The following is a 129,920-nucleotide window of genomic DNA, read 5'->3' as shown; positions in this document are numbered from 1 at the left end:
GGCTGAATAGTATTCCTGTTCAACCAACAGTGGACTATGCACAGGCCATACTGGTTGGTGGGTAGGTTACGGCCAACAGTAACAAAGTCGGCTGCACTATTCCACCAACTGTAGATTATGCACGTCCCACTTACTGTGGATTGTACGCAGGCCATGCTGGTTGGTGAATAGGTTACGGCCAACAGTAACACTATTCCACCAACTGTAGGCCGCGCATGCTCCTCAGTAAGGGTTGGTGAGTAGGCAGCGGCTAATAGTGACAAACAGTACAAGAGGGTGCTCCTCCTCGCCCTGTTGTCGATGAGCTGTCACCCTGTGATTGGCTCATGGGCTGTTCTGGTCAGATCGTCTGTCCTATCCATACCTTGGTAGGTATGGTACAAAAGATCTTTCAGAATCAGACTGGCTCATTTAGGCGGGATTGTTCCCGCCTTGCTCATTCCTTCATGTGACTACTGAAGTAGCTAGTGTCTTGTGCGTGTAGCCCTGCTGTCTGCGGGTAGCCTTCCCTGATGGCTTGTATCCGCAACTGCGGGAACAGGCGGGGTACTTCACCATTGGGAGGCTTTCCCTGCGTGTTCAGCTTGTGTACTGCGCGTAAGATCCTATGAGCATGGTGGGTCCTGCGGGAGCAGATGGCCTTTGCGCAGACGTCCCTGTTCAAGGTGAGTCTTGCGGGACCAACTGGTCTCTGCTGGGACCTACCTCTTCAAGTCCCCCCAGTCCAATGTTCTTCTCATGAATGTTTAATAAAGTGAGGTGAACTTTTGGACTTTAAGCAAGGGGTTTTGAAAAGGGTTTCTAGTTTTAAGGTTCTCCGTGGGGATTCTTCCCGCGGGTTTCCTAATGTCACTTGCAAAAATTCCCGATTTTTTTGCTTGATCTTTGGGTATGATGCGGGTAGGTATGTAACCTTCTCGCAAGTCAGGAGCGTTGAGTCTCACTTGTGTGGATTCTCCTTGAGGTTTTAGTGGTTTTGAACATAGTGATCAATTATGTTTAAACCACCAATTCCATCCTGGAGCCTCAAACAATGTAGTTCTCGACGTTCCCGCTATGCGGGGATGTTATTTCCGTTTCCACAAGCATTGCCCAGAAGATCCTTCCTGGTTTCAATTCCCTGCCGAGCGCTAGGTATGTGAAGGGTTTTGCCTTAACACTGTACCCGCGCTCGTCTTACGGTTACTTTACTTTCAAGGTACTCCTGGCGTCAATTCCCTGCGGGTGCTAGGTACGTGAAGGGTTTTGCCTTAACACTGTATCCGCACCCGTCTTATAGTTACTTTGTTGCAGGGGTATTCTTGGCTTCAATTCCCTGCGGGTGCTAGGTATGTGGAAGGTTTTGCCTTAACACTGTACCCGCATCCGTCTTATGGTTACTTGGTTGCCAAGGTAAGGGGTATTTTCCCGCTTACTTTTGAATCTTTTTGAATTTTGAATTTTGAAATTCGAAAGGTTGGTAAGGATAAGAACAGTCCAAACATCTGAAACGTCGTGTGACGGTTTCTTCTGACTGTGTCAGGACGTGCAGGAAGTTATGGTGACGTGACAGAACATGGTCATTCCAGTCGCTTTTTCAGGCGCGTGGGCATGATTTTTCGGGCGCGTGGCCGCGAAATTACTGGCACACGTCCTTTCAACAGCTGTTGCCAGCTTGCTTTTTGCCACGTGTCATAGTTTCATTGCACCTTTGATTTCTCTCTCCTCCGCATTAAATTCACCGCATTAATTGCGATTACTATATAAAGGGGGAGAGGGTTATTTGCAATTCACACTTTTCACTCTTCTTCTTCTTCTTAGTGATTTCCGGCAAATACTCCCTTTTTTCAGGCAAGCATTTTCCCGAAATCACTCTTCTTTCTGCAAAAATGTCCTCTCGTGATGCTGAAGCTATAGCTGACGACAGGGGTACTGCTGGTGAGTGCCAGTGTGCTCTGCCCGGCGATCAGTACCGGTATGTTGTCAGGAAGTTCATGCTCGATCATCTCGAGCCTGAGTTTCCTGAATCCCACCAGACCGTGTACGATGCCCCCAGTGGCAAGATCGGGGTTTATGCTGCATTTTTTGTCTATGGGAATCTTAGATTCCCATTGACAAAATTTGTTTACCGTGTCCTTGAGAGGCACGGTGTCCATTTGACCGAGCTGCACCCCATGGCGATCGCCAAGATTCGCCATTTTGAGTGGGTGTGCCGGATTTTGGGCATCGAGCCCCATGTGGACCGCCTGATGACCTTCTATACCTGGAGGTGCATCCAAGGGTGGTACACCCTGACGACCCGTATTAAGGGTCTGAAGATTTGCGACACCGAGCGCAGTCTTCGCGCGTGGAAGCAGGAATTCTTCTACATTTCTGCCCGCGCCATCCCCCTTGCCATGAAGTTTAAAAATGGCCAAGCGATACCGAGCCTTCACGCCCCCAACTACCAGGAGGCGGAATGGTTTTCGAAGATATCCCGGATCCAATCTCCGGTTTACCGGTTTGCGGAGTCCGGGATGGTCATGTTAGGGATGAGCCGGGTGTGGAAAGATGCGTCTCTGGTTCCCATCCTCCTCGAATACGGTTTGAACTCTATTCCCTATGGTATGTCTTGTTTTTCTTTTTTGATACAAGTGTGTCTTCTAACTGTTTCTTTTCTTTCAGAGGGAAATGATTTGGAGTCGCTTCTGTTTCCGCGGGAAGCCGACGGTCCCGCGCGGATGGGTACTCGTGCTTTGGACGATGGCGAGTTGCCCATCCTGGAGCAAACAGCGGATCGGTTTGTGGAGGTCTATCCGCTGGGCCACGAGATCCTGAGCCACCGGCGGCCAGGTAAGGCGATATTCTTTCCTCAATCCCTCAATGCTGTACCCGCTGCTGGAATTCTTGACCTGTCTTCTTCTGAGGAATCCTCAGATGCTCCTCCATTGGTGCGGAAGAAGAAAGCTGCTGCCGGCGGGAAAGGGAAAGAGAAGGCCTCCACAGCCGGTCCGGTGGTCCTATCTGACTCGGAGTCAGATAGTGAAGAGGTGGCGGGGAAGCCCGGTGGTGAGAAGACCACTGCTCCGGAGGCTACGACCGTTACTTCCGGAGAACCAACGAAGACGACGGTGACCGGTACCAAGAGGCCGGCTCCATCGGGTTCCTCCCCGCCCATCCGTACGTTCAGGGTCAAGAAAACCCGTAAGTACAATCGTAGTTGTCTTTGTAGAGTTATCACTTCCTAAATTTATCTAACACTTTCTTCTTTGTGCAGGCGTGGATGTTGACGCATTCCGGGGTGAAACGCAGGGGAGTACCTCCCCGCCAATGACGGTAGGCTCGGTCAGCCTTCCTGAGGCGTCGACCCAGGCGCCTGCGCCTGCATCCGCTGGTCCAGTTGCTCATTCATTTGAGCCAACTGTTCCGGTCGAGATGACGTCACCGCCGGCCGTGAGTGCGATTTTTACAGCATCCTTCACGGAGCCGGCGGTTACTGCTGCTGCTGATGAGGCGGCGACCGCGGCGGCGACCCCAACGGCGACCACGGCGGCTGCCACCATGCCCGCGCCACCGGCACCAATGGCCGGACCATCAGGTACGCGCAGGGCTTCCCGCCGATCTTTGCCACCTTCCCGTCTGCCTGACCTGTTGGATGGATTTCCTTTAGGTTCAGGTGATGGGTTTGGCGGTTATCGGCCTGTCATTGACCCTACAGGTGCGTAGGGTTCCTTTCTTTTTCCCTTATGTTTTTTATCATCTTTTCCTTACTGCCTTTGTTTCTTTTGCAGTGACGGATTCCAATGAAGTGTATGTTCCGAGATGGAACATACGCCGAGGAACAACCCTTCGCACACCTGTGGAGTGCGTGGACTGGGTTCGCCACGCTGCTCCCCCGGGTGCGTTGGGGGAAGCCATGGTTAGCTACCAGGAGGGTAGGCTAACCAATGAGCTTCGGGTTCTCCAGGCCCGGATGCAGCCGCGCGTCGAGCTGCTTTGTCGTGAAAACGACAAGTTAAAAGCAGCTCGCGCAAAGGAAGTATCTGAAACGCGGGCTCTTCGGGAGGAGAACCAACAGCTGGCGGCAGCTGCCGCCGCCAAGGAGAAGGCCTTCAAGGCCCTCGAGGTTGAAGTTCAGGCGCGACTCGAGGCCCGCTCCAAGGCTGCCCAAGCTGTGAATGAACAGCTTCGGCTGGCCAGGGAGACTGCGCGAAACGCAACCGAGAGGGCTGCCCAGGCTGAAGCCGTTGCTGAGCCTCTGCGTGTGGAGAATGAGGAGCTGAAAGGCAAATTAGAGGCTCTCCAACGCGCTCATGATGCCTTGGCAATGGAAGATGCCAAGAAACTCCAGGAAATCCTGGACCAGAGGGGGGTGCTTGACCAGACCCAGCGGAAGCTTAAGGGCGTCGAAGAGGCTGCCGCAAAGGAAGTTTTACTTGCCAACCTTAACAAGAGCGAAGCCGAACGCGCCCATAACGAAGCTCAAGCTGCCCTCCAATGGCTTCTTCGAGAAGCGTTGCCTCAGGTATGTTTAACTTTGTCTTCACGCTTTTCTTTTGTAAGAAAAGGTTCTAACACTTGTATTTTTTTCTTTGTAGGTTGTGCGTCGGGTCTTTTCAGAGACCTCTTACGATGATGCTATGAGCGCAGCCCTCAACGCTTCTCATGAGGATGGGGAAAAGGCCGGCTTCTTGCTTGGTCTAGGGTTTGTTGAGAAAGGCGTCCCGCCTTCCAACTTCCCTTTGTTCGATGTGGATACCGAAGCCATTTATGACCAAGCATTGAACCAATACGCCGCCTTCCCGCATCCAGTGGTGGAAAAGGTGGACGAAGTAGCTGTTGCTGATGATGGGTTAGCTGTCCTCAAAGCTTTCCTCGAACCACCCCGTTCTTCTGATGGAGCGGGTCCAAGTGGAAGCGGCCCTGAAGCTTGACCCCGAAGATCCCTTTCCATTGCTAAGATAGACTTGTATAGATTTACTCTTTTAGGCGGGTAGTAACCCGGCCATTCTTGTAATATATTATTGAAATATAAATCTTTTTGCGTATAAGATTGTTATTTCCTTCTTTGGATTCCTTGCTTTATAAACTCATGACTTGCATACTTAGTTTAAGTTAGCAATTTTCCAAGTGTTTCAGAATAGGTTAACCTCTTGAACATGGTTGATGATGGGTTAAAGTTTTGCTTCCTCTTTCGTGATTGTGCGGGTAGAACCGTCACTTGCACTTGGTAGGATGGCTAAACTTTAACCTTCATCTGACCTGCGTGTAGGTTTTCCTCATTTTTCCTCGAAATTTCTAAGTATTTAGGATAAGTTAACCTTTGAACGTGGTTGATAGTGGGTTAAAGTTTCGCTTCCTCTTTCGTGATTGTGCGGATAGAACCGTCACTTGCACTTGGTAGGATGGCTAAACTTTACCCATACCTGACCTGCGTGTAGGTTTTCCTTTTTTCCTTATATATATATATATATATATATATATATATATATATATATATATATTTTTTTTTTAGGATAACCTTTAAACGTGGTAGATGATAGTTTGAAGTTTTGCTTCCTTATTTGTGATTGTGCGGATAAGACCGTCACTTGCACTTACAAGGATGGCTAAACTTTACTTACATCATACCTGCGTGTAGGTTTCCCTTATTTTTGTGTTTATGCGGGTTTTGCCGCCTTCCACACGCAACGACTTACTTCTCCCCGTTTATGCGGTAAACACCGGCACCATTGGGGAGTTCATAAGGATAAAGGTAAACACATTATGAAATGAGAATCATTTCCATTAGAAGTGGCTCTTGGCCTTTTCTTTACAAGTTTTGGAATTGATCTACATATAACATTCGCGTAATTGAGCTCCATTCCATGTTCTTGGGATGGGAGTGCCATCGAGCCCTTCGAGCCGGTATGCGCCCTTTCCCAGAACTTGTTTGATAACGTATGGCCCTTCCCAGACTGGGGCCAACTTTCCTGGGCGTTCTTGGTTCGAAGCCTCGTTGTTACGCAGTATGTAGTCTCCTTCCTTGAAGTTGCAGAGTTTTACCCGCGTGTTGTAGTACTTTTGCATTTGTCGTTTGTAGTTCTCTTCACGCACTGCGGCTAAGTCTCTGCGTTCCTCGGTTAGCATAAGATCCAACCGTCTTTCCGCATCATTGTCTTCTGGCTGACTCAAGACCCTTGGTGAGGGTAGACCAATTTCGACCGGGACCATGGCTTCAGTGCCATAAGTGAGGCTGAACGGGGTTTCTCCCGTACTGGCCTTCTTCAATGTTCTGTTTGCCCAAAGGACGTGCGGAAGCTCGTCCACCCAGCCGGATCTGTGTTTCAAGAGTCTTTTCTTTATGCCTTCGACGATGCTTTTATTTGCCCTTTCCACCTCACCATTACCTTGCGGGTGTGCCACTGAGGTAAAGGTGTGGGTGATTTGAAGTTCTTTTAGCCACTGTTGTAGCTTCTTGTCAGCAAAGTTGGTGCCGTTATCGCTCACCAGATTCTGTGGAAGTCCAAAACGACAAATTATAAATTCCCAAATAAATTTTTTGATATGCTTTGCGGTTGTTTGGGCTAAAGGTTTTGCTTCTATCCACTTGGTGAAGTAGTCGATGGCTACCACTAGGAACTGAACATTTCCTGCTGCTGTAGGAAATGGGCCTGTCACATCGATGGCCCACTTCTGAAATGGCCACGAAGAAGTGACTGGAACCAGTTCGTTTTTCGGGCGATGCGTGTTAGGTGCGTAAAGCTGGCAAGACCTGCATTTTCTGATATATGCCAGTGCATCCGTATGCATCCCCGGCCAAAAGTATCCCGCGTTGTTTAGCTTGGCTACAACAGCGCGGGGGCCTGCGTGTACCCCACAGATGCCTTCGTGTACTTCCCTTAGGAGGTAGTCGGCATCTTGGTTGTCCACGCATCTCAAGAGTGGGCCAAGAAAGTTACGTCTGTAAAGGATGTCATTGACGAGTTGATAATTCAGTGCTTTACAGCGTAGTTTTCTTGCCTGTGTTTTTGACTCTGGTAGTATTCCTGCTGCAAGGTAATTTATTATTGGTGTCATCCACGTTTCTGTACTGGTTTGGATGACACAAATTTCCTTGTGCGGGACTGATGGTGCTTCGAGGAGTTCAATGCGGATGTCCTTTCCCAAGTGGGTGAAGGCTAGTGATGCAAGCTTGCTTAACGCATCCGCAGATTTGTTTTCGCTGCGCTTGACGTGTATGACTTTGCAATCACTAAAATCACGCATAAGGGTTTTTGCCTGGGCGAGATACAGGGCCATGGTGTCGTTCACAGCCGTGTATGTTCCATTTATTTGGTTGGCCACCAGCATGGAATCCACGTGGGCTTCCAAGTTTGTCACTCCCATCTTACGCGCAATTCTCAAACCGGCCAAGAATGCTTCATATTCGGCTTCGTTATTCGTACTTGGAAAGTCTAGCCGAATAGCGTAAGTATATTCTTGGCCCGCTGGGTTGGTTAATTTTAACCCTGCGCCTGAACCCTCGTTACTGGCTGCTCCATCAGTGTAGAGTCGCTAGACATCATTGACGTCCTGTGCTGGGGAGGGTTGAGCCTCCTCCTGGCACTCTTTTTCCCGCGAAGCGGGGACTTCTGCAATAAAATCGGCCAAGACCTGGCCTTTTATGGCTGGTCTTGGCTTGTACTTAATTGCATATTCTCCCAATTCAATTGCCCATTTGGCTAGACGTCCCGATAATTCGGGTTTGCCTAGAACATTTGAGAGTTTGAAGTTGGTGAGAGTGGTGATTGGGTGGCCCTGGAAATATCGTCTTAACCTGCGTGAAGCGTGTATAAGTGCTAAGACCAATTTTTCGAGGGTAGAGTACCGGGTTTCTACGTCTGTTAGTACACGGCTAACATAATAGATTGGCATCTGGATGCCCTTTCGTTCTACTAGCAGGACTGCCCCGGTTGCTCTATCTGTTGCGGAAAGGTATAGGATTAACTCCTCTCCCGCTTGTGGTGCTGTAAGTGTTGGGAGTTCGATCAGGCGTGACCGAATCTCCTGAAAAGCTGCTTCCGCTTCTTGTGTCCAGCGGAAGTGCGTTTTCTTCAAGCAGTTTCTTAATGTTGACACGAAAGGGAACGACTTATCCGCATGGTTTGCCAAGAAGCGATTAAGTGCCACTAGTCGTCCATTCAGTGTCTGAGCCTGTTTGATGGTGGTAGGTGATTCCATTTTAACAATGGCTTCGACCTTTTCAGGGTTCGCTCTAAAGCCATCTTTAGTAACAATGACTCCCAAGAACTTCCCTTCTTCCATCCCAAATGAACACTTGCTCGGGTTGAGCTTCATGTTTATCTTTCGGAGCGTGTTGAAAGTTTCTTCAATGTCTTTCAACATCGCTTCTGGCTCGAGGCTTTTGATGACCAAATCATCCATATAGACTTCCAAGTTTCTCCCGATTTGGGCATGAAACTCTTTGTCCATTAGTCGTTGGTACGTGGACCCTGCATTCTTAAGTCCGAATGGCATCATTTTATAACAAAATGTACCATCGGGCGTCCGAAATGCGGTTTTGTCCTGGTCATCAATGGCCATGTGGATTTGGTGGTACCCCTTATACGCATCCAAGAAGCATTTAAGGCGAAATGGTGCCAACGAATCCACTTTGAGATCAATTTCTGGTAACGGATAACAATCTTTGGGGCATGCTTTGTTCAAGTCTTTGAAATCTATGCACATGCGCCATTGTTTGTCATTCTTCGGTACCATTACGGGATTTGCAACCCATGTTTGATATCTACTAACGCGTACGATGCCTGCGTCAAGGAGTTCCTTGACTTGGGTTCTACACGCGTTAGTTTGTTCAGGCCCCATTACTCTGCGCTTTTGTACGACTGGTGTAACGGCCGGATCGCACTTGAGCTTATGCTCCGCCTTACTTCGGGGTACACCAGTCATGTCAGCTGGTGCCCACGCAAAGATGTCAGCGTTTTTCTGCAGTAAGCGTTTGAGTAAGGTGCGGGTGGGATCAACGATTGTTGGTCCAATGGTAACGGCCTGGTCGGGGTATTTGCCATTGAAGGCCCATTTTTCCGGTTCAGTGATGGTTGGTTTAGCCTTCTTCGGTTTGGGTTTAGATGAGACAGATGCGATGCATACCTGGGGAATGCCAGAGATCATTGCTACACCCTCAGCCGTTGGCCATCCCATCATGCCGTGGACTGAAGATACCACGGCGTTGAATCTTGCCATCCCGTCTCTTCCAAATAGGATGTCGTACGTGTGGTGTGGCTTTTTCATCACGACAAAATCCACGTCTTCTGTGCGTGAATGATTCCCATCAGTAAGAGTAACGGGGAAAGATAGGATACCCAGGGGTGTTTCTGTACTGCCGTCAAACCCTTCCATTGAAGCGTAGACCGTTTCCAAGCGTTCTTTGTCTTCATCATCCAGCTTATCAAAGAACTGCCTGTACATCACTGTCGACGAAGCGCCGTTGTCAGCAAGAGTGCGGGAAGTGATGTAGTGCCCCAGCTGGCTTCTGATGACGATGGGGCCTTCTTTGCTGGGGCCTCCTGGCACTCGCGGGAAGCGCACCTCAGCTTCCTTCCACGCGCATGGTTCTGTCACCCGTCTTTTTCTTCCTCTGACCTTGCCATGAACCATGTTGATGCTGATGTCGACGGGCTTTCGTCCGTTACCTCTGTACCGGTTGTCATTCCTTCCTCCCTTCCTGATCGATGCCACGAGATGTGCAAGCCTTCCATCCTTGACAAATGTCTCAATAATATCCTTCAAGGATGTGCACTCTTCAGTATCATGACCCTTTGTCCCGTGAAAATCACAGGATTTGCTTTGATCCGCATTAGGTTTCTGCCGGATCGATGGGGCTTTGGGCCATGGCAATTTTTCCGTGGCAAATATCTCCGTGACGCTCTTCGTGAGTGGCGTCCACCGGTGTTTTCGATTTGAAGGGTGTGTGTTGTCCCTTCCGCCAACAAGAGGGCGAGAGCTGGATGAGGTGTCAAAGTTTACCCTTGACTGCCAAATACCTAGCCTCCTCTTTTTGTTCTGCCGGGCGATCCGGACATTGTTCTCTCTTGTCCTCTGCGTGTAGAGGTGTGTACTCTGGGGAAGATCCCTTCCCAGTTGCTTTTCCGTCTCGGCAAAGCGCTTTGCCGCCGTCATGATGGCATCCCAAGTTGATGGCATGCCATCCTTACCCGTCAACGTGCGGATAAGTTCTGGGTATTCGGCGCCTTGGATGAAGGCGGCGCGAACCAGATCCTCACTTATGTTGCCGAGACTAAGCTTTTTGGAGTTGAAGCGAGTGATGAAGTCTAGTAAAGATTCATCCTCCTCTCTCACGCAGTTGAGGATCGTCCACTGCTCTTCAGTGTAATTCCTCTGTTGGCTGAAGTGCTGGCTGAACTTGTTCTGAAAGTCCGCCCAGTCATAAATGTGGTGGATCGGTAAACGATCGAACCATGCCCTGGCCGCTCCGACCAGAGTCATCTGGAACATGTAGCACCACGTGGGTTCCGTCCAGTTGCTGACGGTAGCCCCCGCAATGAACCTGTTCAGATGGTCGTCTGGGTCGGATAGACCATCATAAGTGCCAATGTTGGACATTTGTTTGGCACTTCTCGGGGCAATTGCTTCCGCAATGTCTCTTGCGAATTTTGACCTTCCTGCATTTGTAGCAGTTGGTCTAAAGGTTTTGGAGAAGTCACGCGGGTTTCTCTCCGCGATTGGTTTAAAGGCTTCCCCAAAATTCCTTTTTGGTTGGACGTCCGTGTCCTTACGCTTCCCTTTCGCCTTATGGCGAGGGTTCGCGTCGGTATCGGACTCTAACTCGTCTTCTGAGTACTCGCAGTCACTGCTCATATTGAGGTGTTGGCGAGTACTGGTGAATTCGTCAGCCTGTTGAACTGAACGCAAGCGTTCATCCAATTCGGCTTGGAATTCTCTTTGCCGTGCTTCGGCCCACGCCTTCACTTGATCTAGTGTTTGGCGAGGGACCTTCGTTCGTTTTTCCGGTTGGGTATCGGTGAACCCCAATGGAATATTTACTCCACTTGCCCCGGCTTGGGTAGTCGGGGTAGTGTTCGTAAGGATTGTATAACCGCCGGTGTTCCCCCCAGTTGCTGGGGTTGTTACCGGGGTTTCTTGGTCGGTTACAGGCCTTTGGACCGGAGTAACGTTAACCATTTCTTCAGAAATTGTGAAAAAACTAAAATAGTTCTAGCTTTTATGCACGGATGGCGCCAATGAAGAAACACTAAGTGACCCGGTACAGATTATAGATAATCTGGGGGTTAAGTAATGTTTCCCACGAATGAGATCTAGCTGAGAAGGCTGTTCTTCAGGAGACCTGCAAAACAAACACCGTAAGCTCGTCACTGAGAAAGGGGGGGGGGGGTTCCTCCTTGTGACCACCCTCCGGCGTGAGAATCAGACTAGGTTGCTCTGAATATAAGTGTATATTAAGAGATTGCTAGATAACTGGATAGCAGATGATCTTACCATTCCAAGATATTGGAGTATTTATAGCCGAAGGTAGGTTTCCTAGAAGGTACAGCCGGCTGAATAGTATTCCTGTTCAACCAACAGTGGACTATGCACAGGCCGTACTGGTTGGTGGGTAGGTTACGGCCAACAGTAACAAAGTCGGCTGCACTATTCCACCAACTGTAGATTATGCACGTCCCACTTACTGTGGATTGTACGCAGGCCATGCTGGTTGGTGAATAGGTTACGGCCAACAGTAACACTATTCCACCAACTGTAGGCCGCGCATGCTCCTCAGTAAGGGTTGGTGAGTAGGCAGCGGCTAATAGTGACAAACAGTACTAGAGGGTGCTCCTCCTCGCCCTGTTGTCGATGAGCTGTCACCCTGTGATTGGCTCATGGGCTGTTCTGGTCAGATCGTCTGTCCTATCCATACCTTGGTAGGTATGGTACAAAAGATCTTTCAGAATCAGACTGGCTCATTTAGGCGGGATTGTTCCCGCCTTGCTCATTCCTTCATGTGACTACTGAAGTAGCTAGTGTCTTGTGCGTGTAGCCCTGCTGTCTGCGGGTAGCCTTCCCTGATGGCTTGTATCCGCAACTGCGGGAACAGGCGGGGTACTTCACCATTGGGAGGCTTTCCCTGCGTGTTCAGCTTGTGTACTGCGCGTAAGATCCTATGAGCATGGTGGGTCCTGCGGGAGCAGATGGCCTTTGCGCAGACGTCCCTGTTCAAGGTGAGTCTTGCGGGACCAACTGGTCTCTGCTGGGACCTACCTCTTCAATTTCCATTGATTTTCTCATGTGTCTCTCAATCTCCTAGTGAGATAGATTGAGACCGATGTTACAGGTACATATATCATTCTTTCAATTTTATGATATACTATTATGGTAAAATAGAAGGGTACGTGTGCGCACTATAATGAATGAATAAAAGCGTCGTCAAAATATGCACTCCTTTCTACATGGCAACACTAAGTCTTAAAAGAGAATTGTAATTACTTATTGTTGAATATTTAACAATGTACAATTTATAATATTGTGATTAAGCGTAAAATAGAAAACGTAATAACTATTTTTAAATAGAAAGTAAGACATCTACACTATTCTTAAAATCATCAATGGCTCAATGCTCTTTACAAAATACAATTCATTAAGATTTAATAATAGATTCCGGATGAGGAGCTAATATAAGACTATAAGAGTTAGCAACTTAGCATACTCTAACTTAGCATACTCTTCCGTCGATCAACCAGACAGAGGAAAACATTACTATATATGCCCAAACCTAAATAGATCATAACTTGGGCCGCGAGTGTAGTTACCGGATCCATAAGCATCAGACAGAAAAGTCTCGATGAGTCAGATCATGTGACCAATCATAGGCTACTTGATCCAACTATCATAACCAAATTCCATTAATTAGGGTTTTGATTCATCATTGAAGACTTCCACTAAAATTTAACATTTTTTTTATTCTTTCCTTTTTAGTCTAAACACGTATATCGCTAATGACATAATTTACGCGTTTACTCAGCTCTCTAATTTCAGTATTTAGACTGCCCCTTTTGTAATTTTGAAAATCTGGCAATACATGTCAAACCAGAAACTCTAGAAAGGGACCCTCCTATAATGCTTTAATTATTCAGTTGATCAATCAATAATTCTTTTTGAGAATATTCTGTCTATTTTCGTGCTTCTGCTATGCGACAATTCTACAATTCAGGTAATCAGGTTGCAAATTTGCAGTGAACTTAATAAATTAAAAAATACAATCAAGTTACAAATATTACTAGGCTGATGTGATCAAATTTCAGACAAATTAAGTCAAACCTGGTAATAAAGCTAAGCATTTACTCAAGCAGTATCCGCTGAAGTATGAGGTTTATAGCTGCATTTGCTGCTGAGAATGCTCCATGAAAGCTTTCTTTATAGGATATGGTTTCCAGATCCATCGCCATCCTTAGCAATATATCACCTAAGTCGGTTTGGTTCTCCAATAAAGAATTGTAATATGATCGTGCTGCAACATTACTAATGTCAACGTTAGTTGGCTCTGGAATATATTCATCATCCAACCACTTGTGCAGAGTTGCTCTTAACCATTCTGATTCCTGCACTATGCTAGAAAAGTGTGAGCATGCAGTTGCTAATAAACGAATGCACACGTGTTGACTATAAATATTAAATAGAGATCACTAGTCAAAGGATGGCTGTCTGATTCTAACGTTTACAAGAGATGTTCACATGAAATTGTTTTCTATAATTAAGTATTACCATTTACCAGGATTACCATGTAATGCATTTATTTCAAGTTAAATGTTCTCATGGAAGATTCACATACACTTAAAGATAAAAAATGATTCACCAGACGGTATTTGTTTTCATAAATGACCAAACTACTACTAATAAGCAATTATAGAAATCGGTCAGTGATTCTAGTTACAAAGAAGATTAAGATCTGATTATTTACAGCTTTGCCCTTGTATTAAGGAAGCTGATATAGGGTAACATAAGAGACAAAGATATGAATTCACTTAAAAAATTATTGGATCTTTTCATTTATATCCGCTCACAGCTTGAGTTTTCAACATGAGTCTGTTCCTTACGGAGAAAAATTATATCAGAAATAGGATTTGCTTTGTTCGTTCTATGATATATGATATTTCAGCTACTACTTAAAGTTAGGAATATGCTAGTTGCAAAAGTATGAACAAGCTGTGAATTCACTTGCTCAGATGGAGAAAAAGCATTGTAATGGCAGAATCTATGTTAGAGGCAACATTGCAATATGATTCTGATTTCTGGCCAAGTTGAAAAGCAACGCCAGGGCACATGCATTGTTCTATTTTTGGATTCCAAAATGATTGATTTTCATGTCATCCCCAATGCTATCTTATAATAGGTATTTTTTTAATGAATTAATTGTTAATGGATCAAATGGGTTGAAAGTCTATTGCATAAAACTTCATAAATCATTCTATTCTGTCAAAAAAAAAAGATTATAACTAAAATAATACATTGTGTTTAGTCAAATTTGACATACTAGTTATTAAGATAAAAGAGTATTCAGGTCAAGTAACCTGACTGGATCTGTTTTGACCCATAAAAGAATTTGCATGTTTAATCTAAACCTGTTTTGACCACTGGCAGACCCAAGTTTAGTGGACGGGGTCGGCCACTCGGGCGTCTGCTGTGAAAAAAAAAATATTACTACATATGCGTTAAAATCCCGACCAGCCCCATGAAATGTTGACACCAACCCCCATTAAAAAAAATATTAGGCCCGCCATTGTACCCAACCCGCCTAGTCGCCTACCCACGCATTTTGCCATCTCACAGTCAAATCTCCCCCATTAGTTGGCTGGCTCTAGACAAAATTCACCACCCAACCACTTGTTTACAGTTTCTCTTAAGTTAGGTCTGTTCAAAAAGCTAGCAGCTCAGCTCATAGCTCGCTCGAATAAAGCTAGCTAAAACAAAAATTGATTTCAAATGACCTGAGCCGAACTGGCTCATTTTTGTAACCGAGCCAAGCTCGGGTCAGCTTGGCTCGTTTAACTTTGAGCTTGATCTCGAGCTGAGCTGAGCTGCCTCATTTAATCTCGAGCTCAAACTAACGCTGGGTCGACTAGTCTACATCCAGTCTAAACCACTCTAATTCCTGCCTTATGCTTGGAAAAGTTTGGGCCTTATTTCTGGTAATAAATTCACAACACCACCAAATAAACCGGCTAAGTGAATGATCAAATGACTTCTACATCTACCTTACTTGCGTTGTAACACGCAAATCAATATAATTGCCCAATTTTCATTTTCCTATTCACTTAAGCATTAAATTAAACTTTATATAACAAATAGGCATATGTTATTGGCGGATTCGACTTAAAATCACTAAATAATAAACTCAAACAAGCATGCACCGCACCTAATGACACGTCCGATGAATATTATCATTCACATTGGTCAACAATTTAATCCAATCACACTAAAATATCCAACTGGTATTACTTATCAGCGGATTCGACTTAAAATCAATAAACGGAAACCTAAGCAGTCAATGCATAATCATATAATAACAAATTAAATCAATTAAAATAAAATGCTGGATAATATCAAATAAAAACCTCCAAAGCTTTGGAAGAAGTCAACCAGGCTTTCGGAATCCTAATTTCCTCAACCGAACCTTCCGGTTCGTCCTCTTGCGTTTGCGAAACCGAACAACGCGTTTGCACAGAGACAAAACGACGATTGCTCAGCTTCGAAACGACACGGACATTACGAGCATTGGCACCACCAATTGCCAATGCTCGGCTTTGAATCTCCGAGTGACGAAGTGAAGTGTTACTTGAATTGATTACAGTTTGGAACGTCAACGATAGAGATTCCAACAGAATTAGAAAATTAGGGCTCGTAATTAATAATTTAGAAGATGAGTGATGGCGGCAAGTGTACGGGTTTTATTGGTGAGGTAGTGAGGTTAATGGTGACATGATGAAACAGCTTTTATTATCGGTGGATATTATTATTATTTGGATAAGGCTTTTATTATGTGAAGGTATTGGACAAGTTTGATACTTGGTCTTTGTTATGAGAACTAATTAAGTCCTTGTACTTAATACTTGTGCTTGATTGCCTCTATGGTTCTGGTTTAGACTTTAGAGTATCTTATTTTTATAGTTATTTTTGGTTACTCGGTACAAGCATAATGAATCACTACTTTTTGTTGTTTAATAGACAAGAAAAGACGAATTTGTGAAATACAAGTGACAAAAAATATTGTTGCCTCAAAATAAAGAAAACTTACAAAAAAGGGGTAAAGATGATGGTGGTGTTCGTATGTTAAATATGATAACTTAATTTGTTAACATCTCTTTCGCAACCTCACAACGATGAAATTCCCAATTTCAGCAAATTACTTGCCAAAGCTTAGTATTCCTCCTCAACAAATGCTTAACTTGGTCGGCAATGAGGTTAATAGTTTAGGTCGACAAATGTAAAGGCGGTTAGGGCTATGCATTTTGGTGTGGTGGAAGGTGATGATGAAGAAGAAGACAAATATGTGTGATTGTAGGGCCCTCATGTTTAAATATATTTTTATTTTAATTTATTTCATATTTTAAATCAGTTAAACACTTACCTTTATGTCCTCACATGTTTCACACATGCCAATAGTCAATCAAGTTTTTTTTTGTCGTTAATGTAGTGTAAAGAACTAAAATCGAGACAAAAACCCAAATAAATATAGAAAACGAAATTCACTTTTGTACAAAACACAGTCCATAATTTAATAATTTAGGATATTCAACAAAAAAAAATATAATTTAATCGAAAAAACCAATATACTTTTTTATCTTTCAAGAAAAAACCTCTTTTACCATAATTTTGTATATCAACTTCACTAAACATGTGAAAAGAAAAAGAGAGTATCCTCATCATTTTATTATATTAAAGAAGTAAAGGCCAAAAATGTAGAATGCATGTAGTTATTTATTTAGAAATAAAAAAACAAATAAAAACAATACACGTACTATATACGTACAAATCCAACTCTATCTATCATGTTCCTCCTGAGTAAAGTGAAAACTAAACTAAAAAGTAACTGCTGCTTTTAATATTATTAATATTAAAAATACCATGAAAAACCTTAAACCTGCTGCTGATCCCATCTGTCACTAACTCTCATATCCATTTCATCTTCTCCATAACAACCTCAATGATCTTGATAATATTAATAATAATGCATCAGCATACCCATTAATAATTGAAGTTGCAGATTGTAGAAACGTGAAATGAATCTGACCTGACCCATGACGATGTTTCCACGGACTTCGAGATGAACGAACCACGACTTGCTTGCTTCTGCTCCGACCGCTGCTGTGATCTGCTGTGACTTTTGGGGGCGTGGAGGTGACCGCTAAGAAATCCAGAGGATCTCTTGTTCACAGACACAAAAATATGGTGGTGGCTCTTATTGAGCTATTTTCCAACCCTTGATAAGGAGGTGGAGACCTCCTTGTATAGGGAGCCTCATGGCCACCATCATGGTACCCTAATGGGCCTAGCCCAGTTAGGGTTACCTCCACAAAACCCCCTCAGCCCAAAAACAAATGTATTAGCCCATATAAATAAATAAGCCCAAAACACAATAAATTAGGGTTCTTAGTACAATACCCCGACAAGCCCCCCAAGTCCAGTGTTGCTCCTAGGCGTGCAAGCGTTTAGGTGGAGCACTGGACTTTATAAAGTGTGTTAGATCGTGAGGCGGTTTCTTCCCTTTTCTTCGGCCTTGTCTTTGAGTTTTGGGAGGTTTTCTCCATGATGATGACATGTTGTGATCCTTATGATGATGATGGTGCACTAGTATGAATAAGATATAGCACGCATCATAATAATAGTGGCGCGGGGCCTGATAATAAAGCTTGCGCGCGAGGCGACTTATGAGCTATAATAACAAAAGCCTGCGCGCGAAGCGACTTACGAGCTGAGAATAATAAAAGCCTGCGCGCGAGGCGACTTACGAGCTGAGAGTAATAAAGCTGGCGCGTGCGGCGACTTACGAGCTAAGAATAATAAAGCTGGCACGTGAAGCGACTTACGAGCTAAGAATAATAAAGCTTGGCGCGCGTGGCGACTTACGAGCTGTAAAATAATAAAGCTGGCGCGTGAGGCGACTGACGAGCTTGTAGAATAATGAGAGCCTGCGCGCATGGCGACTTACGAGCTGTAATAATAAAGAAGCTGGCGCGCGAGGCGACTTACGAGCTTGTAGAATAATGAAGCTGGCGCGCAAGGCGACTTACGAGCTGTAAAATAATAAAGCTGGCGCGTGAGGCGACTTACGAGCTAGGAATAATAAAGCTTGGCGCGCGCGGCGACTTACGAGCTGTAAAATAATAAAGCTGGCGCGTGAGGCGACTTACGGGCTAAGAATAATAAAGCTGGCGCGTGAGGCGACTTACGGGCTAAGAATAATAAAGCTGGCGCGTGAGGCGACTTACGGGCTAAGAATAATAAAGCTGGCGCGTGAGGCGACTTACGAGCTAAGAATAATAAAGCTTGGCGCGCGCGGCGACTTACGAGCTAAGAATAATAAAACTTGGCGCGCGTGGCGACTTACGAGCTGTAAAATAATAAAGCTGGCGCGTGAGGCGACTTACGAGCTAAGAATAATAAAGCTGGCGTGTGAGGCGACTAACGAGCTAAGAATAATAAAGCTGGCGCGCGTGGCGACTTACGAGCTGTAAAATAATAAAGCTGGCGCGTGAGGCGACTTACGAGCTTGTAGAATAATGAGAGCCTGCGCGCATGGCGACTTACGAGCTTTAATATGATGATAATGACCGGCCGACAAGGGCCTCTTCTGCGCAGGATGACTATCCCGGCTTGTCTTCAAAATAATAATGGAGGCACAAACGGCCAGATAATAATAATGATGTCATAGGTGCTTGCGCGACTCGTGGCCGAACCTTTTAGTATGGCGCGTAGCCATATGGGTTTATGAGTATTCCACCCTTGGCGCGAGGCCTGTGGGTTTATGAGTATTCCACCCTTGGCGCGAGGCCTGTGGGTCTGAGTATTCCAAACTTTTAAGTTTGAGCTAAGGCTCATATTTTTGGGCTAAGGCCCTGACGTTTTAGAGTTAAGACTCGTCAACGCGTTTGAGCTTGAAGCTCGCGCATGTATGTTTTACTTCGTTTTATTTTTAGTTTGATGTCAATATAATGTTGTCATATTGCTCAAATTAATAAAAGGATGTGCGAAACATGTATGCAAAAACATGTATGCGGTGGCGCGAATGCAAACCGCTGTGGCGAAGAGTGATCGCCGGGAGCGCGCATGCGGAATCCGAAGTTGATCCGCGGTAGCGCGCATGATCTAGAGATTTTGAATGCGTGAGCATCTATGATGTGTGAGCATGCGTGATGCGTGAGCATGCTTGATGTTTGAGCATGCTTGATGCTTGAGCATCGATGCGTGAGGATGCTTGATGCTTGAGCATGCTTGATGCGTGAGCATCGATGCGTGAGCATGCAAATGTTTGAGCATGCTTGATGCTTGAGCATGCTTGAGCATGTGCTATGCGCCATGAGCATAGGTTTTGGCTGTCTTCATGACATCTTGATTTTAAGCCTCGGTCTGTATCCTGTGGGTTGACCTTTCGCGCGCTCGGTGCCTGCGCGCATGTTTGAGCATGCTTGATGCTTGAGCATGCTTGAGCATGTGCTATGCGCCATGAGCATAGGTTTTGGCTGTCTTCATGACATCTTGATTTTAAGCCTCGGTCTGTATCCTGTGGGTTGACCTTTCGCGCGCTCGGTGCCTGCGCGCATGTTTGAGCATGCTTGATGTTTGAGCATCGATGCGAGAGCATGCTTGATGCTTGAGCATCGATGCGTGAGCACACTTGATGTTTGAGCATGCTTGATGCTTGAGCATGCTTGAGAATGTGCTATGCGCCATGAGCATGCTTGATGCGTGAGCATCGATGCGTGAGCATGCAAATGTTTGAGCATGCTTGATGCTTGAGCATGCTTGAGCATGTGCTATGCGCCATGAGCATGCTTGATGTTTGAGCATCGATGCGAGAGCATGCTTGATGCTTGAGCATCGATGCGTGAGCATGCAAATGTTTGAGCATGCTCGATGCTTGAGCATGCTTGATGTAGCATCTGCCCCGATCCGACCCGACCCAGGTACCCGTTTCTCTGACCCGATCTCTTTCTTTTATGATTTAATATTTATACTTATATTTTACTTTTAATAATAATATATATTTTCCTTCCCGCCTCTTTCTCTCTCTTTCTTTCCGCCGTCCCGTCCCTCTCCTTCTCTCTTTCCGCCTTCTTTTCCCTCTTGTCGCCGTCCCGCCCTTACGCCTTGTTTCCCTCTTTTTCTTCTAACTCTTTGCTTGTCCTTTGTTCCTTCCCGCCTAAGGTTGTCTGCGCAGCTCCACGCGCCAGACCCCTTACAAGGAATCCTGCGTGAAGACCACCTGTTACAGCGATACGCGAGACGAACTCTTCTCGCAGCGCGCTAAGAATTATAATTCTTCTCGCAGCGCGCGAAGAACGGTAGTTCTTCCCGCGACGCGCTAAGGATTTGTAGTTCTTCTCGCAGCGCGCTAAGAATCGTAGTTCATCCCTCGACGCGCGAAGAATTATAGTTCTTCCCGCGGCGCGCTAGGAATTGTAGTTCCTCCCGCGGCGCGCTAGGAATTGTGATTCTTCCCGCGGCGCGCTAAGAAATGTGATTCTTCCCGCGGCGCGCCTTAGCCTTCTCGCGCTAAACCCTTGAGTTTTCTTCTGTTTAATCTAGCCGTTTGCTTTTGTGTTGTCTTATCTTTTGTGCTGTTGACCTAATCTGCTTCATGTCTGAAAAGTTACTTTCGGCGCAGCATGCGCACCAACCCCATTGGTTGGCAGAAAAAGTGACTGACATTATCTTTTGAGATCTGCTTTTGCCATGCTTGACCAGTACCTTTATCTGACCTGCCCATGCCTTTTTACTGTTCCCTGTCAGCTTTTTCTCTTTTTCCCTGCTGCCATATCTTTTGATATCTTTTGCTTTTGGAATCTTTTACTTTTTGAGATCTTTTCCCCTTTTTCTAGGGATTGTGTTCCCTAGGGTTTCTCTATAAATAATAGTATTATTTTTCCTAACACTACACACACAAAACACTTAATCTCTCCTGTTCTCCTTGCTCTCTCTGCCGCCTCCCTCTCTGCCTCCGTCTTCCTCCCTGTTCTGTCCTGCTCTTCCGGTAATATATATATATTATATATAATAATTTACTTATGCTAACTTATAATCAAGACTTAAAACAGATCGTTAAAACAATAATCTTTAATTATAGGTTAACTTGTGCTTGTTTAAAGTTGGTTCTTGCTTTATCTTACACCGCATCGTTTATCAAGTGAGTAATCTCGTACCTAATCCCTTTTTGCTTTTAATGTTTTGGGATGTTCATGTGTTCATACAAACTTAGAGTCTTAAACTTGTTTATGAGCTTTAGTCGCGCAGTATCCCATGTGTTGAGGACGTTTACTTGGCTGTTTATTTGTATGTGTGTATCATTAACCGCTTTGTTCGGCCTATTCCGCAGTTTTCATGGATCCATTAGATGAACACGGGAGACCTATCGTTTACGGTTTTCTTTGTTTACACTTGCACAGATGTTTTCTCGTTTTTGTGCTCAATTGGGAGCACGGATTGAACTATGAACTATGAGCTATGATCTATCTAGGCTTGATCACAATCTGATTGCACCCTTGTTAAACACCAGACATACACGTGTTGCGCGCAGATTTATTGTTACCTATGTATTGTATTAAACTTGATTTCTCACCAACACGCAAGTGTTTGACGTTTATTTTAACACATGTTCAGGTTTGCAGTAGCTGTTTTGGAGCTTGTGGACACATAGGAAGTTTTCTTTATTTTGGACCTAGATTAAAATGTATCAAGACAAGATTTTGCTGTTCGAATATTATGATTTATAATATATTGATTTATGATGATTTATGTTATCTTGTGTTTACTCTGCGCGTGCGCGAATGAATGTATTTATTAAATATTGACACCCAATAGTGTCACGAGTAATGAAACAATATGTGGCGCCCCGATGTATAATCCGCCTTTGGTCGGGGTGTTACAGATTGGTATCAGAGCCAGGTTGGCTTTAGGATAGGTGGTTAGACGTAACGGCCTAGAATACCTAAGAGTCCCTTCTCGCGCATGAGAGAAATCTCATGTTTGCGCGCTTATTGTTAATTACTCGTTGTTTATAAATATGCTCGCGCTTGCGCAGTATATGACTTTATGTTTTATTCCGCGATATTTCGATTTTTATTGATTTTACTTACATATTCGTTTGTGGGATTTGAAAATCCGAAAAGTCATGGTGATACATGAATATTTGATTTTCAATTTCCATTTACGATTATGTTCTGAGGTTGGAGACTTGAAAAGTCATGGTGATACATGAATTGTCAACCTCCAATACTCATTTTCTTGTATGTTTTATATTGAAGATTGAAAAGTCATGGTGATACATGAATCGTCAATCTCCAATACTCGTTTGCTCGTATATTTTAAATTGGGAATTCGGAAAGTCATGGTGATACATGAATTGTCGATTTCTGATTCGAATTTGTTACCTTTATTAAGTCTGCATTTAGGGTCATTTATTTTACTTTAACTTTTGACAATAACTGACTCCGTGAAACCAAGCTTTTCGAGGTTATACTTTGCGCTAAAACCAAGATATTAACTAAAATTAAAATTTTTATAGAATGCCTCCGCTATCTCGCCGTCATCTGAGGAAAGAAGCCTCGCGCAGACGCTCGCAGCAACGTTCCCAGGAAATGGCCGCCGCAATAGCCCAAGCTTTGAGCCAAAACAATACCAACACCTCTGGTTACAACATTAAATCCTTTAACGCGGGTAACCCTCCAAAGTTCACAGGTCTTGAAGGAGCCACCGTGATGCTCCAGTGGCTTGAGAAAATAGAAAACACTTTCCTCCATACCCAATGCCCCTCAGACAGACGAACCCTGTATGCTTCCAGTGTCCTGGAATCTAGAGCGCTTACATGGTGGAATGGAGTAGCTCATGCGCGTGGCGCAGAAGCTGCTTCCAGCATGCTTTGGGAGGAATTTAAGGAAATTCTGACGCGAGAATTCTGCCCTCCCAACGAAGTTAAGCGCTTGGAGGAAGAATTCTGGAACTTGAAGCAATACAGCGGTGAAGCGCGCGAGAACGCGACGCGCTTCCATGAACTAAGCCTGCTTGTCCCTCACCTTGTTACCCCTTCCCGCCGAGCCATAGAGAAATTCCTTGGGGGTCTCCCCATGGAAATTCAAGATTCTGTATGGGCCAGAAACCCAGTAACCCTCTCTGACGCCATCGAGTTGGCCGCTGTGCTCAGCGACAACCATGTCAGAGCAGGAACCCTGTTCCTGCGGGGAACAGAAAAGACCAAACTCACCAAGACTGCCCCTGAACCAACAGAAACCAAACCAGAACCCTCAAACCGTAACAACCTCAAGCGCAGGCGCAAGGCCTATGCGCTTACCAACCCGCCCATAGTCCAGCAACCCATCTACCAACCTCCAGTTTATGCGCCTAACCCACTGTCAGCCGACCCAACACCTCCTATAGTCCACAACTATGCCTTAACCAATCCAGCACTCCCTGCCCTGCCACCTAAGAAACCTTATACATGAAATCAACCCTTTTGCCCAACCTGTAGACTTCACCACCCAACCCAAACCCCGTGTCGTCAATGTAACCGATGTGGCCGCGTTGGTCACTCTGCTGAGTTCTGTAGAATCCTTCCCGCCAATCCAATTGCGCCAACACCACCAGTCTACCCGCAGAACCCACAACCAACCTACCAAAATCCACGACCCAGGTCGTGCTATAACTGCGGTGATCCCAGTCATTTCCGGAACGCGTGCCCAAGGCTACAAGTTCAGATTACACAAGCAAATCCGGTGAACCAGATTTCGAACCAAGTGACACGCGGACGAGCTTTTAACATAACCGCGCACCAAGCGCAAGCGAATAATGACGTAGTTAATGGTACATTTTTGCTTAACGGATTTTATGCTTCTGTACTTTTTGATACTGGCGCCGATCGAAGTTTTATTTCTCGCGCGTTTGAGCAGAAGCTTGCGCGACCGCGCAATGATTTAAAAGAAAATTTTTCAGTTGAATTGGCTAATGGCGAAACTGTTTTAATTAACTCAGTGATTAAAGATTGCACGCTTAACCTTAACGAAAACGATTTTCTGATCGACCTCATCCCCATGCCTCTTGGAAGCTTTGATGTTATTATTGGTATGGACTGGCTTACGCATAATCGCGCCGAAGTTATTTGCGCCAAGAAGATGATTCGCATACCTCGAGAAAATGGTGATCTTCATATCTACGGCGAAAAACCCTCCCGCGGTCTTAAACTTATGTCCTGCGCCGAAGCCCAAAGACTCATGAGGAAAAGGTGTATTGCATTTCTAGCCCATGTGGTTAAACCTGCTGAAGAGAAGAAGCTTCGCGATATCCCTGTTGTGCGTGATTTTCCTGAAGTTTTTCCTGATGATCTTCCTGGTATCCCTCCCGCTCGTGAAGTCGAGTTCCGTATTGATCTTGTCCCTGGTGCTTCCCCCGTAGCTAAATCTCCTTACCGTCTTGCGCCCGCTGAGATGCAAGAATTGGCAAGCCAACTTCAAGAGTTGACTGCTAAAGGATTCATTCGCCCTAGCTCTTCGCCCTGGGGTGCTCCGGTGTTGTTCGTTAAAAAGAAAGATGGATCGTTCCGCATGTGTATTGATTACCGCGAGTTGAACAAACTCACCATTAAAAACCGGTATCCTTTACCGCGTATTGACGACCTCTTTGATCAACTCCAAGGTGCCTCTTGTTTCTCCAAGATTGATCTCCGCTCTGGCTATCACCAGTTGCGCATCCGCGATGAAGATGTTCCGAAGACTGCTTTTCGAACTCGTTATGGCCATTTTGAATTCTTGGTCATGTCCTTCGGTCTAACCAACGCACCCGCCGTTTTCATGGATCTAATGAATCGGGTGTGTAGGCCCTTCCTGGATAAATTCGTGATCGTGTTTATCGATGATGTTCTGGTGTATTCTAAGACCAAGGCCGAGCATGAGCAACATCTCCGATTGGTGTTGCAAAAGCTTAGAGCCGAGCAGCTCTTTGCCAAGCTTTCCAAGTGTGAATTCTGGTCTGATGAAGTACAGTTTCTTGGTCATGTTGTGAACAAGATGGGTATTCATGTCGACCCATCCAAAATTGAAGCAATCAAGAACTGGATTACGCCATCTACTCCTACCGAGATCCGTTCCTTTCTGGGCTTAGCTGGTTATTACCGGCGCTTCATTTCGAACTTCTCGAAAATCGCTTTGCCTTTAACAGCTCTAACGCACAAAGGTAAACCGTATATTTGGGGCTCGAAGCAAGAAGAAGCCTTTCTAACGCTCAAGCGTTTGTTGTGTGAAGCTCCTGTCCTTGCGTTACCTGAGGGTAATGAAGATTTTGTCGTGTACTGCGATGCCTCCAACCAAGGTCTCGGTTGTGTTCTTATGCAACGAGGCAAGGTTATCGCTTACGCATCAAGGCAACTTAAGGTTCATGAAAAGAATTATACAACTCACGACCTCGAACTAGGCGCAGTTGTATTTGCCTTGAAGATCTGGAGACACTACCTTTATGGTACTAAGTGCATCCTCTACACTGACCATAAAAGCCTTCAGCATATCTTTGATCAAAAGGAACTCAACATGAGGCAACGCCGATGGAACGAACTCATCAGCGATTACGATTGTGAGATCCGGTATCATCCTGGTAAGGCTAATGTGGTAGCCGATGCGCTCAGCCGAAAACCCTGCCAACTTAACTGTATCTTGCCGCGCACCCAGCTTCACTTCGCGCCGATTCAAAGCAACCTTGAATCGCGTATTCGTGACGCGCAGCGCGCATCCATCAGTAATGGTAACCTTCGCGCCGAGTTAGCGTGTGGCGCGGAAGCGCATTTTGTGCCCAATCTGAGTGGAATTCTCTGTTATCTTAATCGCATCTGGATTCCCTTTGATGAGAATCTTCGCGCTGATATCCTGAGTGAAGCGCACAAATCTCGATATTCTATTCATCCCGGCGCTGATAAGATGTACAAGGATTTGCGCATAACTTATTGGTGGCCCGGTATGAAGAAGGATATTGCTGTGTTCGTAGCTAGATGCCTGACTTGTTCTAAGGTAAAAGCTGAACACCAACGCCCATCTGGTTTGCTCGAACAACCAGAAATTCCTACGTGGAAATGGGAATGTGTAGCGATGGACTTTATTACCAAGTTACCTTTGACAGCAAGCAAACATGATAGCATTTGGGTAATAGTGGATCGTTTGACTAAGTCTGCTCACTTTCTGCCCATTCGTGAAAACTACCGTGTTGAGCAACTCGCGCAGCTTTATGTCAAGGAAATTGTCTGCCGCCATGGTACTCCTTTGAGCATCATATCCGATCGCGATGGCCGTTTTATATCTCGCTTTTGGAAATCTCTCCAATCTGCGCTAGGAACTCGCTTGGACATGAGTACGGCATATCATCCTCAGACTGACGGTCAGTCTGAGCGAACTATTCAAACTCTTGAGGATATGCTCCGATCTTGTGTTCTTGATTTTGGAGGTAATTGGGATTCGCACCTGCCTTTGATCGAGTTCTCTTATAATAACAGCTATCATTCCAGTATCGGTATGGCCCCATTTGAAGCACTTTACGGTCGTAAATGCCGCTCCCCGATTTGTTGGAGCGAAGTGGGTGAAGCTCAAATCACAGGACCCGAACTTGTTCAAGAGACAACCGATAAAATCACCAAGATCCGTGATCATCTGCTGACTGCCAGAAGCCGACAGAAGAGTTACGCAGATCGTAGGCGGAAGCCTCTCGAATTTCAAGTTGGTGATCTTGTTCTCCTCAAAGTGTCGCCCTGGAAGGGTGTTGTCCGCTTTGGGAAGAAAGGTAAGCTTGCTCCTCGTTATGTTGGTCCATTCAAGATTCTCGCGCGTGTGGGAAAAGTTGCCTACAGACTTGACCTGCCGCCCGCGCTCAGTAATGTGCATCCAACGTTCCATGTATCCAATCTCAAGAAGTGTTTAGCTGACGAGAACCTTCACATTCCACTTGATGAAGTTCAAGTTGATGAATCTATGCATTTCGTTGAGAAGCCTGTTGAGATTATGGATCGCGAGGTTAAGCAAACCAAGCGCAGTCGCATCCCTATCGTGAAAGTTCGCTGGGAGTCCAAGCGCGGAGCCGAGTTTACATGGGAAAGGGAAGATCAAATGAAGATCAAGTACCCACACCTGTTCTCTGCGCAACCTACTTCGAGATAAATTTCGGGACGAAATTTCTTAAAGTAGGGGAGACTGTAGCATCTGCCCCGATCCGACCCGACCCAGGTACCCGTTTCTCTGACCCGATCTCTTTCTTTTATGATTTAATATTTATACTTATATTTTACTTTTAATAATAATATATATTTTCCTTCCCGCCTCTTTCTCTCTCTTTCTTTCCGCCGTCCCGTCCCTCTCCTTCTCTCTTTCCGCCTTCTTTTCCCTCTTGTCGCCGTCCCGCCCTTACGCCTTGTTTCCCTCTTTTTCTTCTAACTCTTTGCTTGTCCTTTGTTCCTTCCCGCCTAAGGTTGTCTGCGCAGCTCCACGCGCCAGACCCCTTACAAGGAATCCTGCGTGAAGACCACCTATTACAGCGATACGCGAGACGAACTCTTCTCGCAGCGCGCTAAGAATTATAATTCTTCTCGCAGCGCGCGAAGAACGGTAGTTCTTCCCGCGACGCGCTAAGGATTTGTAGTTCTTCTCGCAGCGCGCTAAGAATCGTAGTTCATCCCTCGACGCGCGAAGAATTATAGTTCTTCCCGCGGCGCGCTAGGAATTGTAGTTCCTCCCGCGGCGCGCTAGGAATTGTGATTCTTCCCGCGGCGCGCTAAGAAATGTGATTCTTCCCGCGGCGCGCCTTAGCCTTCTCGCGCTAAACCCTTGAGTTTTCTTCTGTTTAATCTAGCCGTTTGCTTTTGTGTTGTCTTATCTTTTGTGCTGTTGACCTAATCTGCTTCATGTCTGAAAAGTTACTTTCGGCGCAGCATGCGCACCAACCCCATTGGTTGGCAGAAAAAGTGACTGACATTATCTTTTGAGATCTGCTTTTGCCATGCTTGACCAGTACCTTTATCTGACCTGCCCATGCCTTTTTACTGTTCCCTGTCAGCTTTTTCTCTTTTTCCCTGCTGCCATATCTTTTGATATCTTTTGCTTTTGGAATCTTTTACTTTTTGAGATCTTTTCCCCTTTTTCTAGGGATTGTGTTCCCTAGGGTTTCTCTATAAATAATAGTATTATTTTTCCTAACACTACACACACAAAACACTTAATCTCTCCTGTTCTCCTTGCTCTCTCTGCCGCCTCCCTCTCTGCCTCCGTCTTCCTCCCTGTTCTGTCCTGCTCTTCCGGTAATATATATATATTATATATAATAATTTACTTATGCTAACTTATAATCAAGACTTAAAACAGATCGTTAAAACAATAATCTTTAATTATAGGTTAACTTGTGCTTGTTTAAAGTTGGTTCTTGCTTTATCTTACACCGCATCGTTTATCAAGTGAGTAATCTCGTACCTAATCCCTTTTTGCTTTTAATGTTTTGGGATGTTCATGTGTTCATACAAACTTAGAGTCTTAAACTTGTTTATGAGCTTTAGTCGCGCAGTATCCCATGTGTTGAGGACGTTTACTTGGCTGTTTATTTGTATGTGTGTATCATTAACCGCTTTGTTCGGCCTATTCCGCAGTTTTCATGGATCCATTAGATGAACACGGGAGACCTATCGTTTACGGTTTTCTTTGTTTACACTTGCACAGATGTTTTCTCGTTTTTGTGCTCAATTGGGAGCACGGATTGAACTATGAACTATGAGCTATGATCTATCTAGGCTTGATCACAATCTGATTGCACCCTTGTTAAACACCAGACATACACGTGTTGCGCGCAGATTTATTGTTACCTATGTATTGTATTAAACTTGATTTCTCACCAACACGCAAGTGTTTGACGTTTATTTTAACACATGTTCAGGTTTGCAGTAGCTGTTTTGGAGCTTGTGGACACATAGGAAGTTTTCTTTATTTTGGACCTAGATTAAAATGTATCAAGACAAGTTTTTGCTGTTCGAATATTATGATTTATAATATATTGATTTATGATGATTTATGTTATCTTGTGTTTACTCTGCGCGTGCGCGAATGAATGTATTTATTAAATATTGACACCCAATAGTGTCACGAGTAATGAAACAATATGTGGCGCCCCGATGTATAATCCGCCTTTGGTCGGGGTGTTACACTTGATGCGTGAGCATCGATGCGTGAGCGAACCCAGATCTGATTCAGCACAGATATGAGGGTTTTCCCCAAAATATCTGGTATTTCTTCCTGTGTATTTCCAGATCATTGTTCAGATCCGATAGTATTTCTTCCTGTGTATTTCTTCCAACAGATCTGATAGTATTTCCAGATCTGGAAATATTTTTTAGATCTACGGAAGAACATATCTGAGAGAAGAAATCGTAAATCTGAGATATCGATGAACAGATCTGGAATATTGATGAACAGATCTAGGATATTGATGAACAGATCTGGAATATTGATGAACAGATCTGGAATATTGATCCGTATATCTGAGATCTTGATGAACAGATCTGTAGATCTTGATGAACAGATCCGTAGATCTGATGAACAGATCCGTAGATCTGAGATGCTGATGGACAGATCGGAGGGCCGAAACGAGAAGCGAAGTGTGGTTCCTTGCCGTCCCACGGATGGCGCCAAATGTAGAAACGTAAAATGAATCTGACCTGACCCATGACGATGTTTCCACGGACTTCGAGATGAACGAACCACGACTTGCTTGCTTCTGCTCCGACCGCTGCTGTGATCTGCTGTGACTTTTGGGGGTGTGGAGGTGACCGCTAAGAAATCCAGAGGATCTCTTGTTCACAGACACAAAAATATGGTGGTGGCTCTTATTGAGCTATTTTCCAACCCTTGATAAGGAGGTGGAGACCTCCTTATATAGGGAGCCTCATGGCCACCATCATGGTACCCTAATGGGCCTAGCCCAGTTAGGGTTACCTCCACAAAACCCCCTCAGCCCAAAAACAAATGTATTAGCCCATATAATAAAATAAGCCCAAAACACAATAAATTAGGGTTCTTAGTACCATACCCCGACACAGATGTCAGTTAATTAAAATTTAAAAGTATGATTGATGAAATGAAGGTTGAAATTGGGATCACAGGGTTTGGATCAAAGTTGGATGATGATTTGAAGTCAGACTGTTGGGCGAATATGCCGCCGGAGTTGTTAACGGATATATTAATGCGGATCGAGGCTTCCGAATCCGACTGGCCGGATCGAAAGAGTGTGGTGTGTTGTGCTGCTGTTTGTAGGAGTTGGAGGAAGAATATGAAGGAGATTGTGAAATGTCCGGAAGTTTCGGGCTGTCTCACCTTCCCGAGCTCGTTAAAACAGGTTTTGATCGGTTTTCGGTTATTGCTTATTGTTATGTATGCTATATGTTAGGTAGAAGTTCATATGATCTTGTGTGTTGTTTGTAAACATTATTATGTTAGAGATAAGTTTTAAGATGTTACATTGAGAAATTCGGAATAAAAAGAGTACGCGAGATTAATCTAACTGTTTTGGTTGTGAAGTGAATCGATTTATCGATAATCGGCTTACTTGTTAGCTTGGGGTGTTTAATGGACTTACCACTTTTGACTTGACCATGAATTTGTTTAGTTGACAGTTTAGAAAGCAAATATCTGAATTTCCTCTTTATTGTTTCCCTTATTTTGGGCCGACGACAATGGATGTTAAACGGTCATTTATGGAATCAACTTGTTTATGTTTACAGCCTGGTTCGGTGGGATCTCTAACACAATGTTTTATAAAGAGGAATCGCAACACTCAAACGTATACCCTCTACCTCAATTTGACCGAAGGTAACAATTTGAAAACGATGATCGTCATCTTAGTGCCACTTTTGGTATTTATAATTGCTTTATGCAACAAATTTAAATCTTCTTTGCAGCTTCAAATGATGAAGGGAAATTTCTTTTTGCTGCAAAGAGGTTTCGGCGCACTACGTGCACAGATTATATCATTTCTCTAAATGCTGATGATATATCAAAAGGGAGCAGCGGTTATGTAGGAAAGTTGAGGTAAGTTAGCAACGTATAACTAAATGAACTGAATATATTTTAGCAATATTTTTTTATTGAAGAATCATATGTTTTGTTATGACAGATCGAATTTTCTCGGGACCAAGTTTAGAGTTTATGACGCACGGCCTACTAACGCTGCATTATTAGCAACAAAATGTCATTCCTCGAGGCTCGGGAGCATCAAACGTGTATCACCCAAAATCCCCGCCGGAAATTATCCAATTTCCAATATTTCATATGAAGTAAATAACCCGGGAACCAGGTATAATAACGGCCCGTGACACCTTCCAATCATCACACTTAGTTTCTTTTATTATTCAACTTTTATCGTCACTGACTGACTGACAAAAATCCACTTTTTCTAAGATACAGGGGCCCACGACAGATGCGATGTGTCATGAATGCAATCCCTGCGAATGCTATCGAGCCACGTGTGGGTCCCACACCAACCGATTTCCATGTGGATTCTTCTTCTTCTTCTTCTTCTTCTTCTTCTTCTCGCTCTCTTTCCGGATCAAAATCCGCACATGTGAGTGATGCACAACTGGGAGCACTAGTGTTGAAGAACAAGAATCCTCGGTGGCATCAACAGCTACAATGCTGGTGCCTTAACTTTAACGGGCGTGTGACTGTTGCTTCGGTGAAGAATTTTCAGCTCGTCGCTTGCTTAGAGGATGAAAACGGAAGTAAAGAACATGAAAAAATAGTTCTAGAGTTTGGAAAGATTGGAAAAGATGTATTCACCATGGATTATCAGTACCCGATATCAGCATTTGAAGCATTTGCTATCTGCCTTAGCAGTTTTGACACCAAGATTACTTGTGAATGACTTGCAGGTATGTTATTAGCGGTTTAATAATATAGCAACCACAAGCTTTTACCTTTTTACCCTTCGCTTGCTTTCTAAGACGGATGTCTGGTTAATCTGGTATGCAGGTCTTTTTGAACTGAAAATGGTTTACAGAAGAAGATTGTGTCATTGTGTGCACTCGGTTGCTGTCTAAAGCTGCAATCAAACAAAAAATACCAAAGAGTGGTTTGTGTTTTGTATTTTTACCTTTGTTTCCGAATGTTATTTTCTCTGTGAATATATCTGTGTTGATTCTCTGCATAGGATAATTTATGTTGAAATTAAATTCTATTTTCGGTGTTGTCTTCTTGCTTCTTATGATACAAAACGAACGCACAAACATACGATTAAAAACGCTCTTTGACAAGAAAATTTTAACATTATTCGCAATACTTAAACATTAAGTCAAAGTATCATACCCGAGGATCTAAATTTGAATTGACGAAATAATATTCAAATGAGAAAGTTAACAAATTTCACGACGCATTTTATAACTAAATAAGGAAAATGGAGTGAAAATATTTAAAATCAGAGAAAAAAGTGTCTGGTTTCGGTTCGTATCTTTCAGTACTATAACTTCAAACGCGTAGTTACTTTTCTTGCAGTAACATGTATAAAAGGAAATAATATTTTACATTAATGAATGACAATTTATACATGTAGATAGTTATTGTTGATGATGAAGTAAATGAAAATATTGGGAGTAAAAATATTATACAAGTTTTCTAAAATAAGAATTGTTTTTTTCTTATTATGCATCATGCACATGGGATGCTGATGCAGCTGTGAAGAGTTGGAATCATCCAACATTTAGCTTTGGGCTTACTATAGAATGGTATTAAATTCCTCAACCTACCATTCCATATTCTATCCTTCATTAATGTCAACCAAACATGCACTTACAAGCACCAAATTTGATTACAATGCACACCAAATATAAGCAACACACAAAACAGATTTATAACAAAAAGATGAGAGAAACTTGTGAAAAAGTTTGACTCGAGTACAACAAAGTCAACAAGGCCGACAAAAAGAGCAGCTCTTAAAGACCTTTTTTTTAATAGTAATCTACGACAACGTCAAACCTAGTAACCACACCATGACAAGTACTAGTGTACTAGAACCAGATAGCCTTTGCTTCAATCAGCTTCTGCTTTAGAGTCCCATCAACATGAAGAGAAATAACATCTTTAGCCGAACCAATATATTTCCCACCCACAAACACAGCTGGAAACGCGGGATTACAACCCAACCGACGTAGGGCCCACTCCATGTCTGCATCATGGTCAACCTCATGAATTGCAGGACTCGCACCAAGATCATAGAACAAAGCCTTGATGCTATGACACATGCAACATGTGCTTTTGGTGAAAATAACCGCCGCACTCTTGGATGCCAAAGCCTTCACCTTATCCATTATCTTTCTTGAATTAGTTAATTAAGTTTTTATGTATGAACACTTGTATGCTAACTTGGTGAACTTTGAAGTTATGGTTGGTCTTAAATAGGTGACACCGAAGAGAATATAATGCATGGGATATATTTAAAAGATAAGTTCCTTTCGGATATCTTTTAGTTGGATAAGAGTGGCTGTGATGGATGATTTGCTTGAACGCGATTATTTGTGCTAAAACAAGTTGACACGTATGCGATATCTTCATATTCATCAAGTAGGTGGAGAATATATGCTTCAGTTTTAGTGCAGAAAATAATGTTGTCAGTGGCAAAAATCGGAGCCGTACAAACTTTTAGTTTGCTGATGTGTAAACTAAACCCTTCTGCAAAAACTGTAGATATAACGGAAATCAGACACGGGTTCGTTGAAATTCTGAACTTGCAGGTGATGTTACGCCATCATGAAGAATCTGGAACCAACTCCTTTTGACTTTTGTTATGCTATAGATATCAACTAGAATCACAGTTCCAATTATTCATGTTTATTCCAAGTTCTAGATAAATTTTACAGGTGGGAGAATAAACGGGTCAGATGACGGGTCACGGGTCTAAAAAAATCTATATCAGTCATTTGACTAATCTAATGTAGGCAGGACAAAGCTATTATAATCTTTGTATTTAGTCATAATAATATCTTGGATGCTCCTAAAAAGATTAGTGACTATTATATAAAATAACCTAATATAGTAAATATGCTTCTAATCTTATCTGGATCGATAACCGCCCATTTGGTGCTTTAAACAGCAGGAATCATTCATATGTATATATAATGTAGCTATGATGCTGAAATGAGCATCTGGATATGACAAAATTCTACTTTTCTTTGTCAATGTATTACTTTGGCATTCTTAAACTAAAATGTTGGGAATCTTGATATGGGGAACAAAAGCCTACATGATCTCCACATCTTAAGATGCCGTAAAATTGAATCCGTCACTAGCCTAAATATTTACACATCATTATGTCAACAGATTGCAGCATGGGTATACATATATGCGCATATTTAAACTATGGTAGGGTTATGCTAAAAAGGAGAATTGGCCTAATAAGTGTAGGAAGCCACCAGAAGCAAGCAAATATGCGCTAACGCGCCATTTGAAAAAGAAAAATAAAAAGTGCGCTAACGCACTGTTGTAATATCATTTTTGCAAGTTTTTGGCAAGATCTCCTTTATAGCATAACCCTTTATTATCTCAAATAGGCGTGTGTGACGAGCATCATTGGCATATTAAAATAGGGGATTAGTTAGTGGCTAATAATATCTGAAAAGGCTTTAAAGGTTAAAGATGCTAAAATGATCATCCTATTCTATAATGTATGCTAATCCATATTCTTACTCTATAGTTATAACTTTTACTAAACACATGCACATATCCACAAAGCTAAGAATAATCTTTTAATTATCTTCTCATTATCTTCTCTATGCACATCTGCATCATTTCATTAAATTCAATTTAATTAACAGTCTTACAACAGACTATATATATAGTGTCCATTTAAGTCTCAAATTTCATATAACAAATAACCTCTTGTTACTGTGTTGTTCTTAGATAATGACGACAGTTACAAGGGCGGTTGCTGAAAAGAAAGTGGTGATATTTAGCAAAAGCACTTGTTGTATGTGTCACACCATTAAGGCTCTGATTTATAGATTTGGGGTAAACCCTACGGTTTATGAGCTAGATGAATATACTAACGGGCAACAACTGGAAAGAGAGCTGATTGCACTGGGATGTAAGCCGAGTGTACCGGTTGTGTTTATAGGTCAAGATCTGATAGGTGGAGCAAATGAGATCATGAGTCTCAATCTTAAAGGGAAATTAGCCAAGTTACTAACAGGGTAAATCTCATGCGGGTTTGAACTAAACTCTCAACATAATAAAATATAAGAGTAAGTAACAACGCCTAGTATTAAAGTCGGAAAACTGTTGGTGTTTCAATGGCATATACAGTTAATCCACTATCAAATTATATGTATCAGCTCTATGTTATATAACCGAAATAAAGAGCAGTTAGGTACTTCTACGTGTTGCATAAAAAGGGTTAATGTAAAGATATTCACCAGCAGATTATCATACCACCTTTGAGTGCCGTCCTCTAGCCTTTCCATTATTTCCCTTCATCCTCTGTTGTGATCCAAATCAATTCCTGCAGTCTTCCGATGAGTAAATTCAGATGCTTTTATATAAAATAACCTGGAAAAAGCGCTCGTAAATATTTTAGTAATCACAAGTATGTGTAGCTTATCATAGCGATAGTACATATAAATTGTTAAATAGATAATATCTAAAAAAGACGTGACGTTCGTCATGAAAATTATATAAAGTGAACAAAGTCATACACCAACAGATAACAGATCATTGCTAGCAAGATCAGCTATAGTCACAGTGAAGGACTGTGAGAGCTTACTATTGTACAAATATTATTCCTAAAAACAGAATGTTATAAAGAAAGTAGTAACAAATAATATGTGTTTTAACTAATATAATCTTTCAAGATGGGGCGATTTCGTTCTATAATTGCGTTCCTCTTCCAATTCTCCACCGCTCTCTTAACCGTAGCATTTGCTTTGTCAATCTCCTCAGCGGAAAATTTATGCTCCACAATTCCCAACGGTCCGGGTTGAAGTACTTTCACCACCGTCTCCATCTCCTGCTCAGCCTGCCTTTTAAACAAAATAAAGTTTAAAATTTTTAAAAATATATAAACTGCAGTTTCTCAACCATACTTTTAGCTAGGCATGTCACTACCCAACTCGATAAACTGTTAACCCAAACCCAAAAGTACACGTATCCATGGAACCCGTACCCAGACCGTTCAAATTCAGTCCAGTTACTTGTTTCTAGTCACTTGATACTCGTTTCAGGTTAACCTGAAAAACCAGTTGTGCGTTTTATACCCTAATAGTGCGAGTTCATCCATTTAGTATCCCATCTAAGGGTGCAAACAAGCCGAGCCGAGCCCAAGCTCGACTAGGCTCAACTAGGGCTCGTTTAACTTACACTGAGCTCGAGCTCGGCTTGTTTAACTTACACAGAGCTCGATCTCGGCTCGTTTCAAGCTTCATTTTCAAAGCTCGAACTCGGCTAGTTTACCATTTATCAATTATCAATTATCTATCAATTGTATAAAATAATATATGTTATTTAGTTATTTTTATTTACTTTTTCATACCATTATATATATATTAATTAATAATTATTAAACATATATTTTAAAAAATTATATTAATGACAGACTCGTTTAGACACGCGAGCCGGCTCGAGCTCGATAAGGGAAGCTCGATGAAGCTTTGCTCGATCGAGGTTTTTAACAAGCCGATCTCGAGTAGCTCGTGAGCAGGTCGGCTCGTTTGCACCCCTTAATTCCATCACAGATTCATTGGATTGGCATTTCAAGTTCTATGGCTATTATTCTACTTCTAAGTTCTAACTGCTTATTTATTCTACTGTTATCGATTTCAGGTATTATTTACGGGTTTATAATTTTAAAAATATACAACCCGAAGGATACCTGAATAATCTGGAGAAAGGGAGCGAGCTTCCAAGCCTTGATAAAGAGATTGGCGGCATCATCAAACAACTAACCCACCGCCTTCAAAAGTAGAACTAGAACCAACGAACAAATACACTGTGGGACTCGACAGCTCGACTGTTCTTGGTGGTAGGCTAAGCCCAAGCCCAAATACTTTTCTTTTCTAACAACGGTATGTTTACTTAGGTGGTGTTGTTTGTTTTTATAGAGGTAAATATCTGCGGCATAGGTTAAAGAAGAGGTGAACCAAACACTGTTTGTTTTTTAACGTCTATAGACTGTTGAAATAAACAGATGGTGGTGTATGAAATGTGATAGTGGGTCGTCGTGGTGGTGGACAGGGGTGGCTCGTGGGACAGCGAAAACAAGTTAGGGCTTTAGACCCACACTCGGTTAAGGCCTCCAGTTAAATAAAAAAAATATTATATATAGATATATTATGATGAGTATAGTAAACTCAAATTAATGTATTGGTGTGGTGGTAGGCTTGGTTGTTACTAAAGTATATGTTATGAGTTTAAAACTTGTAATAAACAATTTTTTTTTCTTAATAATTGTTATGAAAAGGCCCCAAAATCTTGTTTCGATTCAGGCCCCCACATTCGTTGAGCTGGCCATGGTGGTGGACGACGATACTGGTAGTGGACGGTGGACGGTGGTGGTGGGTTGTGGTGGTGGTGAACGGTGGTGGTAGATGGTGGAGTTTAATCTTGTGCAGACCTTAGAATCTAAGATCTTAAATGTGACGAGCAAAAGTCGACTGGATATAGGAATGTAGACACGTGATAGAAGACCATCGAGGATTAATGGGCTTCAATAGTGTGAAAAGTTGTAGGCTAGTTACAAATTATTAGACAAGTGGGTAATTAGAAAAGATGTGTGACATCTCACGTTCGTTCACGGTTCAGCTCATTCACATAAGCATTGAGCAAGCTCGGCATAATCAAGAAATTGCATGCACAATTGGTTAAATTGGATCTCCTATTAAAGTGAGCTTCTTTGTTTGGAGAGCTACCTTAAATAGGCTACCGACTAAAGAGGCGTTACAAATCGAAATATGAACATATCCTCGTCCACTTGTGTGTGTTGCGATTTGGCTTCAAGGTCGGTGTACCACATATTCTTTTCGCGACCTCTCTCGAGTTTGATTTTGGCCCAAATTATGCTTTTAGATAGATACTATGATGATCATATAAATATTTATAAATAATGTATATGACGGAAATGCTATGTATATGGCCAAATTATGTTTTTAGATAGATAGTGTGATTATCATACAATGATAACTTATAAATAAAGTATGAAGAATATGTTATGCATTGAAAGTGAGAAGATAATATTAAGTTTAATGAACGTTTTCTGTTTTTGTTAGGTTTGGTGAAACCGAAATTGGTAGCCGAAGCTCGATACTGAATTAATGGTGCCGGTTATATATAGTATTGTTGTCCTATACACGAGACACCCTTAATGCCCTAAAGTTATATACAATATTGGTGTCCTATACACCATTGTTGTCTTGTTGAAGATAATAATGTATGATTGGGGTTGTAAACAAACACGGCGTCCGAAGAATCATTCAATGGGAAGTTTGTTTATGTTCATCCGTTTAATAAACTAACCGAACATGAACCAAACATGTTCAGTTAGCTAAACAAACAAACACGAACAAAGGTTGTATTAGTTTAATAGTGTTCATGAACATTCGGTAATGTGTTCATTTACGCCCGTTTGTTTACGTCCATCCAGTTATCTGCGCCCGATTAGGTAAGATTGTATGCTATGGTCCATGTATTAATATTTTATAATTAATATTTTTATATATTTGTTTGTTTGTTTTTCTGTTTGTTTACCCGTTACGGTCGTTTATGTTCATTTCTCCATTAATGTTCCGTTAGTGATCATTTGTCCATTAGTGTCCGTGTGTTCGTTTGTGCATTAGTATTTATTTGCTCATGTGTTCATTAGCGTCCATTTACAATATTAAATGGACACAAATGACCATGAACAAGCTCAATTCCTTAAGGAACGAACACGGACAAGAATTTCCGTTCGATAGAGTGTTCATGAACCATCCAGTTTTCCGATAACGAATGAACAAGAACAAAGTCTCGCCCGGTTCAGTTCATTTACAACCCTACGCCATAAACATAATAGAAGATAATTTTATGAACCATAAAAATACAAGTTAACTATGTAAATTTGGTGATTGAGGACGTAACATTTGGGTTGGGTTATTGACACACCAAACACATTTCTAAACATCCCATATACATGTAAGCTGATCAATGTAAACACGTAAGTTTGTTAGCACGCATAATAGATGATATCAAACTCCCCATATAAATAGAATTGTCTATGCACAATTTCAAAACAAACTATATTGAATTATTTCATTATTTAATAGTACTAAAGTCAAATAAGTGATACTATGGTGAGACTTGTGGAATCACATTTGATCGTCTTCTGCATAAGCTTTATACTGTTATTTGTGTGTCAGCAATGTAACTTTTCCATTTATCACTAGTTATTATTAGTTGTTCTTTAGAATAGATACCCTGATAAATTTTTCACTTTTTTTATTGGATTTGTAGGTGAAAGAAATAAAGAGTCACGTGAGACAGTTTGGAGTTTCACCACCAAAAGATTGTACTTAGCTATTATTGTTGCTGTGGTAAATGCTTATTTCCTAAGAAAGAAATATGCGAGCCTAGGTGTCCCCAGTTGAAAAGTTGTTGTTAGAGATACATATAAATAGTATTGTTAAAAGTCAAATATAAAATATGTATTAAATATATTAATAATTTTCATATTTACATTTATATACGTAACAAATATGCAATGAAGAAAAAATATTTATTCTATATAGATATGTTTTTTTTTCAATCTAAGACTGTGTATAGGACTATACAACTATTATTAGATAAATACGAATTTTTTGCAAAATTTGTATTGTATTAAGTTTAAGCCCCGACACTATTTACTCGTTAATTATATTTGATAGATGCTACTAGAAAACAAATACCAAAACAAGTTAAATCTCCATTTAATTTTGTAACTACAAAATACTGTTTACTTGTTAATATATTATAAATAAACATTTAATGGTTATATGCATACTATAACTTAAGAAGAGAAAACAATATACATAATAAACTTTTATAAATTATTATACGAATAAAAAAGATTTACATAAATACCATACAATATGTCACAAATGAACTGATAAATTGACATAATACACGACTACCGCGCTGTAAATATTTATAAATAATGTATATGATGGAAATGCTATGTATTGGAGGTGACAAGTGACTGAGTGAGAAGGGTAAGCATTTTTTACTCTCTTTAACTTGTGTATATAAAGAAAACCGAAGTTCACTCTTTTTGAGAATGATGGTTATCATAGTATTATACTATATAGATAAATATTACGATGTCGGTGCCACAATGTCTTTTACTGCCCTTATTTTGGCCTTTTGTTTAAATATAAATATAAGTAAGCAAACAATTAACTTATGTGGTCGGATGGTTGAGTTTGTCTTTGTTAAGACTTTCTAATTCAGTGTGTGCGTGATCAAGAGTCCACTATGCTACTATCAATTCCAGATTTTTCATTCTGTCTTATGACAGGCAGGTGCAAGCAAAAGAAATTTATAAATTGTTATTATATTACTTGTTTTTGGATTATTTTAATGTTTTGTTTTGAATATGATATTTTATTTATATTTCAGTGGTACTGTAACGAGCGTAATTGAAATTGATTGAATATGTGTTAGTTATGCCATAATGACCAGTATTGCCGACTGAATAATCGTTGTTTTTAATATGTTATTTTTTATCATAATATTATAACCTATACGAATTATGTTTTGTTATAGTTATGCTACCGTAATAAACATAACCGAAACAGACCGACTTCGTGTCGGCTCGCCGCCACAAGCCCGAGCATCAAACGTGTGCATTTTTTTGTTCTTTTGTTTGTTTTAGTTCTAGTCGCGTCGACTCGCCACCGCAACGCCAAGTTTTACCGACGAATAAATGTTTTTAAAAATGTTATTTTTGTGTATCGTAGGCTATATGAGTTGCTCTTTTTGTTTTTCTGTATGTTTACCCGTTACGGTCGTTTATATTCTTTTCTCCATTAATGTTCATCAGTGTCGTTTAGTGATCATTTGTCCCTTAGTGTATGTGTGTTCGTTTGTACATTAGTATTTGTTTGTCCATGTGTTCATTAGCGTCCATTTACAATAATACAGAATGGACACAAACAAACATGAACAAGCTCAATTCCTTAATGAAATGAACATATACACGAATTTTCGTTCGATAGAGTGTTCATAAACCGTCCAGTTGTTCGATAAAAACTTAACGAATTAACACGAACAAAGTCTCGTCCGGTTCGATTCGTTTACAACCCTACGCCATAAACATAATAGAAGATGATATTATGAACCATAAAAATACAAGATAACTATGTAAATTTGGTAAATGAGGACGTAACATTTGGGTTGGGTTATTGACACCAAACGCATTTCTGTACATCCCATATACATGTAAGTTGATCAATATAAACACGTAACTTTGTTAGCATGCATAATAGATGAATCTATATCAAACTCCCCATATAAATAGAATAGTCTATGCACAGTAACAAAACAAACTATCTTGATTTATTTCAATATTTAATAGTACTAAAGTCAAATAAGTGATACTATGGTGAGACTTGTGGAATCACATTTGATCGTCTTCTGCATAAGCTTTATATTGTTGTTTGTGTGCTAACAATTCACATTTGATCGTCTTCTGCATAAGCTTTATATTTTTGTTTGTGTGCCAACAATGTAACTTTTCCATATATAACTACTTTATTATTAGTCGTTTTTAGAATAAATGCCCTAATAAATTTCCACTTTTTTGTTGGATTTGTAGGTGAAAGAAATGAAGATTGTCACGTAGGGCAATTTGGTGTTTCACCACCAAAAGATTGTACTCCACGCTATGTTCTAACAGGAAGTGGTCCCGATTATTGTTGTTGTGGTAGATGCCTTCCCATGAAAGAAATGTGCGAACCTAGGTGTCAAACGTTGAAAAGTTGTTGTAAGAGATACATATAAATGAGATTGTTTGAAGTAAAATATAAAATATAGATTAAATTAAAAGATATAAGTTTACATATTTGGATACATTTATATATGTAACAAATAAACATGCAATGAAGAAATAAAATTATTCTATATAGATGTGTGTGTCTTTTTTTTGTTCTTTTTTTCCGATCTAAGACGGTGCATAGGACTATATAAGCATTATCAGATAAATACAAAATTATTGCAAGTTTTGTTATTGTATTAAGTTTAAGCCCGAACATTATTTACTCATTAATTATCTTGAAACCAAATATTGTAACGAATGTAACCAATACCGACCCGACTGGCCGCTGCAATACTTGGGTTTTACCGATCGAATACACGTTAATGCATCGCCGTAGAGCGGCAGGTACATAACTAGTTTATAATTGTCATACTAAGAAAATTTATAAATAATAATGTATGAAGAAATTATGAATTGGAAGTGAGAAGATAATACCAAGTGTAATGAACGTTTTTCTGTTTTCGTTTGGTTTGGTGAAACCGAAATTGGTATAACTCGATATTGAACTGATGGTACCGAAGTACCCGACCAAGTTAATTGAACCCGAACCCAACACGAGACGCCCTTAATACCGTAAAGTTATATACAATATTGTTGTCATATACACCATTGTTGTCTAGCTGAAGATAATAATGTATGATTGGGGCTGTAAACAAACATGACGTTCGGAGAACCTTTCAGAGGGAAGTTTTTTTATGTTCATCCGTTTAATAAACCGAACATGAACCAAAAATGTTCAGTTAGCTAAAATAACAAACAGGAACAAAGGCCGTACCAGTTCAATAGTGTTCGTGAACATTCGATAATGTGTTCATTTACGTCCATTTGTTTACGTCCATCCGGTTATGTGTGCCCGATTAGGTAACTCCATCTTATAAGGTTCATGTATTAATATTTTATGATTAATATTTATTTATTTGTTTGTTTTTCTGTTTGTGTACCTGATACAGTCGTTCATATTCATTTCTCCATTAATGTTCATTAGTGTCGGTTAGTGATCATTTGTCCATTAGTGTCCGTGTGTTCGTTTGTGCATTAGTATTCATTTGCCCATGTGTTCATTAGCATCCGTATACAATATTAAATGGACACAAACAAACATGAACAAGCTCAATTCCTTAAGGAACGAACACATACACGAATTTTCGTTCAATAGAGTGTTCATGAACCATCCAGTTGTTCGATAAAGCTTCACGAACGAACACGAACAAAGTCTCGTCCGGTTTAGTTCGTTTACAACCCTATGCCATAAACATAATAAAAGATGATTTTATGAACCATAAAAATACAAGATAACTATGTAAATTTGGTGATTGAGGACGTAACATTTGGGCTGGGTTATTGATACACCAAACACATTTATGGACATCCCATATACATGTAAGTTTCTGAAGATAAACACGTAAGTTTGTTAGCATGCATAATAGATTATATCAAACTCCTCATATAAATAGAATTGTCTATGCACAATAACAAAACAAACCATCTTGATTTATTTCAGTATTTAATAGTACTAAAGTCAAATAAGTGATACTATGGTTAGACTTGTGGAATCACATTTGATCATCTTCGGTATAAGATTTATATTTTTGTTTGTGTGCTAACAATGTAAATTTTCCATTTATAACTAGTTTATTATTAGTTATTCTTTAGAATAGATACCATAATAAATTTAAGCCATAGCATGTACACAATTTGTCACACCCCACTTTAAGGCCTAGGCGTGTGACCATTAGTTGGTACCTGTTTTGTAAATAAATCGAGTTGCGGTTTAAATTTAGCGGAAGTCTTTAATAAAATATTATTACTTTGAAAAATTATTAAAAAGTCGGGTTTAAATACCCGTTCATCGTTTACAATACATTTCTTTAGAAAACATAACTCTTTGTAATATTTTGAAATAAAATATCTGAGTCATTAAATAACATCTAATGACTATAAATCCAATCTTCTATTCCTTCTTGCTTGTATGTTCTAACCTTTCTTGTTTCTCTATAACATGGGTGGGAAAATACGTCAGCACAAAGCTGGTGAATAACGCTGACTCTAAAATCTTTTTCAATACCTTTGTGAAACCAACAATAATACATTTGTGACTACTCATTAGGCACCCAACTAAATTGGGATCAAATTACCCTAAGTACCATGTACAATTAATTAAATACACAATATCATTTCTCTGAACAGTCCCGTAGACCTTCAGATGCATGTTGATGATATGCATGGCCTCGGGGAAATGTCGAGTCACCATGTATGTTTGGATCCAGACACATGTATACTCTTAATCAGAGTGTCCGTTTCTTATTATTATACACAAAGTTTTTAAGGATTCGTAAATCCTATGCAAATATTCAGACTCAAAATAAAAGGTTTGGGGCGTATTCACCTTTTCTGTTTATAATCAGTTTCTGATACTGATTCCTGTTTTCTGGTTCTGCTTCTTGTTTTGTTACCTCGGACCTATAGTACGAGAATAACTTTTGTATAAATAACTAGATCATCGATCTAGCTTCAGACCTTTAGTCCGTTTTAACCTTGATAAAATCATTTGTTTATATGTAAAACAGTTGGACCTTTAGTCTCTTTCTTTATTTACCAATTATATGTTTGTTTCTTCTTCAGGAAGAAACATCTATACTGAGTTTCTTCTTCAATAAGAAACATTAATTTCTTAACTATAATCTCTTGTATAAATATTATATTTCTTAGTCATAAAGAAATACTATTTTAATTATAACATTTGCTTAAGAAAAGTTATATTATGCTTAAGTGTAATCAAGGTTCGGGCTATACTCTCGACTGTGGTCTAAGCTATTTATAATAATAAAATAATAATAACTTAGGCAGAACCCCTTACCTCTCACGGGTATTTGGAGTTAGATATTCCTAAGTTTATACGGGCACCACTTCTACTCTATACGCACGTTTATTGAGGCGTTCTTGATCAACTCTTCTTGGCACGCAAATCGAGGCAATGTTCGGTCGCCGGGTCGTGCACGTACTTCGAGACGGAATGTCGGGTTATTTTCGGGTGGCATGAACTTCGAGGAAAACGTCGGGTTTTTAGTAGGGATTAAGAGGTTATGATTGTCGGGTCGGTGGCACGTAAAACGGTGTTCGGCACACAAACCGAGGTAGAGAGAGTGTAAATTCTAGTGAGAGAGTGGTTGTCGTGTGCATGCAAATGAGCCGACCCCCCTATTTATAGCCAAAATTGTGTCCCATCGCGGTACGCGATGGGCACCTTTTTCAACACCGTCGCGTACCGCGACGGGTACCATTCTGACACGTGTCGCCACGTGGCCTGACACATTCTGCCACGTGTCCTGGTATGCTGCTACGTGTCACCAGAGTGTGACACGTGTCTCTGAGTCATCACGGCCCATCGCGTACCGCGATGGCCGTTATCTTGGACTCATCGCGTAGCGCGATGGGTCCCTGAATATTATTTTTCACTTTTAGTCCCTTGTCTTTGATAGCTTGTCATGTCTAGGTCAAATTCTCATTGTCCAAAAATACTAAGGCGGCGAAGTGCAAAGTGTGCCATCAAAGCGTCACATTGCGCCCAACGCCCTTCGCCGTCGCCGTCGTCCTCGCCCAAGCGCGTGCGCGTCGGGTGCTACGCACCCTCCTCTAGGACTACTTGGTGCATGATATTCATAAAAGAATATTACTATGGAAAATCTCTTCCTTATAAAGAGCTTCCATTTCTTTACCACTTTCCATATTGGATGGATTCCATCTTCCTTATTTATACCTTGGTGAAATGCTTCCACTTTCTTACATCTTCCAATGTGGGATGGAGTTTTCTCTTTACTTATTTCCTCCATGTAAGAATACTTAGCTTTAGGAAATATTTTTGTTTCCTTATTTTTCTTATATTTCCTTATTTAATATTTTCTCATTACTTATCTTGAGATTATTTTTGATCCCTCAACATTCCTAAGTTGTCAAATTTGGATCGAAATTTTGGGGATGTTACATCCTCCTCACCTTTGAATGAATCTCATCCTCGAGATTCGTTGGTTTAAGAGTGAATCGTTCTTACTTTTCTATTGTTGATTAGATTCTATTTAATCGGGTTCTTGTTGTTGCAATCTTTATGCATAATGACTAGGTTCTTTATTTTGTTGTTAACTTACATCCTCGAATGATGTAACCAGTCCATAATTCAGAATATCATTAGTAAATATAAATTGCTAAACACATTGATCAGTTGTGTTTAACTATTTACCTTACCGTTATGTATTCTAAACATTTACTAATGTTAACTACATTGTTGTTTCGATTAAATCTGTCGAATCTATTCTACTAAGTTGTTGTTTAGATTCAGTCTATCGAATCCCTTCTATACTTGATCTTGATCAATAATATTCTCTGTATTCTAACAGTACCCCTGTACTTTGATTTTAATCACATTTGCTGTACTTAACGATTGTATTTCTTGAATATCTTTGAGTTCTTTTTCTTTGACTTCTTGATCAACCTTACTAGGTCGGTAATAATATTTCATCAGTTGTATTGCTTAAATGTCTTGTGGTCAATAACGAACTTCTTTCGATCATCTAATGTTGATATATCATCTTCCTAGATGATAAGTTTCCTTAACGTTTATTTGTTCTAAGTTTCGATTGAACTTTTCAACATTTGAACCTCTTGTTTGTTCTTTAGAGGTAACGAATATAAGCATTCTTGTGTATTAACACGATCTATATGCTAATCTTTTGTTTATAACTTAGGAATTTAAATACCCTTCTTTGATTACAAAACTTCTCGTTTAAGTACGAGTTACAATTAATATACAAAAGTTAGCTAATCTATCTTGACATTTCTTTGATATGATCTTGTCATTCATTAATCTTGATTAGCTTTTCTTTTCGGGCATTCAGTCTTAAAGTGACCCGTTTCTCCACACGTAAAACATACTCCTAGCTTCTTACGACATTCATCTATTGTGTGTCCTGCTCTCTTGCAGTATGCACAATTGTTTGAATTTTCTAGTCGACACTTCCCAGTATGTTTTCTTCCACAAGTCTTACAAGCTGACTTGGGAGTACTTTCTTCTTTTCCTATATTTCCGGAATCTTTTGGTTTTTTAGTCTCTTTATCTTTTATCTTTTCTTCTTCTTGATTCCTTATCATACTGTTGATTAAGTATCCGGCTAATTCCATAGCCGAATCAACTGTTCCTGGCATATGGGATCGTACCATATCTCTTATTTCTCTTGGTAGTCCATATATGTAACGAGTTACTTTATTATATTCCGGAGTTACTAGATGTGAAACCAGTCGGCAGTATTCTAGGAATTTAGTATTATATTCCCTAAGATTTGTAACAACAACCTTGTGATTCCATAACTCAGTTTGAATTCGATCCATTTCATGAGTTGGGCAAAATTTCTTTAATATTAGACCTTTGAATGTTTGCCAACTTAAGTTATACATCACTTCTCTCCCTTTGCTCATCAACAGAACATTCCACCACTCATGCGCCTCTCCTTTAAACATTAAGGCGGAATACTGAATATTCTCTTCATCAGTACACTTACTTGTTATCACTATTGTTTCCATCTCCTCAAGCCACCTCACGGTTGTGATGGATCCTTTATCTCCGTGAAACTCCTTTGGTCCATAATACTTGAAGTCTTTGAACGAACATCCACCGATTTTGAGTTTCTTTCGTTTCTTATTCTTTAATTGATTATCAGACGTAGAGCTATCATAATCTTCCTCCTTTCTTGAAGGAACAGATTTACTTTGATTTCTCTTGTTAGATTTTGGTTGACTTTGATTCGTAGAAAAGTCCTTCATAGCTTCCTTAATCATCTTTTGAATTCCATTTATGTATTAGATGGGAATTTTATTATCCTTATCTTTATTATTAATGTTTTCTTCATTTCCCGATTTCTTGGGAGGACTATCGTGAGAGTTTGAACTTTCTTCTCTTGACATACTACAATAAAATTTTAAAAGATAAGTCCAATATTTGAAGAATTCAAAACATATCTTTTATTCATTTTATTATAGTTACGAGAGTACATATTATTTGTTACAATTATACTCTCTACAATGTTTTATTTCTTCCAACGAATGACTAATTTCTTGATCTTGCTATCTTTCTTGATATCCTCCTTTTCTTTTTCTTCCACTTCCACTTCTTCCATTATTTGTTCCTTTTGAGTGCGAACAACGTAAGAATATTGAATTGCCGGAATATTAAAATATTCCCGAGGATATTCTTCCGGATAAGTCATTACTTCTTCCTTTGGCGTCATTGGTTTCTTGGATCTACTTGATCCTGCTCCATATGTGTTATGATTGGGAATTATTTGAGCTAGAGGAATGTCAGAATCATAGGAATCTGAATCTTCCTCCATTTTTGTTTGACATGTACTTTCATCGCTAGATATAGGAATTGGGAGAAAGACGTTCCCATAAATCCTTTTCCTTTACCAGATCGAAGCTTAACGGATTCTTCGCTAGATTGACGATCGGACATTTGCGCGAGGTTTAATCTTAGGGATAGGTAGACGTTCCTATCTTATTTGTTATATCTTATCCGTATTTAGTTTTGAATGATTTCTAGATACTTTTCAACTAAGTATCTATGTTGCTTGAATCAAAATCAATATAATAAGTTTTCAAAACTTATACTTAATCAAAGCCTAGGTATAATCAAATACCTAATTCGCTAAGATTGATGGCTCTGATACCAACCTGTCACACCCCACTTTAGGGCCTAGGCGTGTGACCATTAGTTGGTACCTATTTTGTAAATAAATCAGAGTTGCGGTTTAAATTTAGCAGAAGTCTTTAATAAAATATTATTACTTTGAAAACTTATTAAAAAGTCGAGTTTAAATACCCGTTCATCGTTTACAATACATTTCTTTATAAAACATAACTCTTTGTAATATTCTGAAATAAAATATCTGAGCCATCAGATAGCATCTAATGACTATAACTTCAATCTTCTATTCCTTCTTGCTTGTATGTTATAACATTTCTTGTTTCCCTGTAACATGGGTGGGAAAATACGTCAGCACAAAGCTGGTGAATAACGCTGACTCTAAAATCTCTTTTTCAATACCTTTGTGAAACCAACAATAATACATTTGTGACTACTCATTAGGCACCCAACTAAATTGGGATCAAATTACCCTAAGTACCATGTACAATTAATTATATACACAATATCATTTCTCTGAACAGTCCCGTAGACCTTCAGAGGCATGTTGATGATATGCATGGCCTCGGGGAAATGCCGAGTCACCATGTATGTTTGGGTCCAGACACATGTATACTCTTAATCAGAGTATCCGTTTCTTATTATTATATACAAAGTTTTAAGGATTCGTAAATCATATGCAAACATTCAGACTCATTACAAAAGGTTTGGGGCGTATTCACCTTTTCTGTTTATAATCAGTTTCCGATACTGATTCCTGTTTTTTGGTTCTGCTTCTTTTTTTGTTACCTCGGACCTATAGTACGAGAATAATTTTTGTATATAAATAACTAGATCATCGATCTAGCTTCAGACCTTTAGTCTGTTTTAACCTTGATAAAAATCATTTGTTTATATATAAAACATTTGGACCTTTAGTCCCTTTCTTTATTTACCAATTATATGTTCGTTTCTTCTTCAGGAAGAAACATCTACACTGAGTTTCTTCTTCAATAAGAAACATTAATTTCTTAACTATAATCTCTTGTATAAATATTATATTTCTTAGTCATAAAGAAATACTATTTTAATTATAACATTTGCTTAAGAAAAGTTATATTATGCTTAAGTGTAATCAAGGTTCGGGCTATACTCTCGACTGTGGTCTAAGCTATTTAAAATAATAAAAACTTAGGCAGAACCCCTTACCTCTCACGGTATTCGGAGTTAGATATTCCTAAGTTTATACGGGCACCACTTCTACTCTATACGCACGTTTATTGAGGCGTTCTTGATCAACTCTTCTTGGCACGCAAATCGAGGCAATGTTCGGTCGCCGGGTCGTGCACGTACTTCGAGACGGAATGTCGGGTTACTTTCGGGTGGCACGAACTTCGAGAAAAACGCCGAGTTTTTGGTAGGGATTACGAGGTTATGATTGTCGGGTCGGTGGCACGTAAAACGGTGTTCGGCACACAAACCGAGGTAGAGAGAGTGTAAATTCTAGAGAGAGAGTGGTTGTGGTGTGCATGCAAATGAGCCGACCCCCCTATTTATAGCCAAAATTGTGTCCCATCGCGGTACGCGATGGGCACCTTTTTCAACACCGTCGCGTACCGCGACGGGTACCATTCTGACACGTGTCGCCACGTGGCACCTTTTTCAACACCGTCGCGTACCGCGACGGGTACCATTCTGACACATTCTGCCACGTGTCCTGGTATGCTGCCACGTGTCACCAGAGTGTGACACGTGTCTATGAGTCATCACGGCCCATCGCGTACCGCGATGGCCGTCTTCTTGAACTCATCGCGTAGCGTGATGGGTCCCTGAATATTATTTTTCACTTTTAGTCCCTTGTCTTTGATAGCTTGTCATGTCTAGGTCAAATTCTCGTTGTCCACATTGCGCCCAACGCCCTTCGCTGTCGCCGTCGCCATCGCCATCGTCCTCGCTCGAGCCCGAGCACGAGCGCGTGCGCGGAGGGTGCGTAGGACTACTTGGTGCATGATATTCACAAGAGAATATTACTATGGAAAATCTCTTCCTTATAAAGAGCTTCCATTTCTTTACCACTTTCCATGTGGGATGGATTCCATCTTTCTTATTTATACCTTGGTGGAATACTTCCACTTTCTTACATCTTTCAATGTGGGATGGAGTTTTCTCTTCACTTGTTTCCTTCATGTAAGAATACTTAGCTTTAGGAAATATTTTTGTTTCCTTATTTTTCTTATATTTCCTTATTTAATATTTTCTCACTACTTATCTTGAGATTATTTTTGATCCCTCAACTTTCCTAAGTTGTCAAATTTGGATCGAAATTTTAGGGATGTTACCCAATTCAAACAAATAATAAAGAAAGGGTTAAACCGTTGCCATGCGAATTGGGCATTGGGTACCAAAAATGAGTTGTCGGTAAAACCATTGTCATGCGATTGGACACCGGCCACTACGACGCTCGTATATATGATCATACTACTATGATAGACCTCTCCAAATGCAGTAAAATAAAGCAAGTAAGCAAATAGCAAGTTAGGCATAAACTGATATACACACAAGGATAACAGTTGCTAATGTGGATAATAATATTAATAATAATAATAAGAAATTATTGTAAATACACATATGTCCCCAAAAGATTAAAATGAGTAAAATAGGGGAGTGAAATACTCACCATAGCAATTTAAGCAAAGCGGGAATGATTTGATAAGAAAGCAATAATCACGCTCTTCGGGAATTACCAACAAGAAATTCTAATTACAATAATTGCGGAAAATAAATATGAATTTAAATAACGAATCTAAAACTAGATGGAAGTTTGGAAAGTTGATCATCGAGTGTTATTGCAAAAGTCATTTATCATTACTTTATTATTTTGAACTATTACTTTAATAGATATTATGTTTTAATTAATAAAATACTTAATTAAATATATATATAATTTTGGATAGATTATATAAAGAGATTTGTTTTTAATGTTTATTTATGTTATGAATACACCATAAGTAGTGACTCTCTACATTCATAACCTCTACTTTTCATTATGTTTGTAATAATGTTATAGCCCTATAAATAGTGGCTCTTGTTATTGTATTAGACACACATCTCAATGAATAAGAACTTTTCCCCTTTCTCTACTTCTCACTTTCTCTCTATACTATGATTACATACATATACTATGTAGCTAATAGGTTGTTGTTTTACAACAATTTAAACTAAGAATATGTTTAATGTATTTATATATATTTTTATTATTAATAAAGATTTCTTTTATATTAGTATTGTAGATAACAAATAATTGATAATAAATAATAATGTTTATATAAAATAAAATCTTTTATAAAATACTTAAACTTATAACTATATTTTAATATGTTAATTTACAATAAATTTTAAATATTTAATTTAACTTAAAACCTTTTTCAAATATTAAAACCTTTATTGTAGAAACTTTAACAATTATAACAACTATTATATTTATAGGATTGAGATCATTAGAGAACTATTTTGAAATTGAGAACTTTGAGAATTATTTTGGACCACAAAAAAACTCAAAAATAAAAAAACCATAAAACAAAAAAAAACACAAAAATAAAAAGAGTAAAAAATCTCGGTTTCATAACAAAAACGTCTCGGTTTAGCTAAATTATACATATATGTATAGTATGTACATATATGTATATACACGTTTTTTATACACATATGTTCAATTTAAGGTAAATGATAATGTACACATGTGTATATTACGTAACTAGAGATTAAATGAAATTATACATATGTGTATAATACAAAGTTTTTTTTGTTTTTTTATGAAACCGGAATGAAATATAAGAATTTTGGTTTTTTTACCTTTTAAAAATTTTTGTTTTATGTTTTTTAAATGTTTTTTTAATGGTCCAAAATGGTTTTTAAAGTTCTCAATTTGCAAGTGGTTCTCTTAAGATCCTTACCCTATATATATATATATATATATATATATATATATATATATAGGGGATGAGTATCATTACAGAACTGTTAAATTATTTAAGAACTTGAAGGAACCCTTGAAAACTAACGTTTTTTATAAAAAAATTTGTATGTTAATGCTATTTGTAGTTTTATCATTTTTTATATCTATATGTACGATTACAATTTTGAAAATTAGTTTTTATACATATTTATGTTTTGTTTTACACCTATGTATATATATATATATATATATATATATATATATATATATATATATATATATAGGGGATGAGTATCATTACAGAACTGTTAAATTATTTAAGAACTTGAAGGAACCCTTGAAAACTAACGTTTTTTATAAAAAAATTTGTATGTTAATGCTATTTGTAGTTTTATCATTTTTTATATCTATATGTACGATTACAATTTTGAAAATTAGTTTTTATACATATTTATGTTTTGTTTTACACCTATGTAAATTGTTAGTACATAAATTTTACACATATGTAAACTTGTGATTAATATATGTAATCAAAAATTTTTATATAGAATATGATAAAACTAATCTTAAATAATGTTAACATGTAAAAAAAATTAAAAAAATGTTTTATTGTTTAGAGTTCCTAAGAGTTCTTAACTTTTTTAGAGTTCTTAAATGATACTAACCATATATATATATATATATATATATGGTTTAACCAAGGTTCGGAAAAGCGATCGGTTAAAAGTTGGTTTTTAACAAAAATATAAATTAGTTACTAATTTTATAATATTTGTAATATTAATTAGTGTTAACATATGATTATTAAATAACCAAAAAATGTTGCCAAAAATATATGGGGATGGGGTGTTTCGAACTCGCGCCCCCTAGCGGCCATATGACTTAACCACATTGCACAGACCAATTGAGCGGGTGAATAACTCAAGACATAACTAGAACACACATATATAACATGTATACACAAAACCTAGATCATAATCAAACCCTAGCAAAATCAATTGGCCAATTCGTTAAACGTTTGGCCAATTGATCTTAGGGCTATTGCTATTGACATTCAGACGAAACTAACCATATAATTTATTACCTCTTACTATGTTATAACACAGGTTAATTCATTGATAAAATGGTCGACCAAGATGATGAACAAAACATAAATCAAATACTAGGATAATATAATTGGATATGGGGTTATAGTAGGAGTTGGTATAAGGACGGTGGAGGAGGGTTTAATTGAGTTACTATGATCGCTATAGGGTATATTATTAAACGGGTTAAAAACGGTTTGGTATAATATGTTAATACGTATAAAATTTGATATTGTTTCATAATTCCCAGTGTCAGTAGGTCGAATATAGTATGAAGAATCATAACCACGATTAAATTTTGATTATCAACGAAGATTAAGGTGCAAGCTATCAGTTTGGGTAAACGGGTTGAACGTGGATACGGGTTTTGGGTACATGAGTTGATGGGTGAAAGTATAATAATATTACCAGATTTGCTATTTAGTCCTTAGACTATTAAGGAGGAAACAAAACAGGTTTAAAGTTTAGATTTGGGTTAAAAATGTATATATTTCAAAGTAGTTTATATATAATAAATAAATATAATAAATTAAAAATATAATGACAATTACTCGATAAACGTGATATTTTTATTGATATAATTTCCCGAACATGAAACGGGTCGGTTAACCGATATAACATATTAAATTAAAATCCGAGTTGTTACATTTGTTAAAGTTGTAGAACAGAAAAATAAAACAACAGCCGGTAAAACCCATGCATTATGGCGGAGAGTCGATCTAAATTGGGTTGGATTCGGTTACGTTCGTTACGATATTAGAACTGAAATAAAAAAATAAAAAAAAGTTGGATGAAGTGTTAGAAGCTGGTGCTAGAGGTGCACAAAAAAACCGGTTCCCGAACCGGTTTGGCGGTTTAAACCGGAAACCGGTTTTAAAAAAAACCGGTTTTTTAAAAACCGGTTTGACCGGTTTACAAACCGCCGGTTTGTATATCGGTTTTAAGTTTTAGAGCCAAAACCGGTTTTGAAACCGGTTATAAAAAAAACCGGTTTTTTTTAATAACCGGTTATAAAAAAACCGGTTAACCGGTTTTTTTATAAACCGGTTTTTTTATAACCGGTTAACCGGTTAAACCGGTTTTGACCGTTGTATAACGGGCATATAGCCGTTTTTTTGGTTTTTTGACCGTTTTTTATGGTTATTAAAAAAAAAAAAAAAAAAAAAAACCGGTTAACCGGTTAAAAACCGGTTTTTAAAAAACCGGTTAATAAAAAAACCGGTTTATTAACCGGTTCTAACCGGTTTCTAAACCGGTCCTAACCGGTTAGACCGGTTAGGGTTTTGAGATGAAAAAACCGGTTATTAACCGGTCCGGTTATTAACCGGTTCGGTTTTTTTCCGGTCCAAAAAAAACCGGTCCGGTTAATAACCGAACCGGTTTTTTTAAAAAAACCGATTTGTGCACCTCTAGCTGGTGCCGCCATGTGGACTAATTACGATCTTGCGGCACCAAACTTCTCAAATATTATATATAAATAATGTATGAAGGAAATGTTATGCATTTGAACTGAGAAGATAATATTAAGTGTAATGAACGTTTTCTATTTTCATTTGGTTTGGTGAAACCGAAATTGGTAGCCGAAGCTCGATATTGAACCAATGGTGTCCGTGCACCTGACCAAGCTGATTGAACCTGAACACAACCGAGACGCTCTTAATACCCTAAAGTTATATATAGTATTGTTGTCATATACACTCTTGCTGTATAACTAAAGATAATAATGTATGATCAGGGTTGTAAACAAACCCGACGTCCGACAAACTATTCAGCAAGAAGTTTGTTTATGTTCATCCGTTTAACAAACTAACCGAACATGAACCAAAATTTTTTTAATAAGCTAAACAAACAAGCACGAACAAATGCCGTATTATTTCAAAAGTATACATGAATATTTGGTAATGCTTTCATTTATGTCCGTTTGTTTACATCCATCCGGTTATGTGCGGTCGATTAGGTGAGTCCATCTGATAAGGTCCATGTATTAATATTTTATAATTAATATTTTTATTTATTTGTTTGTTTTTCTACCCGGTACGGTTGTTTATGTTCGCTTTTCCATTAATGTTCATTAGTGTCCGTTAGTGATCGTTTGTCCATTAGTGTTTGTGTGTTCGTTTGTGCATTTGTATTCGTTTGTCCATTAGTGCATGTGTGTTCGTTTGTGCATTAGTATTCGTTTGTCCATGTGTTCATTAGCGCCCATTTACAATATTAAATGGACACAAATGAACATGGACAAGCTCAATTCCTTAAGGAACGAACACGAACACGAATTTTCGTTCGATAGCGTCTTCATGAAGCGTCCAGTTGCTCGATAAAATCTTAACGAATGAACAAGAACGAAGTCCGGTTCGGTTCGTTTACAACCCTACGCCATAAACATAATAAAAGATGTTTTTATGAAGCATAAAAATACAAGATAACTATGTAAATTTGGTGAATGAGAACGTAACATTTGGGTTGGGGCTCACACAATCACGGGGCAATGGGACTCATTGACACACAGTGGCAGACCTAGAATTTTTATCCAACGAGGTCCCGTTTTTTCGGTGTTCAAATTTATCGGGTCGGTTGTTATTCGGGTCGGATCGAGACAAGGAATATAATGAAAAAACATCATAATAAAAAAAATATGATCATTAGTCATTAGGGTATCCGTAGTGGGGGACAATTTTTTGGGGCGACAATTTTGTGGAACACCGCCCTCGGACGATATTGGGGCGATTTGTTTTTTTTTTGGGGGGGGGGCGAGGACTGTTTGTCGCCTGCTTGTGAGTTGAGTTTATTATTATTATTATATTTGAGTGTGTATGTGATATATATACATGTATGTGTGTGTATATATATATATATATATATGAGCTACAACATCATTACACCCTTAAAAAAAATCCACCATTTGCTGATTAGGCGCAACATGGTGCAAGTCGTCTCATTTTGTAGCCCCTCCATTGCACATAGCCTTATTAGAGAAATCACAAAATATGATGTCATTTGAATTGAGAGAAAAAAACATTACAAAATTTTAAAGTTCTTTCCTACGACTTTTCATATTTTGAAAACGAACCATTACATATCCGACCGTCACGTTGGAAAAAGAGCTATTTTAATATAACAACCTACAATTACTAATATAAAATCAGTGACAGAACCAAAATATTTTCAATTCGAAGGGTTACAACATAAAAATGGTGCTATGTTGAATAAAATGGAAAAAGTCAATATAACTAAATGTAATTACTAAATAATAAAAGTTATTCTTTAATGATATATTTTGTTAAAAGGATTAACAATTTTAGAAAAAGACAAATAAATTAATAAAAGTTAATCGTAAAAAAACTAATAACCTAATTGATAAAGTAATAATTAAATGAAAGAAAAAGTAACTAATAAATAAATAAATAACATTTGGTAAAAACTAAATGGTAAATTTATTCAATTTCTAAGTGGAAAAAGAAAATAAAAATTGTAAGTTTTTTTTTCTGGAAAAGCAAACTTGAAATAACACAACTGACAAGAATTACGCATGGAGCAAAAAGTTTTTGAGCTATTCTACCCAGTTCAAATGTAACTTACGATTACGAGATGAAATCCATAAAAAAACAGAAACAATGGAATCAAAAATAAGATCTCTATAACTTTCACGGGAGCAAAAAATAACCTCATTTCGAGTTCTCCAAATAAACCACCAAGTAGTAAAGACAATGGCATCGACCACATCTTTTTTCTTTTTCAACCATCTAGCGGAATCCAACCAATCAACAATGCTTTCCGGACCTTTATTGGATGGAAATACCACATCCAACCACCTACCAATCGCGTCCCAAATCCTTCCAACTTGAAGATAACCACCGAACGCATGATCCAAAGTCTCCACCGAGTTCGAGCAAACTGGACATAAGATAAAAGGAATATCTATACCTTTAAGATTGAGATTTTGTCTAGTAGGAATACGATTCAAAAGCAAACGCCAAACCAAAATATTTACCTTTTTAGGCACAAACTTGTTCCATCTCGTCGGACGCGAAGCATTGGGGAGCTCCATCCGATCAAGGTACGAACGAACACCTTTTAAATAGCATGCATTGAATATATAGGCTACATACATTGAGTGGATTGAACTCACGATCTTCCGTTTGTAAAATGGGAGGACTTGCTATCACACCACATCAACATTTGTCCTATGGGGTCCTTTAACAATTCAATATACCGCCTCTAGTAATTTTTTAAAAAACATTGATGTCCCGAGACCCCGGTCCTTTCTATGTGGTTCCGCCTCTGTTGACACACGAAATACATTTATGAACATCCCATATACATGTAAGTTGCTCAATATAAACACGTAAGTTTGTTAGCATGCATAATAGATGATATCAAACTCTCCATATATATAGAATTGTCTATGCACAATTTTAAAACAAACTATCTTGATTTATTTCAATATTTAATAGTATTAAAGTCAATTTTAAATATTTCTCATTTATAAATTATTATACAAGATCTATGATATTTGGGCATGTGGAGACCATCATGGAACATATTGTGAGATGGAAACCGAACCAATCCAATTTTACTCGCTTAAGACACACAAGTGTATTTTTAGCTATCAAGACTTGTATATTACTCTAAAAATAGTTTACAAAATGATTTTAATTACATTCTTAAGTACTTGGAATTGTTGGATCCAACTTGATCTCATAACATAGTTTGGACCGACAAAACCGAACACTCGCTTAACATACGTTGTTAGTTCTAAAACAATAGATCTACATGCTTGGTTAAGTCTTATAAAGTTTTATTGAGTTATCTCATACCATTCATTATTTTGGAAAGTTGACTTTGGGTTTGACCAATTATCAAGACCCGAACCGACAACCTGAACACTCGTTAAAAACCCGTTTTAGTATCTTTGTCCCAATGGAACTTGCATTTTAGCATTTTTCCCATCTTATTACTTAACATTGGTTAAGTAAATATTAAAGTTAGATACTTTAACCCGGTTTTGAGCAAACTCACATTTTTAAAAAGTTATTATTATAAATTCTTAAATAGTTACATTTTAAACCTCGAACTTTAAATTGTTTACTTATTGTAAAAATTATTTTATTTTAAGATCTTCAAAACAACCTTTCTAAATCCAAGACTTCTTTTATTTTAGGCTTCATACGCTAACTCGTCGTTCCGGAAAATCTCCAAATAATCAAACTTTCAAGTTTATTACTTGAACGTGAGTAACTTCATACCCGTTTTCTACCTTTTATTTTGGGGGTGACATTTCATCTTATCTAAACTAAATGTTTTATACTTGTGTCTTAAACCACAAACTTTGTTGTATACTTTACTTGAATAATTGCTCGATTTGGTGTTCTATGCTTATTTTCCTATGTGTTTATCGCTTTTGGATGGTGGAACTATAAATCCTAGACCATTTGGCAACCCCTCATGGCAAGGTGTCGTTAACGTAATGCAATTAACGATAACTATAAAATCCTAAACTATTTGGCAAACCCTTATAGTTGGGTGTCGCTAACTCGTTAGCGATAACTATTTACCAAGTTTATAGCTATTATTTACGGTTTTGTATACTAGTTTTGTGGCTTTTCATACTAAATATCTATTGTTCAAATTTATGAATTGCTCACCAACCTTTGTGTTGACAAACTTTATTTTATGAAATGTTACAGGTTTGCATCTAGGTTGATTATGGAGTTCGGGGAAGAAAACGCCACAAATACCGTTAGGATATTAGTAAAAATGAACAATATTTGATTTGCTATATTTTGTGATATTTTGTTGTATTTGACTTTTGAATATTTGGTTATGTGACATTTTCGATGTTGTGAAATGAAATGAGTTTGTTAAATATTGTCGCTTTAAATAGTGTCATGCGCTTATGGGAAATCGTTGCACCCCGACATGTTCCGCCGCCTTTGGTCGGGGTGTGACAGATTGGTATCAGAGCCATGACAATTAAGATAGGTGGTTAGACGTAACAACCTAGAATTGTTATGCTTAGGGTCCTATACGTGTATTCATACGTGTTTACTCTATTTAATTTTTCATATCGTATGTTTATTTATAAACTTGTTTAAAATTCATCAATATCCTAAATGTTCACATACACACACTTTCATAGTATTTCCAAGGTATCCTTACCTTAAAACGCAAAAAGTAGATTTTTATTGTGTTTTATGGATCACAATATTAACTTGGATCCCGTTGTTTTAAATCCCTTAAAGGTTGCGTTTATATTGGGTTTATAACCATCATAGAAAACAAGACATTATAAAATGACCATTTGACAAAAAGATTCCAAGGATCGAAGGTGATTTACTTACCTGGGATGGTTGAGTTATAATGCTCGTTTTCTAGGCCATAAACCGTATTATAAATGTCAATTCTTTAAGTAGTCGAATGCGAGCGTTCCGGTAGCCATCCAAATTTTCGGTGTTAAAACAATAGGACTACGGTGATTTCGTGGACTAGTGTTTTGGCATGACGTTGTATCCCGATTTATTGTGTTATCATTGTTATTTGAGTCTAAAACATGAAAAAGTCGTGGTGATCTCGTGCACATGTTTAGACTCCAACGTGGTGTTTTATAAAACCTTTTACTTAGTGTTGGAATATCAAGTCGTGGTGATTTCATGCGCGATTTTTCCGACTCTATAAATCTCAAAATCTCAAATTTTCAAGCTTTAACTATCTCAAAATCATTTAAGTTTTGTTTACGGTTTTATTATTTATAAACAAAGTTTTATATTTTATCTAACACTAACATCTTCTCCATACTAACTCCAGGATTCACAAATCAAAAAATCGAAATCTTATTTTATTTTATAGTCCTTTATATTCAATTCCTTTTACCCAAAACCTATCCCATTTTCTTTATAAATTTTAGCATGCCTCCGCTAAGACGCCAACCGCGCAAGAACTCCACTCGACGTATGGCCGCCATCATGGCCAAGCAAATGGCCGTTGTGATTCCCGAACTTATGACCCAAATACAAGCAAACCAACCCGCACCCGTTGCACCTATTGAACCCAAAACCTGCATCCTACCTGCTTAAATAATTTACTAGTGCCAACCCGGCCGAATTCTTTGGAACCAACTGTGTGACTACCTTGTTGCAATGGTTCGAATATGTGGAGAATGTGTTTTTACACAGCGAATGCCCCGAAGCGAAAAAGACAAACTTCACTTCAAGCATGTTTAGGGGAACCGCCCTATCATGGTGGGGTAGTTTTATGCACCTCCAAGGTACGGATGTGGCCATGGCTTTTCCATGGGCCGAGCTCAAGACGCTTATGAAGAAGAAATTATGCCCCAAACACGAACTCCAAAAGCTTGAGGTAGAATTTGGGGACCTAAAACAAGAAGGTGGTGATAACGCCGCTTACTCGCTCCGTTTCCACGAGCTAAGCGTTCTTGTACCTCACTTGGTTACCCCAACCGAACGTGAAATTGACAAATATATTGGGGGTTTACCGATGAAAATCTGGGACTCAGTCATGAGTAGCAAACCCGCGAACCTTGAGGAAGCCATCACGTTAGCCGGTTGGCTATCGGAAAATCACGTGAAGGCGGGTACCCTAACCCTCAAGAAAGCAAGCGAGAAAGACAAGCAAGAGCCCGCACCGCAAGCCAAGGTTGAACCCACACCACAAGCCATTAACTACTCAAACTCTTCCCGACACAATAACAACAACAAAAGGTAACCCAAAACCAACTACCGAAATTATGCCATCACCCAACCTCAACCACAACAACAAACCCAAACCCTCCCTCAAAACCAAAAACCTTATGTTGGGAACTCCCCGCTATGTAACACTTGCCAACTTCACCACCCAACAAACTCGCCTTGTCGCCAATGTACCATTTGTAACCGACTTGGCCATCTCCACACCACATGCCGATCCTCACTACGAACCCAACCCAACCAACCTAACCAACCAAACCAACCAAGAACTTTTCCCCAAATTTCCCAAAGCCGATATGCATCCTACCCACCAAACCAACCCCAACCACCCCGAGCTTGTTACAATTGTGGAGATCCAAACCATTTCCGCAACAATTGCCCACGTTTAACCTTTGCTAACCAAGCCCAAACCGTGACCATACCTTACTACCAAACCCAAGCTTACCAAGTTCAAACCTACCAACCCCAAATTCCCCAACTCAATGCACCACTCATCCAACCCATCCAAGCAATCCAAGCACCACCTCCACCTCCACAACAAGCACCTCAAGTCAACCATGGTAATCAAGGGCAAGTTTTTATGATGAATGCAAATCAAGCTCAAGTGGCAAACGATGTTGTGAACGGTATGTTTTTGGTGAACTATCATTTGGCTTCTATTTTATTTGATACGGGTGCCGATAGAAGTTTTATTTCTTTAAAATTTGAGTCGAAACTTGCGATGCCTCGAACTAAGCTTTCCCGACCGTTCTCTGTTGAAGTCACCAATGGCAATTCTATTACCAGCGATTCCGTCGTCCGCAATTGTTCTTTTATTCTTTCTAAGCATAAATTCTCCATCGATCTCATCCCGATGCAAATGGGTAGCTTCGATGTCATAGTAGGCATGGATTGGTTATCTTTGCACCGTGCCGAAGTCGTTTGTTTTGATAAATTCATTCGCATCGCGCTCGTCAATGGTAAAATTCTTAAGGTCTTTGGAAACACAACGTCTCGAAGGCTAAATCTCATGTCGTGTGCTCAATCGCAAAAGTACTTACGCCAAAAGTAAGTTCCGTTTCTAGCTCTCTCGGTGACAAAAGACAAAAAGGAAAGGAAGATCCAAGATATTCCTATTGTTCGTGAATTCCTTGATGTCTTTCTCGATGATGTTACCGGTCTTCCTCCCGTTCGTCCGATTGAATTCCAAATCGATCTTGTGCCCGGCGCGATGCCCGTGGCCAAGGCTCCTTATCGTCTAGCCCCGTCAGAAATGCAAGAACTATCAAATCAACTCGAAGAAGTTTCCGATAAAGGCTTCATTCGTCCAAGCTCTTCTCCTTGGGGCGCTCCCGTTCTCTTCGTGAAAAAGAAGGATGGTTTGTTTCGTTTGTGCATTGATTGTCTTGAACTTAACAAACTTACTATTAAAAATCGCTATCCATTGCCACGTATCGACGACTTATTCGACCAACTTCAAGGCGCAACTTGTTTCTCCAAAATTGATCTTCGATCTGGTTATCATCAATTGCGTGTTCGCGAAGAAGACATTCCTAAAACCGCTTTCCGTACTCGATATGGACATTTCAATTTTTTGGTTATGCCCTTCGGGTTAACGAATGCACCCGCGATATTTATGGACCTCATGAACCGTGTTTGCAAACCATTCCTCGATAAATTCGTTATTGTCTTTATTGATGACATCCTTATCTTATCTAAATCCAAATCCGAACATGAACATCACTTGCATTCCATTCTCGAGCTCCTTAGAAACGGACAACTCTATGCCAAATTCTCCAAATGTGAATTTTGGCTCGAGGAAGTTCAATTTTTGGGACATATTGTAAACGACAAAGGTATTCATGCTGATCCCGCTAAAATTGAGGCCGTTAAGGATTGGAAAACTCCAACGACTCCCACGGAAATTCGATCCTTCCTTGGGTTAGCTGGATATTATCGGCGTTTCATTCGAAACTTTTCTAAGATCTCTTTGCCTCTTACCTCTCTCACCCATAAGGGACAACCCTTCGATTAGGGTTCGAAGCAAGAGGAAGCCTTTTGTAATCTCAAGGACATGCTTTGCAATGCTCCTATTCTAACCCTTCCCGATGGAAACGACGATTTTGTTGTATTTTGTGATGCATCTCATCAAGGCCTTGGTTGTGTTCTCATGCAACGAGGTCAAGTCATCGCATACGCATTAAGGAAACTTAAGGTCAACGAGAAGAACTATACGACTCACGATCTCGAACTTGGTGCCGTCGTTTTCGCTCTCAAAATCTGGAGACATTACCTTTATGGAACAAAATGTGTGGTTTTTACCGATCATAAAAGCCTTCAACACATTTTTGACCAAAATGATCTCAACATGAGACAACGACGATGGGACGAATTAGTTAGTGATTACGATTGCGAGATTCGCTACCACCCCGATAAAGCGAATGTTGTCGCCGACGCCCTAAGTCGAAAAGTTAATGTTAAATCCGTTCTGCTTCTAAGCATCATTGTTCAAACCGATCTTCAAACTCATATCTTTCAAGCTCAACGTACCTTTGTTGAAGAAGGTAATATGTACGACGAAATGTCATGTGGAGCCGAACTTCAACTCGAAACCAAACCCGATGGTCTTTTGTACTTTCTCAATCGTTTGTGGGTTCCTGATCGCGATGATCTTCGTACTTGTATTCTCGACGAAGCTCACAATTCGCATTATTCCGTTCATCCCGGTGCGGATAAGATGTATTTCGATCTTCGGGCTACCTATTGGTGGCCGGGTATGAAAAAGGATGTAGCGTTGTTTGTATCTAAATGTCTTACTTGCTCAAAAGTAAAAGCCGAACATCAAAGACATTTTGGTCTACTCGAGCAACCACCGATTCCCATTTGGAAATGGGAAGACATTGCTATGGACTTTATCACCAAATTACCCAAAACCCAAAAAGGAAACAATAGCATTTGGATGATCATCGATCGATTAACCAAATCCGCTCATTTCATTCCAATCCGCGAGAAGTGTCGAGCAGCTTGCTCAAATCTATGTTGGGGAAATCGTGTGCCGACACGGTTTGCCATTGTCTATCATCTCCGATCGCGATGCCCGTTTTACCTCTCATTTTTGGCGATCTCTTCAAGAAGCTTTGGGAACACGTCTCGATCTTAGCACAGCTTATCATCCTCAAACGGACGGTCAATCCGAACGTACAATCCAAACACTCGAGGATATGCTACGGGCATGTGCTCTTGATTTCGGTGGGAATTGGGATTCTCATCTTCCGTTCATCGAGTTCTCCTACAACAATAGCTACCACTCTAGCATTGATGTGGCTACTTTTCAAGCTCTTTACGGTCGTAAATGTCGTTCCTCGATTTGTTGGAACGAAATCGGTGAAGCTCAAATCACGGGACCCGAAATGGTCCAAGAAGCAACCGATGTCATTGATCAAATCCGTAAAAATCTCCTAGCCGCTAGAAATCGTCAAAAGAGTTAAGCCGACAAACGACGAAAACCTATCGAATTTAATGTTGACGATCTTGTCCTTCTAAAAGTATCTCCTTGGAAGGGGGTAGTCCGTTTTGGAAAGAAGGGTAAACTAGCTCCTCGTTTCGTTGGTTCTTTTAAAATTCTTGAACTGTTGGGAAAGTAGCGTATCGACTCGAACTACCGCAAGAACTTGCAGTGTTCATCCGACTTTTCATGTATCAAATCTTAAGAAGTGCCTAGCTGAGGGTAATCTCCATATACCTCTCGACGAAGTTCATGTTGATGACTCTATGATTATGGTTGAACGACCCGTTGAGATCATGGATCACAACGAGAAGAAAACCAAGCGTAGTCGAATTCGGTTAGTAAAAGTTCGATGGGAATCACGGCGTGGCGCATAATTTACTTGGGAACGAGAAGACACAATGAAAGAGAAGTATCCACATTTGTTTGCATCATCGTCTTCGTCTTAATTTCAGGATGAAATTTATTAAAGTAAGGGATACTGTGACATTCGTAAAATTCGGGTCTCGTTGTATTCGTTTTATGATCCGTTTATAATGTAAACCGGCCCGTTTTGTAAGCCGAGACTTATGATATAATCAAAATGATGGTTTTTATGTTACAATATTGTCTTACAATTGTTGGGTCTTGAAAACATCCTTTACGGGCCTTAAAGCGCGTTAAAAACACTAAAACGAACTTCGGGGGCCAAATTGTCATTTTTGAAACTTTGTAAAGTATCACTAGACCAAAATGTTTCTTATGTTTCTTGTGTTCCCTTGTTTGTTTTATCGTCCAACGAATTCGAGTTTCAACCATTAAACCTCTTGTTTAACCAAATTTAACTCTTCCTATAAATACAAGGCCATCTCTAACATAAATCCTTGCTCATAAACTTCTTTCTCTCTCAAATTCAAAGATTCTACAAGGTTATTTTCATGTTATTGTCGGTTTTGACTTCCAGAGTCAAACTTATGTTATTCTTGCATTTTAACTAACTTACTAACTCTAACTCAATACTTGAAGTATATGGTGGTACAACATATATATAATACACACCCCTTGTTTCCTTTATTCGTTACTTCACCGACTCCGGTTGGTTAAGTTTCGAATGTCATAAGGCAAGGCTTCATGGAGGACTTCGTGTTCTTGATATATATATACACACACATAACTTATTATACATATAATTTATGCCTAACTTCTGCTCATTTTAGTTTGTTAGTCACATTTACAAGTCTTGGGTATGTGGAATCCATCTATGAACTCATTGTGAGATGGAAACCGAACCAAACCGAACTTTTGTTAAAAAGACTTGTTGTTGACCTTTTTAGTTGTAGAACTTAAATATTTCTCATTTATAAATTATTATACAAGATCTATGATATTTGGGCATGTGGAGACCATCACGGAACATATTGTGAGATGGAAACCGAACCAATCCGATTTTACTCGCTTAAGACACACAAGTGTGTTTTTAGCTATCAAGACTTGTATATTTCTCTAAAAATAGTTTACAAAATGATTTTAATTACTTTCTTAAGTACTTGGAATTGTTGGATCCAACTTGATCTCATAACATAGTTTGGACCGACAAAACCGAACACTCGCTTAACGTACGTTGTTAGTTCTAAAACAATAGATCTACATACTTGGTTAAGTCTTATAAAGTTTTATTGAGTTATCTCATACCATTCATTATTTTGGAAAGTTGACTTTGGGTTTGACCAATTATCAAGACCCGAACCGACAACTCGAACACTCGTTAAAAACCCGTTTTAGTATCTTTGTCCCAATGGAACTTGCATTTTAGCATTTTTCCCACCTTATTACTTAACATTGGTTAAGTAAATATTAAGGTTAGATACTTTAACCGGTTTTGAGCAAACTCACATTTTTAAAGAGTTATTATTATAAATTCTTAAATAGTTACATTTTAAACCTCGAACTTTAAATTGTTTACTTATTGTAACAATTACTATATTTAAAGATCTTTAAGGCAACCTTTCTAAATCCAAGACTTCTTTTATTTTAGGCTTCATACGTTAACTCGTCGTTCCGGCAAATCTCCAAATAATCAAACTTTCAAGTTTATTACTTGAACGTGAGTAACTTCATACCCCGTTTTCTACCTTTTATTTTGGGGGTGACATTTCATCTTATCTAAACTAAATGTTTTATACTTGTGTCTTAAACCACAAACGTTGTTGTATACTTTACTTGAATAATTGCTCGATTTGGTGTTCTATGCTTATTTGCCTATGTGTTTATCGCTTTTGGATGGTGGAACTATAAATCCTAGACCATTTGGCAACCCCTCATGGCAAGGTGTCGTTAACGTAATGCAATTAACGATAACTATAAAATCCTAAACTATTTGGCAAACCCTTATAGTTGGGTGTCGCTAACTCGTTAGCGATAACTATTTATCCAAGTTTATAGCTATTATTTACGGTTTTGTATACTAGTTTTTGTGGCTTTTCATACTAAATATCTATTGTTCAAACTTATGAATTGCTCACCAACCTTTGTGTTGACAAACTTTATTTTATGAAATGTTACAGGTTTGCATCTAGGTTGATTATGGAGTTCGGGGAAGAAAACGCCACAAATACCGTTAGGATATTAGCAAAAATGAACAATATTTGATTTGCTATATTTTGTGATATTTTGTTGTATTTGACTTTTGAATATTTGGTTATGTGACATTTTCGATGTTGTGAAATGAAATGAGTTTGTTAAATATTGTCGCTTTAAATAGTGTCATGCGCTTATGGGCAATCGTTGCACCCCGGCATGTTCCGCCGTCTTTGGTCGAGGTGTGACACTTGTGGAATCACATTTGATCGTCTTCTGTATAAGCTTCATATTGTTGTTTGTATGCCAACAATGTAACTTTTTCATATATAAGTAGTTTATTATTAGTCATTTTTAGAATAGATGCCCTAATAAATTTCCACTTTTTTATTGGATTGGTAGGTGAAAGAAATGAATATAGTCACGTATGACAATTTGGGGTTTCACCACCAAAAGATTGTACTCCACGATGTGTTCTGAAAGGAAGTGGTCCTGATTATTGTTGTTGCGGTAGATGCCTTCCCATGAAAGAAATATGCGAACCTAGGTGTCAGACGTTGAAAAGTTGTTATAAGAGATATATATAAATGGGATTGTTTAAAGTAAAATATAAAATATAGATTAAAAGATACAAGTTTACATATTGGGATACATTTATATATGTATCAAATAAACATGCAATGCAGAAATAAAATTATTTTATATAGATGTGTGTCTGTTTTTTTTCTTTTTTTCCGATCTAAGACGGTGCATAGAACTATATAAGCATTATCAGATAAATACACAATTATTGCAAGTTTTGTTATTGTATTTAGTTTAAGCCCCGACTTTATTTACTCATTAATTAGATTTAATAGATGCTATTAGAAACCAAATACCAAAGCAAGTTAAATATACAATAAATTTTGTAACTACAAAATCCTGTTTGCATTAATTAATATATTTTAAATAAAAATTTAATGGTAATATGTATACTATTAACTTAAAAAGGATAAAACAATAGAAATAGTCAACCTTTGTAAATTATTACATGAATCAAAAGATTAACATAAATACCATACAATATGTCACAAGTGAACCGATAAAGAGACATGAATACATAAGATTTTGTGAACCATAAAAATACAAGATAACTATACAAATTTTTAGTGAGTTGGATGCAAAACAAACCTATTGTCACGTGGCAATGGGACTCACTGACACACCAAACACAATTTTGAACATCCCAAAATGGGCACAACAAGTGTTCTTGTACCTTCTTCATATATATCTCAGTGTTCATTAAATTCCTATTTTGCCACCAACCCCAAATCTATGTTCTCAAAATTCTTGTTTTCTTCTGCTTCAAAACTCACTACCCATTTTCATTTTCGCCCAAATTCACTCCTTAAACCATCATCATCAATATCTATCAATCGATCAAGCAGAGTGTTGTTGTTGTTCACCATGGCTGCTGCAAAAGATCACACCTTTACAACTTCTTCTTCTTCTTCTTCTTCTTCTTCTTCTTCTCATCAAAACAAACATACCAATCGCCTTGCTGAAGAACACAGCCCTTATCTTCTTCAACATGCTCATAACCCTGTATGTATCACTCATTTCATTTTATTAAATATTTAATTTTAAGTTTACATGATAGCCTATTTTAATTGTTCCTTGATTTGATCAGTTCTTGATTCATAAATCAAATTGTGTGTGATGTTTGATAATAATGATCAGACCCTTAAAACCTGAATTGCATATCAGCAGTCTCATCACAACTACCCTTTAATTTGGTACTTCTGTATATCTAATTTTGTTTCTGAATTATAATTTTTCGGCTGGTGTTTTGTTTGATTTTTTTTTTCAAGAAAGTGTGCATATTTGTCAAGAGTTTATTGGAATTAAGAAAATTTTTCATTTTTTGATGTAAAGTAGCTGCATTTTTTTAGGGTTAATTGGGACATTGTGTTGTTGTTCAATATTTTGTTAGGGTTTTGTTTGAAATCAGGAATTATTGCTCATTTTGTGACAAATTTTTGATTTTTAATCTCAGTTATTTATTATTTTTTTTCATCAAAGGTTACTTTGGTTAGGGTTTTGTTTGAAATCAAGAAATCTTGCCCATTTTGTGACAAAATTTCTATTTTTAATCTCAGTAACTGTTTTTATTTCCATTGAAGGCTACTTTGGTTAGGGTTTTGTTTGAAATCAGGAAATATTGCTCATGTCATGACAAAGTTTTGATTTTTAATCTCAGCAACTGTTTTTTTTTTTTTTTTTTTATCAAAGCTTACGTTGGATAGGGTTTTGTTCGAAATCTGGAATATTGCTCATTTTGTGACAAAGTTTTGAATTTTAATCTCAGCAACTGCTTGTTTTCATAGTTTTACTGGGATATTGTATTTGCTTGAAAAGATTTATGTTCATTCCATGTTTGAAGGTTAACTGGTATCCATGGGGTGAAGAGGCATTTGCAGAAGCTCGCAAGAGGGATGTACCGATTTTCTTGTCAAGTATGTTTTCTGTTCAGTTTTCAGTATTTTTTCCCCAATTTAAATTTTATTAATTCTAGAGACTAACGCATGATACTTTTGATTCATTTGTCGTGGGTTCTTATTTCTTGAAGTTGGATACAGTACCTGTCACTGGTAAGTCACTTGTTCTCTCATAAACAGTTATATTCTTGCTTTTTTTGTTCGTAATTTGTCATACATTAAACACGTGTACCACTTTCTCTAGCGTCTTGAAATAAATGCAGTATTTTCTTTTTTATAGCATAATGTCAACTCGTAAAGTTATATTCCTTTTAGCTCCTAAAATAAATGGGTAACAATTCTTTCTTGGTATGCTTTCAAACCGCAGTTTAGCATTTGCTCATTGATGATCATTACAAAATTTAAGTATCATTAATTTTATTTCACAAGATTACACATTTTAGCTATTTGACCAATAGTCTAATATAAAGATTCCGCATGTATTTAGTATTTACTTTGAATTATTAGATTATGTAGTATAAGAGGTATTTGTACAGTTTTGGTCTTTTGGAGCTCAAAAAGAAAAAAATATATATCTGTATCGGGTTTCAATAGAGGGAGTATGAAAGTAACTAAGTTGCAAAGTTTCTAATCGTAGAACAAAAATAAAATAATGCTTCTTGTGAAAGTAACTAAGAGATTATTTTTTCATTTTAAGAAAGTTATAGGGATTTATATGGTTGATAATCTGAGTGTGATGGTTGTTTAAGGTGTCATGTGATGGAGGTAGAGTCCTTTGAAAATGATGTGGTGGCAAAATTGCTTAATGACGGGTTTGTTAGTATCAAGGTGAGTGATTCAATACATATTAGTTAATAAGAATGATATTTCATGCATAGCTTGTTGCACTTTTGACTGCTATTTACAATTGAAATAGCTAAACGTTTTTTGAATTTTATTTTTCTTCCAAACAGGTGGATCGCGAAGAACGACCAGATGTAGATAAGGTAAGGCGCATCCTATGACCTATACCATAACATCCAAATTATTCCATTATTAGGCTCTATTCGTACTCATCATGTAACGTTTTCCATTATGGAGTTTTTGTTTTGTGAGTAAAATCAGTAAAAAAAGTATATGAAGTTCATTTCCATTTCGTGTTGTTTGCCCAATAGATAATCATAATGTGAAATATTCAAAAATAGAAATGTTTTAAAATCATTTTTCATGAGACAACCAAATTGTTTGAAAATTTTGTTTAGTTTTCTTACAACTTGATTTTTGTTCCAGGTGTACATGACCTATGTTCAAGCTCTATATGGTAGCGGAGGATGGCCGTTAAGTGTCTTTCTATCCCCTGATTTGAAGCCTTTAATGGGTGGAACTTATTTCCCCCCTGATGATTTACATGGAAGGCCAGGATTTAAATCCGTCCTCAGGTTTCTACTTTTTTTAGTTGTCTACTCAATGTCTTCTAGAAAAATTAGGCGTACTTTACTTCTTTTAGTCAAAAGGACTACATTGTAACTAGAAATTTTGAAGCACAAGTCTCGAGTATCAAGAACACCGTCAACTTATTTTTGCGTGTGTTTTCTTGTTAACCTCTGGTTTGGATGTTTATTTCGTGGTAAAACTTAGCCTTTTAGGTCGAATTTAGACCATTTTGGTCAAAGAAGCTACATTTGAACTTGAATAGTTGCATGCACCGTGCCAAATGTATTAAAATTTAAAATATCTTATCAACCGTGAATTTTCAACGTGTACGTTTTTTTTTGCACTTGTGCAAGAATGGGCTATAAGCCTATAATTACAACACGGGCAACACGACTGTTAAAAAAATTGATCATGTTTTTTTTCTTCCTATTTTGTGGATGCAAATGATCTATAGGAGTGAAGTTTGACAATGAATTCCATTTATTGTTAATGCAGAAAAGTAAAAGAAGCCTGGCAGAGTAAGAAAGACGTGCTTGTCAAAAGTGGCACATTCGCTATTGAACAGTTGTCAGAAGCATTGTCTATTACCAAGTTATCTGACAAACTATCAGAAGAAATTGCACAGAGCACGTTACACAAGTGCACAAAATCTGTAAATTACTAATCCTGCCTTGTGTTTGACCAGTTGACCTGTTTCCTTTTAAGCTAAATTTGGTTCTCCCTGTTAATTTATTATTATTTTTTTTATGTAGCTTGCTGAAAGTTATGACCCAAAAAACGGTGGATTTGGGTCAGCCCCCAAGTTTCCCCGCCCATCGGAGCCACACGCAATGCTATACCAGTCAAATAAGTTAAGGGAATTGGGAAAAACCGGAGAAGCTGAAAATTTTCTAAAAATGGTGTCATTTAGCTTGCAGTGCATGGCAAGAGGTGGGGTCCATGATCATGTTGGTGGCGGTTTTCACCGTTACAGTGTGGATGAGTGCTGGCATGGTTAGTAATTTACACAAATTTGAAGGGTGTTTAATGTTTATATTTGTATCGTAAGACTGATTATTTCATTATTGTGTTTAAGTCGGAATAATATGATTCTACTGTTATGAAAAATGATTGTTTAGATCCAATAATACTATTAATAATAATATATTATGAGTCTTGATTGGAAATTTTGTTTGCTGTGATCTAGATTTTGATTAATAATAATGATTGACAGTTCCACATTTTGAGAAGATGTTGTACGATCAGGGTCAACTTGCCAACGTGTATCTTGATGTTTTCTCCATCACAAAGGACATCTTCTACTCGTGTGTGGCTCGTGATATTCTTGATTATTTGAAGAGAGAAATGATTGGACCGAATGGTGAAATCTTTTCTGCTGAGGATGCTGATAGTGCTGAATCTGGAAAAAACCCTACAAAGAAAAAGGAAGGTGCTTTTTATGTGTGGACCGCCAGTGAGGTGTGTAACTATATGTTTTGACTTTGTTTTACTTAAAGCAAATGCATTTATTTATTTACTAATTAAGGTGAATAGATCTAAATCTTTTATGGCTTCAAATCGTACGGACGTGAACCAAATAAATATTGTTTTTTTCCTATTCGAAAAGTATAAACCTAAAACAATATTGTTTAAAACTTTACGAACGTGAACCAAATAAATACTTTGGTTTTTTTCTATTTGAAAAGTATAAACCTAAAACAATATTGTTTTAAATGTTTGTTTTTAAAGAAGTTGCTTGGATATTTATAGAGTGAAGTGCGATGGTTCCAAAAAGTCAATCTGATCACCTGTACTTCCTAAGCTAACTTGCTGTGTTAGATTGATAATGGTCAACTCTTTTGACTTATCCAGTCAAACTGACTGTTTATATCCGTTCAAAATATAAAATGATAATTTTGTTGACTTTTAACTCTTGACATGGGTTTGAATTTTTTGTTTCTTAAGATTGAAGACATAGTTGGTGAGCACGCGAATCTCTTTAAGGAGCATTATCACATCAAGAAATCAGGAAACTGTGATATTTCTTCTATGAGTGATCCACATAAAGAGTTTAAAGGGAAAAATGTACTCATCGAAAGGAAAAGCGCTAATGAATTGGCATCAAAACTTGGCATGCCACTGGAGAAATATCAAGAAATTCTTGGTGTTTGCCGCAAAAAACTTTTTGATGCAAGATCAAAGCGGCCTCGACCCCATCTTGATGATAAGGTCATATAACTTTCTTCAAATTTCATCTTTATTTCTTTTATGACGATTGTAGATGTGATAAAACGCGCGAGAGGGTTGGGCGGGTTGGGGCTATCTGCCAACACTTATTTAAGATGTTTTGTATTTTGTAGATAGCTGATGCATTTATGTACTAAATTATTAAAATAATTTATTTTTAATTAAATGATTTACGATATTGTAAGCATTTGGAAACATGCTAGTTTACTATTGACCCAATTAACCCGTTTCACTTTTAGTAGATTTCGACATTTGACATGTTTGACCTGTTGTGAGTAATAAACAACCCAGATTGACCCATTTTTATATGAATGGGTTCGCTTGTCATTTTTGCTAACAAATTTGATAATTTTGCAGGTCATCGTATCTTGGAACGGCCTTGCGATTTCCTCATTTGCCAGAGCATCTAAAATTCTCAAAACTGAACCCGAGGGCACATTATCCAACTTTCCTGTTGCTGGAACTAACGTAAGATTGATTCTTGATAAAAAAGATTAAATCTTTACTCACTTAATGAACAATTATAGACCTCTTATATTAAATCATTTCCTTTTTTGTATAGCCACAAGAATACATGGAAGTTGCAAAGAAAGCCTTGACTTTCATAAAGGAAAATCTTTACAACCCGCAATCTCGAAGGCTGCAACACAGTTTCAGAAACGGGCCTTCAAAAGCTCCCGGATTCTTGGATGATTATGCATTTTTAATTTCAGGGTTGCTTGATGTGTACGAGTATGGTGGTGAGATTTCTTGGTTATCTTGGGCAGTTGAACTTCAAGAAACACAGGTATTTGAGCACTTGAACCTTCTAGTTTTTTTGTAGTTTGTTGATGAATATTAAAAATTTAACCTTTTTAACGGGTTTTTAGGATGAGGTGTTTCTTGATAAAACTGGGGGTGGGTATTTTAATACCACAGGAGAAGATGAGTCGGTTCTTCTTCGTGTGAAAGAAGACCATGATGGGGCTGAACCGTCTGGCAACTCGGTTTCAGCAATTAATCTTGTGAGGCTTGCATCTATGTTCACAGGCGCGCGATCCGATCGTTACCGACAAAATGCAGAGCACCTTCTGGTTTGACTTTTTACTCTCGACTCCAATTTATTTTCGGGGCTTAGTTTAATTATAACGGGTCGAACGTGTTAAAATTTAAAACGTGACCAAAAAGGCAATGGGTTGAGGACTTGAGGGGTTAAATGTCGCCCACGACATAATCACATATAATATATATAATAAACAACCTTGTTTTATTTAAAAATATGAGCTTACTATTATAATAATTGTTTTTATAACCACATTGTATATTTATTTCACATAAAGTAGATAAATAGACAAAAAGTGTTAAGGGCCAACCGACCCTATCCATCATGCTTTGTGACCCGCCCTAATCAATTTTGACCCGAATTCATATTTGACTTATTACCCAACCGCCTTTTTTGTTTGTTTCAGGCGGTCTTTGAGAAGCGGTTGAAAGAAGCACCAGTGGCGGTTCCATTAATGTGTTGTGCGACCGAGATGCTGGCCATTCCGTCAAAGAAGCAAGTTGTCTTGGTGGGGAAGAAATCATCTCCCCAGATGGAACACATGCTTGTTTCGGCTCATGCATCATATGATCACAACAAAATTGTAAGTCAATGTCTTTGACTTTAAGTTTGACTTCCGACTTTTCAAGCCGCATGTTATTTTCTAAAAAATGTAATCAATTTCTTTTTGATAACTTAGGTGATACACATAGACCCGAGTGATGAGGAAGAGATGGGATTCTGGAAGGAGAAGAACCCGAATATTGCTGCAATGGCCAAGAGCAACTATGCAACCGACAATGTGGTGGCTCTCGTGTGTCGTGATTTTGCGTGCAAGGCTCCGGTTACAGACCCTAAATCTCTTGAAGCTTTGCTTTTATCTGGGAAAGCTTAGTGTTTTGTTTTGTTGAGTCAAGAGTCGCTAGCCTCATGGTTTGTGCATGTATGTTGATAATATGTTTAAAATGTTGGGTTGGGTGTTGAATGTTGATGGGAGCGGTAAATTGTGTTATGGCTAGATTTAACTAACCATGGTAGATATATATAGCTTTGCAAGATGGTTATCTTATTTATATCTTAGAGTACTCTTTAATAATGCTTCCCTTGTTTTTTCCGTTATGTGTAAATGAATCCGAGAGGGTCTTTTCATGTTGTTGGTTTTCGGTGTTCTGCAATGTCCTTTTTTGCGCAAAGCAGGCGTCATTTTGTCGGTGTTGGTTTCACCTTAAATTAGATTTACCGCCGCTGTGATGTTCGATTGTTTCAAACATAAATAAAAACTTAAATTACTCATAATGGCGGACTTTGTGTTAAAGAGTATTGGGTCTATTTCCCCAAAGTTTCTTTAGATCATAATACACCCACTCCGCATACTTAGCAGGCCGATGTTGTGAGGAGTACCATGTTGCACATAGCAGCGTCGCCGAGTGTTGTGACCGTGAACTCGCCAACGTTGCTGCCCTCATTCTCCTTCCATCATTATACCAATTTGAAGTGATGTTTTTATCTTTCATTATTAAGATTAATCTTATCTTTAATTTTTATTTTTATTTAGTAAGTAGCTGTTTTAAATTTAGTTTATATTCTTCATATTAAAAAAGGTTAAAAGATGTGTATTTGAGTTGAAAGATGAAGGAGAGTAGTGAGAAAACTTTGATGACGACGTCAAATGAAAAAAAAGATAAACGATGAGTATAATATATGGTTTTACTATTATCTAGCGTATCAATTTTGTTTTTTTATACGTAATATATGAAGTGTAGCTCTAATTCACCACACATAAATATACAAAATGTTGGGTCTAAAAAGGATTCCAATACACGAAATGTTGGGTCTTGTTTCTCATTCAACGTCTCTCAAAAGCTAAACCATTAAAAGCCTTATTCACTCACTCATATGTGAACTTTTAAAGAAACAAACACTCTAAATATAACTAAATTGGACTTTTGTCTTTTAACAGTGTCATTCAGACCCAAACAAACAGCCCCTAAACTGTATAAGGATAATATTTATTTTTCATTCATAAATTGTTGCAAGTAAAAAGACTAAAAATAAATTTATAGGGATCATTAGTCTAATTAAGTTGTTTAATGCCAAATAATAATAATAATTATTATTAATATTTAATAAAAAGGCCATTTACCCACTGACCACTGTACCATATCATTCAATTATGACGTCAACATCATCATCGCCAAAATGAAATTTATGATTTGCAGAAGAAACTAAACCCTAGTGTTATCATTCGAATTAGTGTTGTATAGCTGTTACTGTTAGCTGCAGATTAATATTAATGGTGGAAAGAAGAAGAAGAAGGAAGCCTCTGGTGCTGTCTTCTACAAAATCACTCATCACTTCCGTACTCAGTAATTCATCATCAAATAAACAACAACAAAACACAAACGAAATTGAAATCGATGCTGCTCCTCCGAATATTATTATTAATAACAATTACTCCTCAGGCGACGCTGAAACGACGTCGTTGCAGTTGCGTGCCGGTATTCTCAGAATATCATCATCATCATCACGTGAGAAGGCGAGTTGTATCGATGAAGGTGCTTTGATTGGAGTCTCTACTTCACTTCTCAAAAGGCTATCTATCACTTCAGCTTCACTGGTACGTATGCTAACCTAATTATGCATCATATTTTAATTAATTGAGATTTGAGATTGAAAGTTTAGATTATATATACATTGATTATACAAGTTAGGAAGTTAGGAGGCTTAATTATACTCTTTTTAGATGGAAGTTATTAGTGTTCTATTCTAGGTTACGAGTGCAAACGATCTGAGGCGCCTGTGAGCTACTCGAGCTCGGATTTATAAAATGCTCAAAACAAGTCGAGTTTTTGAGCAGAGTCCGAGCCTCATTTAAAGCTTGTTTAGTTATCGAGCACACACTTTGGGAAGCTTGTTTAGGATCATCGAGCCTTGTGCATTTTTAAGTTTTACTGCTTTTGGACTTCTTTGTATTAATTTTCACGCTGTGCAGCCAAGCTCGACCCGAGCTTTGGCTCGTTAAAGGTACTACATGAGATCGAGCCAAGCTTAGGTCTGTTTAAGGTTTTTATCAAAATATATAAAAATAATTATAAACATATATAAGTTCATTAATAAATATTATACTAGCCGAGCCGGAGTTTGAAAAAACAACTCATGATACGAACTCGAGCTTTAGAGAAAGAGCTTGCAACGAGCCAAGCTCGAGCTCTTGTAAGTCCCAATGAGCTGAGATTGAGCCTAGTTGGGGTCGAGCTCGGCTTGGCTCATTTACACCCCTATTCTAGGTCTAGTTTTCCGTAATATAGGAGCCATGAATTGAGTTGTGATGTGCACTGTTCAAAAGTCTTTCATCAGATATCTAGTTTATGGACTTGTTATTGTGGTGGTACTTTTAATTTTGAAAGAACTGTTTTGGCAGTCATGTATGGTGTCTTCTATTTACTTTTGGTGTCAAATGTTTCTTTCAGGTGATTGTTAAAAATGTGGACTCCCAGATACAAAGAATCAGCCAAATTGTGGCTCTTGATCCTCCCAATGTGCATGATGTTTCATCAAACAATGAGTCATTCTCATACAATGCTTCAAATGCAATGGTCGTATTTCCTTCAGTTACTTTCCCTATGATTTGCCATGTCCCATTAGTTTCAGAAGTTGCATATGTTTCTCCTCTTTTAGCGTTTAATCTTGGTTTGCATACCTCATGCTTGAAATTGCTTCTTCATCATGGAGAAGAGAAATTAACTTCTTTGTTTGAAGTAAAAGGGGAGACCGAATCTAATCTGGAAGCAAGCAAAGACTTTAATGTTACTCTGGATATTAAACCTTTGACAAAATTACCAAGGTATGCCTCACATTTAAGGGTATCATTTGTAAAAATACCCGAATGTGGTACCATTGGATCTCTTGTAGGAAACTCATCTATTGAAGCTGAAGACCGTCAACAAAAGATTGATATTGCCTTAAATGAGTACTTCACTATAGATAGATATCTTTCCAGAGGTGATGTTTTCAGTGTCTGCATCAATTGGAATTGCAAATCGGCTATGTGCATTGCTTGTAGCCAAAATAATCAAAATTCAAGTGACACCAATCTATACTTTAAGGTAATTCATATTTTATATCACTGTTGCATACTTGCATATCTGATTGAGATGCTTAATTGCTTACTGATATCTTTAGCATGTCAATAGGTGGTTGCAGCAGAACCATCAGATGAACCTATTCTCAGAATCAATCGCACAGAAACAGCCCTTGTGCTTTCTGCAAGTACTCCATCTGCTATTCCCCCAAATCTTTTACTGAATAAGAAACAAGGGTTCTCACCTTTACATCAAGATACAGTAAAAACCTTAGCCTCCATTATTGCTCCAACTTTATGCCCATCAGCACTTTCATCAAAATTCAGGGTTTCTGTTTTATTATTTGGTGTACCTGGTGCGTTACTTTTTGTACAGTATTAGAAAATGTTGTTTTGCTTCAACTTGGTTAGATGCCATTTATTGACATGCTTTTGTTGTTTAATGATGATGCGGCACTTTTTCAGGGTGTGGGAAGAGGACTGTGGTGAAGCATGTTGCTCATCAACTTGGACTGCATGTGGTTGAATACAGTTGTCACGATTTAGTTGCGTCTTCTGAGAGGAAAAGTTCTGCCATGTTGACTCAAGCTTTCACTGCAGCTCGTAGGTATTTACCATCATGGGTTATTGTAGTTATATGTTTACTGTTAATAATTCAGGTCATATTATAACATACTCTTTTTTGTCTGTTTGTATACCTGCTGTGGTGTGTCATTGCAGATACTCGCCGACGATTCTTCTTCTCCGTCATTTTGATGCTTTTAGCAATTTAAGCTCCAATGACGGTTCACCAAATGATCAAATCGGTGTTAATTCTGAAGTTGCGTCTGTCATCAGGGAGTTCACTGAGCCATTAAGCTCAAATGAAGATGATTATGAAGACGAGGATGAAGCAGAGGTTGATTTTACAATACAATGATTTGTGACCATCCGTTTGCTACTTTAAAACTCACTCTAGCTACGTATTGAATCAAAGATGAAGAATGCTCATTGTTTCATTTTTCTCATGCAGCACATGAACAACTCTCGAGCCATATATACTCATCCAGTGCTGCTTGTTGCAGCTGCTGATAATTCTGAAGGATTGCCACCTATAATTAGGCGTTGTTTCAGCCATGAAATGAAGATGGGTCCTTTGACTGAAGAACAAAGAGTTGAAATGCTATCTCAATCACTTCAACGTATTCCTGAACTGCTTCCAGACGTAAGTAGGAAAGTTTTAATCTGTTTTATGCTTACGGGGTCTAGAATTTGTTAACACACACACACACAGATATACAAATCTTAGTTTTTTGGTGGGACCTGTTAATGTTCCAGACGTCTCCAGAGGATCTTGCAAAAGATATGGTTGGACAAACATCTGGTTTCATGCCAAGAGATATTAGGGCTTTAATTGCTGATGCTAGTTCAAGTTTGATTCCTGCTAATGGCATTAGCTTTGAGAACAAAGAGCCTCAAAAGTTGGATGAAAGCAGTTCACATGAACCTAAACCACCAAAGGATATTCAGCCTCCTAGCAAAGACTTTATGACCAAAGCTTTGGATCGATCCAAGAAAAGAAATGCCTCTGCTCTGGGGACTCCCAAGGTTGTACTAAGCTGATTCTGTAGCTTTATGTTTGAAGTTTTATTTTATAAATTATCAATGTTTTAACAATGATCACAAAAACAAAATTATTACAATAATATTCTAATAACTAAAATAATGTAGGAGGTTGTGTGCATTGAAAAAATACTTTGGTAAGCTTTCAACTCGGTTCACCTGTTTAAACCATTCGAGATGACAGCCCAAATAGACTCGTTAATAAGTAAATGGATCAGATTTGCCTGTCTTTTTTGTTAAAATGTGTAGCAATTCTTAGTTGTTTGGTCAATGGGTTGCAGGTCCCAAATGTCAAATGGGAGGATGTTGGTGGACTAGAAGATGTGAAAAAGTCTATTCTGGATACAGTTCAGGTATGTATTTGATAATTGATACAACAAAGTAAATCGTTATTGAAGTTCATTATATCAATGTGCTTAACTGCTTTACAGCTCCCCCTTCTGCATAAGGATTTGTTTTCATCTGGGCTACGTAAGCGCTCCGGTGTTCTTCTTTATGGTCCTCCTGGTACCGGGAAGGTATATGGTTAATATCATTTGAAAAGGTTTAATAATCCTCAGTGTATCACTTTTATCGCTAAATTGCGTGCTATAATAATTTTGAAAATATGTGACATTCTTAGACTTTGTTGGCCAAAGCTGTTGCAACCGAATGTTCTCTTAATTTTCTAAGCGTTAAAGGGCCTGAATTGATCAACATGTACATAGGAGAATCAGAGAAAAATGTAAGAGACATATTTCAGAAAGTAAGTTGTCATACCCAACCCATCGTATCATTATTCTTTCTTGGTGTGTTAAAACAATCACATCATAATAATGGGCTGATCTGCAGGCCCGAGCAGCCCGCCCATGTGTCATTTTCTTTGATGAGCTGGATTCTCTAGCTCCAGCCCGTGGTGCTTCCGGTGATTCTGGAGGAGTTATGGACCGTGTTGTTTCTCAGGTATCATTTCTTATAAGTAAAAAAAATGACTAAAAGTGTTTGGGTCAAGTCAACCTGACCCTGTATTAACTAGCCATTTCGGTTTTGTGGTACCAGATGCTTGCAGAGATTGATGGCCTAAATGATTCTTCCCAAGTATGCCATCGTTTTCATATTTCTTTATATTGTTTTTATGTTATGTTTTATAAAATTTTGATCTCTCTTTTGTAGGATTTATTTATAATAGGAGCAAGCAATAGACCAGATCTTATAGATGCTGCGCTTCTAAGGCCTGGAAGGTTTGACAAGCTACTATATGTTGGAGTCACTACAGACCCGTCTTATAGGGAAAGGTTATATTAACTAAAATTTTTATGTAATCTTCATGAGATTGGGGAGTATGGTTTAATTATTCTAATACTTGACAAATTTCTTTAATTTTGTAGGGTACTGAAAGCACTGACCCGTAAATTTAAATTACACGAAGACGTATCTCTTTATTCAATAGCGAAGAAATGTCCCCCAAACTTTACTGGTGCAGACATGTACGCTTTGTGTGCAGACGCTTGGTTCCATGCTGCAAAACGCAAGGTTAGACTAATTGCCTAAATTTAAGTTTCTGTTATATTAGGTATGTATAACTAAATTTCATATTTTGTTAATCGTTGTAGGTTTTAGCCGCCGATGCAGATCCAACTAACGTGAAGGATGAACTTGATTCTGTGGTTGTTGAATATGAAGATTTTGTGACAGTAAGTTTATTAGCTAATTCATCATCAATATAAATATAGACAAATTTCATATATTGTTGAGTTGATTCAGTGGTGATACATATCTTAGATATACCTCCATATAGGAAAAAAAACACCGTGCGATACAGCTTTTCATCTTTATTAATATTCAAGTAGGATAACAGATCAAAACATATTTTTAACACTGGTTGTGTTGGGTTGGGTGACCCGAAGAACGTTTGTGTCACGTTTTTGGGAGATTCTATAAACGAATAAATGTTTTTAAATTATGATTTACAAACGATATCCACTGCAATATGAATCTTTAGATAAACTATGTAGGAAGTTGGTAACTTTCAACCCGTTTCACCTGTTCCTGTTTTTGTTAAAATAGTTTATTCGACCCTTTTAAAAACGAGTATAACCTGAATCGACCCACTGGGACGACGGGCCGCTTGTAATGTGCAGTAATTGTTATTATTTGTGATTGGTTTTGCTTTGCAGGTATTAAGAGAACTCTCTCCCTCACTTTCTCTAGCAGAGCTTAAAAAATATGAGATGCTGCGAGATCAATTTGAAGGAGCTTCTTCAAAATAACTTTTATTTTGTAAACAAATTATTTTCTTGTGTAAATGCAGAAAATAAAAAGGTGAGATATTATAAGAATTGTTATCAAGGCAAGAACGTAACAATATATATTCTTTTAACCTGAGTTATAGTAAGAACTATATAATATGGTGGTTATCATCCTCTCACCGTTTCAAAACATAATTTACCAAATTCCAAAATGCAAATTACCATATCATAAAATAAAAATTACCATTTCCAAAATCCAAATTCCAATCAGGAACAAAACAGAAAAAGAAAACAGATGTTTCACTGTTATCTCCTTTGGTATTTCTAGGCATAAAGCATTTTTTGGATTTAACTTCAGCTAAAAAAGGGATTATCCAACCATGCCGTTAGTTTAAGGGTATTTTTGTCTTTATCCTTTTTATTTTGAGTTAATTGTCATTTTATCCAAAGTTTGAAATTTGTCAATTTAGTCCTCATAGCCAATTATGCCCCCCGTCTAACGGCATTCAACTATATCGTTCCTTCGTTATCATGGTTCTCTTACATGAGGGTCATAAATGTCTTTTTAGACATTACGTGAGGGTATAATCTTTTTTAGACGTAATCAATACCGTTTAGCCATCTAGAACCCTAGAGTTCGACTCAAGAACAACACTACGATTTTAAGAACACACAGGCGATTTAGTGTATCGATTTTTGAGGAAACATGGAAATGTGGGATGTTCGACCTCTTGATGTTGATTTCAACTTAGATGTTCGCTACGATATGTTAATCTCGAATATCCTTTTGGCTGGGGTTAGACGAGGGGGACATAATTACTTTGTTCGCTACGATATTCGATCTCACATAGTTGGATGCCGTTAGATGAGGGGACATAATTTGTTATATGGACAAAATTGACAAAATTTCAAACTTTGGACTGAAGTGGCAAAAGTATCAAGCCATATGGACGAAAATGACCATTAACTCAAAATAAAAAGGAGAAAGACAAAGATACCCTTAAACTAACGGCATAATTGGATGACGTTAAAGGGGTGAGACGTAATTGGCTAATGTTTAAAACTATGAGGACTAATTGACAAAATTTCAAACTTTGGACTGAAGTGGCAAAAGTAGCAACCCATAGGGACGAAAATGAACATTAACTCTAAATAGTCAAATTAAACCTCTGAGTTATTTTCTTGACCAACTTTATGCATCTTGTTAGTAATATCATCATGACTCTCGAAGTCATGTGCGGTAGCAATACCAAACCAAATACGATGAGTAGTGGGGTCCTGAGCTAAACCTTGGCTAAACCTTGGAAATCTTAATGCCATAATGCCTTTCAAATCCTCCTAGCCATTATCCTACTGCAATAGTTCTTGCTAAGAAGAACGCCCATGTCGTGGCAATTCCACCGAGAAGGTAATGGGTTACTCCTACAGCACGTCCTTGTACAATGCTTAAGGCTCTCGGCTGGGTAGCAGGAGCAACTTTTAATTAGCCCAAACGATGGATTCAATAAGTTCTTGCCAATAACCACGTCCACTGAATAAAAACATTAAACTAAAAGCCCATACAAAATGAACATCTAGGAAAAAAAGGCCATATGCGGATAATAAAGAACCATAAGACTGAATTACCTGGGATGCATGTGCCCATAAGAAATAGCGGAGCCACCCATTAATAGTAATAGAACTCTGCGCAAAGTTTCCTCCCGTGATATGAGTTACTACTCCTTGATCGCTTATACTGCCCCAAACATCTGACTGCATTTTCCAACTGAAATGAATTATGACCACTGAAATTGAATTGTACATCCAGAATAGTCCTAAGAAGACATGGTCCCAAGCTGATACTTGGCATGCCCCCCCCCCCCCTTCCAGGCCCATCACAAGGAAAACGAAATCCAAGATTTGCTTTATCCGGTATCAAACGGGATCCTAAATTGACGGGTTAGTGTGAGCTTATCCATGCGGTTATGCACTCTTTGAATAGGAATCCATTTTCTGAAAGATCCTGGCTTTCGTGCTTTGGTGGGTCTCCGAGATTTTTTTGATGACCTATGTTGTGTTGAAAGGATATCTATATAATCCAATCGATTGCGTAAAGCCCGCGGTAGCAGCGGAACTGGGAAAAGTATACAGAAAAGACAGTTCTTTTCTATTATATTAGTATTAATTCATATTAGATTAGTCTAAGTTAGTGATCCCGTCTTAGTGAGTCCTTTCTTCAGTGATGAACTGTTGGCGGCAGTCCTACATTTTGTCTCTATGGACCGAGGAGAAAGGGGGCTCGACGGGAAGAGGATTGTACCGTGAGAGAAGCAAGGAGGTCAACATCTTTCAAATATACAACATGGATTCTGGAAATGCAATGTAGTTGGACTCTCATGTCGATCCGAACGAATCATCCTTTCCACGGAGGCAAATCTTTGCATGTTAGGTAAGAGGATAGCAAGTTACAAATTCTGTCTCGGTAGGACATGTATCTCTATTACTATGAATTTCATAAATGAAGTAGTTAATGGTAATTAATGGTGGGGAGGTGACACAACCTTATACCTTTAATTACAAAACCAATAAACCAGAAAAAAGATGGATTATTTTGTGAAAGAATTTTTGGGCCTATCAAAAGTGGAATTTGTGCTTGTGGAAATTATCGAGTAATCGGAGATGAAAAGGAAGACCCACAATTTTGTGAACAATGAAGAGTCGAGTTTGTTGATTCTCGGATACGAAGATATCAAATGGGCTACATCAAACTCGCATACCCGTTAATGCATGTGTGGTATTTGAAACGTCTTCCTAGTTATATTGTGAATCTTTTAGATAAACCTCTTAACGAATTAGAAGACCTAGTATACTTCGGTGTGTGATTTGATCGGTACTATTAAAGCAATGCAAGATATCCACATGACCTTCAACTAGCATGTCCACATAGGCTTCCAAGTCATCCGGTTTCCATCTATAGAATTGCCACATAATTCACTAATTAATATTTTCTAAAATAATAACCTCACTAATTAATGTTTTCTATAATCATAATCAATTATTTCCTTTTAAATAATTTAAAAATCGATTCTAACCACAATTAGATATTTATAACTGATTTTGTGTTTCGTTTATTTGTATGACTATAATTTTATCAATTTTGAATGATTTGTATAACAATTTCTTATTCTACCATTTATACATATTTTTCCTACATCTTATAGCTTTGCAGAGAACAATGCAAAGAATTCTTATGATATATATATATATATATATATATATATATAATTGGTTATGATGATTTCTTGCACTTATCGCACTAAAAACACTTCTGAAATGAACATAATACTATATATATATATAGGATTATGTTCATTTCAGAAGTGTTTTTAGTGCGATAAGTGCAAGAAATCATTATAACCAATCATAATTTTTCTTTTTATTTAAAGTCTATATGCGATAGATAGACTCTTATAACCATGACACATTTTCTATTTGCTTACTTGAACAGAATTTCTTTCTAAAAAAGGAACTGTTTAATTCCACAAAAGAAAAAAGTTTTTTTTTACGAGGTATAACTATAAATTCTTATGAAATCGACCATAGATCAATTCCCTTTTTGGGGAGTGTCTTGAATACATCTCTAATTCTGAGCTTCATGTTACTCCTACCAAGAAACATGTCAGGTAAGGGCATCTCGATTGGATTAAATGGGATGACAGTTTCTCATTTCGAATCTGTAAAATCAGAATTTCGATCAAATCACACACCACAGTATACTAGGTCTTCATTAATTTGTGTCGAATGGTATAATTGTAATCTCCATAAATGTGTGAATATGGCAACTATTAATTGCTGGAGATTTATAATAATATTTTATCTTTTATGTTTTACTTAAACATTTTCAAGAGGTTAATGTACGTATTCTTCAAACATTTGCAAGTAATATTTTATTTTTAATTTTTCTTAAACATTTAATTATGGTAACTATTTTTTATTTGTCTTTAATTACTGTATGTATTGTATGCATTCCTCATGTTAACATTAGTGTCCCACAATTATTCAAATTAATGTTTTTTGTATCAACCATTGTAAATGATAAACTATTTTATATATTACGAAAAAAAACACTACATATCATATATGAAAACGTACCATGTTTTACTTACACATCCCATAGACATGAGTTTGAATATTTTTTTACATGTGTTCACCATAAGACTTCAAATATATTTTTATAAAACAAAATTTTACATCACCCTAATTACTTAGTTTCGTCAACTGTTTGTACGCACGAATGTATGTACGTATGCTGGCACGCAAGTATGTGTAGGTGTGTATGTAAGTACGCAAGTATGTAGGTATGTAGATATGTGTAGTGTAACATTCGTTATTTTTCGAACTCGAAAACCCGACCCGTTTAAAACTTATTTATGATATTTTCTTTCATGTTTTATTTTATTCAAACTATTGTTAGTTAAACCAAACAGTAAATTTATTGTTTATTAAATCTTTGACCGTTATTTCTTTACACGTGACTCAAAATTCGTTAATTAGTTAAACGAGTTATGAAAACTTTTCAGCATGTGCAATAATGACCCCTTAACTATATTTTACCCTATCTGGATTAACAAGCCAAAGCTCCAAGACTCAAAATGTAAATTTGCTTCAAAGCATTCTCTTGCCTCTCCCTTATCCCGTCGGCCAAGAAAACCCCATCCCTTCCATATTTTTTCCATCAATTAAGCCGAAAATCATGGATTACAACTCTTATACTTGTTAACTGATCAAACGCGTATCAATCACGACCTAAATCATGTAATTAAACAGCCAATTGACGTCAAATGATCCGAATATTCGTTAAGAACAAACCTTGGACCTTTTTGTTCTTGTATCACTATATATACGAGTCCTTATTTCAATTCAATGGACGCGCACAGTCCTCATATCATCGCGAAACTAAACCCCATTTCAATTTTAACCCAAAAGTCCATTAGAATCAAGATTTGGATCGTGTTCATAGCCGTAAACCTGCACGGACGTTCTAATTCAATCCAAACTCAATCTAGGAAATTTTGTCGACGCATCACGAGGACTTTATCTTAATTTCTTAACGTCGTCTCATCATTTATTTCCACTCGTTAAGGTGAGTTTATATACCCGTTTTTCCATCTTTTATATTTTGGGGTAGCATGTATACCTTATTCAATTTTACCTGTGTTTTATTTCTACATATATTCAAAACACGGTTCAATATATGTTATGTGTGATTATTGCATGCTCTATGATTATGCTCTATGTGATTAATTGCTTATTTTATGTTTGGTGGTTGGTGTCTCATTTTCATCTATTCTCATCTAGTATGATCATACATTTACCCAAGTACATTGATTTTGTATCAATAGGAACGGGCCCACATCTATTTAATTGTTATATTTTCATAAGAATTGTAATACTCATCATTGGCATATGAATTGTGACTTTTTATCTATATATACCTCAACTAAAACTTATGTACTCTCACCAACATTCGTGTTGTCAAACTCTATTTTTATACATGCTACAGGTACAAGTAATTACAATGTTCAAGATCGAAGAAATTAGTTTTACCCTAGGATATTATTCAAAATACAAAAGCATGATGTAATTGGCATGATTTTTTTGAATTTGTGTACTTGTTTAATGTTAATGAAATTAAATAATTATTGTCGCTTTAATTAGTGTCTTTTGAGCTACTGTCCAATCAATACGTTACGCCCCGATATGTTCCGCCGCCTTTTGTCGGGGTGTGACATGTAGGAATGTAAGTATGTAGGTATGAATGTACGAACGCATGCACGTACGCACGCATGCACACACATACGCACGTACGTACGTACGTATGTATCTATGTATGTGTGTACGTAAGTACATACATTTGTATGTATGTGGTATGTGTAGGTACGTATGCAAGTATATATGTATGTATGTACATTGGTATGTACGTATGTAGGTATGTATGCGTGTAGGTATAATAACTAAGATGAGGTTAAAAATTGATTAAAAGTCCAACACAAAAACTATTACTTATAATGTAGCGAATGGTTGAATGTCTTAAAAATTTAAAATTTTTTGAATAAGAGTTCCTCATTACAAGATAGTGCGGTTACGATTTAATTAATTAAGGTGTTAATGGTGGTAACGGATGAAGACATTGAAGTATGATTTAATGATTCCAAAACAACAAATACATTTATACCTTTTGAATTATATACATGTTGCAATAATGTGTAATTAATTAAAAATATGTCATTTGGATTGTACACTATTGATTAAACACCATCAATGGTTCAGATCTACTTCTCGCACTTCTCACCCTAAAATTATTTTTCGCATGATTCTTGTAAGGCCCCGTTACCAGTGCCACACATTTGGACGTTGGATTTACGCATTAACATAGTTCTAATCATCAGAGTTAATAAAAACACTCACGGAATATAAAACTTTCATAAACATTACATAAATCCATAACTTGTCTTAAAATAAACATCCTTGTCTTTCGAAATATCATAATACTAAACGTAAACGTCTTGAGTCCTCCGATGCCAGCCTCTTATTCAATGCCAAGTGTTCCCCTCAAGCGAGCTGCCTCATCCTACTCACCTGCGGCATACTAAAAGTCAGCTACGCTGAGTGAGTTCTAGTTAATCATACATCATACAATACATACATACTTATATGCTTTCGTTCATACTTTCATTTTACTTTCATACATTCATTCATACTTTACATATCTTGCGTTATAAAGAGCATTACGCCCTACTTCCTCGAGTATTATTAGGGCCCGGTTCCCTCCTTCCTCGAGTATTATTAGGGCCCGGTTCCCTCCTTCCTTGAATATTAGTAGGGTTCGGTTCCCTAGTTCTCGAATATTAGTAGGGTTCGATTCCCTCCTTTCCTCGAGTATTATTAGGGCCTGGTTCCCTCTTCGTAACCATACAACCATACATCATACCTCGAGTATTATCAGGGCCCGGTTCCCTCTTCGTGACCATACAACCATACATCATACCTCGAGTATTATCAGGGCCCGGTTCCCTCTTCGTGACCATACAACCATACATCATACCTCGAGTATTATTAGGGCCCGGTTCCCTCTTCGTTACCATACAACCATACCTTTCCTTCTTTTATTAACTTTATCACATTCATTTTATAAGCATGTATAACATACATACATTATACATAGCATTATAACCTGACAGTGCGTGCAATATCCGAAGATCGTTCACGTACCAACAAGCAATCATTCCTACATTTCACATCATCACATAAGGCATACACTTATCACTTAGGATAAGTGCATTAACAAACATATCGAGTATGCACACAGCCCGAAAACATAACAAGGAATGGGGCTAGAAACTCACCTGGATCATGTTGCGTTCGTCGTTAATTGTTATCCCCTTCTTTAATTGAGCACGACTAATTGTTAAATATATATTTTTGTTAATTAACCCTTTACTTGATTAAGTCGGTATTTTAGTTGACCAACATGTTTCTAAGTTGGGCTTGTTTGTTTAGTTTAGACAAGGGCTTAACAACTTGTGGACTTTAATTTAGTCCAGGCCCAACTGTCCAGTAAAGCACCTGGACCCGGCTGAGTTCAGGCCCAAACCCAACAGAAATGGGATTGCCGAGAACCCAGGCAGAGAACCCTCGTATTGACCGAGAACGCCCAGGTTTGACCTAGAATGTCCAGGTTTGACCGAGAACGTCCAGGTTCGACCGAGAACGTCCAGGTTCGACTGAGAACTTCCAGGTTTGATGCTTTCATCTTGATTTCTTATCTTAACACCCTTAACCTAGCCTCAGGTACCCATTTCGTTAATCTTTCACAACCTTTTCTACCATTCTTAACCATTTTGCACCCCATGATAGTACATCACCAAGATCTACCCCCTTTTAGGTGTAAAGTTTAAACCTTTACTGATTTAAAACATTCTAAGCTAAATCTAGGGTTCCTTCATGAACCGTATCTAACCGAAGGTCCATTAAGTCCATTTAATCATCAAGATTGAAACTTTATGGTTCGTTTAGCCCCGATCTACTATAGGTTTAAGTTTCAAGACTAAACGTTCATAAAAGTATAAACTTTAAGCTTAAAACGTATCTTTAGAATTCTCTCCGAACCGTGTTTAGCTTGATACGTGATCTTGGACTGGTTATCCTACTTGTATAATCTAATATTCAATATTACAACGCTTGGTTTTGGGTTCGGATGGTGGCCGACGGCTATGGGAGGTGTATTTGGCTTAAGTGTGTATTTTATGGTGTAGGCAAGAGTGTAGAATGGATGGAAATGGAAAGATTTAGGGTTTAAGGGGTATTTATACTCCCTTAAGCCCATGGACCTAAGGTCCATCTTTCCTTTTTAGTCCATCATTAATCCATCTAACTGGCCTACTTATCTTTCCCTCTTTATTATTATTTTATTTACCCACTTGAGTAAACCTTTCCGGCAGGAGAAATAATATTAAAAATATTATTATTTAAAAGTTTGGGATGTTACAATTCTACCCCTATATATATAGCGTTTGAAATAATTTCTACCTGTGTGTAACACGAGCCAGTATCCTAGTATTTATTACTTGAGCATTAATTATTTTTGACCAATTCTAAAAATGTGCCACATGACAAAGGCAAAGTAAGAAATTAGAAAGTTTTTAGAGACTGCCACATATAATGAATACAACCCAGGAAAGAACATGTGGTGTTAGGGATCATATATTTATTGTAACTTAATATCATGTATTTATTGTAGCTTAATATCACATATATTTCTTCTGAGTATAAATTAACATTTTCTTGCGCAATCCTTTCATTTCACTAAACCAAAATATCATAAGCATGTCTTCCATAAAGTTTTGTTTTGTGGTTTTACTCATATTCACAATTGTTGGTAAGCTACGTATTACTTATTGATCGTTCATGTTTTTACTTCTAACCTTCTTACATATAATTAACACTTTTGTTGACATATTACTTATTTTTATTGCTCTGCATATGTGTAACTAAATTAGGGAGCACAATGATGATGGGCGAAACATGTAAAGAACATTTAATGTGTACTTCATTTATCAATTATTAATTTTATCAATTATCTCATATAACTAATAAACGGGTCATGAAATATTCAGATTAAATGAGTCATGAGTTATGTAAGATATAAGAAAGGGGTGCATTCAATATGAGGTCTTTTTTATTTTGATATAGAATTATTTTAATAGTAAGAAATTCTAAAATTGCAAGTTATTTATGGAAAATCCAATAATAGAATTAATAGAAACTAGGGTATATCCTGTGTTACACACGGGTGAAAAAACATGTCAACAAATATAATAAATTTAAACAACAAATTCAAGTAACACAAAACTTCTTCAAACTTTCGGACCAAAACGTTAACCATTTACATTGTCTAGATATTAAAAGTTAAAAGTTACAATAAGTTAATGTACATCAAACAACCAAAAAACATCAACAGACATGACCATGTTCTTTCATATTAAACCGCCATCAACTTCTTCAAACATTCTATCAAAATAAACTCATTTTGCTTCATTACCTGAAAATATAATAAAACAATAGCATCCAAATTAAATGTACCATAATAACATATTTAATAATGAGTAACATTTGAACATTAATAAAGTTATTTTTATTAAATTGTTGTTTTTATTAAAACAAAGATATATCAATAAAAACCTTTTTTTGGCCGTCATTTTATAACTAAAAAATTTGATACTATTTCAAAAAAACACATTTTGATACGTTTTGACCAACCTTGCAACAAACTTTTAAATCACTGACATTAATATTTTGTTAAATTTGTAAAGCTTAAAAACGTTTTACAATAAATGAATTCTCAAATAACTTTGGAAAGATTAAAAAAATTTATGTTAGACTTTGAAAATAACTAAAGTGAAAATATATGACTAATTAATTTAGAAATAATTACAAAAATGAAAATCAAATCGGTTAATTTGAAAACTTCAAAAAATTATGGAAAGATTTTGAAATGAGATTAAAATTATGGAGAATATTAAAACCTTTAAAACTTGGTTGAAAGATTGGTCAATTTCCGAATTTAAAAGGAATTTAAATATGTTAATTAAATTTTGTAGTTTTAAGTTTAAATTTGGTCTTCCATGTAAAGATAGAAATAATTTGAAATATCTTGATTCATTGAAATAATAATATTAATAAATTATGAAAAGTTGTCATGTTTAATAATATTCACTAAATCATATGTGCCGAATAATATTTATAAATGATGATAAAACGGTTATTTAATTTATGATATATTAAGTATTGATTATTAAAAATTAGGTCAATTTGAATATTGTGTTCTAAAATAACGCGGTTATTATTTTAGTGTTAATTAATAATTATTAATTTAGTCCAAAATGGTTTTCAAAGTTCTCAATTTTTAAATGGTTCTCTTATGATCCTTATTATATATATATATATAACTTTTAAAATATTTTCCACCTGTGTAACACGGACCAGTATCCTAGTATTTCTTGAACATTAATTATTTGATTCCACCTATGGCGTTATGGATCATATATTTATTGTAATTTAATATCATGTATTTATTGTATCTTAATATCAAATATATTTATTCTAAGTATAAGTTAACATTTCCCTACGCAATCCTTTCATTTCAATAAACCAAAATATCATAATCATGTCTTCCATAGAGTTTTGCTTTGTAGTTTTACTCATATTCACAATTGTTGGTAAGCTACGTATTATTTACTGATCGTTCATGTTTTTACTTCTAACATTCTTACATATAATTAACACTTTTGTTGGCATATTACTTATTTTTATTTCTCTGTATATGTGTAACTAAATTAGGGAGCACAGTGATGGGCGATATATGTCAAGAACAATGGCCCCTTAACCCGTGTAGTTTAGAAGTTTGTAATGATCAATGCTATGAAAGAAGAGGGATGATTACCGGCAAGTGCTTGTTTGGAAATACTTGTATATGCTATTGGTCTTGCTAAGAGCGATGAATTAAGAGTTGTCTCACGCCCCTAAGTATTCTCCACCTACCCACCCGTGTCGGTTTCAGGTTTAATAAAAAATAATATTATATTTTATCTCGTTTAATTAAAGAGTGGCATAACAAAAGATGTCATTGTAACAACCCACCTTCAATGGATGACGTGTCACCATCATAGTACTCAAAGCATAAGGCTCGTTAAGAGTATAATACCAAAAGAACTTTCAAGAGCCCTATGATTAATTATTTATTTTATGACAAATCTAGATAAACTAGCATAAGCTACAAAATAAATAACTTTTTCAGCCCAACAGTCATAGAGCTTAATTCTTCTCTATTCACACATTGTCTAGACTCTAGAGTAACATGTGAACCTGTTATATAAATAAAATTTATGGAATGAGTTGAATGCCCGGTAAGAATAAATGGCTTAAGTAAAAATAAACATAACAATATCAAATATATCATGACATAAAATAATACGTTGTAAAGTAAGCAAGCCAATAAGGTAAATCGTATCATATGGATAATACTATTAGCCCATACATATATAACATACCACTGGGGCTACATAGGCTAGATACTATGTACCTTATAGTGCGATGGGGTTTTGTCACTTGTCATGCACAAACCATCCACAAACATAACACACATATAAATGTATGACTGATCCATACGTCTCCTAATGGCCTCATGCACCTCACTAGTACCAAGGAGACACCACAAGTTGATCTCACTGTCGCAGTGGGTGCACACGCCATCGATGCAGCAATGTCGTGCCCATAGGAGTATAGGACATTCCACATGAAACTAGAAGGGTAGATGAGTACATGTAAATCTCGGTCGTACGTCACGTATCGACAACATAATATCGTAACGGTATACTAATTCTCAAAACCATGCAATAATGAATACAAGAACATATTCATATCGCATGCTACACGGTACCAACAATAATATCAAATCAGAACATGAATGGACAACCAATAAACCATATCGATATTTCAAAGACATTTAGGATTTTTAAAGAAATGTGATAATCAAAGGGGTTTAATCAATTGAACGTTAATTCAATAAGTGGAGGGGTAAGAATTCGTACGTATGATTTTCTATAAAACATTAGTTCAAATAAGAAAAGTTTTACTTTTTGTTTTGTTACATAAAGTTCTTGCTTTAATTGATGGTGGATTTAATGTCCGCTTCATGTTTAAGACTTTAGAAAAACTTATGATGTGTTAATTTGGTGGATATTTTTTTATTTATATTAGGGGTGTCAATCATGTCGGGTTGCTGGTGTCACACCCCGACTTAGGGCCTAGGCGTGTGTGACCAATAGTTGGTACATGTTTTGTAAATATATCAGATTTGCGGGATTATTTAGCGGAAGTTTTTATTTTATAATAAAATATTAATATAACTTTTGAAACATTAGTTTATTTGTAAACCTTTATTTATAATAATAAAATATTTAATTTAATTGGAAATCTTCTCGGACAATAAATACTCGAGTATTTAATTTATAAACCTTGTTTAAATATTGGTTGTAATATTTTTTAATAATTAAAAATTGAGCCATATCTACCTTGCGAGCACCTAACTCCATGAGTTGGCTATAATTCCATGCTACATGTGCTAACTTTATTTCCAGTAATATTGAGGGAAAAATGCGTCAACGATATGCTGGTGAATCTTGAACTCTAAAAACATTTTATAAATCATTCTTTGACTGACAAGATAGTTTTCGTGAACAACCTCGGCAGAAATGTCTCTTATTTATGGGATTGTGCCACTGCCATACACACACAATTATGGTTTTCCGGGAACTAACGCCCATTGAAGAACTTTTATTATGATCTCTAGTCTGCGGCAACGTAGCCTTGATTGAAAGACTAGATTAATTATGTTTGGATCCAGACACATGTGTACCCGGTGAGTTGCTTTTATTTTCTATCTTGTTTTAAATAGGGATTACGTAATCCCACAAATCTTTATTTGACTGACTTTGTTTAAAATAAACAACCCGTTTATCTTGACTGATTGAAAAGGTTTTACATATTCACATGTGTCTGTCTGTTATGAATGATGCGGTGATCTCGTTTGAAAACCTTTGTGAATGAATGAATGATTGACCTATATAAAATAGGTTTATATAAGCATCCGGATCGTCTCTTGATCCGGCTACAGACCTTTAGTCTGGTTTTGATAGCTTTAAACCTTGATTGATCTTTTGTTTAAATTAAATATTTAGATCTGAAATCTTTCCCTTTATGTGCTATGTTTTTTCTTCAAGAAAAAATGTCATTTGTCTATAACCTTGATATATAAAATCTTATGTTTCTTAATTTAACAATACCGTCGTGTATACATATTACATTTCTTAAAGAAACATTATTTTATCTTAACCTATGTATTTTATAAATCTTGATCAAGGTCTAGGCTATACCCCAAACTAGGGTATAAGCCTTAAGATATAATAAAATAATAACTTAGGCAGAACCCCTACCTTACGCGGGTATACGGAGTTTAAATTACTAAACTTGTACGAGCAGTACTTCTACTCTATGTCATGTACTGAGACTTTAATTGGCGGAACTTCGAAGCTTGGCATGTATTACGAGGTCGACACACATTACGAGGTCGGCACAGGAAACGATGTGCCGGTCATCGCAACTTGTCGGCACGTACTTCGAGGAAACATCGGGTATTTGGCACGGATTACGAGGTTATGATTTGTCGGGTCAGGGAATGGGAAATGAGGTAGAGAGATAAAGTAATTCTAGAGAGAGAGTGGTTTTGGTGTGTGGAATGAATGCCATGACCCCTTTCTATTTATAGCTGATTTTAGGTCCCACCGCGATACGCGATGGTCCCTTTCTTATGGTCACCGCGTATCGCGATGACTCATGTAGGTCAAAGAGTGCCATATGTCGCCATGTAGCCTGACACATCTGCCACGTGTCACCCGGATGCGACACGTGTCGCTGAGTCATAACAGACCATCGCGTGTCACGATGGCCTTGTTCTTGGGCTAATCGCGAATTTTTCATTTTTTTTGTCCCTTGTCTTTTGGTATCATGTCACGTATGGGTCTAACTCCCATTTTCCAAAAATACTAAGGTGGCTCTCAAGCAGCTCACGGCGATGTGAAATGCAAAGTGCGCCATCAAAGCCCCACATTGCGCCCAACGCCATTCGCCGTCGCCATCGTCCTCGTCCTCTTCCTCGCCCGAGCCCGTGCGCGTGCCCGTCGGGTGCTCCGCACTCTCCGCTAGGACCACTTGATGCATGCTTGGCATTAAAGAATATTACTATAGAAACTTTCTTTCTTATAAAGAGCTTTCATTTCTTTATAACTTTCCATATGGGATGGATTTCATTTTCCTTATTTATACCCAAATAGAATGCTTTCACTTTCTTACATCCTTCCATGTAGGATGGAGTTTCCTTATTTCATATTCTTAACATGAGATTACTTTCTTTATTGAATATTTTTATTTCCTTATGAAATAATTTTTATTTCTTTATTAAAATTTTCGCATTTCTTATTTTGATGAATAATTTTGATCCTTCAATTTTCCTAAGTTATCAAATTTGGATCGAAATTTTGGGGATGTTACATCCTCCCCACCTTAGAATGAATCTCGTCCTCGAGATTCGTTAGTGATTCCTTGCTTATCAATTTGCTATCAGAATTTTCTAATCCGTTCTTGAGTTTAACTCGAACTGTTTGAATGGTTGCTGTCATACCCTGCCAAGGGGGTCTGGTGGTTTTATAGACAAATTGGTACCAATGTAATCAACGGAATATTATAATAAGCATAAGCTACAATGTTAGTACTATGTATTTAAAACAAGGGGTAACTACACAACCATCTCTTCAATGGCACTGCTGCAATCCCGTACTAAGTTCTACTAATCTTCTTGGCATCTAATCTTCATTGTTATTGTTCGACTAACACCTCTATCCTTAGTCATGCTCATCACAATTCTAATTAAATCGCTATCCACAAGGTACCTGAATACATGCTGTAAAGCGTCAACTAAAAAGTTTGTGAGTTCGTGAGTTTAGCTCACATACACATTAAAGAGTTAAATTATAAAAGCGCGTAAGTTTGCGTGGATGTAAGTTTAAAGCATGGTGCACATCAATCAAGTCCACAATCAAACCTGCAAGTAGCATAAGTATCCCCAACTCATACTAGAAGTTAAATCGTCCCGGACTATCACCATGCTAAAAGCAATAATCAAGCACGTAGGTTATATGCCGCAACGATCCGCAGATCTCAGTGTGGTTTACCCAACATAGGGTCACTGTGCGTGGGGGGTATCCCAAATAGTACTACCCATACAAGCCTCCGGCCCATTCCCTTGGACTAATGATTGTGTAAAAGTTGGGACAAAATTTAGCAGTAAAACACTTCTTGATAAATATCGCACCATAAGTAAAACCAGCATGTATCCAGCCCAAAAAGTTTAAGTAAAAAAGGCAGCACGAAACTCACCTCAGTCCGTATGCAAAATGCGTAAGTGAATGATAATCTACGAACTTGCAACTACGCTAAAAACCACCAAGTGTGCCTAGTATATATATATATAAGTATATATATATAAGTAATTTGACAAAAATATAATACTTATTACTAGCGGTGTCGTTCGATTGAGCTCTTTAGGTATGTTTAAATGTTGCGACTTACTATCGGTCGTTCAATTGTTAGGTTGGGTTTTCTCTATGTTTATTCATAATTGGTAAACGCTTCATTAAGCTAGTAATACTTCTAATAATTTCCCCTAGTATTATGTGTTAGTCAACTCTATTTGTTGGCCAACTTACTAGGTCTCAAACAAATAAAGTTTCCTATTTAAGAAAGTTCACGTGTGTTTTATAGTATTGGTATCACATTTTGGGTCACACAAGTAATGTATAACAAGTAAACATCATAATATGTAACTTTATTGAGTTCGATAATGTTACTATTTTTAACAAGTTCGGGTTTTCGTTAAGTTTCGGATGTCAAACGACTTCACATCTACAATAAACATATATCATATAAAAATATATAATTTTACGTTTTAAAAATTCCAGCAAGTTTCAAATGCACGATTTCGGTCTTTGTACTTCGTTTAAGTGGCAAAACGTAACAACTTTAAGACTAGTCACTTAACCATTTGTTACCAAAATAAACTATGATTAAATATAAGTTATATAACTAATAACCTACTGAATTATTACAAAAGTCTCTATTTTTATAATATATAAAACTCTTTGTTCGGTTCGTGTCAATTTAACTAGAAACCTCGTTTAATTGTCGTTTCTTGCAAAACAAGGCAACACAAGCTAATAAATATTTTATTTAAACTTTCTGTAAGAAAACATTAGTTTATATATTTGCACTTTCCAATATCTATTTTGTGATTTATTACACAAATATCGTGTAAACGCGTAACATTTGGTTTTTAAAGCAATTTGTTGTTATTTTTATGATGGAAACCCTTCAAATAATATATTCAAAGTTACAATAAGTTATCTTAAGTTTTAGCTTAAAATCCATAGTTTAAAATAGGGTATGGTTCTAAGACCGGTTAATCGTTTGGTTAAAGTTTATGGTTAGGTAATTATGTTTATTCTAATTGTTTTAAATAAAACATTTTTTAATTAATATTTTCTGTAAAAATAATATTTTACATATTAGCATTATTTAGAATAATTTTGTGACAAATTATACCAGTAAAAGATTTGTTAATCAGTTTATCCAAAACAATGTTGTAAAAGATTTTACATTGAATGTTCTTATAATATGGGTTGATGACACTTCACTTTATTCCTATAAAATATCTATGTTTTATAAACCAACATAATATTTATTTTATTAATAGTATTACTAACTCCAAGTAGTAGCAAAGCAAGTAGCATCTCATCTAACATGTAGGCACGTTATAATTGCATGGTTAGCATGTAGGCCCGTTCATAAGACAGTTACTTCACTTAATAAAATTTGTTCACGTATGTGAGTAACCCTTGATAAATCAAATAGACTTGGTGAGTTGTTGAGATTGAATACCGTATCATTAGTAACGATTATAACAACTTATATTGTCCCAAATTGTGCATGTGTATGGTTAAAGGGTATCGGTTCGTTAGGTTAATGAAAAGAGCCATTCTCGAGTTCCCAATTCAATGGCTTCTAGTTAATAATGAACTATTTATTTTAGGAAAATTGGTTTTAAATAATCCAAACTATAGCATATTGGTAAATATCCATCCCAACTTTACACTTGTCTGCTGGCAGTACCAACTACTTGTGCATTTATTTTTAACGGGTCGCGACTAACGGATGTTAACTCCGTTAGTCTTTTTCTGACGTGGCCATCCCAGCTGTCAAAAATGGTCTGGAACAAAACGTGGCGCTGACTGTGTATTATTATTATTATTATTATTATTATTATTATTATTATTATTATTATTATTATTATTTCTTCCAATTCATCCCTGCAAATCAACAGACACCTTCAATCAACAGATATCTTCAATCATCAACAGACACCTTCAATTCATCCCAGTTTAGGTTTCCCCGGAGAGCCACCACCACCACCACCACCACCACCACCCCTCATCCCAGTTTAACTCCTCACACATTTCTTTCCCACAACCCAACCATCGTCGTCTTCCTTCATACCACCACCCAACCATAACCACCCATCAACCACCACCATCGCTTCCACATGTGATTAATTGTGAGCCGAGCAGATTTGGAGGAGTGTACCAAGCGTCGGGGCTAAGGTTTTACCGAGCAGATCTGGAGAGGTAGGTTTGATATAAATTAGGGCTTTTGGTAAGGAATTGAATTTGGGATTTTTTGATCTTATAATTGACTGATTGACGAGAAGGTGGTGTTGGTGCTAGGGTTTGGTGGCGGCAGGTGGTGGGTAAATTGCTGGGGAGAGAGAGAGAGAGAGAGAGTTCTGCCCTAATATGGTGGTGGTGGTGGGTTTAGAGCGGATCTGGGTTTTGTGAACTCCGGCAAGATTAGTGCAGAACTTCGGAAAGTTGGGGGTCGGAGAAGATGGCCGGAAGATGGCCTGCAAGTGGTGGGTTTCAGTGGTGGTTGCTGTGATTGGGCATGGTGGTGGTCGAGGTTTCGGCGATGGTTGCAGGGGTGGTGGAGTGGTGGTGTTGTGGTGGTTGTGGGTTGTAAAGAGTATTAGGTTGAAGATGGTGATGATAACATATACCTTATACACAGTCAGCCGCCACGAAGACGTTCTACGTAATCTGATATTTGACAGCTGGGATGGCCACGTCAGAAGAAGACTAACGGAGTTAACATCCGTTAGTCGCGGCCCGTTAAAAATAAATGCACAAGTAGTTGGTACTGCCAGCAGGCAAGTGTAAAGTTGGGATAGATATTTACCAATAGGCCATAATTTAGATTATTTAAAACCAATTTTCCTTTATTTTAACCCATACATATTTTATATTCGTATGGTCGTTCCAGCTTCCACATAGTATTATTATTTAACTAAGCACACATTTCATGTAGAACAATAAGTATGCGACGGAACCCAAATAAAGCTTCCACATAGTATTATTATTTAACTAAGCACACATTTCATGTAGAACAATAAGTATGCGACGGAACCCAAATAATCGTCTTCGGTTTTATCTATCATTATTATTCATATTTATTTATCGTTCAAGCAAGTAAACACACACAACCGGTTTTATTATACTTATTAAATATCCAATTTTATGAAATAATTAATTATTCAAATTAATATATATCTAACTATCTATATAATTGTCTACCATAAAATCTTATGTGTCGTTCTCACGTCGCTCCCCACCCCCTCTCAAGCCACCAGATTGTTTGATTTGTGAATGGTGAGCTCTCCCGTTTTTAACCCGTTTAGCTTATAAAATTCGCGGGTCAACGGTGATCCATACCCGGATATCAACCCTGATCATATCTCTTCTACTACGCTCCTCCATATTAATTCCCCGTCACGCGCGTTCCTCCTCCGCCGCGATCTTTCAATTTCGTATCAATCTCCACTCTCTCTGTTCGGATCTTTTCTTCACAAACCCTCCGATGGCTGACGGCAACAAGCTTCACCTCTCCGGTGATTTCATTCATGGACTCCAAAAGGTATAATTTTATCCGTTTGTTTTGAATTGATATTAATCTGTTGATCGCTTACACTTCGATTCATAAGTTTGAAACGATCGAATACGAATACACTTTCAATTAAGAACAAATTCTAAATCTGTTGTTTCTCTCTCATGTGAAAGATTACATTTAACAGTCAGTCACTTTGAGAGGATGATCCGCTTTCTTTGTAGGACATAACTAGCAAGGCTTCGATTAATATTGGTAAATTGATGTTTCTACTTGGAAAGTTGCAAATATTTTCTTTAGTAAAATAAATTTAATATATATCTAGGTACTTCTTGGATTTGCATAATTGATGCAATTATCCAGTACATAGACTTAATTGATTAATGGAGATCGTATAAGGTGTAGTCAAATGCCTACAATAATTCATTTAACCTCAAAAATCGATGACCTGCTTGAATGTTTTACACCGCAAGTTTTGTGCATTGTCTCGAACCGGTATTTGCCTTCATGATATAAACTATAATAACAAAGCATATAAAATTACACAAATCTTATGCACGAAAAAGTGGCAAGATGGGTACTTTTTTGCACAAGTCAAAACTGGTCGGGTAGGGTTTACCTGAAATAATTTCTGTCCACTTTCTTTAATGTTGAATAATCAGGTATAGTATATATGTTGTATAAAATAATTTTGTTACATAAACAAAATTTGAATTTTTATGCATTAAAATCATAGTTTAACCCGTTAGAGATTTAACCAACAATGGGAGTGTCACAAACTTCGGAAGACAGATATCCATGACTTCTGACAACAATTTCTCTATGTTAAGATTGTAATATCTTGGGTTCAAATTCTATTTTATTTTATTTTTAACTGATTACATGGTTTCTCAACTAGGTTACCCGAAAGATTACTGACTTCCGTCGAAAGAACATTTAGGGATGCTTTCATTCCCGGTTGAAGAAATGATGGGAGTCAATGTTATATTCTATTGAAAGGCATTGTTTAGAACGTTACTATGATTGGAGAATTATTCAGTTTTAAGACCAACATATATTGTGGAGCATGATTACTGCATGCCCATCAATGCCCAGGTCTCTCATGACCAAAAAAATCCAAGGACTTTTTCACTCTGCTAAAATAAGAGGAGCATATTATGAAAAGGTTGTTGCTTAGGTTTGGCCTCATGTTTGTTTTTTTTTTTTTTTGTTATTTATTTACTAATTTTCTTTTCACTTGCTTTGGTTTGTTCTGTTAATTTATCATCTTTATGGCAAATATTTTCTGGAATAATAAATGCTTCTAGACACAGGAAACCCCTCATTGTTCTAAGAGGGAATTCAGTTATATAGGTACTTTATGATGATCTGGTCATCGAAGATCTTCGAGAACCTTACTGCTTTCTCGCAAGGTACTATGATATTTTAAGTTATTCTAAATTTAGGAAATGCTAATCACAATGTTGTGATGATATTAATTGAACTTTGGAATCTGATTGTCATGTGAAAGTGATCTAATTTATTATGGTAATTGTAGGTTATGAACTTCAATTTTGAAATTGATCATGATTATAGAATATGCAGGTAATTTTTCAATCGGGTTATTTTATATATATTTTTAATGTTTTTACACTATTTGTGTTTCATCATCTGTGTAACAGGTAGCTGTAAGCATTATGGAGGTTGCACCAACACATTTAAGACTATAACACAAATGATGTATGTAATTTTGTGGCTTTAGTTGACTTTATCCTTAGATATAACATTTTATCTTAATCGTTTGCAGTTCTTTTGGTCACAAGCTAATGGAATGTTTTTTGAGCTATTAAGCCCTGACAGCTATCACACATTCGTCTCTAACATGAATGTCTTATATTTTTTTACCTGCTTTTATCTTTTATCATATTTTTACTTTTTTCAGTGGAACCGGGAAGCTTTATGCCTAAAAGCTTACTAAGAAAACTGTAAATAATAATAATGATGAATCATAAATATCATATTGATCGGGTGCAGGTACAAGCGCTATTTCACAAGGTAAAACGATGCCCTGCATTTAAGAAAAATGTATTTTTTTTATAGACATAGAGAAAACGTATATTATTTTTAATATGCATAATTAATATACCACAAACTTACAATTTATATATATTAAAAATTTTGGTTATACTTTTGGTTACGAGTTATATATATTAAAACTTGGGCTTTATTTTAAACGAGTTGACAAGCGAGCCAATGAGCCAGCTAAACAAGCCTAACGAGCCCAACTTACCTTGACTTGGGCTCAGCTCATCTACAAACCGAGCAATCTCGGTTCGATAAAAAACACAAGCTGATTTTGAGCGACCTTTAAACAAGCCACACAGATTTTTAAACAACCCTACTTTCGAAGTATCATCTCGCTATTGAGTTTCTTTTTTACTTAAAATAAATCTTTTTTGTTTTATGCATAGAGGTTAAGATGCAAATGTAATTACCATGCACTAAAATTTGTGCCAATTCAAGAAACCGCTAATTATTGTTGATTAGAAGGATAAGAAAATATGATAGTTCGGGGAACAACTTAGGCCCTGTTTGTTTTTGCCTCTTTTCTCTGAATAGAGGAAAACGTCTGATTCGGTCAGACGTAATCAGACGTGGGGCTGTTTTTTTTTTTTGGCATTAAGAGGTTCAGCGTCTTAATAGCATCTGAACCAGTAAGAGCTTTTAGTAGGTCTGAAAACCTCTTAACCCAAAAAAAACATACGTTTGTCTCCGGCCTCCATTAACTTCTAACCCGGAGACTAGGCTCCATCTCCGACGACTAGAGGTTTGTCTCCGGCCTCCATTAACTTCTAACTCGGAGACTAGGCTCCAACCCTCCACCTCTTAATGATTCAGATTTCAGACATCTGAACCACCTTTTAACATTCAGATGTGGTATTCAGATTCAGACTTAAATCTCTAAAAAAACAAACGGGGCCTTAGATAACCAACTATTAGGAAGCTCCTTTTTGGTTAAACGGTATGCTGCTTTGCACTTGAGATTTGAAGTTGACATGGTTGCATACTCTCTATGTGAGTTTGGTGGTGGACAAGTTGAGAAAACCGAACTCCAAGTTTATCAAGACGTTCACTTTTCGTTACTTATGCAACGGTTGAAATTGACAAAGTGAGTAAGTTTTCTTCACGTTTGTGTTTGGTAGTAAAATGGGCTGGTCCAGTCGGATCAGTTAAAGGGTAATTTTGGCATGGGCGAACATTTGTAACTTCTCCTTCAAATTTTGAACTTAAGGATCATGGTTTCTATGGATTGTATGGCTATTTATGCAGCAGAACTATGAAGGTCAGGAATATAGTTGGCACCAACATGTTACTGTCTCGAAAGATTGCAGAATGTAGATTATAGAACAGAAAATGTATTTTGCTTGAATGAGGATTTTGGGTGGTGTATATTTGTTTGTCTATGTATATATGTGGTCTGCTATTAAGTTTAAGATACTATTGTAGTTTGTGTTTGTCCACTATCAATTAATGATTTACGAGGTTCATTAATATCTTTTTTTTTTAGTGTGTGCAGCTTTTGTCTGTATCGTTTAATTTGGTGATCGAGCTTTCGGGTTGAAAGCTAACTGGCCTTGAGACTGAGTATTTGCTTTGATGTTATGTCGTTTATATAGATTATGAGTAGAGTATAGGTTGTATATAGCATGTCTGTTGACTTTTATTGATAAGTGTGCACACGTCGTCACCGAAAAACGATTGTAACTGATTTGGTGTTTTGCGGAAAAGAGTTAACTAGGCTTCAATTTCGGTTCCAAGCGGTGGTAATTTTTTTAGTTTTTGTTGATAGCAACCCGAAAAAATATTAAGCCAAATCGTTGGCTCTTTATTAGGTTTTGTTACTGCAGTTCGATTATTTTGGTTGAATAGTGTTTTTGGTTCGGGTTTTGAAAAGAATATTAATCATGAAGCTGTTTTTGTATCTTGAAACCGCAGATTGAAACCCGATCTCAAGCTCAAAACTCCCTATGGTTCTTCAAACAGAGTTAAACCAATCATACATTGAATGTGGTCGCATGGATGCATGATAACTTTCTATTGTCTAACATGTCACTTACATCGCTGTTCACACAAAGCTCAAATGGGATACCTTCAAGTCAACCACATTATCAAAGACCAAAGCGCTGACCATAACCATATAACATACTTTATATGAGACCCCATTTTAGATAAAAACGGAAAATAAAACTATAATTTAAGTACAACTAATAAAAATACAATTAATACGTTCAATTTAGCCTTTAATTTTATACCTAAATAAATACATAATACATGAAAAAAATTATATTCACAATAACTTAAAAAAACACCTAAAAATAACCCGCGTAGCATGCGGGCTAAAAGCTAGTATATATATATATATATATATGTAGTCGGTGATAAATGTCGGGTGTACGCGTACTGCGCCTATGAACTAGTTTGTGGACTTTTGTTTTATTTTCAACTAATTACACATAGCATACTTCATGTAGTTATGAATAAGTGCATATTTCACGTTTACGTATATATCCACATAATCGGCTTTAAGGTTGGTGTGGCTTGTATCGTGTTCTTACTTTGTCATAATACCACTATCATTTATACTATCAAGTAACAGATGATCATAATAGCACTTAATATAACAAGTGTGGTCATAATTATTTATTTTATGACAAATCTAGATAAACTAGCGTAAGCTACAAAGTGACTAACTTTTTTAGTCCAAAAGTCCTAGCTCTCAGTTCTTCTCTATTCACACCCAAAAGTTGGGGATGTGAGTATTTATGGTTATTAGATTTACGGATTTGTAGTTGATATGTGAAATTAGAGAGTGACATTTGTAGCTTCCTTGTTTTTCAATAAATACATCCAAGGCCTTGACATTGAAAGTATGGTTACAAAAGTGGTACAATAAGAGTATATGCTGGTGGTGGCTAAATTTTTTGAATGTACAAAATATGATCACTGGCTCTCTTTTTTCTACAAAACCTTGCCTGCATTTCTCATCTTAGTGATGTTGTACTAAAAAGGGCGTGTCTTGCTTAACCAAAAGTCTTTTACAACTTCCATTTCTTTTCACCTTCACCTGTTTTTGTTTAAGAGGGTTCGTTGCGCGGGGCACGTAACTTTTATATGTGTTGCATGCGCCGGGCGTGACTCCTTTTCCATTTCATAAGAACGAATTAAATGCATCCTCTTTGACTTCTTCATTGTCTCCTCATCCACCAAACCGCATCTGGCTCCTTTGCATCCCGTCATCTTCATCATCTTCCTCTGTGTGATTGCCGTCTTGATCAGCTTCGCAGCTTTGGGTTCAGTTTTATTCCTCCAGTGAAGCTCGGTGAAAGGAAAACTGCAATATCTCCAATTATGGGTGTTTTGTTCAATAAATTTTTTTAGAACGGCGACTTTCTTTTATATAGGCTACCGCATTCTCCAAATTTGGAGAGTCCCGATGCCCCATTCTGGCGAGACTATGTTCAACAATTAACTGTAAGAATATATATAAGATTTATTTACATGTGACCATTATAATCATTTATAATTTTATTTTACAATATATCAAAATATTATTTATACCTTATAATATATTAGTTTGGTAATTTTTTATGGATCATGTTACCCATACTAGCTAATAAACGGTTTCCCCTATATAGGGGAGAGAATATATTAAATCATAACCTAATTAATTACACAATACACAACATATTCGTGATTCCTGTTCCTCTCTCTCTCTCTCTCTCCCTCATAAAATCGGTTTCTGTCGAAAACCTTAATCTTCATCCTTAACTATATACACCCTAAAGGGGAACTCGTCAACCTGACAAGGATGTCGTCTACATCATACTTTGCTACTCTTGCTACAGGTACACAAGTATGTTCCTTATTACTGTTGATATCAATAGAGGGAATGAAGGTTTTTAAATACTCATAATTGTTCTTCTTGTTACTTGATTTATCTCAAATCTTACGAGATTCATGTTTGTTTATTTATTGGCTAAACACATGTATGATTTAATAATCACAACTAATCTTCTTGTTACTTGTCTTGTTTCAAATCTTATGAGATGCATGTTTGTTTGTTTTTTTTGTTAAATTTCTAAACAGATGTATGATTTAATAGTCATAATTGTTCTTCTTGTTACTTTTCTTATTGAGCAAGTTTGATAGAGGGTCAATTCGAAGTTTTTTTTTACTGCTTCTATTTTGGTACTACATGGAAATATTGCTACTTGTATTTTGTTGTGACTATGTTGTATACTTGTATGTTAGAGAGGTTAGCACTTGGTGACATTTTGGCTACAAATATGTTGATGCACATCTCAACAGGTGTGTATTTAATGTATTTTTCATCACTTTTAGAGGCATGAAATCAAACTACAGTTGACATATTGCAATGGCCACAGGCATATGTATAAATTGACTACTTGTTGGCATATCTGTAAATTAACTACATGTTGCATTTCAAGCAAAGCTAAATGCAATTGGAAACATGTTAGTATCCGATTGACGTACGTTGTGTATAGGCGCATATTGTGTAGGCTTATGAATCTAACTTGTTTTTGCTATACAAACTAGCGATTTTGTAAAATAAAAGAAAATCAGGATGTAGACAAGTGCTAGACATAATCTGTAGCTTTTGGATTTAATGTGGTTCATGTTTTTATTTAGATATATAATGCATGCCATCAACAGAGAATCCAAGACTAACACAGAGGTTTAGTGAGCATGTGTGATTGATTAACCAGACCGATTAACCTGAAACACAAAAATAATAATTATAGAGTCCAACCTCTATTACAAATGATTGGAAATAGATTTTAGAAAAAAGAAAGATAATGAGACAAAATAGTTAGTAGTTAATACCTAAATGGAAGAACAATGAAATAATAGATAAAGAATATAGCGATGGCGATCTGAATGAAATATTGAAATGTTAACTTTTTGAAAATGAGAGAGAAATTTATATTATAACGTGTTTTTAATTTATTTTTTTTTTGTTAAATTTAATATGGTGAGCCTAGTGTGAATGTTCTAATCCATGTAAGTTTGCAAATAACAATAAATGGAGTTGAGTACTTGAGTACATGCATCAAGCATGTATGATAATATTAATTTTAATGGGCCTGGGCCGCAAGGCAAACCAGGTAAACTTTTAAATAATCCAACTTATGGTTATGGATTAGGAAATCACTTTGATATATTATTATCGAAGGTGTATAACTGTATATCATTGATTTTGGCCTTGCAAAAAAGTATAGGGATCTTCAATTATATATTATTATCTTTACTTCTCTTTTTCATTGTTTATGTATATTTGGAACAGTTATATGATAAGGAAAACATTAATCTTACGGGCACGACTAGTTGTGTTAGTTTCCACATATCTTAGAGGTTTACAAATCGGGTTTCTCAATTACACGGGTTTAGGTATGGAACCAGATTCAGGTATGACTGTGTATCGGAAAGTCGAGTATTGGCAATACCCGGGTCAAGTTCGGATCCAGGTATTGTCTCTAAAACTCATACCTTATGTATCGTTCAGGTCAGGTATAGAACCGGATATTCTAAAACCGAGTATTTGTATACCCTATTTTCGGGGTTTTTTCTGGGTTTTTCGGGTATTTTTCGGATATATATTTGATTTTTTAAGGGGTTACATCTTTTAGGATTATTTTTCAAGGTATTTTTCGGGTAATATCGGATATAGATCCGATATTTGAAAACCCCAGTTCCGGGTATTTGTAAAACATGGTTCGAGTTTTCGGGTATTACCGGGTACAAATCGGGTCCGGTTCCAAATACGGGTTTTGGTACTGAAATGTCATATCCTATCAGTATCATACGGGTAGGGTCGGGTACGGATTCAGGTATTAAGAACTCCGACATATAAAAACCGGTTCTGAGTATTTTTATCAGGTTCGATTCCAGGTTAGGTTTTTTTTCACCTCTACACACATTTAGGAATTGGTGAGTAATTTATTTTGGTAGGATGAATATGTTCAATGCATAAAAAATCTTCATTTAGTTGAATTATTCATAACAACGTAGACGAGATGATTTGGAATCACTCGATTAATAACCACTAATGCATACCAAGCTTGTTAATTGTATATTTATATATACTAGGTTTTTATCCCTCGTATTACGGGGGTTGGTTATATTGTTTGTTCTAATATTTATTTATTTTTTGAATTTATATTTTTTTATTGTATGAAAATTAATAATATACTTATAGTTTGATGATAAATTGTTTTACAAATAAATGAGATCTTATAACCCGGCTTAAAAGCTATATGGTTTTGATGAGACCCAAGAACCGTTTATTTTTTTTACTATAAAATTGGTTTTTTAATTATAAATAATATTTATGAAAGTTAATAATATACTTATGGTTTGATGAGACCTAAGACCCGTTTATTTTTTTTACTATAAAACTGGTTTTTTAATTTAAATAATATATATATATATATATATATATATATATAGGAGAGGGTTATACTAAAAAGAAGTAGTTTCCTAGGAAAACTAAGAATAAATCATAACCATTGGATCATGTTAATCAATGGTTGAGATTTAAAATTACCAAAAACCGACATAGTTTCCTATAATTACTCTTTCACCACTATAACCGACATAGTTTCTTAGAATTGTTCTTTTATCATTGGTTCTTACCATTTTTAGGAAATTCTTTCTTTTTATTTGAACTCTTATATATATATATATATATTAAAATAAATAAGATAATAATTTTTAGTATATCCTATTTTATAGGATTTTTACATCAATAATTTGGTGAGAATAATTTTTAATTTAATGAGATGTTATAACTCGTTTAAGGAATATCTAGGTTTTGTAAGACCCATACTCATGAATTCGGGTCAAATGCATGAGAAGTCTCCATTTAAAAATCCAGTAAATCTGGTGACTCTAAAAAAGGGGGGCGACCACATCGCGACACATAAGAGTTTTATGTTTTCGTTTATATATAGTATAAATTGATAAATTTAGTTTCTACTTTCGATTTTTATTGTAACACAACTTTTGATGATTTTTATAAGGGATATTGGTTTTTAATACTCCAAATGTTCACTCATTGGTAGATAACACTTCCAATTAACGATTTGTCTTCCACCACTCTCAACTTATAACTCATTTTCTTCCGTCACTCCCGAACTTAACGGACCCTAACTCCATTAGTTTTATTGATGACATGTCATGTTTTTACTTACGTGGCATTTCTGAGATGACTTGGCATTTTCTTCTCCATCAAACCCTAACCCCATACAAAACTACCACCACCCACCTCCATACCAGTTTCCCAATCCCCCACTGTACTGATTATTATTCTCCAGATGCCCACATACTTGTTGTCGTTCTTCCTCACATACCATCCATGCCCGCCATGTAAATTCCGGCGCCACGTTTCGTCATAATGATTTGTAATGTTTATGGCTGAATCCGAGTGGCACGTTTCCGAAAAAGCTTCGATATACAGATCTTCGTTCTGGAGGTGCTTTATGCTATTTTTGTGAGCCAAACATTGTTGCTATGTTTGGGGAAACGACAACAGAACTCGTGGTCTTCGGAGCTACACATCGTCCGGCGGCCTGAGATCTAATCTGACCAACGGAAACCAAAGGTTTAGGGTTTGTTTCTTCTTCCGATCTCTTCTTCTTAGCGAATGTAAAGTCATTATCTTCAATCGACGACGAAGATGATGACACAATAATCGCTCCGGCGTAGTTTTCAAATCAATACCATTGAAAGCTTTTTAATTTGTATTAATTTCATGAAATCGGTGTTGCTAGCAACATTATGGATTGTGGAATAAATCTGGAAATTGAAATCGATATGGCAGGGATGAGCTATGAGAGAGAGTAAATTGAAGATTAGAAAAAACAAAATTAGCCACGTCATAAAAGAATTGCCACCTAAACATACACATCATTAAATAAATGCCATGTCTGTAAAAGAATTAACGGAGTTAAGCTCCGTTAAGTTCAGGAGTGCTAGAAACAAATAGAGTGATAGAAACAAATCGTTAATTGAAAATGTTATCTACCAATGAGTAAAAATTGAGAGTATTAAAAACCAATATCCTTTTTATAATTACTTGAGAACAATATGTTACCATACAAAACAGAAAGGAAAAAATATGGAGCATATTGAATTTTGTCTAGTGGGACCATTTGTATATCATTATCACTCTCTTTTCATCAATAAATTTTTACAAGGAGAGTATGATTGCGTTCGCATAACAAAAATTAATATTTAGATTTAGAAAATGAGTTTTCTAGAAATAAATTTCAACCTTTTTTAAGAACTTTGTTTTCTGTTCAAGGTAGACTTCTTTTTTCAAGCAGTTTGCCAAATATTATTTTCTAATTATTTAGTTTACATATAACCATAAGTATATAATTTTCCTGAAAATACAATCCGGAACACTCCTTTAAGGTTAATGGGTCCCTTGGTCACATAACTAAAACATTAGGTTTCTTGAAAAGTTTAAGATGCATTTGATTTATAGATTTAAAATAAAAAGAAATTTAAGTATAGTTACAAGGTTATTGTAAATTGTAATGTTCTTAAATTTTTTGAAAGTAAAAAGTGTTTCTCATGTATATATGTGGATGTCACGTAAATTTAAGAGATTCAATTTTTAAACTTATTATGAGTGATGTAATTTATCTCCTCTTATAATTTTACTGCCTAATATGTTTCTAAAGGATGTCGACAATACTAAATCGCCATTGGATAGGTTCGCCATGTGGCGATCAATGATTGGATCAACTAAAAATCTTTTTTTAACCAATATATATGTTTCACCCCTGAACTTTAGTAAAGTTATCACACGAATCTTAAACTAAATAATTTTTTTTCTTTGAACAATTTGTGTTTTATTATTTTCTTAACCGCTAATCCGCTATATTTGTTTATACATTTAATTCTTTTTTTAGTTAACTTAGTTTACTTCTAACTTTAGACATGCTTACTTATTCATATTACTTGCTTATTTTTACCATCGTTTAGGTTAAAGGCTACACAATCTATATTTATCCATCAATTTGTAAAGTAAAAAAAATACACAGTCGTCGTGTAGTTCGAGCATCTCACACTAGTTGTTTATGTACATATTATTTCAACGTGAGAAATCGTTACCGACTAACGAATATTACAAACTAAATGCATTTTAAACACACTTGTATTCAACATCTTTAGAAAAAGTTCACGAATTTGTGCAAGTTATTAAGAAAGATCAAGTTTAATTAACAAAAACTAAATTATATATGAGCTCGGTATCAATACCGAAAGTACCGGTACCAAAATCCCCAAATATGGGTACCGATACCGATAATATTCAGTACGGTACCGTTACCGAAGACAAAAATTTAGAAAAATATTGATACCTTACCTATCCCAAAACATTAAAAAGTTCCAGTACCAACGATAGTCGATTCAATACCAGTACCGATGTACCTGTACTTGATAGATTTTGCTTATCCCTAAATTAAATGAATTAAAGGTAAATATTATTTAATTTAAATTGAAGAGGTAAAAAATAGACAGAGAGTATGATTAGATGGGGGAGTGGTGTGTAAATTGACTAAATGGTGTATCTCTGGCAAACCCTATTCAGTTATTATTCTAAACAACAAACCCCATTTAGTTATTATTCTAATCATAGCAAACCCTATGATTAGATGGGGGAGTGGTGTGTAAATACGAAACGTATGACGAAGAATCTTTAAAATTGTACAATTACTATTGCAGGAAGCGTGAAACGTATTTAATCCATCAATCTCTCACATATATTTAGGCCTCATTGATTCTTTGACCATATTGTAAAAAGAATATTAGGTATAAAAGGAATCTCTCAACCATATAAATTGTGTGACCTCATAGGGTGGGTTTTTTACCCACTTACTTCTTTGAACGATATACATCTAACAACGAAGTGTGTGTATATTTTACTCACTTCTTTCTCCCCCTTCATCCCTTCCAAATGTTGTTAAAAATATTACCAACCTAAATTTATTTTTCCAACCACATTGATAAATTTCGTTGATGAAATTCATAATTTTGAAGAAAGTTTTGTGGAATCCGATGAATCTTTCGCCACCGTTTTTGTGGAATCTGGTCATTTTTTCGCAACCGAACAGGTACAGGTTTTCTATTCATGTTTGTATTACGTTATCCTGTTATTAACAAAAATGAATCTTATTTTAGGTGTTTATGTGTTTCGATGAGTTGAAGCAATGGGCGTACAACACCGGACTTAACAATGGCTACGTGATAGTTACCCAAAGGTCTAAGACAAATGTTGCTAGCGACAAGAACAAGGTGTTTCTTAGATGTGATCGTGGTGGTGTATACAAGGGGAAGGCAACTGTCAGACACGTTGGTGGTACCAAGAAAATCAACTGTCCATTTCAGTTGATTGCAAAGTACCACAAAGAGGAAAATGGTTGGAAACTAAAAGTTGTGTGTGGTACACATAATCATCCGCCTGCTCTATATATGGAAGGTCATGAATTTGCAAAGAGGTTGAACCCTGCGCAAAAAGTTTTGATTAAGGATCTGATAAACCAGAACGTGGATCCCCAAAACATTATATCAATAATAAGAAAGCAGGACCCTCGTTGTGTGTCTACGGCAAAAAAACGTATACAACAAACAACAAAGCAACGAGTATCCCTCCACGGTAACAAGTCTCCGATGCAGGTTCTTTTCACACTCTTGCCCAATGCTGGTTACCTTCAAGAGCATGAGGTAAATGAATCCACTCACAAGTTGGAGAGGCTATTCATCGTTCATGAATTATCGTTCCCGATTTGGCGTGAATTCCCGCATGTGTTGTTCATAGATGCAACATACAAGACAAATAGGTACGGTTTGCCATTTGTTGAGATTGTAGGTGTAACTTCTACCCGTAAAACCTTTTGTGTAGCTTTCGCTTTTATAAGTGACGAAACAGAAGATAGTTACACGTGGTTTTAAGCCAACTGAAAAGGACGCTAGACAAGTGTATGCAGCCACGTGTCATACTAACAGACAGGGAGTATGCTTTGATTAATGCATGCCAATGGCAATTCCCAGACGCTCAAATGTTACTGTATCGATTTCACATATATCAAAATATTACCAAGCACCACAAGCAACGGTGGTTAGAGACAGGAACAGTCCCACTGATGATATTCCATTACGTGATACCCCGGCTCCGCCAAAGGAGTCGCGGCCGCAGGAGGATTCGGGCTTTCATGATGTTGGTGATGATGCTAGTGATGACGGTAGTGATGATGATGCTAGTGGTGTTGGTGATGATGATGATAGAAGTGACGGTGATGATTTTGGTGATAGTAGTGACGAGGATCATGGTTTATGATGATGCCTAGTATGATAAATGCACAATTTAGCTATTATGGTTTATCTTTTAAAGTTGATGCATGTAAACTGTAACATCCTAAATTTTAATGATGAATAAAGGAAGTTATGTTTAGTGATTTCGCGTAATTAATTAATATCGGGTAAGGAGCGGGTCTTGGACTTGGATTAATTGAGATGGGTTAAATGAGAATGGGATTTCAGGGATATAAATACCCCCAAAACCCCAAAATACCTTCATTTCCATCATTTTCCTAAAAACACTCCATAACATACACACCACCTACAACCGCCGGCGGCAGCCGAGGAGAGGGAGAGCGAGGTCCGAGAAAGAGAGAGCGGTTGGTTGTGATTAAGCAAGTAAACGAGATCCAAACAAGCCCAAAAAGGTATGGTTCTTGATCTTTGAAGTTTAAAGATCCAAGCTTTTTAGTGTATAAACGACCGAAAATGGCCGGGTAGCGTAGTGGGTGATATTGAACCATAGCAAGGGTGTTAAAATCGCTCGAAATGCCGATCAGAAGCTAAAACAGCGGCTGTCTGGGCAACTTCGCCTTCATCTGGGCAACTTCGCCTTCAAAGCAACGAACTTCGCCTGCAAGCTAAGTTCGCCTGATGAACTTCGCCTGCAAGCTAAGTTCGCCTGATGGCAACTTCGCTGTAAAGTTAAGTTCGCCTAACTGGTAACTTCGCCTGAGGCCAAGTTCGCCTGATGACAACTTCGCCTGAGGCCAAGTTCGCCTGATGACAACTTCGCCTGAAGCCAAGTTCGCCTGATGGCAACTTCGCTGTAAAGCTAAGTTCGCCTAGCTGGTAACTTCGCCTAAAGCTAAGTTCGCCTAAGGTTAACTTCGCCTAAAGTCAAGTTCGATTAGAAAATAAATTAAAAATCTAATGAAAAATGTGTTAAGACAGTTAATGGAAATAAAATTTTTCCAAGCTGACCTGGCAGCTCGACCCCAGCCAGGGGCTTTGCCCCTTGGACCCTGCTAGGGGCTGCCGCCCCTAGACCCCGCTGCCAGGGGCGCTGCCCCCGGACCCTCGTTCGTTGTGGGTCATATAAAGATAGAAATACATTATAAGTAGTGATAGTTAAATTGATATGTATACTTGTTATACAGTCAGCCGTGCACAACTGAAGAAAGGGATTACGATCAACGGAGAACGTAACCGTGTTCAGGTGAGTTTCTAGCCCCATTCCTTGTTATGTTTTCGGGGCTGTGTGCATACTTGATGTGTTGTTAATACATTTATCCTAAGTGATAAGTGTATGCCCTATGTGATATATGTGATATGTATGAATGATTGCTTGATGGTACGTGAACGATCTTCGGATATTGCACGTACCGTCAGGTTGTAATGTTAAGTATAAGGTAAATATGATATGTATGCTCATGCGTATAAATGTGATAAAGTTAATAAAAGAAGGAAATAATGATGTATGGTTGTATGGTTACGAAAAGGGTACCGAGCCCTAATAATACTCGAGGTATGATGTATGGTTGTATGGTAACGAAGAGGGAATCGAACCCTTCTAATATTCGAAAACTAGGGACCAGACCCTTATAATATCTGTGATGATAGGGACCAGACCCTTATAATATCTGTGATGTTAGGGAATTGAACCCTTCTAATATTCGAAAACTAGGGACCAGACCCTTATAATATCTGTGATGTTAGGGAATCGAACCCTTCTAATATTCGAAAACTAGGGACCAGACCCTTATAATATCTGTGATGATAGGGACCAGACCCTTATAATATCTGTGATGGTAGGGAATCGAACCCTTCTAATATTCGAAAACTAGGGACCAGACCCTTATAATATCTGTGAGGTTATAGGGCGAAAGGCTCTTTAAGAAGTATGATTATGTATGTAAGGAAAGTATGAAGGTAAGAATGAACGTATGATTATGTATGTAAAGAAAGTATGAAAGTAAAAGCACTTAGGTGTATATGAAAGAAAGTTAAGAGATTAAGTATGGAATGTAAGAATGTATTGTATGATTATGTGATTAACTAGAACTCACTCAGCGTAGCTGACTTTTAGTATGCATGCAGGTGAGTAGGATGAGGCAACTCGCTTGAGGAGACACATGGCACTGAACAAGAATCTGGCATCTGAAGACTTATGATGTTTTAATTTAATGCTTTAATGTTGAAAGACAAAGGATGTTTTGAGACAAGTTATGAATTATGTAAAGTTTTATGAAAGTTTTATATTTCGCGTAAATGTTTTAATTAACTCTGATATTTAGAACTGTGTTTATGAGTAAATCCAACACGAAAGTAGGGCTACCGGTAACGGGGCCTTACATAAACGTTATCTTTTTTTGTTGTATGTGTGGATTCTAGTAATTTGGATGGATGTAGTAGTAATTCCTTTTCAAACTATGTTGGGGTTTGATGAATGTTAATGTTTTTATTTTTATGTATTTGTTATACAACTATGTGAGTTTAGTATTTAGAAATGTTCATTGTTTCGTCTTTTTTAGGTCAAACCCAAAACCGACCCAAAGTCTTCACAATTGAATGAACATGGCCTATATTCGTGTTCATTCATTTAGTTAATAGAACGAAATTCCTGGCTCATGTTCGTCATATATTAAACGAGCAGACATCATCGAATGGCCCGCCAAACAGTTCGTCAAACATTCGGTTCATTTACAGCCCTAGTTAGGTTACACTTTGTTATCCAGTAGAAGCAAGCTGCAAAATTCATTGACATGAAATTTAATTATTTAAAGGGATCATTGAATTAGTGTTCTACTGTTCTTGGATTCAAGCTAAATCATTATCAAATTCATTTAAACCATAATTATTGTCCGGTTTATTCATCTTTAGATGTTAGTTATGTCAATAATTGATCACTGGTTCATGATTTCTGATTTTACCAAATAAACCATGTTTACTAACTGCAAATATTATTATTTGCAGTTGAACCAAAAAGGATGTCCTGGTGCAAGAAGCTCACATGCAATCACTATTGTTGGAGACAAAGCTTACGCCTTTGTTTTAGATGGTTACAAGTAAAACTTATTTTGTTACACATTCAAATACGAACTGTATACATTTTAGATGATTCGTATTTAAGCTATACGAAATGTATCCTTTTTATACGAAGCGTTTATTAATTTTACTTAAAAGTTGTTCATATGAATCGTATGCTTTTCATATTATTCGTATTGTTTATACAAAAGCCATATGAACCGTATAACATTACATACGAAGCGTTTATTAATTTTACTTAAAAGTTGTTTATATGAATGTTATGCTTTTCATATTATTCGTATTGTTTATACAATAGCCATATGAACCGTATAACATTACATACGAAGCATATGATATCTGAAAAAGTATTACAGCATACGCAACGTATGCTGAGCATACGAAACGTATACTGAATGGTGTGTAAATATACCTAGTTAATAGGTATAGATGGTGTGCATTTAGAATTTGCCATGCTTGGACTGTCTAAAATGGAATATGCTTCTCAATATTCATCATGGATAGTTGGACCCATGCCATGCAATGAACCGGTCAGATAGAATGTGACGTAGGCTTACGTCATCATGCCATAAATCATATATGACTCCCAAATTAGACCAGGTGTAGTGGTCACGTTGTTGGCCAACGTTTTGTGAAAACGCGGGGGTACACCGCCTCCCCTGCGTTATGTTGAATTTTTTTTGGTGTGTTTTAGATACAACGCGAGAATAGCACGCATATCCAAAAAAATACCGTTGGTCTTGGAGCCGTTGGGTTTTAAAAAAAAACAAATTTATTAATTATATTTATACTATATAAACAAACCAAACTCATATTTTTTAAAACATTCCTTCCAATCTACCAATTTACACAAATATTTATATCTTTTACACTAATATTTCTACCATTATGTTTCCAAACAACAACCAAAATATTCTCGGTTTCGATCAATATGCCCGTCAAGCCAACCAATCTACCGCCCCGACGCCAACCGTACCCGTCCCGCAAATGTATGACCCACAAATGGCCGCGTACTTTGCACTTCTACAAAGCTCTATGCCAAATGCGGTGCCCGGTTTCCAAAACCCAATGACAAACATTTTTGCGGGTTCGGGTTCCCAACCCGCCCCGGAGACCCAACCAGAGGTCGATTTCGTGCCGGAGACACAACCCGAGGGCGGTTCGAGCCAACGCGGACGTTCGAAAAAACACGCAAAGAAGCCCGCCGGCGAACATCGGGTTAAAAAGACGGTGATAGCGTGGAGCATCGACGAGTGCGTACTATGTGCTCGTGCTTGGTGCCAGATATCGGAAGATGCCAAATACGGTAGGTTTTTAAAATGCATATATATATTTTTAAATTTCTTATAACAAATATTAAACTTGTAATGTTTTTATTTTTTTAGCGAACTATCAAAAAATGGAGGTATTTTGGCACAAAATTATAGAAAGGTTTCACAACCTTGGCGGGGACTCGCGTCGAGAAAAAGATTTGTTACTGTCGAAATGGGGCGACATAAACACCAAATGCATGGCTTTCCATACGGTTTTCTCTCGGATGAATCGAACTAGGAGTAGCGGTGTCTCGGACGCGGAAGTCATGGATAACGCGTTGGTTGAGTTTCAACATAAGGTCGGCGGGACCTTCAACTACTTTGGCATTTGGAAAGACCTCTTGAGGTTTCACCCAAAATGGGGCTTGGTGTTGGATGCCGAAGCCGAAGCCGAAGGCGAAGGTGGTCCGCGTAAAAAAAGTCTAAAACATCATCTTCGGTTGATCTAGACACGCCCCGTTCCGACGCTCGAAACTTCAACTTAAGTGATAATGACCCCGTGATTACTACCGACATGCCTCGGCCGGGGGGTAGAAGAACCAAAGGCAAAGGAAAGGGGAAAGGGGCCGGTTCGTTGTCGGCAACGGGTTCGAATCCCGAATTGGAAAGCCAATTCCAATTAATGAACTCTCGACTCCAAGATTTACACCAACTTGGAACCCAACGACTTCAAGTAAATTTGGACGCCGTCGACCTACTTCGAAGGAATGAGATGGACAAAGACATCGAGATTTTATCAAACGAGCTATCCGAAGACGACCCGATAGTCCAATCTCTAAAAGCCAATCGACGAGCGAAAATTTTAGAAAAATATATATGAGTTTTAGTTTTATTAGTATTATTTATGTTTTTTTATTTTAATTTGATGTATTTTTTTTTAATTTAGTTTAATGTATTTTTTATTTGAAAGTTTAATGTAATTTTTAATTTTATGTTAATTTATTTAAATGAATTATTATTTAAAAAAACAAATAAAATAATAATGACTGGGCGTCACGTGGCGCGTAACCCATGGATGTGGATAGTTATGACTATAGCCTGTTTTTGTACAAAACCATAACTCTGACTGGGCGCCACATGACGTATAACCCCTGGATATAGAGCTTTACGACTACACATGGTCTTAGGAAGTGAACCTGTCACAGTTTAAATCTTTACTTGGCGATAACAATCGTATAATGACATATTATAACTAGTTGAAGCATAGCATAAGGAAATGTATAAGGACATAATATTTGGGGTCAAACTTATCCAAATGCGGGCCTACCATGTAAACCCTTTTTCTCTTGTTCAACTAATAGCCAAACAATATTCATTCAGTACAAAATATATATATTCTATTGCCAAAGAAAATTCATCTATAACTTGTACATACATTTATAACACGTGTTTAAGTGTAGTCAACATTATTTGGGGCATTCTTAAAAAACAAAAACAAAAACAAAAAAGAAAACAAAAACATTATTTGAGATTTTGGGTTGTTGCTAAACGTGTATTCATTCTCTCTACTTTTACTAAACATATTATCTTTTTTAAGTTTCACGTTAATAAGATTCTACCTTTTGTTTACTTTTTGCCATTTTGTTATATTTTATTTATTATCATTAGATTAAAAAAAGAATTTACGAGTTTTTTTATATATTTTATAAATCATTTTTTTAATTATTTTAAAGGAACCATGACACTTTTTTTTCTTCTTTAACCGTTTCTTTTCTTTTGATTTTTCTATAAAGTGTTTTTTTTAAATAACTATTGGGATGGTTTACATTTAAAACAAGTCATATTAGTTTTTAACAAATAAAAAAAGATTAAATAACACATGGAGAGAAGTTTGATTTTGGTCCTTGTTGTTTCTTTAAATTATTAATTTTGGTTCAATAGTTTATTTTAGGCTTTTATGGTACAATAGTTTCAATTAACTATTAGTTTTAGACCAACCCATCAACAACATCCACCAACCGTTAGTTATACAACTTTGAAGGTTTTTTATTTATTTTTTTTTTTCACAAACTTTTAATCATAAGAATTGTTGGGTTTTCTACTAAATATATGTTTTAAACTTTTTGTTATTTTTTAGTATTATGGTTTCTTATATTGGTTATTTATCTATACACCTTTTATTTTTTAAAAATATTTTTTTACAAACTGACGCTTTTATGCAAGTGTATATTTATTTATATTTAAATACTTTCATTTATTTTTTTTTTTTACTTTTAATAGCTGTAATAGCATGTCAAAATTAAAAAAACAAAGTATTTAGTTTTTATTTGAATGTACGATTTTAATTATAGACTTTTACTAACTACAAATTACAACCAGTGTTCCTTCTTTTATTTATCGATGGTAAACATAGCATATAGCTATTTTATATTGTTTTTCTTACTTTTCAATTGACTGAAGGTTTTTGAAAACCTATTTTTTTTATTTTAGTTCTTGATTTGTATTTAGTAACGATACATAATTAACTTAATTTAGTTTTTGTAAACTTTGATTGGAAAATAGAGTAGAGCGCATTTAGTAAAACCTTTGGAATAAATAAATATACACTTGCATAAAAGCGTCAGTTTCGAGAAAAAAATAAGATCAACTATCTTAAAAAACAACTAAATTAACTAAGTTAATTATGTACCATTATAATTACAAACCAATAAGTCCCATTTTGATGGGCAGGTAACTTGATTAAGATGTTAAATAATTGTTTCAAACCCTATAGAGTACAAAAATTTAATTGTTCGAAAAAAATGCAAACCGATAATTAAAATTAATAAACAGATTTTTACTCCGTCAATTGAAAATTAAAAAAAAAAACAATATAAAATAAATATATGCTCTTTTTACCACCGAGAAATAAAAGAAGAGAAATAAATTTTCTATATCATTTATAGTTAGTAGAAGTGTATAAATAAAATGAAACTTAAAAAAAAATATTATATATTTTAAGCATAGATACTATTACAACTATAAAAAATTAAAATAAAAGTATTCACATATAATTAATAAAAATACAGTTGCATAAAAGCTCCGGTTTAAAAAAATATTTTTTAAATAGAAAAGTATATATTTATATATAAACAAATATAATAAACCATAATACTTAAAAAAATAACAAAAAGTATAAAACTTATATTTAGTAGAAAAAAGAAAAAATCATATGAATTAAAAGTTTGTGAATAATATAAAAAAAAACCCCTCAAAGTTGTAGTAACTAACGGTTAGCGGATGACGTTAATAAGTTGGACTAAAACTAATAGTTAATTAAAACTATTGTACCATAAAAGACTAAAATAAAGTATTTGACTAAATTTTCTATACCATTATTCTTCCATAATATATTATGAAAAAAAAACATGAAAAAACTAGTTAGAAAAATATAATCAAAAATGATTTTTAAACTTCTTAGAAGAAAGTATTTTTAAGATTTTTTTAATAAATAAAAAACTTTAAAGTTTTTGAATATCTTAAAATAGACTATAAAGTAGAAAAAAGCATGTTAGAGATGAGTAATGTGTCTAATAAAATTGTTAAATGAATTGAAAGTACAGGGGGAGAGTGTATGACAATTTGAGGAGGCGGATACGTTTATCCTAACCCATTTGGGATATATGCTATTGAGTTTACCTTTAAATCACAATCACATTCAGTGGCGGATCCAGAAAATTTAGTCAGTTGGTGCAAAAAATGTACCTATAACTCGTCAATTCAAACTAAAACAAGTCAAACAAAAATGGGTCGGGTCAAGCCGAAACGGGTCGAGTAAAAAATTAACATTAAACGAACTATGTATAGAATTGTAAACAATAAATTTCATTAAAGATAAACAAAATACATATAATAACTGACCTTTATGTGATTTTATCTTTTGAAAACGATCAATTATAGTTTTATTCGTAACACTTAAAAGTGTTTCTTTTTTAACACTACAAATTACACAAGCATTCAAAATATCTTTGGATGGGTCATTAAATTGTTTTTGGATGGGTCACTAAATTTTTTTATGGGTCACTTGGTTATTTGGACCTAATATAATATAAATTTATAAAATAAACTATGGACTTGAGTGGGTGCAAACGCCCCCCCTGACCAAACACTGGATCCGCCTTTGATCACATTAGTCACAAACAACCCTTAGCATCATTAATGCAACGCTGATGACGATAAATATTTGTCATAACGACAAACAGTATTGAAGATCTCGTTTTTATCTCATTCCTATCATTTCCTCTTTTATGTTTCTCCCTTTATTTTAGGAGATGATTTAGTTAAATCGGTTATATAATACTTGTAATCGTTTATTGAATTATTCAATACACAACATACGATTTCTCTATGAGTATCCAAATATTATGGACAAGAGCGGGAACGCTCATAACCCTACAATCGTAGTCGTCATCTTCAATTTTAGCGATGACAAGAGACGACACTGAAACATCGTGGGAGAATCAATCTCCTATGATTCTCTCCATTATCTTTGTAACACCCCGACCAAAGGCGGATTATACATCGGGGCGCCACATATTGTTTCATTACTCGTGACACTATTGGGTGTCAATATTTAATAAATACATTCATTCGCGCACGCGCAAAGCAAACACAAATAATATAAATCATCATAAATCAATATATTATAAATCATAATATCCGAACAGCAATAACTTGTCTTGATACATTTTAATCTAGGTCAAAAATAAAGAAAACTTCCTACGTGTCCATAAGCTCCAAAACAGCTACTGCAAACCTGAACATGTGTTAAAATAAACGTCAAACACTTGCGTGTTGGTGAGAAATCAAGTTTAATACAATACATAGATAACAATAAATCTGCGCGCAACATGTGTATGTCTGGGTTTCAACAAGGGTGTAATCAGATCGGGACCAACTCTAAGAGACAAGACTGCCAGTGCTCACAATTGAGCTCACAAACAAGACTAACTGTGCAAGTGTAACAAAAGAGAAAATCATAAACGATAGTTCTCCCGTGTTCATCTAATGGTACCATGAAAACTGCGGAATAGACCGACAAGACGGTTAATGATCCACACATACAAATAACAGCCAAGTCTACGTCCTCAACACATGGGATACTGCGCGACTAAAGTTCATAAACAAGTTTAAGACTCCAAGTTTGTATGAACACATGAACATCCCAAAACATTAAAAGCAAAAAGGGATTAGGTACGAGATTACTCACTTGATAAAGATGCGATGATAGATAAAGCAAGAACCAACTTTAAACAAGCACAAGTTAACCTATAAACAAGATTATTGTTTTAATGATTGGGTTTTAAGTCTTGATTATAAGTTAGCATAATTAATAAGTAAATTATTATATATATATATATATTACCGGAAAAGCAGGGCAGAACAGGGAGGAAGACGGAGGCAGAGAGGAGGACGGCAGAGAGAGCAAGGAGCAAGAGAGAATAAGAGAGATTAAGTGCTTTGTGTGTGTAGTGTTAGGAAATTAACATTATTATTTATAGGGAAACCCTAGGGAACACAATCCCTAGAAAAAGGGGAAAAGATCTCAAAAAGCAAAAGATTCCAAAAGCAAAAGATATCAAAAGATATGGCAGCAAGGAAAAAGAGAAAAAGGCTGACAGGGAACAGTAAAAAGGCATGGGAGAGGACAGATAAAGTTACTGGTTAAAGCATGGAAAAGCAGATCTCAAAAGATAATGTCAGTCACTTTTTCTACCAACCAATGGGGTTGGTACGCATGCTGCGCCGAAAGTAACTATTCAGACATTAGATAGGTTAGGTCAACAGCTCAGAAGAAAAGACATTACAAAAGCAAACGGCTAGAATAAACAGAAGATACAAGGGTTAAGCGCGGGAAGGCTGAGTGCGCGAGCGCGAAGGCTGGCACAACAATCCTTAGCGCACTGCGGGAAGAATCACAAATCCTTAGCGTGCTGCGTGAAGAACTAGAATTCTAAGCGCATCGCGGGAAGAACATACATTCTTAGCGCATTGCGGGAAGAACATGCATTCTTAGCGCATTGCGGGAAGAACATGCATTCTTAGCGCGCTGCGAGAAGAGTTCTCTTCACGCATCGCAGGAACAAGATGTCTTCACGCAGGCTTCCATGAAAGGAGTCTGGCGCGTGGAGCTGCAGACATCCTTAGGCGGGAAGAACCAAAGGACAAGCAAAGAGTTAGAAGAGGGAAACAAGGCGGAAAGAGAGAAGGAAGAGGGAGGGGACGGCGGAAAGAAAGAGAGAGAAAGAGGCGGGAAGGAAATATATATTATTATTATTAAAAATAAAATATAAGTATAAATATTAAATAATAAAAGAAAGAGATCGGGTCAGAGAAACGGGTACCTGGGTCGGGTCGGATCGGGCAGATGTCACAGTCTCCCCTACTTTAAGAAATTTCGTCCCGAAATTTATCTCGAAGTAGGTTGCGCAGAGAACAGGTGCGGGTACTTGATCTTCATTTGATCTTCCCTTTCCCATGTAAACTCGGCTCCGCGCTTGGACTCCCAGCGAACTTTCACGATAGGGATACGACTGCGCTTGGTTTGCTTAACCTCGCGATCCATAATCTCAACAGGCTTCTCAACGAAATGCATAGTTTCATCAACTTGAACTTCATCAAGCGGAATGTGAAGGTTCTCGTCAGCTAAACACTTCTTGAGATTGGATACATGGAACGTTGGATGCACATTACTGAGCGCGGGCGGCAGGTCAAGTCTGTAGGCAACTTTTCCCACACGCGCGAGAATCTTGAATGGTCCAACATAACGAGGAGCAAGCTTACCTTTCTTCCCAAAGCGGACAACACCTTTCCAAGGCGACACTTTGAGGAGAACAAGATCACCAACTTGAAATTCGAGAGGCTTCCGCCTACGATCTGCGTAACTCTTCTGTCGGCTTCTGGCAGTCAGCAGATGATCACGGATCTTGGCGATTTTATCAGTTGTCTCTTGAACAAGTTCGGGTCCTGTGATTTGAGCTTCTCCCACTTCGCTCCAACAAATCGGGGAGCGGCACTTACGACCGTAAAGTGCTTCAAATGGGGCCATACCAATACTGGAATGATAGTTGTTATTATAAGAGAACTCGATCAAAGGCAGGTGCGAATCCCAATTACCTCCAAAATCAAGAACACAAGATCGGAGCATATCCTCAAGAGTTTGAATAGTTCGCTCAGACTGTCCGTCAGTCTGAGGATGATATGCCGTACTCATGTCCAAGCGAGTTCCTAGCGCAGATTGGAGAGATTTCCAAAAGCGAGATATAAAACGGCCATCGCGATCGGATATGATGCTCAAAGGAGTACCATGGCGGCAGACAATTTCCTTGACATAAAGCTGCGCGAGATGCTCAACACGGTAGTTTTCACGAATGGGCAGAAAGTGAGCAGACTTAGTCAATCGATCCACTATTACCCAAATGCTATCATGTTTGCTTGCTGTCAAAGGTAACTTGGTAATAAAGTCCATCGCTACACATTCCCATTTCCACGTAGGAATTTCTGGTTGTTCGAGCAAACCAGATGGGCGTTGGTGTTCAGCTTTTACTTTAGAACAAGTCAGACATTTAGCTACGAACACAGCAATATCCTTTTTCATACCGGGCCACCAATAAGTTATGCGCAAATCCTTGTACATCTTATCAGCGCCAGGATGAACGGAATATCGAGATTGGTGCGCTTCACTCAGGATATCAGCGCGAAGATTCTCATCAAAGGGAACCCAGATGCGATTAAGATAACAGAGAATTCCACTCAGATTAGGCACAAAATGTGCTTCCGCGCCACACGCTAACTCGGCGCGAAGGTTACCATTACTGATGGATGCGCGCTGCGCGTCACGAATACGCGATTCAAGGTTGCTTTGAATCGGCGCGAAGTGAAGCTGGGTGCGCGGCAAGATACAGTTAAGCTGGCAGGGTTTTCGGCTGAGCGCATCGGCTACCACATTAGCCTTACCAGGATGATACCGGATCTCACAATCGTAATCGCTGATGAGTTCGTTCCATCGGCGTTGCCTCATGTTAAGTTCCTTTTGATCAAAGATATGCTGAAGGCTTTTATGGTCAGTGTAGAGGATACACTTAGTACCATAAAGGTAGTGTCTCCAGATCTTCAAGGCAAAAACAACTGCACCTAGTTCGAGGTCGTGAGTTGTATAATTCTTTTCATGAACCTTGAGTTGCCTTGATGCGTAAGCGATAACCTTGCCTCGTTGCATAAGAACACAACCGAGACCTTGGTTGGAGGCATCGCAGTACACGACAAAATCATCATTACCCTCAGGTAGCGCAAGAACAGGAGCTTCACACAACAAACGCTTGAGCGTTAGAAAGGCTTCTTCTTGCTTCGAGCCCCAAATATATGGTTTACCTTTGTGCGTTAGAGCTGTTAAAGGCAAAGCGATCTTTGAGAAGTTCGAAATGAAGCGCCGGTAATAACCAGCTAAGCCCAGAAAGGAACGGATTTCGGTAGGAGTGGATGGCGTAATCCAGTTCTTGATTGCTTCAATCTTGGATGGGTCGACATGAATACCCATCTTGTTTACAACGTGACCAAGAAACTGTACTTCATCAGACCAGAATTCACACTTGGAAAGCTTAGCATAGAGCTGCTCGGCTCTAAGCTTTTGCAACACCAACCGAAGATGTTGCTCATGCTCGGCCTTGGTCTTAGAATACACCAGAACATCATCGATAAACACAATCACGAATTTATCCAAGAAAGGCCTACACACCCGATTCATTAGATCCATGAAAACGGCGGGTGCATTGGTTAAACCGAAGGACATGACCAAGAATTCAAAATGGCCATAACGAGTTCGAAAAGCAGTCTTCGGAACATCTTCATCGCGGATGCGCAACTGGTGATAGCCAGAGCGGAGATCGATCTTCGAGAAACAAGAGGCACCTTGGAGTTGATCAAAGAGGTCGTCAATACGCGGTAAGGGATACCGGTTTTTAATGGTGAGTTTGTTCAACTCGCGGTAATCAATACACATGCGAAACGATCCATCTTTCTTTTTAACGAACAACACCGGAGCACCCCAGGGCGAAGAGCTAGGGCGAATGAATCCTTTAGCAGTCAACTCTTGAAGTTGGCTTGCCAATTCTTGCATCTCAGCGGGCGCAAGACGGTAAGGAGATTTGGCTACGGGGGAAGCACCAGGGACAAGATCAATACGAAACTCGACTTCACGAGCGGGAGGGATACCAGGAAGATCATCAGGAAAAACTTCAGGGAAATCACGCACAACAGGGATATCGCGAAGCTTCTTCTCTTCAGCAGGTTTAACCACATGGGCTAAGAATGCAACACACTTCTTCCGCATGAGTCTTCGGGCTTCGGCGCAAGACATAAGTTTAAGACCGCGGGAGGGTTTCTCGCCGTAGATGTGAAGATCACCATTTTCTCGAGGTATGCGAATCATCTTCTTGGCGCAAATAACTTCGGCGCGATTATGCGTAAGCCAGTCCATACCAATGATAACATCAAAGCTTCCAAGAGGCATGGGGATGAGGTCGATCAGAAAATCGTTTTCGTTAAGGTTAAGCGTACAATCTTTAATCACCGAGTTAATTAAAACAGTTTCACCGTTAGCCAATTCAACTGAAAAATCTTCTTTTAAGTTATCGCGCGGTCGCGCAAGCTTCTGCTCGAAGGCGCGAGAGATAAAACTTCGATCGGCGCCAGTATCAAAAAGTACAGAAGCATAAAATCCGTTAAGCAAAAATGTACCATTAACTACGTCATTATTCGCTTGCGCTTGGTGCGCGGTTATGTTAAAAGCTCGTCCACGCGTCACTTGGTTTGAAATCTGGTTCACCGGATTCGCTTGTGTGATTTGCACTTGTAGTCTCGGGCACGCGTTCCGGAAATGACTGGGATCACCGCAGTTAAAGCACGATCTGGGTCGTGGGTTTTGGTAGGTTGGTTGTGGGTTCTGCGGGTAGACTGGTGGTGTTGGCGCAATTGGATTGGCGGGAAGGACTCTACAGTTCTCAGTAGTGTGACCAGTACGGCCACATCGGTTACAAAGTCGACACGGGGTTTGGGTTGGGTGGTGAAATCTACAGGTTGGGCAGAAGGGATGGTTTCCTGTGTAAGGTTTCTTAGTTGGTGGGGCAGGGAGTGCTGGATTGGTTAGGGCATAGTTGTGAACTACAGGAGGAGTTGGGTAGGCTGACAGAGGGTTAGGCGCGTAAACTGGGGGTTGATAAATGGGTTGCTGGACAATGGGCGGGTGGGTAAGCGCATAGGCCTTGCGCCTGCGCTTAAGGTTGTTACGGTTTGAGGGTTCAGGTTTGGTTTCTGTTGGTTCAGGGGCAGTC

General features: G+C 37.4%; 4 protein-coding genes, 2 long non-coding RNA genes and 2 pseudogenes across 7 annotated transcripts; 5 read left to right on the top strand and 3 right to left on the bottom strand.

Annotated features, from left to right (window-relative positions):
* Positions 1 to 13,172: 13,172 nt before the first annotated feature.
* LOC143539051 (uncharacterized) lies at positions 13,173 to 15,895 on the bottom strand. The gene is made up of 2 exons (XR_013136365.1): positions 15,567 to 15,895; positions 13,173 to 13,553 (listed from the first exon to the last, which is right to left on the bottom strand). It is a non-coding gene; the product is annotated as an uncharacterized LOC143539051 (long non-coding RNA).
* Positions 15,896 to 30,271: 14,376 nt separating this feature from the next.
* Positions 30,272 to 32,212, top strand: LOC143539050 (tubby-like F-box protein 3). 2 transcript variants are annotated; one of them, XM_077032470.1, is made up of 6 exons: positions 30,272 to 30,564; positions 30,950 to 31,037; positions 31,127 to 31,256; positions 31,342 to 31,521; positions 31,632 to 32,095; positions 32,196 to 32,212. In XM_077032470.1, exons 1-5 carry the CDS (start codon positions 30,295 to 30,297, stop codon positions 32,086 to 32,088), a joined length of 1,125 nt encoding a protein of 374 aa, XP_076888585.1. In that variant the 5' UTR covers positions 30,272 to 30,294; the 3' UTR covers positions 32,089 to 32,095; positions 32,196 to 32,212. The 2 variants fall into 2 exon arrangements, with proteins under 2 accessions (XP_076888585.1, XP_076888584.1); XM_077032469.1 differs by having other exon boundaries at positions 31,626 to 32,095.
* Positions 32,213 to 32,777: 565 nt separating this feature from the next.
* LOC143539049 (glutaredoxin-C11 pseudogene) lies at positions 32,778 to 34,095 on the bottom strand (annotated as a pseudogene).
* Positions 34,096 to 35,117: 1,022 nt separating this feature from the next.
* On the top strand, positions 35,118 to 35,408 carry LOC143539087 (monothiol glutaredoxin-S1 pseudogene; annotated as a pseudogene).
* A 441-nt stretch (positions 35,409 to 35,849) lies between these two features.
* On the bottom strand, positions 35,850 to 37,234 carry LOC143539048 (uncharacterized). Its single transcript, XR_013136364.1, has 2 exons — positions 37,078 to 37,234; positions 35,850 to 36,229 (listed from the first exon to the last, which is right to left on the bottom strand). It is a non-coding gene; the product is annotated as an uncharacterized LOC143539048 (long non-coding RNA).
* A 31,717-nt stretch (positions 37,235 to 68,951) lies between these two features.
* LOC143539063 (uncharacterized) lies at positions 68,952 to 75,986 on the top strand. Its single transcript, XM_077032480.1, has 15 exons — positions 68,952 to 69,280; positions 70,119 to 70,191; positions 70,305 to 70,326; positions 70,923 to 71,001; positions 71,127 to 71,159; positions 71,443 to 71,591; positions 72,082 to 72,238; positions 72,339 to 72,579; positions 72,800 to 73,044; positions 73,531 to 73,794; positions 74,170 to 74,280; positions 74,375 to 74,599; positions 74,682 to 74,885; positions 75,261 to 75,437; positions 75,534 to 75,986. The coding sequence occupies exons 1-15, from the start codon at positions 69,011 to 69,013 to the stop codon at positions 75,726 to 75,728; spliced, it is 2,445 nt and encodes an 814-aa protein (XP_076888595.1). The 5' UTR covers positions 68,952 to 69,010; the 3' UTR covers positions 75,729 to 75,986.
* A 1,125-nt stretch (positions 75,987 to 77,111) lies between these two features.
* Positions 77,112 to 82,864, top strand: LOC143539062 (peroxisomal ATPase PEX6-like). The gene is made up of 16 exons (XM_077032479.1): positions 77,112 to 77,450; positions 78,304 to 78,939; positions 79,027 to 79,270; positions 79,380 to 79,521; positions 79,635 to 79,812; positions 79,927 to 80,118; positions 80,232 to 80,501; positions 80,798 to 80,869; positions 80,948 to 81,034; positions 81,139 to 81,261; positions 81,348 to 81,458; positions 81,555 to 81,593; positions 81,669 to 81,790; positions 81,884 to 82,028; positions 82,109 to 82,189; positions 82,673 to 82,864. The coding sequence occupies exons 1-16, from the start codon at positions 77,127 to 77,129 to the stop codon at positions 82,763 to 82,765; spliced, it is 2,859 nt and encodes a 952-aa protein (XP_076888594.1). The 5' UTR covers positions 77,112 to 77,126; the 3' UTR covers positions 82,766 to 82,864.
* A 24,871-nt stretch (positions 82,865 to 107,735) lies between these two features.
* Positions 107,736 to 114,907, top strand: LOC143539085 (PKS-NRPS hybrid synthetase cheA-like). Its single transcript, XM_077032502.1, has 4 exons — positions 107,736 to 107,772; positions 108,179 to 108,235; positions 113,996 to 114,069; positions 114,137 to 114,907. The coding sequence occupies exons 1-4, from the start codon at positions 107,736 to 107,738 to the stop codon at positions 114,905 to 114,907; spliced, it is 939 nt and encodes a 312-aa protein (XP_076888617.1).
* Positions 114,908 to 129,920: the final 15,013 nt, after the last annotated feature.

The sequence above is a fragment of the Bidens hawaiensis genome, unplaced genomic scaffold (genome assembly GCF_021521415.1).
Source record: "Bidens hawaiensis isolate Kalapana, Puna unplaced genomic scaffold, B.hawaiensis_p1.1 tig00011793_1, whole genome shotgun sequence".
NCBI lineage: Eukaryota > Viridiplantae > Streptophyta > Magnoliopsida > Asterales > Asteraceae > Bidens > Bidens hawaiensis.
The sequence above is the reverse complement of the archived record's forward strand: the minus strand, read 5'-3'. Positions and strand labels throughout refer to the sequence as shown.

Bases quoted from the DNA above. Each gene is read 5' to 3' on its own strand.
- LOC143539062 (XM_077032479.1), top strand. From the start codon at position 77,127: ATGGTGGAAAGAAGAAGAAGAAGGAAGCCTCTGGTGCTGTCTTCTACA. The intron at 78,940-79,026 runs GTAATTCATATT...GCATGTCAATAG, and splicing joins ACACCAATCTATACTTTAAG to GTGGTTGCAGCAGAACCATC. The intron at 80,870-80,947 runs GTATGTATTTGA...ACTGCTTTACAG, and splicing joins CTATTCTGGATACAGTTCAG to CTCCCCCTTCTGCATAAGGA.
- LOC143539050 (XM_077032469.1), top strand. From the start codon at position 30,295: ATGATTGATGAAATGAAGGTTGAAATTGGGATCACAGGGTTTGGATCA. The intron at 30,565-30,949 runs GTTTTGATCGGT...TTATGTTTACAG, and splicing joins TCCCGAGCTCGTTAAAACAG to CCTGGTTCGGTGGGATCTCT. The intron at 31,257-31,341 runs GTAAGTTAGCAA...TTGTTATGACAG, and splicing joins GGTTATGTAGGAAAGTTGAG to ATCGAATTTTCTCGGGACCA.
- LOC143539063 (XM_077032480.1), top strand. From the start codon at position 69,011: ATGTTCTCAAAATTCTTGTTTTCTTCTGCTTCAAAACTCACTACCCAT. The intron at 70,192-70,304 runs GTATGTTTTCTG...TATTTCTTGAAG, and splicing joins TGTACCGATTTTCTTGTCAA to TTGGATACAGTACCTGTCAC. The intron at 74,281-74,374 runs GTAAGATTGATT...TTTTTTGTATAG, and splicing joins TTCCTGTTGCTGGAACTAAC to CCACAAGAATACATGGAAGT.
- LOC143539085 (XM_077032502.1), top strand. From the start codon at position 107,736: ATGTCGTCTACATCATACTTTGCTACTCTTGCTACAG. The intron at 107,773-108,178 runs GTACACAAGTAT...CTTGTATGTTAG, and splicing joins CTTTGCTACTCTTGCTACAG to AGAGGTTAGCACTTGGTGAC. The intron at 108,236-113,995 runs GTGTGTATTTAA...ATAATTTTGAAG, and splicing joins GTTGATGCACATCTCAACAG to AAAGTTTTGTGGAATCCGAT.